The 115,365-nt window shown below is 52.6% G+C and overlaps 6 protein-coding genes across 14 annotated transcripts; 2 read left to right on the plus strand and 4 right to left on the minus strand.

The window, feature by feature from the left end:
- Window positions 1–736: 736 nt before the first annotated feature.
- Window positions 737–16,884, plus strand: MYLK2 (myosin light chain kinase 2). The gene is made up of 15 exons (XM_039497663.1): window positions 737–826; window positions 1,012–1,077; window positions 2,315–2,387; window positions 2,607–2,693; window positions 3,613–3,988; window positions 4,561–5,198; window positions 6,243–6,348; window positions 8,031–8,124; window positions 8,422–8,531; window positions 9,288–9,429; window positions 10,477–10,547; window positions 10,972–11,100; window positions 11,743–11,895; window positions 12,631–12,763; window positions 14,334–16,884. Exons 1-15 carry the CDS (start codon window positions 737–739, stop codon window positions 14,412–14,414), a joined length of 2,349 nt encoding a protein of 782 aa, XP_039353597.1. The 3' UTR covers window positions 14,415–16,884.
- A 15,685-nt stretch (window positions 16,885–32,569) lies between these two features.
- Window positions 32,570–34,736, minus strand: FOXS1 (forkhead box S1). The gene has a single exon (XM_039498705.1). The coding sequence runs from the start codon at window positions 34,489–34,491 to the stop codon at window positions 32,914–32,916; it is 1,578 nt and encodes a 525-aa protein (XP_039354639.1). The 5' UTR covers window positions 34,492–34,736; the 3' UTR covers window positions 32,570–32,913.
- Window positions 34,737–38,226: 3,490 nt separating this feature from the next.
- Window positions 38,227–46,606, minus strand: LOC120379812 (interferon regulatory factor 4-like). Its single transcript, XM_039497340.1, has 8 exons — window positions 46,048–46,606; window positions 45,434–45,620; window positions 44,577–44,680; window positions 44,049–44,160; window positions 41,907–42,026; window positions 40,343–40,738; window positions 39,512–39,630; window positions 38,227–38,730 (listed from the first exon to the last, which is right to left on the minus strand). The coding sequence occupies exons 1-8, from the start codon at window positions 46,219–46,221 to the stop codon at window positions 38,590–38,592; spliced, it is 1,353 nt and encodes a 450-aa protein (XP_039353274.1). The 5' UTR covers window positions 46,222–46,606; the 3' UTR covers window positions 38,227–38,589.
- Window positions 46,607–57,726: 11,120 nt separating this feature from the next.
- DUSP15 (dual specificity phosphatase 15) lies at window positions 57,727–71,373 on the minus strand. Its single transcript, XM_039498257.1, is given in 8 exon segments — window positions 57,727–58,611; window positions 58,614–58,815; window positions 60,969–61,140; window positions 61,728–61,802; window positions 62,873–62,922; window positions 63,478–63,560; window positions 66,751–66,784; window positions 70,713–71,373. Coding segments are annotated over 8 exon segments (678 nt in total). The 5' UTR covers window positions 70,734–71,373; the 3' UTR covers window positions 57,727–58,570.
- Window positions 71,374–72,911: 1,538 nt separating this feature from the next.
- Window positions 72,912–98,188, plus strand: TTLL9 (tubulin tyrosine ligase like 9). 7 transcript variants are annotated; one of them, XM_039498263.1, is made up of 16 exons: window positions 72,968–73,048; window positions 73,969–74,015; window positions 75,822–75,961; window positions 76,094–76,186; window positions 77,200–77,311; window positions 78,170–78,355; window positions 90,556–90,624; window positions 91,417–91,507; window positions 92,166–92,206; window positions 92,298–92,385; window positions 93,911–93,969; window positions 94,883–95,079; window positions 96,488–96,601; window positions 96,937–97,061; window positions 97,651–97,740; window positions 98,044–98,188. In XM_039498263.1, exons 3-15 carry the CDS (start codon window positions 75,873–75,875, stop codon window positions 97,719–97,721), a joined length of 1,335 nt encoding a protein of 444 aa, XP_039354197.1. In that variant the 5' UTR covers window positions 72,968–73,048; window positions 73,969–74,015; window positions 75,822–75,872; the 3' UTR covers window positions 97,722–97,740; window positions 98,044–98,188. The 7 variants fall into 7 exon arrangements, with proteins under 7 accessions (XP_039354199.1, XP_039354194.1, XP_039354195.1 ...); XM_039498264.1 differs by having other exon boundaries at window positions 98,049–98,188; XM_039498262.1 differs by having other exon boundaries at window positions 97,651–98,188.
- On the minus strand, window positions 97,422–107,219 carry PDRG1 (p53 and DNA damage regulated 1). Of its 3 annotated transcripts, XR_005587793.1 has the most exons (7): window positions 107,053–107,219; window positions 105,972–106,047; window positions 104,902–104,976; window positions 101,008–101,088; window positions 100,496–100,619; window positions 98,418–98,500; window positions 97,422–97,879 (listed from the first exon to the last, which is right to left on the minus strand). XR_005587793.1 is itself a non-coding variant. In XM_039498267.1 (6 exons), exons 1-5 carry the CDS (start codon window positions 107,134–107,136, stop codon window positions 100,531–100,533), a joined length of 405 nt encoding a protein of 134 aa, XP_039354201.1. In that variant the 5' UTR covers window positions 107,137–107,218; the 3' UTR covers window positions 97,422–97,879; window positions 100,496–100,530. The 3 variants fall into 3 exon arrangements, 2 of the variants coding, with proteins under 2 accessions (XP_039354201.1, XP_039354200.1); XM_039498267.1 differs by lacking the exon at window positions 98,418–98,500 and having other exon boundaries at window positions 107,053–107,218; XM_039498266.1 differs by lacking the exons at window positions 97,422–97,879; window positions 98,418–98,500 and having other exon boundaries at window positions 100,067–100,619; window positions 107,053–107,217.
- Window positions 107,220–115,365: the final 8,146 nt, after the last annotated feature.

A 115,365-nucleotide genomic window follows, 5' to 3' on the forward strand; every position in this document is an offset into this window, starting at 1 on the left:
TTGTTCTAGGCCAGCCCCTAACTACTGGACCAGCCTCACTCTCTTTCTCCGAGAACAGCCCTAGAGAAGGTTGCAGTGGGGCACAGCAGGCTCCTGAGGGGCATCACTTAAGACCCAAACACGAGGCCGTGCCCTATCCCATGGGGTCTGGCAGTGATTAGGTCTTTGGCGGTCACTAGAAGCCCAGAGCCTGGCGGGAGTGCTGACGGGGCGCTTGCTACACTAGAAAGGCACTGTGCCTTCCATGCTTCCAATCTGCCCATCTCTGGAGCTCCAGCCTAGCCTAGTGCATGCTGCATATTGGGGGCTGGCTCCGGCAAGGGGGTCACCAAAGAGTTGGTGGCAAAGCTGTGTTCTAAGGAGGGGTTGGAATGGAGGGAGGGGAGGCTGTTTGGGATGGGAGAGGTATTTAGATCCTATTACAGCTTAGTGTAGTGCCTACCTGCACTACCTACTGCAGCTTCTACTGAATCCACCTCTTCCTGCCCCCAGTGGTGTGTGCTACTTTACTGCTGGTACATTCCTCCCCAGAAGTAGCTGCTTTCTTAGGGATAGAAGAGGGAAGTTGAGTGCACTAGGTGAGAGGTGCTAGATGACCCTGAGTCATGAGTTGTTATTGACAGTGGCTCAGAAGCAGGCAGTGGGCAGCACAGTTATGTCTTGAGTCTCCCGTGCTTTTTTTGGGGGGAGGGGGAGGGAGAAGCTAGGGAGTGTTAGCAGGGATGACTCAAAGCTTATGAACTCCAAGCAGCAGGAGGTCGGAGACCTGTTGGAGGAAGACTGCCTGCTGCCCAGCTACGAAGGCCAACGGGTGGGGAAGCCAGAGGTAATCCCAGCGCTCTGATGCCCAGCCTCCACTGGGAACCTCGCCAGCCTTGCAACAGCTTGAATTGCACCTTCCTAGTTGGCTAAGTGAGCAACGAGGCTTCCGGCCTGGGGGACTCTGGCCTCTTGCCTTCTGAGGTACCCAAAGAGCTGCCACCCCTCCACGGCCACTTGTCCTAATCGCAGCTGCTGCACCAGCTCATCGACTGTCTCCATGCCCTGGTGGAACCGATCCATGCCCTGGCAAGGCAGGCAAGTGAATGCTGCCCCCTCCATTTTACAGATGGGAAAACCGAGGCCCGATGTGACTTGCATGAGGGCACACAGCAAGTTGGTCAGAGCTGCCAGTCGAGGCTGGGGCTCCTGCCTGCAGGCCAGAGCGGTAGCCACTAGCCCCTGCTCCCCGTCTGGTGCACCCGCCAGTAGCTCTTTGGATATAAAGCAAAGGGTCAGAAGTCGAGGCCTCTGCCCTCCCCCTTGTTTTGAGGAGTGGAAGAAGCAGGCGTGACTCAGCATGGGGCATGTCCTGGCCTCCCTGGGGGGGGGGGGAAAGACCAGCCAGCATGGCTCCAGTTATTAATACTGCGCAGTGAACCCAGGAACCTGCTCGGGGTTAGACGCAAAGACTAGACTCAAACCTCTAATTAAACTGCAGTTGTGTAGCGCCACCCGCCCAGCGGGTGCTCAGTTCTCTCCGCGGGGGTTAGACTCGGGATCTGTGTTGAAGGGACCTGGAGCGTTGTACAAACCCCGAAGGGGATATGGGCAGGAGCAGGCCCCTCGCAAGAGCCCCCCGGGGCCCCGCCAGCCGTGGGGTTTGGTCTCTCCTCGCTCCCTGGTGTTAACCCTTGCTAGGCTGGGACGTTCCCAGTGACCTGCTTTCCCTGCAGGCGGGCGGGGGGCGGGACGCTGCCCTGGGGGGCTCTTGCGAGGGGCCTGCTCCTGCCCCCCGGAACCGTCCCGGGCAGCGCCTTGCCGGGAACGCGATGCCAGGCTGCCCTGGGCTCTCCCGGCCGAGCCGGAGCCCGGACTGACGGCAGCAGAGCGCACAGCGGGTCCCTCCGGGCAGTTCCCCCTCTCCGGGGCTGGTGCGCGGCTCCCCGGGGGTCTCGGAAGCACCTCGCCGGCCGCGCCACGGGGCAGTTCGGGTCCGGGCGTGAGACCGACCCCCCCCCCGGTGTACCCGCACCGCGCTCAAAGGGGCGCGCAGCTGTGCAGGCCCCCGACCCGCGCAGTAAAGGCTCGTTTCCTGGGGGGCTGGTGCCCCCTCAGGCGGGGCGGGGGCGGAGTTCGGGGGGGGGGCTCTGGCATCTGTTCTCTGTTTGTCTGACCCCCCCCCCCGCAGGAGCGGCCGGGCGGAGAATGGAGCGTCCTTTGAACGCGCTCCAGCAGCGACAGGTGGCCTGAAAGGCGACGCGTAAGGGTCTCACGCTGCGGCAAAGGACACGGCTCTCCGCGCCCTAATCCGGCTCCGTCCCCCGGAGTATAGAAGGGGGCGGCTCCGTCCCAGCACGGGCACAGCTCGGATGCTGCTCCGACCGCCGGCTGCGCGGGGGCCCCAGGTAAGCGGGCCCCCAAGGCTCAGCGGGGGCTAGGGCTGCCTGCCGGCTCTGGGCGGCCGGCGGGCTGCAGCGCTGCGCTCCGCTCCGCGGGGGTTGGATTCCGGTGCCGGGGGGCTGCGCTGCCCCTGCCCCTGCCCCGGGGCCAGGCACGTCCAGCGGGGGTTTGCCAGGGGCTCCCCGGTGGCGTTTGGCCGCTGACATCCCTGCTCCTCTCTCTAGGGCACGGCGAGGGGGTGCTAGGACCCGCGCTCCCCAGGGCCGCAGCAGCAGGAAGCACCGAGCACGGGCAGCCGAGCATGGAAGCAGGTAACGGTGCCCCGAGCTGGCCTGGGAGGTGGCTGGTCCCCCCGGGACACCGGGGGATCTGCCGCAGCAGGGGCTGCCTACACCGCTGGGCGGGACGGGGGGTGTCGCTACGCTGCCTGGTGCGGCTCTGGCTGCTGCTTCCTCCACGCGGGGCTCAGTCCTGCGTGTGGCCCCCGCCTTGGGGCTCGCCAGGGCGCGCGGGAAACCGTCCCACTCCAGACCTCAGAGCAGCGTCTGCCCCATACCGGGAGCCTGGATTCCCCCCTCGCCACCCCTCTGCAGTGAGGGCAGCCGCCCCGGGCCCCCCACGTGCGGGTCTGCACGCTGGTGCTGGGACCCCATCCCACACCCAGCCTAGGAATTGCTGAGTCCCCATCTGGTGCCAGCCCGGGAGCAGAGTGTAGCCAAGGCCATGGCGTGAGCCCCCCTGAACTCCCCCCTGGGCCCGGTGTGAGGGAGGCCTCAGCCCATCTGCCCGGCAGCCGAAGGGCTTGGGGCGGCAGGGGGTCCCCACCCCCCTGGAGACACTCAGCTGGCTTCCTACAGAGCGGCTCCTCTTGTGCTGATCTGGCCAGGGGGGAGCCTGGCCCTGAGCCTCGTGGGCTCTGCCCCCAGTGAGCGCCGGGGCCCCGCCCTGGGTGTGGGACAGGGTAGGGACCCCCCTCGCCCCGCCCAGGTGCCCCGAGAAAGCCAGCCGGAAGGGCACGAGGCAGCCCCGTGGGTGCCGTCTGGAGCCGGGGGGTCGGGAGCGAGAAGGGAGAGCCGAAGGCCTGTCTGCCCGTCTAGCACAGGGTCTGAACCCAGGGACCTGCCTGTGTAACGAAGGGAAGCTGAGACCTAGGATCTGGGTTTGTGGGTCTCTTCCCTGGGGGTGGATCAGACCCCTCTGGGGAGCTATTGACTTTCTCCTCTTGTGCAGAAGCCTCGCCAAGGCCCTCAGGGATGCCCCAGGGTTTGGAGGGCTCCGCAGGGCAGCCAGCCGCTGCCACAGCTCCTTTGGAGGGGGCGCCCGTGGGCCAGAACACCGGGCCATGCACCAGCGTGGGGGAGGGCACGGCCCCTGGAGGAGCAGAGAGCCTGCCCCAGCCTGCCCCAGGAACCTCGCAGCCAGTGGCGAGGGGAGAAAAGGCAGAGCCTGGAGAGAAGGGCGCCCCTGTGGCTGGGAAGGGGACGAAGGCCAGTGAGAAGAAAGCAGTGGCCAAAGAGGGGGCAGAAAGCCAGAGCCAGCCTGCGGCCTCCAAGCACGAGCCCCCAGCTCCCCAGCGGAGCCAGAGCTGCCCCGTCAGCAGCCAGAGGTAACATCTCACTTCTCTCCCCTCGGGAGGCTGGCCCTGCTGGTTTGGTGGAGTGGGGAGCCCCTAGCGTGTCTCCTAATGCTGGGGTCCCCTCTCTTCGTCCTCCCTCCCTGCTCTGCACCCCAGTCCTCCACATGGGCCTGGTTTGCAGGGTTTGCACCAGGGTGGGCTCCCTGGAGACCCACATGCCAAAGGGAAGTCACCTGGTGGGGTGGACACTCCTCCTCTCTGGGGAGGTGCAGCCTGTGCTCCTGCATTGGATGCTCTTCTGAGATCCTGGCCTCCTTGGGCCCGTCTTCCCTTGGGCCCCACCCTGCCACTGGAGTCAGGCCGCTCCTGGGCACAGAACATGCCTCCAGGACCCAGCCTCCGGGGTCCCCTTCCACTCAGGCGCTCGACCTTCTGAGGGGCTTCCCTCGCCCCCACGGGCACAGGAACTTTCCGGGGCGGGGGTGTTTCCTTACACGCAATGAGGTGCAGACTAGGGCGAGCAGCTTGGCTCCCTCTTTGGAGGCATTAATGGTGGGTTGAATCAGGCATGCCAGGCTCACACTGCTACATCTCACTTTCAGACCAGGGGAGAAGCCCTGGGGGGCGAAGATGGGAGCCGAAGAGGCCTCAGCAGCATGTGCAGAAAAGAGCCCGCAGGGTCCAGCAACTCCCGCCGAAGGAGCCAGCGCTTTGCCAGCAGAACCAAGTCTTGTGGAGGTGCCTGGCCCTGCTTCGGATGCCCCCAGAGCCCAGACTTGTCCAGAGAAACCCACCCCAAGCGAGGTGCCCAGCCCAGCTAGCAGCAGTGGGGAAGTGACCCCTGCAGAACTCCCCAGCTCGGTGGAGCTACCCCACCCTGCTTCAGACGAGACCCCTGCAGAGCTCCCCAGCTCGGTGGAGCTACCCCACCCTGCTTCAGACGAGACCCCTGCAGAGCTCCCCAGCTCGGTGGAGCTACCCCACCCTGCTTCAGACGAGACCCCTGCAGAGCTCCCCAGCTCGGTGGAGCTACCCCACCCTGCTTCAGACGAGACCCCTGCAGAGACCCCCAGCTCGGTGGAGCAGCCTCCTCCAGCCTTGGACAGCCCCGGAAAAGCAGGGGAAACAGGCCCTGTGGCTGGGGAACAGCCACCTTCATCAGAGGAGGAAGAAGTGGAGCCCCCGCCCAGCCCCTACCTAACGCCGGACTTTGGGAAAGAGGACCCTTTCCAGATACTGGGTAAGACTGTGCCATCTCTTAGGCATGTAGGGTGGGCTCCATCCAGGCAGAGCAAAGGTGCCGGTGTCTCTGACTCACTGCCCACCAATGGCGCTCCAGCTACTGGTTCCCGCTGTCCCCGAGCCAGGATCCTGCTGCTGGGATGGGAAGCCTTGCGCCCGCTCTGCATCTGGCATGTTCGTGCTGCTGTCCTTTGACACAGTGCGAGGCCCAGAGAGAGCCTCTCCCTGTGATATCTAAGAGCAGGGCAGGAGTCCCAAGAGCTCCCTGGGACGTGTCACTCAGATCTTTGCACTATCTGCATTGCCTGCCTAGGACAGCGTGTCCTGGAGCGGTGCAGATTGACAGTGCAGGGGTGTTGAGAGGGAGGCAGGCTGGGGCCCGAGCAGTGTGCAGTGGGGAATGCAGGGTTGGAGCGTGGGGGTCGGAGGGCCGGGAGCGAAGGGCGAGCTCTCCAGAACTGAAGCGTGGGTGGCACGGCATGGAAATACCCTGGGGCGGGGCTGGGGGCCCAGGATCAGCAGCGTGGGAGGCACAGTGCTGGGGGGAAGTGTGGGGTGTGCATAGGGCTGGGGGAATGCAGAGTGTGGCTTGAGGGGAGCTTGGTGCTCAGCGCGGAATCGGGGGTCTGTGACTGCAGATGGGGCTGTGAGGATCTTTCAGGGGCTGTCAAGGAGACTGGTGGGGTCCAAAGGGGTCTAGCAGGGTTATGGAACGGAACTGGAGCTGCTGATGGGCTTGGTAACCTCCTGACTTATTGCCAGGCTCCTGGGTGGTCTGCGGCATCCTTCGCTATTTATAGGGGGCCACGTGCTGTGACTCAGCAGCGAAGTGACAGGAGTGTGAGGCGAGGTCGGAGGTGCTGGCTGCAGGCTGTACCAGGCTTTGCCACTAGGTGCCGGCCTCGCCCCAGGAGTGGATGAAGCTTTGGGTCCACCAGCCAGGAGGGAGGGGGGGCTGCTTCCTGAGGATCTCCCCAGCCCCATAGACTCGGCTGAGAAGGAAGGAAGCAGCGGGGTGGTCCCATGTATCTTGTCTCTGCAGATGATGTTCCTCCGCCACCTGCTCCCTTCGCCCATCGCATTGTCTCCCTGAAATCCAGCACCGTGAACAGCAAGTTCAACATCAACACCAAGGAGATGCTGGGAGGGTAAGAGCAAGCCGCCAAGGGAGGTGCCATGGGCTGGGACTGGCCTGGGGGGCACAGCCAGGCCCCAGCCGTGTTTTCTGTTTTGTGGGAAACTCTGTGATTTTGAAAAAAAAAATTCTATTTAGAAATAGGGAGGGGAAGCCCCTAATCATCAACAGTTCCTGCAAAATGAAGTTTCTCAAACTCTCCCTTGGACCCATTTAAATAGTTTGTTCTGACGTCATTTTTTGAACCTTAAAAAATGCTTGTAAAACAATGTTTGTTTGTTTTTTCATTTCAAAAAGCCATTTAGAAACCAAATCAAACCGTTCTGCTCCGAAAACGTCACCCTGGGACATTTAGATGCTTTCAAAAAGTTTCCTTTTTCTCTTTTGAAAATAACCCAACTTTTGTTTCTGTTGCCGTGTCTCTCCAAACCTTCAGCCCTTGTCTGGCCATTTCAATTAAACGTCTCTGCCCACACTGCTCCTGGTGGTGGCCCTGGTTTGCCACCACTTCCCCTGTCCAGCTCTGCCCGCTTTGAGCCCCCAAAGTGGGCAGAGATGGAGGGAGACTTGTGCTCAGGCTGCCTGGGGCAGATGTTCGTCATTTGGTACTTGGCACCTCACAGGGACAAGGTGCCCCTCGCTTGGCAGACTGGAGAGACCAGGTGTTTGGCTGAAGATTCGTCCCAGCTCAGTACAGTGGGCCCAGCCCCATCTCTCCTGCCCCACTAGTGCCTGTCCATGTGCTGCCAGGACCCTGTATGCCCCTTTCATCCCGACCACAGAGGGAGAACCAGGGGTCACCAAATGAAATTAATAGGCAGCAGGTTTAAAACAAATAAAAGGAAGCATTTCTTCACACAATGCACAGTCAACCTGTGGAACTCCTCGCCAGAGGATGTTGCGAAGGCCAAGACTATAACAGGGTTCAAAAAAGAACTAGATAAATTCATGGAGGATAGGTCCATCAATGGCTATGAGCCAGGATGGACAGGGATGGTGTCCCTAGCCTCTGTTTGCCAGAAGCTGGGAAGGGGCAATAGGGGATGGATCACTTGATGATTCCCTGTTCTGTTCATTCCCTTTGGGACACCAGGCATTGGCCACTGTTGGAAGACAGGATACTGGGCTAGATGGACCTTTGGTCTGACCCAGTCTGGCCATTCTTATGTTCTCATTAGCCCACTGTCTAGTGCCCTGCCCTGCCCTGTGGGAGAGCCGGACTGGATCTGTAGAGTCCTGCCCTGTGTTGACAAGAGCTGGGCATGCTCCAGAGTCCTCCTCCCTGGAACAGAAGTGCTGCTTCTTGGTCATCGGTGCCCCCTTGAATGAAGGAAACCCATTGAACAGCTCTGAGGGGAGCCTTGCGCAGGGCTTCTGGGGCTAAAACCAGGCTTTTCAGCTTAGGAACACGCCTTCTCCAGGCTTGGAAACTCCAAGAATCCAGTGACCCCCGGGACTGAGCTTTAGTTCACGGGACCGGCCAGTTACCCTGAGAACTGGTAACCCACCTCCCTGCCCACTCCTTTCTATGGGATGCCAGCGAACGGGCATTGTAGCCACTGATGTCCCCGCTGAGTTTGGCCCCTTTGCAGCTAGCCTCTGAATTGCCCTCTTGCCTCTGGCTAGACCATGCCTGGTGGGGGGGAGGGCGAGGGGGGAATCGCAGCTACTACTATCTGCTTTTCTTTGCCCTAGGGGGAAGTTTGGCGAAGTTCGCACGTGCACCGAGCGAGAGACGGGGCTCAAACTTGCAGCCAAAATCATTAGGAAACAGGGCTCGAAGGACAAGGTGCGTCCTGAGTGTTCTCCTGAGTCTGCCTGTGCACGTGTCTCTGTGTGGCTGTGGCTGCGTAGCCATGCGTTAGCCTGGACAGAGACACGCACATCTGTGCACCGTGTGCCCTGGGTTGGGTGTGTACGTCTGTCAGTCCGCATGCACATGAACCAACACGTGACTGTGTGCGGGCCAACCACCGGCGGGAGTGCCGTCAGCCCTGGGCTTGAGCGGGTGGCTTGGCGTGTTGACTCTGTGGGCTCCCCCAGCCCTGCCCGCGCTCCACGCGTTGACGCAGTGCGTGTCCCACAGGAGATGGCCTTGGTTGAAATCGAGGTGATGAACCAGCTGAACCACAGGAACCTGATCCAGCTCTATGAAGCAATCGAGACGCCACGGGAAATCATCCTCTTCATGGAGTTGTGAGTATCGCCCAGCGGCATGGGGCTGAGGCTGGGCGGCAGCTTGACACAGGAGCTTCCTGACGGTGCCGCGCTTGTTCACCGGGGGCGGGGAACCTCCTTCCCCCTGGGCAGTCTCGCTCAGCCGCTGTCCCCTGGTGGGAGTTACAGTGCTCCCAGCAAGGGCTCCTCCTCCCCACTTCCCCTGTGCTCTGGCTGGGGGATTCCCTGCCCAGGCCGTGCTCGGCTCTGCTTGCATCCCAGTCCCTGGTACCCGGTCTGGAAGAGACGATCTGTAGCCCATACCCCTGAAATCAAGGCAATCTCACTAACTCCCTCTTGCTCTGCCGGGATCTTGGCTAGGATAGCCTCTCCACTAACCTGCCTGGACCTAGGATGGGGGGGTGCCTGCCCCCGCCTCCAGCTTCCCTCTGACTGTTCCCTGTCTGGGGTCTCCCTGCAGAATTCCCCTTCCCTCACGAATCTGTACCCAGAATGAGTGGCCTCCTGAGCTATCCAGTTCCTCTGCGCCACAGCCTTGGCCAGGGGTCTCCTCAGTAACCCACCCTCTGCATCCCCATGCTTCAGGAGAGGGGCACCCTGCTCTGCCTCTGCCCAGGCCGGGGGGAGGTCCTGCGAACTGTGCCCCTGGAACCGCGTAGGGGAGCGTCCCTATGCAGGGGCAGGGCAGGGTGGCTCGGCTGTCGCTTGCCTGGCCCGCGGTGGCTGGGGTCTGCTCGGCGCAGTCCGGTGACGCTGTCGTTGGTCTGTGCACAGCGTGGAGGGTGGGGAGCTCTTTGAGCGCATCATCGACGAGGATTACCACCTGACGGAAGTGGACTGCATGGTGTTCGTGAGGCAGATCTGCGACGGGATCACCTTCATGCATCAGATGCGCGTCCTGCACTTGGACCTCAAGGTGCCACATGTGGAGGGAGGGGGGGAGGGGGTACAGCGAGGCTGGGGGGCTAGAGAGGGAACCTTCCTAGGTTCTGAAGCTGGGCTGAAGGGCTGCTCTCGGTGAGGAGAGAGCCCCTGGCTGTGGGGCCTGGGTGTGAGGAGGGCGCGAGCTGCCTGGGGGGAGCTCGGTACGTGAGTGCGTAACAAGCCCAGCCTGGATCATGTCTGGGGAGAAGAGGCATCCAGAAGCAGAAACTTCCAACTCCTGAGCACAAGGAGTCCCGCGGGTAAGTGGTGGTGGCAGCACTGGGCCCCAGAGGGAGACCATCACCCTGGGCTCCGTCCCGGGGGCTGGTGAGGCTGGAGTCCTGGCTTTGCAGACCAGCCCCGGCCGAGTCGTTGTGGCTTGTATGCAGGTAGAACCGTGGGCTCCGTTCCGACCCGGGGTCCGTTCCAGGTTCCAAGCTATTCAAAGGGCAGATCTCAGCGTGTGGACTGGGAGCAGGGCTCTAGGGGCCTGGGGACAGCCGAGGGGGATCTGTGGCACATCGCTGCGGCTGGTCGCGGTGGGTCTAAGAGCAGTGTCCATCTCTCATTCAGAGCCTACAAACTGCAATCCCGGCATCCGCCGAGGTACCCTGATGTCAGGGGGCTGCCCAAGGAACAGGCTGGGAGAGGCGAGTCTCTCGGACTTGCTCCAGACACAGCTTGGCCTGGGAGACACTGGCAGTCAGAACTAGGAATGCACTGGGAAAGGCAGGGATTTGAACTCCTCTTGGGCTCCAGGCCTCTCCGTCACTCCAGTGCCTAAGAGGGACTCGGGGCAAGGATGTGAAAGGTGCAGTGGCCTCCACTGAGGTGCAGGGACTGGTGCTGTACGTGGTCTGAGAACCCTGCAGACTACATCCCTGATGCGTCTAAGGGACAGAGGGGAAAACTGGCCTAGCCTCCAGCGGGCCTTTGTCTCCAACTCCCCTGCGGGCGGCCTGTAAGCGCACCCTGGGCTGGGGTAGGCGGGCGCGGAGCCGTGAGCTGGGTTCTAACCTCAGGAACTTCATCCCTGCAGCCTGAGAACATCCTGTGCGTCAGCTCCACGGGGCACATGGTGAAGATCATCGACTTTGGGCTGGCGCGAAGGTAACTCGCCTCCCTCTGGGGCTTGGCTTGCTCCTTCTCTCCTCCTGCTTTTCTCCCTTCCCACGTCCTCTGGGGCTGGGCAAAGGCCACGCTCGGGGACCAGCTGCACTGGCCTTATGCCTGACGCTGCTGTGGGCTCTGGGGAAGGGCAGGAAGGAATCCCAGCGGGGTGGGGTGGAATCTGCAGTCTGGGCTTGGCAGCAGCTCTGCCGAGTCAGCCGTGCCCCGCAGGGGATAGCGGTTTGGGGCCGTTCTAATAACTGGCTTGGTTCTGGCTCAGGCTGGGGCCAAGCCAGGATGTTTCTTCCCTGGGTCGGAGCAGCCTAGCGCCAGGGTGACGTGTGGGCGGAGGTAGACGGGCGGGGGTGCTGGCACTGGGGCCAGCGCCAGCAGCTCTCACTGACCCGGCTCTCCCTGCCCACAGATACAACCCGCGGGAGAAGCTGAAAGTGAACTTTGGGACCCCTGAGTTCCTGTCCCCAGAGGTGGTGAACTATGACCAAGTCTCCTATTCGACAGACATGTGGAGTCTGGGCGTGATCACCTACATGTTGTATGTGTGGGCCCAGGTTGGGTGGGGGAGGGATTTACCCAGCGACGTGGCCGGGTTGGCGGCAGAGCTGTGTGGGAGCGGAGTACGAGGCAGCTGTTAGAGCCATGGGCTGGCAAGAGAACCTGGGTTCCAGTCCAGTCGTCAGGTGACCTCGGGCCAGTCTCCGAGCCTCAGTTTCTCCATCTGTAAAACGAGGCAGGGTACCTCCTCGGGTGCCTGAGGCGATGTGGATAGAGGCCACCAGCCTCCGGGGCTGACCCTGCCAGTTGGCACCTCTCCCCAGCACTGGCTGCCCTCTCTCCAAGCCGATCAGCGGCCGCGGAGCTGGGTGGCTGGAACATCTGGGAGGGGCGGGCTGTGCGCGTGGACAGGAAATGGCTCACCTCTCCCAGCTGAGACAGGATGGGAACGCAGCAAGATGCCAGCTGGGAACACACTGGTTCCTTTCTCAGAGCGCTGACGGCTGGCTTCCCGGCCTCTCTCCTCATGAGCCCAGGCACAGGGAGGGAGCGAGCGAGTGGTTTTGTGCAGAAGGAATTGGGAACCCGCTGAGGAAACAGGGCCTGCGTCTTATCCCTTCCCGAGGCTCCGAGCACAGCTTGAGACCTGTGATGGTTTCCTCCCTCCCTCCTCTCTTCCCAGGCTAAGTGGCCTCTCCCCTTTCCTGGGAGATGACGACACTGAAACCCTGAACAATGTCCTGGAAGCCAAGTGGTACTTCGACGAGGAAGCCTTTGAGGGCATCTCGGAGGAAGCCAAAGACTTCGTCTCTAATCTGATTATCAAGCAGAAGAGGTTTGAGTCTAGCCGAGGGCGGCCCAGAGCATTTGGGTCCAGCCAGCACAGCTGGTAGCATGTGCACAGGCCTGAGGCCAGCCTCTGGCAGCAAGCCCCCATCCATCACCTCCCACCTGGGGGCAGGCGACCCCGCTCCTTCCCCGTGCATGCCCGCGGCCTGGCCTGGTGCAGCGGCTGGATGCTCCTGTCTGAGCCTTGCCAAGCTTGCTGGGGGTGCAGAGACAGGCACCCCAAGAGGACGATGTGGCCAGCCTCCTTTTGCCCATTCCCCCGGCTGCACCCCATGTTAACGGCAGGGTCCATGCAGCATTGACGGCTCAGCCGGATCCTGGCCCTGGGGAAGGCATCTCATAACCAGGGCTCTTGGAAAGAGGGAGGGGACTGGAGTCCTTTCCAAGCAGAGAAGGGAGGAGAGATCAGGCTCTGGTCCCTGGCCCCTGCCTCCACGGGGGATCTCAGGGTCAGAGGAGACTGTGACCCTGCCCAGAGGAGGCAGCCGAGAATGCCAGGCTCATGTGGCCGGCAGCAGCCTCAGGGCCTGTGCAGGAATATGACTGCACCCTCCTTTCCCTCAGTGTGTTCTTGGGGTTAATTAACACAGGCCTGGGGCCAGCCACAAAGGGCAGCTGGCAGCACCCATGGGTCTGGGGTGGGGAGTGGAAAGCAGGAGCAATGGGGGGCGATCGAACCCCACTAGGAGACAGGAGTCACCTGCATTCCTCTCCCCCGCAGTGGCCGGATGAGCGCAGCCAAGTGCCTCCAGCACCCCTGGCTGAACGACCTGGCCGAGAAGGCCAAGCGCTGCAACCGGCGCCTGAAATCCCAGGTCCTGCTCCGGAAGTACGTCATGCGGCGGCGCTGGAAGGTACGAAGGAGGCTCCCCGTGTGCCACGGGGACAGCCCTGTGTTGGGAGGGGAGGCTGGGGCGCTGGCTCCCTGAAGGGAACGGGGGCCGGGAGTGCCCAGAGCGAGCGCTCTGCCCCCACTCGAGTGCACAGAGCCGGGCTAGGACTCCGGGGAGAGGAGGATGGGGCCCTACCCCTGCCAACAGTATGGGGCAGTGAGGAGGGAGAGCTTGAGGGTGTCTGTGTGCCCTAAGGCCTGGGGGAGCCGCTGCCCCAACTCTCACCGCCCCCATCCCTGACTTCATGGGTTTGTCCCTCAGGGTGACCCCCCGTCCCTGACGTTAAAATGATGCTGGGGACCATGTTAAACGTGACATTGAGGCGAGCGGGAATTGCGTGGCGTACTCGAGGGCAGCAGAAATGGGCTCTGGAGTGAGGAATCGCGCTGTGCTAACATTCCCTGAAATGTTTCTTACCCCTCACGTAGTTCTTCCCTTACTTCCATCCCCTGCCGTCACCGTCCCCCGTGTCCTGTGTAAGGGGCACCCTGTGCGTGCACCCACATCAGGGACTGCTCCTTACATACGGGAGCCTCTGGGCTCTCTGCCCCCTGATTCCGTGCCTGCCCCAGGGCTTGGCCACAGAAGGAATCGATGTCAGGGCAGAGCGACTGCAATGGGGGGAGCCACTCCCTTTGCCCCCAGCCTCCCCCCAGCCTGGATCTGTGCTGTTGGTTTCCTCTCGGTGGGGGCTGGGCTTCGCCGCCAGCAGCCCCCGCCACTTTCCTCTGTCCAGGGCGCTCTGCACTCTGATTCAGTCCTGACTGAGCTGGTGCCGGGAAGCCACGCAGAGGGCTAGGGATGTCTGTGGGTGTCCAGCTTATTTTGGCTAAGAAGTTTCTGAAAACCTTCCAGGCTTCTGAGCATGGGTGGCAGGCAGGGCCGGCTTTAGGAAGTGCAGGGCCCAATTCGAACAGTTTCGACGGGGCCCCGGCAGGGATGACTTAAAAAAACAAAACAAAACACACGTAAAAAAACCACATGAGGCTTGTACTGACCAGGCGGTGCTCCGAGTCTTCGGCGGCACTTCGGCGGTGGGTCCTTCACTCGCTCCAGGTCTTCGGTGGCACTGAAGGACCCGCCGCCGAAGACCCAGAGCAAGCGAAGGACCCGCCGCTGAAGTGCCGCCGAAGACCCAAAGCGCCGCCAGGTGAGTAAAAATTAAAAAGACGCCTCTAGCCAGGGAAGGGATTCTCACTGGGCGCGGGGCCCGATTCAGGGGAATTGGTGGAATAGGCCTAAAGCCGTCCCTGGTGGCAGGCAGCTGGAAGAGTCACTGCTCAAAGACTGGCAGATGGTCAAGAGAAGCAGCTCTGTGGCCTGGTGGAAAGAGATCGGTGGATCCCCAGTGATCCTCTGGCTTTGAGAACCATTGCCGTCTACCACTTCCTAGCGCACCTGCAGTGTCCTGCGCTGGGAAAGTTAGGGACTGGAGTATCTGAGTCCTACACCATCCCCTACGAAAGGCCTCTTTAACGAGCGCTGTCCAGCCTCCCAATGGGGAATAACTTCTTTCTTGTTTCCCTAACAGAAAAACTTTATTGGCGTGTGTGCTGCCAACCGATTCAAGAAGATCAGCAGCTCGGGATCCCTGACGGCGCTGGGTGTCTGAGTGCAGGGCTGAGCTGGGTGGGAGTCGAGCAAGGCCAAAGGGCAATCCCCTGAAATCTGAGCTGTGCATTGAAGGCCTGCTCCCCAGGGACTGCACAGGAAAGTGGCATGTAGTACCCTGCTTCTGGAGGCAGTAGGATCTCCACTTGGGTTCGGAATCAATCCGCTTCCCAAACACAAGGAGTTCACCGCTGGGGCAATGAATTGAGATACCCCAGTTCTGTACAGATGTGAAATTCCTGCTCCTACTGCGGTGAGATTACCGCTGGATCCCATCCTGCTTTAGATTCTGGCCCTGCCATGAGATTCCTGCTCTAGATCCTATCCCACACTGCCACTGCTCTAGGGTCCGGGCCCTCGGGATAATGCTGCTCGGGCTCCTGAACTGCTGTGAGATGACTCCTCTCGGTCCTGTGCCCTGTGTGAGGATCCGGATCCGGATCCCAGGCTGCTGCAAAGCTGCCTTTGTGGATCTCCTGCTGGTTCAATACCACCACACTGGAATTCCCGCTGTCTGTGACGTGGTTCCTGGATCCTGTACCACTAGGACATGCTACACCTTTGATCCCAGTTGAGATTACTGGTCTGGAGCTCACACAAGTGTGGTGTTGCCATCTTAGCACCCTGTCTCCCTGCTACAGATTCTGTGCTGCTGTGACAGCTGCCCCGCTGCACCCCATAGGCTCCTGATCCTAACCAACTGTGCAATTACCAGTCCAGGTCTCCTGCATCCCCTCCTGCGGCTGAGTCCCATCCTCCCTGTGCTGCTCTTGGCCTGGATCCTTTGCTGTAGTGAGGCGACTGCGCTGAACTCGCCGAGCTGTGGAATTGCCAGTTGGAATCCCACCGCACGGTGTGACCGGAGGTGCGCAGAGCACCTTGCAAATCCTAGACTGCAGCATCGTTAGACTCCACTTTGCAATTCCCTGCGTTCTGCTGTTTGTGTTCCCCTCCCGTTCTGTGACTTGCAATGGGACACACAGACCAGCCTGCTGAGTGCTGCAAGGTCTGTTCTCTTGCTGGGCTCAGTATGTACCACACACCAGTCACTACCTGAAAACCAAGATTCCTGCTCTCGGCCTCTGAGTGCAATAGGAGACACGCCATGGCCCTGTCACCAGCATTGGTGGTCACAGCCTCAGGATGCAATGAGGTCTGCGTACGGCTGTCTGGATCCGTGCTCCCAGCTCCTGAGTGCAGGAGGAGTAACGTAACTGAGTGCTAGTGTCGAGCCCTCTGAATGCAGTGTGCACTCCCTGGCCCACAGGTAGGATGGCGACTGCCAGCCTCTGGATCTGCTCCCCGCTGGACTAGCATGCGAGGCTGCTGCTTGAGCAGAAAACCGCCTCTCCCCATGATGAGGGCTCCTAGAAGCCAGCCTGCAGGGCCAAGTTCCTGTGAGTGCCGGGAGGCTCCGTGCACAGGAAAGGAGGAAGTGCAGAGCACAGATTCCAGGCGCGTTCCCCAGATGGAGGCCAGGGAAGAAAGAACGAGGCTTTGTGCTAGTTCCTAACCTCCCTGCCCTTCTGAGCTGCCAGCGGGGGGGAGGACACAACCTTCCCTTCACACGCCCCCCAGAAGATAAAGGCAAGAGCGCATCCTAATGCAGACCAGCTGGGCTCGCCTCTCCCCCTGCACATATGAAAGGACTGCTTCAGCACTGACCACCAACGCACAGGAACTGCCCTTCGCTCGCTGGGCCCAGGGACCCCCGATGGGAGGAGAGTGTGGGAGCTCCCTCAGGTTCTGGAGTTTCCTTTGCCTTCCATCCTGAGCCTGAACCATCGCGCTCAACAGCTGGGTCCGAGGGAGACCCGCTGCAGACCTGCCAGTAATGTCTGAGCTGCACGGGGGGATCTAGGCCCCTCTAGGGTGGGCGTTGCCTCCCCTGGTGATGCAGGAGCTCCGGCGTGGCCCAGTGTGCTGATGTAGGGGGTGGGGTGGGGGGATCCTCCATGGAGTCGGAGGGCTTGTGCCTCTCTTGGGAGGGGGTTTGCCCTCCCAGGAGACCACGCCCCCTGCCGCCCAGCTGACCCTGGGCTGGGTGTCGTCCACAGGCGATTCGTTATGCAGAAGCCAGGGTGCTAGCTAACGGGCAGCCGGTATCTGTTGGGCACAGAAACAACCAGACAGCACCTGGCCCAGCCCCAAAGTGCCTCACCCACAGCCCGTGCCCTGAGCCACAGCCGCAGCTGGGGTACATTGGTGGGACTCCATGGACCTCGGAGGATCTGCACCAGTTTACAGCAGCTGAGGGCTGGATCTCTTCGTTAGAACCCTTCTCCCTTTGCCCCATGTTCAGCCGGGCTCCGCTGGATTTCCTCTGCCCAGCAGAGCACAGCCCCCAGCCCCCGTGTATGTGTGTGCCCTCCTTAGCAGCAGCCCCCCCGTCGTGCAGAAAGACGTACGTTCTCTTGAGAGACCCCAGAGCTCTCGGCTTCATGTAAATAAATGTACAGGTCCGATGCCAAGCGCTTGTAGTGGATTGTGTTGTACGAGGTGGGAGGGGCTGGCTCTGAGCCCCAGGCGGCCTCATGCTAAGGTCTTCATGTCCCCGTCAGGAGCAGGCCTTGAGATCAGCGAGTGGGTTAAATCTTCTCCTCGCCCTCAGCATTTCCTCCCTGCCCATGTGAAATGAGCAAATGATGCTGGGCCTTTACGGAACCCTTCTGCCCTAGCTGGGCCGCCCCCAGCTCCTCTGGGGTGATCCGGCCAGCTCCTCCGCTTCCCAGTCGCTGCCTTAGACTGAAAACGGCTTCCTGGCTACCAGCCAGCTGCGGTGCCAGCCGGGGCCTGGACCTCTGGGTTCCTCTTCCCTGCCGATGTAGGAGAGCTGAGGATTGAACCCTGGCTCTCTGTAGCTGCTCAGGATTCAGTGCCTCAGGTCCCCGGCTCCTGTCCACAGGGTGCCTGGGGCATTCGTGCTGGGGGGGCGAGAAGCCAGGGGTTGAAGTGAATCTTGTATTTATCCTCAGGCCCTGGCCCTTAGAGCAGGATCTTCCTTCCACTGCAGCATCGTGTCCCCCTTCTCCAGTCCCCAGCTCCCTCCCTCGCTCCCCACCCTGCTCACAGAATGATGCTCCTTCAGTTCGTCCGGGCTGCTGGCCGTCCTCTCCCCTCTCCGGATACTCAGTGCATGAGGGGCAGGCGCTCAACCGCTCCGGAGCTGAACGCAGGATAAGAATTTAAATCCCATGGAATTGGGTCCCCAAGCTGCCAGGAGGGAGGTGGGGCACTCTGTGTGTGGGGGCCGGGGGACTCTCTGCATAGCCGGGGAGCGGGGAGCTGGAGCCATCTGCCCGTAGGGTCTCAGTCCAGCTACCAGTGGGATGGTGTCCACAGCCCAAGCCCCCCCACCTTCCCTGGCATCCCCAGCTGCGAGGACAGGGCTGCCTGAGCCATGGGGCTCACTCCCCCTCGGCTCCCTGCAGCTTGGAGCAGAGGCTAGTGGCAGGGCAGGGTGGGACGTTCCAGCACCGCTGCCCGTGCTGTGGCTATTCTGTGGCGGAGCAGAGGGCTGAAGGTCCAGGCCTGCCACCCTCACAGACCAACAACCTCGCTGCCCAGGGGGCTTCCTCCCCGAGCGTCCCTTGTCCCCACATGCCATGGCTAGGCTGCGAACTGCAGGGAGCCTGCCAGGGGCTGAGTGGCGCTGTCCCTTTCCAGCCGGGGGGCTGAGTGGCGCTGTCCCTTTCCAGCCGGGGGGCTGAGTGGCGCTGTCCCTTTCCAGCCGGGGGCTGAGGCGGTAACGTGCCAAGGCAGGCTGGCCAGGGCTGGAGCTGCAGGCTGCACCCACAGTTCGGTGGAATGTGCCCCCGAGGCTCTGTCTGACGGGGGAGGTTGGATGCTGCTGTTTGAAGAGGGCTGAGACAAAAGGGGATGGTGCAGGTGGGGGCTGGGGCTCAGGGGTGGGGGGTGGATGTTACAGGCTGTGGGGGAGGGGGCTGGGCTGCTGAGCCTCAGTTACAGCACTCTGCTGGAAGCTGCCCGGGATGAGGCGTTTCGCTTGCCCGCTGGGGTTGGGTCAGGGGGCCCTGCCTGCCCCGGGCTCTGCCCCCACCCCAGCTGGCTCTGCTCCCCGATCTCACCCGCTTGCCCTGCTCGCTGGCTGTCTCTCTTTCTCGGAGACGGGAGCAAGGCCCCTCTCTGGGAGAGACCGCAATGCGCCTCTCCCCTTGCCACCGCGGCACTGGAAGCTGGCCGCTCGGGGCTTGGCAGCGCCGTGTCCCCTGTCACTTTCACCACATCTCTCCCTCTGGCTAATGGAGCGGGAAAGGGGGAGAGGCTGTTTCCCACAGCTGGAATCAGACGGAGGAAGGAGAGTGAGTCAGGCCGGAGGCTCAGGCTTTCCCTGGCAGCGCTCCCCAGCCGGATCGACCCTGCGAGGCCAGACGCGGCTCGGCACCGTCCTGCTGCGCGAGAGCAGCCGAGGTGCCTGGGTTGGAGGTGGAGACGAGTGTCCGTGTGGTTCGGGCACAGGCAATGCTGCCGTTTTAGCCAGTGTGGACTGGGCTCTAGCCTCTACCGCTGGGAGCTTCCCAGCAGCAGTGCCCAGCTGTGCCTCCAGCGGGAGCTTTTCCCCACAGGGGGGCTGGGTCCAGTTCTTCTCTGGCGGGGGCCTCTGTGTTCCCCTTAGCCAGGATTCGTCTCACACCTTTGCCCTGGCCCTCCGGGTGCCCTAACTCAGGGTGTGAGGCCAGTGTGGGCCAGGCAGCGTGGGTGGGCCAGAGCTGTATTTCCACACCCTTCTTCCCAGGCCACGGGTGCCTAGTGAACGAGAGGGCAGAGTTTGTGGCCCCTGTGTGGGCGGTTTGAACTGAGCCGGGGCGAGCGGTGGTGTTAAGTACCAGTGGCACTGAAGTGGTTAAAGCTGCCTGTGAACTAATTCCATCTCCCCTCCGGCCTAGGGAGTTTCCTCCCAGACCATTTCCTGCTGACAGCCTTTGACCAGTTCCTGTTGTGACCACCCTGCGGTCCTGGCAAACATAACGGCCCCATCTGCTTTGAGTTACACTCAGGGCTGGTGACGTCTCTTTCCTGTCTGGTCCCTGGCAGCTGAGCTCGGCCTGGGATTCTATCAGCCACCTTGGGGCCGGGCTGGAGCGAGTGGGGGGGTGACAAAGCTCCTACCCTGGCAGACAGAGACCTGGACAGATGGACAAATAGCCCTCAAAGCCCAGAGGGCAGGGAACCATGCAGACAGACCGGCAGCTGGCCCTGGGTCCTTTAGCTTCCAGCTCTGCAGAGGGGGCGTGGCGTGGGGCTGCTTTCCTCCCCCGGGACCTTCCCGGCCCAGTAAGTGGCTTTGGGTTATTGATTCCCGTCTCTCAGATGCGGAGTAACCCCAACTGCCAACCCTGCTCGGCTCCAGGCTAAAAACAGCCCGGCCCTGAGCCAGGGCCTGCCCAGGCAGAGAGGCAAAGCCACCGTCCCCTAGGGGCAGAGCCAGCGCTCTCCCTTACAGTGACTTGTCTCGGGCCTGGGGAAGAGGGGAAGAGCGGGGAGCTCTTACTGGAGGCGAGCCCTGTGGGGGGGGGGGTCTGCTTCTCCCATGTACAAAGCACATGTGCAGTGACGTCTGTTCCCCCTTCTCCCCGAAGCCCTGGTGGGTGGGGAAAGGGGGGCTGCTGCAGCGCAGTGCAGTCCCCCCGAGGGGCCAGACCATTCCTGGCCCCTTAAGAAAGCCACCTGGACTCTTGCTTCTGAGCCTTCTGCTGGCCGCGTTCATCCTGCTTGCCAGGAGCCCCTGGCCCCGGGACCATCCCCGCCCAAGGAGATGTGACAGCAGAGGGGGGATTTCATGGAGTCGCCACTTTTGGCACCTAGCTGAGCTCCCGCAGCCTCCCACCCCGACCAGTTCCTGGGGCCTGCACGTCTGATTTCCAGTTATCGGAGCACAGTCGGTGGAGCTCAGTGCAGCTCAAGGGCTCGCATAATTGGGATGCTGCCGTGGTTCCAACGCTCCCTGTCTTCTGCTGCCCCATGGCAGCGATTGCACTTCACGCTGCGAGCCCACGGCTAGGGCAGAAAGGGGGTGGGGGGTTAGGTGACACTCTGGGGAGCGGCTCACCGCAGCCTTGGTGCTGCAGCGAGAGCTGGCGCACATGCTCCAAAAGGAGCTTCCTGCTCCCCCAGCTGCAGCTGGCCTGGTGCGCTCAAAGCCGCTGATGCTGTGGTACGTGGTTCCTTGGATGCTTCTCCCACCCCTGGGACAAGGTGGCGGCGGTGGTTTGGACTTTGGCTGACTTTGCCCTGCTGAAAGATGCTGGCAACTCGAGCCTTCTCTAGCCAGAGAACAGCCATTGCCTGCACAGTGCTGGGGCAAGAAGGCTCCGCTCCCTCCTTGGCACCTCTCGTGGGAGACACTCACCAGCCAATTTGTGGCAAGGACCCCTAGGTGCGAGAGTAACAGTCTCTTCTCTTTCCCCCCCAACCCCCCAAATTTACAGCTCACCAAAACCATCAGCTGGGAAAGACATTAAGCAATGGGGGCCTGATGCTGGATTTGACCCAGCAACCTTGGAAGAAAGGTTCCCTGGCGCGTCACCACTGCCCTGAGCCAACCTGGCCCTGCTCGTTTGAGGTTCCCCTTAATCAAACGCACTCTGAACAGCCTGAGGCATGAGCTGCACAACTGGCTGCTGAGGGCCCTACTGTCTCGCCGGGCGGCCAAATCTGCCCTGCCAGCAGCAGGCCCAAAAGAGAAACGCAAACGCGCTGGCCGCTCTTCGCCAATCGGGACTTGTGTGCAGGGGCGGCTAGTGCGCAATAAGCGAGGGTGTGAACTTCAAGCACAATGGCCATTCTGCAGGAGCCCCAGGTGGTGTTGGTAGTCGGCAGGGAGGGCTTTTCTAAACATGGGGCTGTTCCTGGTTAACTCCCTGTGGGGACACGCTTATTCCAGACCGAGAGAGCCTGGTTCCTGATTAGCTGAACCCACTTGGGCCGTGTGTGGACAATCAGGAATAGTTATTGCACACCAAATTCACACCCCACCTTAATCCACATTAACTTGCAAGTGTAGACAAGGCTGACGAGTGCCTGTGTACAGTTTAGCTGAATCCACCAGGGAAGTGGATTGAGCTAAAAGCCCCTCCTAGCTCCCCGGTGGGTGTTCTTATTTTGCACGATCTTTGCACTTGGGCTATTTCCCCGTGTAGCTGAGCCTGCTGCCTGCTCCCCACAGCTGGACTTGTCAGAGGGTGAGGTTAGCCCTGACCCCATCACTACAGCTCCCAGTTCGAATTCAGCCCTGCCCCTGTGCTCTGCACTAGGTACTTTCCAAACCCTTGATGGAGGCCAGTCCATGCTCCCCAGAATCCAGCTACGTCAGAGTCGAAAACTCTCTTAGCGGGGGGAGGGCTGAAAACACCAAGTCCAGCAATGGGGCTGGAGGGCTCCATTCCTCCCCTCTGCCCCACTGGCTCACTGTCCCCCTTTGCCCACGGCTCCCAAGGCTGCGGGGCCTCAGAGCCTGGCTGGGGGGTCTGACAGCCCCAGAGGGAGCAACACAGGAATGGGAGGAATTTGTGCAAAGAATCCTCCAGTGACTAGCCTGGGGGCAGGAAATGGCTGGCTGGGGACTGGCAGCTCCCTGGGAGGAGGAGGCTGGGTGAGGCAAGCAGTAAGGGGAGGGGCTGGTGCATTGGAGGCTGATCCGGTTCCTAAGCAGGGCTGGACAGCACGTGCCCTGCAGTGGTGGCTGCTAGGTCACTCCTGCAGCTGCCCTAGTGTCCCTTTGGGCCACGCAGCTGTGTGAGTGCTTCTCCCCCCCAGGCCGGCGCGTGCGCCTGGGGGTAAAAACGGGCCATTGTCTCCTCATCAGCTCTTCCCTCATCGCTCTCCGGGCCTGGGGGGTGGCAGAGGGACAGTCACGGGGCATCTGCCTCAGCTCTGGGCTGGCGTAGTGTGACGTTATTGATATAATCTGGGACCATATAGAACATGGTTGCAACCAAGGTCCTGTAGTGGCACCAAATCTTATGTAAAGGGGGTCATATAAGGTGTCTAAGACCAGGTTATGGGTTTCTGGTTATGATTATGGTGTCTGTATGTCTGTATCATTTTGTAGTTGAAGTTATACGTATTGGCTCTATACTGTCTGTATTTTGCATTTGTGCTGTGTTTCTGGTGGTGTTAGCTCTGCCTAGCCTGCTTGATGGCCCATTAAGGACCATCAGCTACACAATTAACCCATGGAGAGAAGGCAGACACGCCTTGTGACTCAGCAAAGTATGCAGGGACTTGCCCAGGTGACTCCAGACTCCATTTTACTGTAAAGCCTATAAAAGGCTGATGCCTCATCTCCATCTTGTTTTCAATCCTGCTTCCTACCTCTGGAGGGACTTTGCTACAAATGGAAGCTCTACACAAAGGACTGAATCCCAGCGGGGGATGTTCTCCAGAGACTTGATTTAAACCTGCAGTTTACTCCATCACTGCTACAAGCCTGAACTAAGAACTTTGCCATCACTGTATGTAATTGATTCCATTTAACCAGTTCTAGCTCTCATCTCTACCTTTTTCCCTTTATGAATAAACCTTTAGATTTTAGATTCTAAAGGATTGGCAACAGCGTGATTTGTGGGTAAGATCTGATGTGTATATTGACCTGGGTCTGGAGCTTGATTCTTTGGAATCGAGAGAACCGTTTTCTTTTATTGGGGTGTTGGTTTTCACAACCATTCATCCCCAGGACGAGTGGCACTGGTGGTGATACTGGGAGACTGGAGTGTCTAAGGAAATTGCGTGTGTGACTTGTGGTTAGCCAGTGGGGTGAAACCGAAGTCCTTTTTGTCTGGCTGGTTTGGTTTGCCTTAGAGGTGGAAAAACCCCAGCCTAGGGCTGTAACTGCCCTGTTTGAGCAATTGGTCCTGAATTGGCACTCTCAGTTGGGTCCCACCAGAACCGTATTGTCACACCTAGCCCATCAGGTCACCCCAGCCACGGTCCTGAGGACCCCTGAGTGACAGCGTCAAGCCGACCTGCCCCCCAGTGCTGGCAGCGCTAGGTGGATATGGGGGGCGGGATACATGGCAGGGGCCCATGGGCTGTTGGTTTCATTGTTTCCCCTACCTTGGTTGGTTTTTAACCTTTCCCCCATCACTTTGGTGCAAGCCCGTTACTCCCTGGCTCCTCCTCCACGTCTTCAGAGCCAGCAGGAGACCTCCCCACCCAGCCCCCTCCTCAGCTTGCTCACAACTCTTGTGCGAGCAGGTTTAACTGTGGCTTGGCCTGGTCCACGCCCGTGCTTAGCCTCCGTTCAGCAGCAGCAGCAGCGTGGGAGTCAGGGCGTCATCTCCGTGTAGACCAGCGTGGCACTGCCACTTTCTCCTGGTGATGCCGGGGGGAGCCAAGAACAGGACCAGAGGGCGGTGATGGTGCCAGCACCTGTCCCTCCCATCCTGGCTCTGAGCAAGAACGTGAGGGACGGCCAGCAGGCCATGGCCTAGTGCCTTCCTCTGCCTCATATCAGCCAGCTGGAGAGTTGATCCTCCCCATGAGAAAAGGGGAAGAGGCCTCCTCATCTGCCCCAGCCTTGACCCCAATGGGGCTATGCCACCTTACACCACCCAGAGCTCTGGCCAGAGCTTTGCCCCTCCAGAGAGTCAGGAGGGGCTAGAGTCAGGCTCACATGCCAGGGCCAATCTGGAGAGGGGCTCAGCTGGGGCTCCCAGGACCTGCCCTTCACTCTGTCCAGTGACACCATCACATGCGCACGCATGTAGAAATACCAGCTCCTCTCCAAGCACAGCAAACCCCAGCAGTGCCTAGCATCTCTCCAACCCGCTGCCTGCCTCATGCTCCCACTCCCTCGCTTCTCTCCTTCCTCCTTGCTGCTGCTCTGCGCTCGGTGGGTGGGCTGGACAGATGCCTGCAGCCCCAGTTCCCGTGCAGCCCCAGTTCCCAGGATGATTCTCGCCTCCTCCGGAAGGTAGAACGTCTGGGTGGGAGGATGAATTGCTCTGTGCTGAGCGCTGGCTGGTGCAGGGTGACGAGAGCAGGGTGCAAGCAGCAGGTGTTTGAACCAGGAGCTCCAAGAGCAACAGCCTGGCTCAAAGCATTCAGCTCCCAAGCCTCAGCTCCTGGAAGCGCTGCTCCTCGGAAGGGGACGTGAGAAGCTGTGCAGAGGCCTGTGTGGTCGCTAATGAATGAACATGGCAAAGGAATCCCCCCCTACCCCCAGGAAAGAGCAGCCCCACTCCTGCTCAAAGCTGGGCCTGCTGGTGAAGCGACGTGAGAGAGCCGAGCACCGACCTAAACAGAGAATGACTTCCCACCCCACCCCAGGCAGGCACTTCGGGAGGCTGCATTGGCAGGGTAGCACCAGAAGCCACTTCCCGCTCCCATGTTCTTGTTACAGGACGAGGTCAGGGTTTCCCACGGCGCCTGCGAAACAAACCATCGTTATTCCCCTCGCCTGGCTCAGGAGGAATTAGGGTCTCCCTAGGGAGGTTTAAGAACAACCGTCGGGATGTTCTAGTGAGGACCTTGCCTGGTGCATGCTGCCCCGGGCGACTGGCTGAGGCACCGTAGTGCGGGGAGAGCTCAGTGTGGCGGTTCCTGTATGCCATGCTGCAATGCAGCCCAGACGCTGCTGGCTCAGTGCCCGGGGGTGTGTGTGTGTGTGTTGGTGCTGGGGTGGAATCAGACAGAGATGACATAGGCGTGGTTGCTGGGTCCTGTGCTGCAGGGCGACTGAGGCAGTCACAAGAATGCAGCTCCAGCCATTCCCCGAGTTTTGCTGTAATACCATGAGGATAAGACCTACGCCCAGAACCAGCCCCAAGAGAGGACATTCTGTCTGTGCGAGGTAATGACGAACCGTCTCCCCAGGGTACAGGCTGAATGGAGAGCAGCCCTGGCCCTGCACGCGGAGGCTCCGGGAGCTCTGGCAGGATGTTTTCCTTTCCTCGCGGCCTTGATGGGGCTTTCAAGGGTTTGAATCGTCTGTGGGTTTTACGGTGACTTGAAGAAGTAGCAAGGCTCCGAGGAGCCGAGTGCAGCATTCACCCTCGCTCAGCCTGGACTAGCCAAAGCGCCAGAGACTAACACAGGAGGGAACAAGCTGGGCAGAGGGGTGGGCGGTACCTGTAGCTTCCTAGTACCAATCCTGGCCCTGAAAACTTCTGCTCCCTCCCAGCCTCCCTCCCTTGCCTAGAGATTCCATTTCCTAGCGCTATCCTGCCCACCTTGGAGATGAACATAGTGGCCAGCTCCTACGGTGCCATCTCTGCCTCCTCCGAGCCCAGGGCTGCTCCAACTGCAAAGGACCCCCAAGCCCAGAGCAGCCCTTGGCTTTTCCGGGCACGGACTTACTGGGCAGCTCTTGTGAATTTAGTCACTCAGCAGAGAAAAGGAGCTGGGGGGCAGCTGACTCTTGGGGCTCAGCAGCGAGGGCGGGTGCTAGGGACTCCGGAGTGTGTGGGAAGGGGACTGAGAGGAAACTGATGACCAAAGAAGGAGGAGAATATCTCTGGCTCCAGGGGAGGAGGTGGCCGGCCATCGGAGAGGGGGTGAGGGCTGGTGAAGGCCTTGGCTACAGAGGAATAATAGTTCCTCTGAGGTGTGATCCCTCAGGCCAAGCACCCGTCGGCATCCTCCAGGCTGGGGAAGGCAAAGGGCCTGGTGCTGCTCTCACGCTGGGAAAGGAGGGTCTGGCCGAGGGGCGAACCCGGCCCTCTCAGTCCAGGTTTCTGTTCTCAGTAAAATGCATTCTAACGCCAAGGCAACTAACCCTAGAAGCAAATCTCTGCCCCAGCCCGGCTCGCCCGCCGGTGGGTGGGTGGGCACCATCTCTGCCCCATTGAGTGCGGGAGGCCGAGCACGCCCTGGCCCTGCCCTGTGTCTGCCCCAGCCCTGCTTGCGGCGCTGATTGAGTTTCACAGCCATTTGCCTCTGCTGTGTGATCTCACAGGCGCTGGAGGTCAGACGTTCCCCGGCAGGAATGAGACACGCACAGGGAACAGCTCCAAGCTCCAGCCCGCCCGGCCCAATCAGATAAGCAGCACACGCAGCCCGTACCACACACATGCAGACAAAGCCCTTGGCTCGGCTTTTTCGCCGCAGCTTTTGGGGTCCCGCCGAAAACTGTTCATCCACCCCCACAAGCCTGCGATGCTGGGAGCTCCTGCTTCTCGCTTATCTTGCGCTGCTCGAGATTTCAGCCTCTGGTGGAAAACTGTGGGGGAGGAGGGTGGGAGAGAGAGAGGCAGCTGCAGGGTGGAAAGCACGTTCCCAGCCACGATGCTGGAACCCCTCAGCTCGGGTGAAAGGCCTGGCCTGGATCTGTGGGAACCAGACGGCCCCTGGGCACGGCTCAGCAGGGCTCGCTTCCTCCAGTGCCCCCGGGGAATGTGAGAAGGAGGGAGCTGAGGTCAGACGTTCCCTTCACAGACAGCTTTTCAGACGCCAACGTGATCTATGGCCCAAAATACTGTTTTTCACTGGGAAAAAAATAAAATAAAAGGGAGAATATAAAACCTGGACCCAAGTCCCATCCTGCTCCTTGGATGATGACTCGCGCCCCCTCTGCCCCTGGGCACAACCAGGATCTGGGGGTTGGCTGGGCTTGTTCACGGGGGGTGACGCAGCTGGAAATGTATTTGGACTCTGAGTGACGCCAGCCCCTTCCCTCCCCCACTAAGCCGAGTGCATGTTCTCACTGGCTTCGGCTCTTCTTGGTGAGAAACTGGGGAACAGCTGGGGCCTGTCACCTGGCTGGGCCCCTCACCCAGCCGGGCCCTGCCTCGTGGCTTTCCGGAGGAGCTGGGGCGAAACACAGACACGCCAGGATAGGCCCAGCGGCCCTTGGAGCTTGGCTTGTTTCCTCTGGTTCCGTTCCATTTGCAGACTGGGCGAGGAGCGGCAGGGCAGGTGTGTGTGGACAAATGGAGGGTGAAGTGGGTTTGTAGGGAGCCCCACCCCCAAACTCACACACGCTTCCCCAGTGTTTAACCCATGGGACAAAGTCCCAACCCGCACAGAGTCCCAGCCTGGCAGCGCTGGCCACGGGCATCGCTGGGGGACAGAACCCAGCGCCTCCTGCCCAGACGTGGGACGTTCGGCACCCCGTGAGGGAAAGGTGACGGCTCACCCTATTCAGGCAGCCTGTGGGGCTGTCTGCTGAACGGGTGCGCCAGGGGCACCAGGCCTGCAGGCTCGAGCCCCATACATGGCTGTCTCCCCTTTTCTGCCCAGCTCCCTCTGGGCTGGAGCTGCCACTGGGCTCGTTCAGTGTTGGGTCTCCTCCCCCCGCTCACGCTCCTTCGCTTTGCTCTCCTCAGAGCTCCCCCCTCGTCTGTCCCCCCTCGGTTCACCACGCTGTCTCTCTGCCCTTCTCTTCCGACCCTGCCTCTCTCTGCCCTTCCCTTGTCTCAGGTGCCATAAACCTCTGCCCTGCCCCATGTATGGCCAGGGGGCATTTAGGGAGGCCACAGGCTCTGACATTTCTGGATTTAGGAAAACAGGGGAGCCGACGTTTCTCTCTTCAGTCTGAGGCTTGGAAAATAAGGCTCCTTGGGCTTGCCAGCCCTGTGTGGCTGCCTGTCTCCAAAAGCCCCAAACAGACTGGGGAAGAGGCACTGATGCTGTGTTCTGCATCTAACTGGTGGAGCTCCCTGCTAGAAGATATTGTCAAGGCAAACGCTTGGGGTGGGGGAGACTCCCTAGACTGCAGGCCTATCTTAGGCCAGGGCTATGCAGTTCAGACAGGATTATAAAGCAGCTGGTCAAGGTTCTATTCAGCCACCTTATGGATGAGGCAACACCACTGAATGGTTTAATTATCGTCGGTGATTGTGGGAAAGGTCAGTGAAAACTGGCTTGGCCTCGGCAGGTACATCTGATGGTTTTTCAAAGCTGCTGATACACCCTCCTCGGACGTGCGCCGCCAGCTAGTACGAGGGGCGGGCTTGTGCGGACACACTAACGAGGCTGACAGGCTTCGGGACATCAGGGGGTCACTGCCTGACATTTCGCATCCTGGCATTATTAGGTGAGGTTCTGGGGGTTGGCTGGCCTCTGAGGAAGGCTCTGGATGGGCTGTGGCTGTGGCCTGGGACAAAGAGGCTCATTTCTCAGGTGCTGAGCAGAGTCTGTAGGCTTGTCCACATGGCAAGTTCCTGTGCAGCAAGGCAGGGTGTGAATGTACATCACACCAACATGCCAGGCAGTAACGTCCTGTGTGGCCCATGCTGAAAAACCACACGCTGAGACTTTCGCCGCATTGTAGCTCTGTCCACACCTGGCGGTGCGGCAAGCTAGTTCGCTGCAGTCACGCCCTGGGGTGCCACGCAGTAACCCACCCTGTGGACACGCCTTGTGCCTGGTTAGACACCAATTCAAACACATACATGGTGACTACTGAGGAGGACACAGGACACTCACCAGCGGTGCCAATGCTCATCATTTTATTGACAGTCTTGCAATAATCTGTTTTTTCTTAAAGCCCCAGCTCCTGGAGTCAGGTTATGACAAGAGACTCTCAGCTTTTGTTTTAAAAGAGTAAATTTCTAGCCCTCATGCTTGTGGAGAAAAGCTTTAAAATGTAGCCCCTCAAGGCACAAACCCTCTAAGGCAAAGACCCCACAATGTGCTGTTGTATAAAATCTCCTGATTTGTAAGAGAACCTCTCACGTTGTTGGGCCTGACTCCTGGGTTATGAATGCCTGGGGTTGGGGCAAATGCGAGATACCTGCTCCCAGCAGCTGGGCCCTTGCCCGGGGCTTTGCCTCGCCTCAGACTAGAAAAGCAGGCTCACCCTCACAGGCGGTGCTGCGTTCGCCTGGCATTGCCTGAGGGCTGTGGCCACAGGCTGGGGTGGCCCTGGCATGGTGTTTCTCGCAGCAGCATGCTGGATTTCTGGAGCCTTCCTTTCCACACCGCAGTTGTGAAAGTAGAATGAATTATATTGTAAAAATAAGAATGGATTAAAGAAATGTTGTATGTACCTTTAAGCAGAAATAAGAAATGTTGAAATACAGGTGCCAGGAAAAGAAACATTAGGCATAAACAATGGTGCTAATGGCAAAACATTAACAGAAGATGGGTGATAGTTAGTAAGGAAGTAAGATATGCATGCCTAGCCCAGGTAAACTTATCTGATTCTGCTTCCTTTGTTATCTTGTTAAGTTCTCACCCTTTTATCTGTATAAATAAGATAGTTTGTGTCTTGCATGGTGCTCACATTATCTGGGTGTCATTAGCAGAGCGCTGTGCTAATAAAACAGAGTGGTCTGACAAACTGTGTCTCCTGAGTCTAACTTTGACACAGTGAAGGAGGAAGGAATTGTCCTGCCATCTGCCTTGGAGGCGCAGAAGGGGACTCAGCCAGTGCTTGGCTTTGCCATGTGGCCCTGCCGGGGGAGGCCAGAACAACTAGCCCTGTTTTCATTCAGGCCCAGGAGCGTTAGAGGATGCCCCGAAAGGCCCTCGGGCTGTTCTTTCGCGGCCGATGCCTGTGGGGTGGCAGTGGTGGTGGCTCTGGCAACCCGATCCCCTCTGTCCACTGGGTAATTCCAGCCCCCTCTCCTGGTTCATGGCCAGGAGCTCAGCAGTTTCAGCATTTCCCTGTTTGGCAGGTGAGGAGACGGACCAGCGTCTCAGCCCAGGGCCCCTGGACTCCCGCACTCCACGTGTGGCTGGGAGCTGCTCTGGGCCCATCTGACGTGGGGTGTTGGGACAGTGCTCGAAGAAAGGCCAGGCAGACTCTTGGAAAGGGCCGGTGCGAGGGGCCATGCTGCAGCCCAGGGGGGGTGTTGGCGCTGCTGAGACATCGGCCCAGATACTGGTGACTGGGCAGCGAGCTCGGCTGGGACCTGCTCACACCCCCAGCAGGGACAGCCAGCCGCTCCGGGGAGGCACAGACTGGGGAGGGGTGGGGTGCTGTACACCCTCGGTGGGAGGAGAGGGAGGGGATTAGCCTGGCAAACATTTCTCAAGTGACTGGGGGCTCCCTTGCCCCCCAGAGTTTAGCTACAGATGCGGCCAGAACAACTTCCTTTTTCTCCGACTCAGCTGGCGACTTGTCTATTAGGCCTCGGCCTCCCCACAGAAACCCTCAGACGCTGTATCCCAGCCCAGCTCCTGCCCTGCTACTTGCAACCTTCAGCCCGGCACAAATATTGTCCTGCTGCCCAGGGCCAGGCAAGCGAAGCCCTGCCCCGCACGTACATCCAGCACCTCTCCTGTGGCGTGTCACAGCGAGCACTGAGTCAGACCTGGGTGACCTCACCAGCAACGTCCTGGATGAGTAAAGCTGGAAGAATTCTGCAAACCCACATTCACTTTCCCCTACTCCTGCTGCTGCTTTCCTCTCTGCCCTGAGCCGTGCCAGGGGCTGCTCCGGGGCTGTCCCTCACCGCATCCTGTCGAACGCCTAGCCTCGGGTTAGGTCTGGGCCTTTCCACGCGGGATGCAAAGAGCCTAGCGAGGTAGTCTAGATCTCGGATGTGGTTTCTGCACGCTCTCCCTGCCCGTGGGGGCTACAAACATGACACAACCCCCAGCCCAGCCCCTGCCAAGGGAACTACTCCTCCTGCTACCTGGAGGCTCTGGAGTTCAATTAACCCTGCATGCTGCAGGCCCCATGACCTGGCAGGGTTCCTGCCGCTCACAGCTGGCTGTTGCTCTGGGCTCAGGCTGTGGTACAGAAACGCCCCATTCCCAGCATGTTGACACAGCTTCATCGCACATCGGGCCCGCTGGCATAGAGGGGCCTGAACTGTGCTCAGGCCTGCGGCAGGGACACAATTAACATCCCCGGCTCCCGCGGTGGAAGATGAGGCTCAGATGGGTTCTACCTCAGGCACTCACCTTGCCCCCCTCAGCACACACCCTCTGCGTGGGGCAGGGCACGGCTCTGACCTCCAGCGTATGGCAGGGGAACGGCTGAGCCTGAAGCACAGGCAATGTGCAGCAGAGCAGCCAGCTGCACCAGGGTCTCCCTAGTCCCAGCCTTGCCCCGCAGCCTTCCCTAGCAGGCACAGGGCACCGGCATGCTGGAACTGCAGCTGGGACGTCTCGCTCCCTCCACCCCACCCCTGTGTCCTGACACAGGGAGATCAGGATGCGCGTCCACAGGGGCAGTTTTGGAGACAGGTGAGCGAACTCCACCAGGGAATGGGGTGGGCATGGGCCCTCCCAGCAGCCCTGCCCAGGAGAGGGGCCCAACGTGGCACCTGCCCACTGAAAGTGGAACCAGCTAAAGGAAGTAGGATTCCTGCCCCCGACCCGGAAGCCGCATGCTGCCCCAGGAAGTGCCGTTGCCATAAGGGGCACTGCCAGGTGGGTGGATGCAGCGAGCTCAGCCCCTCATGGCTTAGTTCATTATTTGATTCCAACTCATTGTTAGGCCACCCTTTCTGCCCCCCTGCCAGCGAGTGCCTCACAAACCCCAGCCCACGCTGCCGGTGTCTGGGAGGGGCATGGCCACAGCGCTGGGCCTCGCAGGTCCCCAGGATGCACGTGGCGTCTCCCTGTTTTACAGCAGGGTCTCAGCCACGCCGAGATGGGCAGGCACGTTTCCAAAGGCACCCCTTGATTTTGCAGCCTGTCATCGCTGGGTGCCCAGCTGGAGCCACCTCGCAGGAGCCTGGTTTCCTGGAGCTGCCGAGCACCCGCCACCCTCTGAAAATCGGCCTCTTTTCAACAGTACTAGTCACTGTGGAAAATCTGGCCTTAGCGACAGGCCCAGACTCGTCAGTGGCGAGCTGGGATTTGAATTCAGCAGCTCACAGCCTCAGATTTCACCCAGGAGCCTGCACTGCCTGTTCGACTTCTCCCTCTAAGGAACAACCGCCCGAGGCCCGTGTGCCTGTGACAGGTCTGCCCCGAGCTAATGGCAGAAACCTTCTTACAATACAAACCACGTGGGTCCCTTGAACACTGCTTTAGAGAGGACAGTAAAGCCTGGAGGCTGGGTCCCCGCTGCCCGCCTGGACACGGGCGCAGAGTGGGTGTGCCATGCTCCTGCAGGGCCGAGTGGAGCACACCCGTGGGGCCAAGAGGTGTAAATGACAAGTCAAGGTGCAGGGCATGGGAGAACCAGCTGACCCCAAGCAGCACCTTCTCCCCCCTGCCCCCCACCTCTTCAGTCCCACCTGCCCTTTGCATGATGCTCCCAGGCTCCCGAGGCAGAGACACCGAGGCGAGACACAGCTGGGGGATGCGTTTTATTCCACTAGCCAGGACACAGTTCCATTCAGCCCCTGGCTCCCACGCAGGGTTCTAGTTTGGTGGGATAACAGCCATGGCAAAAGGACGCTGGCAGCGGGTGGTACGGTACCCAAAGTGATTTCCCCTCGGAGCCCGGGTCCCTCTTAGCTCCATCAGGCAGTCACCACTGGGCAGGAAGCAGCAGGAGAGAATAACTTACATGGCGAGTCCCTTCCTTGGAGTCAGCTCTCCGAAGGGCAGGTGGAATGGCCAGGGGTGTCCTGGGCACAGCGGTGGGCAGCAAGAGAGGCTGTGAGGGCACAGTCTGGCCTGGGCAGGGCCTGTCACTCAAAGAAGAACATGCCAGGTGTCCTGTAGAGACAGTGGGGGAGTCCCAGCTGGTAACCATTCCCTCCTGGCAGGGAGAACGGGCTCCCAGCCCACGACTCCTTCTGCTCCCCCTGCAGCTGGACGGCAGGTCTGAAGGGGGGCGGCTGGATGGGGGTCACGGGAGCTGCGCTTGGTGACGCTGTCAGGAGGTGCTCCAGGGCCGAGTTGCATGCCCTCTCGTTCATGCAGAAGCTCAGCGCCTGCACCCGGCACTGGTAGTTCCCGCTCAAGCTGTCAGAGCCCGAGCAGCCGAAGGAGCTGAAGACGGGCAGTGTCGGCTTGATATAGCCGTCGCCTTCGAAGGAGGGGAAGCAGGCTGGCGAGGGCTGCCGGCTGCAGGGCAGCGAGGGCTTGCTGGGCCCCAGCAGGGCTGGGAACACGGGGGCCACCTGGCTGAACGGCTGGGACAGCCCCATGGTGCACGCTGCAGGCTCCTTACCCTCCAGTTCACTGTCGGGAGGCACGGTCGGGGCTGGTGTGGCTTGAGGCGGTTCCTTGATGTCCCTGGTCAGCTGGGGGTGCTGCTGGGTCACTCGCTCCCCCGGGGCAGTATACGGGGGCTGAGCTATCTGGATGGGGGGCTGAAGCCCCCCAAAGACAGTCTCCTTCAGCCGGGGGGGATCTTGCCCCTGGGTCTCCGGCAGGCGCCCCTCGAGGCCTGGGTAGCAGGGCTGCTTCTCAAAGAGCTGGGGTTTGGGCTCCGGCCCCTCCAGAGGGTACAGACACGCCTGTCTGGGTTTCTGCAGGTACTTCCTAGGGGTCAGCAGGCTGGCCTGGCCCGGCTGCTCTGGGCAATGGATGCTGGGTTCCTTGCTGCCCTGGCCACACTCCTTGGTACCCACTTGGCCCTCCAAGGTCAGCGCCTGTCCCGCTCCTGTCCGTCCCCCGCACGAGCTGAGCAGCTGGCTGGCGGGAGCCGGCGAGGGGTAGCTGCTCTCTGTCTTGATCCCCTCGGCCAAGAGGGCCAAGGGCTGGGGGTGCTGCCGGGCCCGGTACTTGGGCTGTTTCTTCCGCGCCCCCTCCGCCTCGCCCTCCGGCGTGTCCCGCAGGCCGCGCTTCCTGGTGAAGCGGCGCCGGCGGCGCAGGAAGCTGCCGTTCTCGAACATGTTGTAGCAGTCGGGGTCCAGGGTCCAGTAGTTGCCCTTGCCAGGTTTCTTGTCGTCCCGGGGCACCTTGACGAAGCACTCGTTGAGCGAGAGGTTGTGGCGGATGCTGTTCTGCCAGCCCTGCTTGTTGTCCCGGTAGAAGGTGAAGCGGCCCATGATGTACCGGTAGATGCCGCTCAGGGTGATCCTCTTCTCCGGGGTGCTCTGGATGGCCATGGTGATGAGGGCGATGTAGCTGTAGGGGGGTTTGGTGGCCTCGCCCATCTGGGAGGGGGCCCCGCTGCCAGCACTCGGCCCACTGCTCTGGGGTGGCTCTGAGTTGGGGCATGGGGCTAGCACCATCCCCAGGTTGCCGCAGCCTCCTTGGTCACAGACGGGAGGCAGGATGCGCAGAGAGGAGGCAGGGATGGGATACTCCAATTGCATCCTTCCCGGGCAGGGATCCCTCCCGTCCCGTCTGGAACAGCTGGCCGCTGCGAACTCCCAGCTCTGACTCCTGTGGAAACCTTGTTCCAACTCGGTTAAAACTCTGCTGCAGCCCAGCCTCCCGCCTCTGAAAAAGGCGAAAGGAGGCGGAAAGTCCCTCCTCTTGCCCGGAGCGTTGTGGGGGCCGCCTAGGGTGGAGCGAGGGGCAGCAGGAGCTGATAATCCGTCTCCTGTTCATTCTCAGAGGTTCCTGAGCCAGGCGGCTGGGGAGGAAACACAACCAGGCTGCTGGTCAATCCAGGGCACGCAGCATTGCTGTTCCCAGACAGAGTGGGTGGGAAGCAAGGGGGGTGGAAGGGACAGGGAGGGAGGGAGGTGGGAGCTCAGTACCAGGCTTTCTGTCCTCGGGGGAGCCCTGGGGCGAGGCAGCCTGGGGTTTGTGCCCGCGTTCTCGCTGGGCATCCCGGTCTCTGATCCTCACTCGCGCGCCCTCTGTTGAGGGATTTTAGGGCTTTTCACACCCCTCACCCCATCTCTTTGGGGGGTCTCAGATCTCCTGGGCATCTGCTCACCATCGCTCTCCCCAGCGCTGTGCACTGGCTTTGTTATCGAATGTTTAATGTTCAGTGCCCCCTGCCTGCCCCCCCCGCCCCGGCAAGGGAGCCTGGGGAAGGGAAGAGAATGGTGTGGGGAGACTTTGGGCTTTTTAGGGGATCCCTAGGGGGAGAAGGGAGGGGTGCAGAGCTGGCAGTCACGGGCTGGCTTTTGACCAGCCTGGCCTGTTTCTCTGTGCCCATGGGCCAGTCGGGGGACGTGGCATGCCAGGCTTTTTGTTACACACAGAGGTAACTTGGCAGCTGACCACGTGCATTGCGGCGGGGGGCACACCCAGGTCCAGTGGCTGGGAACTGGCTCGGGGTAGGGCAGACCCATTGCCCAGGGGTGGGGCTTCCAGTGGGGGCGAGGGGGGCAGACTTGTGGGCAGCGGGGTCAGGCTTCTGGAGAAGCGCTGGGGGGGGGGGGGGGATGGTCAGGTTGGGTGTGAGGGGGCATGGCCAGTGGCCTGGTTTTCTGTGCCTCGGAGGTGGCAGCCGAGCGTCAAGGCAAGGCAGAGGCTGCAGGTGAGGGGAAGGGCAGCATGTCACCGTGCACAGGGCTGCTGGGGTCACTGGCACCCTGGGTAAGCGGGAGCTAGTTTGTCCTGGCAGAATAAACTCCTCTAGGCTCCTGGCTCCCTCTAGCGGAGACTTGGGATGTTAATAACAGTAACACTGAGCCCGTCCCTAGGTAGACTTGACAAGTAGCATTATCCCCATTTTACCGATGGAGTGGGGAAACTGAGGCACTGGGCACTGCAGTGATTTGCCCAAGGGAACCCAGCAGGCCAGTGGCAGAGCCAGGATTCGACCCTAGACTGGGACTCAGTTGTGCTCAAGCCACTAGGCCACGCTGCCTCCCAGCCCCTGCTTCTGGGGCCTGGCTCCCTCCTGCCTCACTAGCCTGAGTGGCTGCTCTCTGCAGCCAGTCCCCGCCTCGCTGTGTGCCAGGTACTGTTCCCGGGGCAGGCTGGTTCTCGTGTCCGGTAGCCCATGCCCTGGCTTTGGCGCCCTTCAGGGGAGCTTGCCCACTGCCCAGAGACCCCCTTTGCAGGGAGCGCTGGAGATTTAACAGCAGGGTGTCTGCACCGGGGATGCTCCCGGCTGGCACTGGGCACCCTGGTGCAGTGGGGTTCTCTCTCTCTGTTGCTCACCCAGCTGTTTCCTGAGGTGTATGCGTCTCGTTTTCCCTGATTTACTCTCCACGGGGTCTCCTCGCTGTCCTGTGCTCACCATGAGGTTCTACCTATGGGGTAGCATCTGGGGCCTCCCACCCTCTGACAGGCTCAGCCCTGCAAGCCCAGCTGCGCCCACCTCTGGGAGTCCCGTGGAGGGCGTCATTGACAGCCTCTCCCCGCAGTGAATCTCGGGCTAGCTCTTGCGGACACGGACTCCTGACTTTTCCAGCATTTCCCTGCTGTTGGGCCAGATCTCATCCGGTGCCCACTGTGTGGCTGGTGCCCGGGCAGCCAAAGGAGAAGGAACCGGGGAACGAGTGCAGTGCCTTGTGGGCAGGCTGGAGAACAAGCAGTAGCAGGACGGAGAGGTTGGAGGGAAGGCATGCGGAGGCCCCGTGCGTGGGACAGCAGGTGACGCGTGGCCGGGTGAGCGGAAGGGAAGGTGAGTGGGAGCCAGGATGGAGAGGGAGGCCAGCGTGCAGGACAGGGAGGAGGGCTGCCCCACAGGCAGCGTGTTGAGACTTGGCCTGGAATGCAACGAGCTCAGCAAGCCGCTGCTCTGCCTCCAAGTTGTACAGCAGGGCCTGGGCCAAGGCGCCTTCGCTCCCCTGGGAAAGGACAGGGCAGAGCCAGGCGCCTGCAGGCTTCCCCAGGGTTGAAGCTGATGAAAACAGGAGGGGGCGCTCTCACCGCAGAGGGGGTGAGTGCTGCTTACCCAAGGCAGCAGGTGGAAGGGGTGCTCCCCTGCGAGCTGCTCCTCACCCCACACCACCCGCCCCAGAAAGTCTCCCCAAGGCCATGCAGGGGAGGGGTGTGGACCCTTCTTTGCGAACCTCTGCTCTAAAATTCACATGCTGGCTGCTGCAAGCCAACGGGCATCTGCTGAGGCGAAGCCAAGCGTGCTGCCTATGCTGTACTGGGGCTGGAGCCGGCACGCCCAGCCTGGCCCAGCAAAGAGCCCCCTCCCAGCTAGTCCCCGCTCTGTGCCCCCTTGGCCAAGCCAAGAGCAAAGCTGAAATACACTGGCGGGGGTGGGGGGGGGGCTGGCTCCTCTGGCGCTGCCCTTGGCCTTGCAGCAGGGGCTCTGACATGCCTGTGTCCTTTCCTGGGGGGAGGAGTCCCTGCAGCAGGCTCAGCCAGTAATGATCCTGCACCTGTTTCCAAAGCACTCAGCAAAGGGCGTCCAATCAGCCCAGTGATCAGGGAGGCAGTAATAGCCCCTTGTTACATAGGGGGAAACTGAGGCAGGGAGCCGGGACGTGACACACAGTCACTGCCAGGGCTGGGGTTAGACATCAGGAATTCACGGCTCCCAGGCCCAATCCATGAGCCCACGCCAGCCTCTCACCACAGAGGCTGGGGCCATCCCAGGAGCTGGGCACTGGGCACCTCAGAAAGTTTCTTCAGGCCATGTCCCCAGGTGGAGGAGAGCAGCCCTAGGCCACGCCAGCATCGATCGCGGGAGCCTGGCAGAGGCAGGCCAAGGTAGCGCACTCATCTCCCAGCTGGGAGAGCCAGGCCCGTGATCGCCTGGGGAATGAGGCCTCGCTTTAACCTCTCCTCAGATCCTGAGCTAACGCCGCTCCTGCCTGCTCTCCGCTAGATGGCCCCTGCGGGCCGCAAAGCCGCTGCGGGGAAGTCGCTCTCCCGAGCAGCCGGCACCCTCAGCAGGGAATTCCAGGGCAGCTGAATGCACCTGCCCCGTGGGGCTGCTGGGCACTAGATTCAGATGGCAAAGTTTGGAGCTACTGCTCCAGGGTGGGGGAATGGACGTAACTTTTACTGTCTCCGTTTTACTTTATTTTCATCAGCTGCCCTGAACCCACTGCCCTGCCCTGAGCTCTGTGCTCCTGAACCAGGGTTTTCATTCACAGCCATTACGGAAGGGCAGGTTCCCAGGGTCACAGAACTAACCATCACCCTCCTGCAGCCAGAGAAATAAAATCACAGCAGCCAGGGTACAAAAATCAACACTTCTTCTGTATCAACGTAACCCGCCATGTCCCAGCTCCCGTGTCGTACTCCGGTAGAGCCACGTCCCAGCTATCCTGCCACGGGTTAGTCTGGGATGAAGTCCCCATGCCTGAGCTGCGGATAAAGCGCATGCTCCCCCCAGAGAGGGGCTAATGCAAATAGATCTACAGGGCCGATTCCAGGGCTCTAGTCGTTATGTGCAGCGGCATGCTGCTCCCGGGTTACAGGGCCTCCAGAGACAGGGCTAGTGGGGTGTGTGCGAGGAGGGCACCATCTTTTCCATGATACACAAGCTCGAGGGTGAGTGGGGTCGAGGCACCTTGCTGGCTCCATCTTCCTCTACCAGGAGCTCAGGGCTGGCACAGCTGCTTCAGGATCTGGGTGATGTGGCTGGAAGCATCAGTGGCGTATGGCTGGGAGGAGTCGCGCTGTGCCAGTGGCCCCATGCGCTGGGCATGAAGGAAGAGTTCTCGTGCAAACACTGGCTCAACCTGCAATGCAAGAGAGCGGCCAGGTCATTGCAGGCAGACAGAGTGTGTGTGGGCAGGGCCATGCTCTGCCTTACAGCTCACCCCGGTCACCTCCCTCGCTCCCCGGCACTCACTGGCTGCCTCTTTACGGCACGCGCCGACCTGGCAAGCTGACTCCGTGCGCTCCTGCGTGCCCAGCACAGGGTGGGCTGGGACCTACGAAGCCTCCGGCTTCCTCTCCTGCAGCAGCATGTGTCAGAGCTGCCAGGTGCCTGCTGCTGTGCCCTGCTTTGTGCCAGGGCTCAGGAGCACGATTTACAACCCACAGCTCAGGGCGATGGGAGACAGTCGCGGAGACTTGGGTAGTAAAGACTTGGCGAGAGGGAAAGGGAGAGGGAGCCCGAAGGAGAGGAGAACTGGCAGCCCACGTTCCTCCCCCACAGAGGCGCCAACCCCGTGGGTGCTCCGGGGCTCAAGTACCATGGAAAAAAATAGAGGGTGCTCAGCAGCCACCAGCCACAGTGGCTCCGTGGCCCCAGGGCTGGTCGCTGATCAGTGAGCGGCGGGCAGGCGGTGCCTGGGGGAGGGGTGGAGAGGAGCTAGTGGGGGGGGGGAGAGACCTGGGAGGGGCGGAGCAAGGGCAGGAAGGGGCGGCGCAAGGGCGGGGCCTCAGGGCGGAGCAGGATAAAACAAAAGTCAGCGCTTGTGCCCCACCCCAAAGTTCACAGGGGCCGCGTGACAGACCCCGGACAAACAGCCGGCCACGCCCAGCAGAACCCCTCTGCCTGCCCCCGATACTCACGTGGGCCATGATGAGCTTCTGAAAGTTCTGGCTTGGGGTGGGGGGATACTCCTCTCCGAAGCACAGGCGGATCTGATACTGGGGCGCTGGCTCCCCACGACTCAGGTAGCTCCGTAGTTCTGAAACCCACAAGCATTTCCAGCCGTGACTTGGAGCGCTCCCGAGAGTCTGACACACACGCCCGGGGGCTGGACAGACCCTGCCCCAGGGGCTGATGGAGACATGACAGTCCAAAGGGTCTGCACCGGGGGAGGACCCTGCAGGGTCACTGGGTCTTGGGCACGGAGATTTCACTGGGCCATGCACAGGCCTCACGGGGAAGGCCTGGATCTCTTAGAGGGAGGGAGGTAGCAGCAGGGGTGGGACTCATGCTAGTCCTCTCCCTGGGCAGTAGAGCCAGCGGGCTCCTTCCAGCTCCCAAATGGGGGTCTCAGCGGGAAGAAACCCGTGGGTCGTACTGGTTCATCCCATCCCAAAGCTAACTCCTACTCCTAAAACACAGGCTCTTAGCACTGGAGCCCAAGGAGAATCGCTGCTGGCAGTACAGGGCATATAACACACAGCTGAGCGGCTCTGATTCAACCCAGCACAGGCTAGCAGGGCACAGACATTCCAGCCAGTTCAGTCCCATATTCTGCCCTATTCTGTAGCGTACTAGAGCACAAGCGCCTCCCAGGCCCTGGTCACTGAGGCAAAGAGCAAGTGCCCAGTGGGTAGGGCAGGACGAGATGGGCTGTGTGCTCCTCTCCTCCCCATGTCCTTTGCCCAGGTCTCCCAGCCTCCCCAAGCATGTCACTGCCATGCCCCTGGGCACGCTGAATTGGCACATACGCTGCAGGAACTGCTGGGTGTCCAGGAGCTTGTAGGTTTTCTCTCTCTCCAGCTTGTTGGGTCGGTCGTTGTGCGGCGCCATGGGCCCGTTCCAGTACACCCTGCCCTGGCACTGCCGCTTCATGAAGACGCCTTCGGGGGCCACCCACAGGAGGACGCCCCGGTCCAGGTGGGGAAGAAGCCGTTCCAAGACGCCCGTCACGCCTGCCATCCTGCTGTCGCTGGTCAGCAGGCGGGGGGAGGGGAACTGGATCTGCTCCATGGAGGACGGGCCGTAGAGCCGCTCGTTGTCAGCCGGCACCAGGCGGTAGGTGATGCGGCAGCCCTCGGCGGTGCGGGTGGTGAACTCCTTCACCAGCACGTCGCGGTAGTAGAGGCGGACGTGCAGCCAGCAGTCTGGGGGACAGGGGAGGGAAGAGGGGTCAGGAAGTGGGGAAGCTCCCAGAGACAATGGATGAAAGTGGGGGCCAGTGGGGGTATCTGGGTCACTGACGCTCAGTCCCAGCCAGGGCACTGAACGGGTCCCTCAGCCATTGATGGCCCTGGGCTCAGCTCCCCAGCTCAGACAGAGCGGAGCCGCCTCCCAGGGAGCCACCTGGAGGAACGGAGGTGGCTGGAAGGCAGCCCAGTGCTGCAGGGCGCTAGAGCGCCAGGTAACACCCCCTGCTCCGTGCTGCCTCAGCAGCGAGCCTCCCCAGCCGCCGGAGGGGAGCAGTCACTGTGTGCTGTGCTACCAGGAGCCAGGCCATGCTCTCGGTGCTGCCCTGAACCACAGTGCAGGCTGGGGCCCGGCCCCCACCCGAGCTGGGTGTTGCTCCGGTGGGGAGCTTGCAGCAGTGGAGGGTGCAGCGGGGCACCTGCCGGCCGGCTGCCTAGAGTTAGGCCAGGAGGCGTTGTGGAGGGGAGGAGGGATGTCAGTGCTGGGGCCAGGCGCTCCTGTCGTGGGCCAGGCCCCGGAGCTTAGGCACCGTTAGCTGGAACGGCGAGCACCTGGGGCTGTGAGGGGAAACCCAGCCGGGCCCAGCTTGCCCTGGATCAGAACCCCCGCCCCCACACAAAGGTAAAGCCAGGCAGGGCGGGATTTACACCCCTTCCCGATTCTGGGCTGCTGCAGGGACCATCTGGTAAGTTAGAGCAGCCCCAGGTTGCGAGCTGCTGCTCACTTGCAGCTCGGTGTGTGTGTTGGGGGAAGGGCAAACCCCTAATTCCCCTACGTGCACATGCTTAACTGAAAACACTGAATGAGCCTCAGAAGGGACAGAAAGCCAGGGGTCACCCCTTGATCCCATGGCCATGCAGGGGCCCTGCTCGGTGTGTGTGCGTCTCTCCAGCCAGGACTGGGATCCCACTGGCAGAGCCCAGCAGAAGCTCAGCACCCAAACTGCAGGAGGGCACTTCAGTTCCCGATGGTCTGGAGACCCCGAGCCCCGGAATCCCAGTGGTGGGTGAAATTCTGGCCTCACTGAAGTCAGTGATTTCAATAGGGCCAGGGTCTCCCCCTCTGCCTCCATCCCCTGTGCAGCAGAGGGGGAGATCCCAGGCTGGCCCCCTTCCATTCCTCTACCTGAGTTGTTGATGTCTGCAGTGGGGACGTGATTGGAGCTGGGATCACCCAGCTGTGGGCTCTGCAGAAAGCGAGCGTGTGTTGGGCTCCAGCCACAGAAAACCCCTTTCACCTGATACCCTAGGAAGAAAGCAGAAACCGAGCCAAGTTATCCACTTTCAGTCAGTCTAATGCCCTCTTTGCCTCGGGAGAGAGGGGGAGTTTCTCCTGAGCACAGCACTTGTTATTGGGTGCCCAGGCTTTTCCCAAGGGCGGGGGCAGAGAGCCCGTGAGCTGGCGAGCTCCTCTCTGGCAGTCTGTTTGCCCTGCAGGAAAAGCCATCTGGGAAGCAGCAGAGCAGGGCTCAGAATGGCCCATGTTCCCACAGATTCGTGGCAAATCTCTTCTCTCTCCCACCCATGCAGCCCCACAGAACAAAGTGTGTCTGGCTGGGAGAGGGCGAGCAGGATTTGTGCCTGGAGTTTAGATGTTCTGTCTATTAGACACCTGGGCAACAAATGCCCTCGCTTGTAACTCTCTCCCTGTCCTTCCTCTCCCACCCCTGCTATCCTTTCCTCAGCCACGTATGTTCCCAAGATCTACAGCGCATGGGGCTGCTCTGTCTGCATGCACCTGACATTTCTGGCAGCAGCCAACAGGTTCATTATATGGCTCCCACAGGCAGCTGACAGAGACTAACAACAGAAAATATTGTGCCCTTCATCCGTGCAGCTCAAAGCATTTGTCAAACAGGGCTGGATCGGGGCCCTGAGCACCCCGGCGCGAAGTCCTGTTGCACTCGTTATACGGAGGAGTGGAATGAGACACCTAGGGGTGACTAAGTAACTTGGCCAACGTCAAAGCGTGAGTTAGTGGCAGGGCTGGGAACAGAACCCAGGAGTCCTGCCTGTGTTCTCGAGCTCTACTCATTAGACACACTCCCACAGCTGCTCTGAATCGGGAGCCGGAAACCCAGCCAGGCTGACAGCCCTTTGCTTGCTGCTCAGGAAACTCTTAAAAGCCCCTGGAAGTAAAATGATCAAAGCAGGTTTCCAGGTTCTGACCAACACGCTACCTAATTTATGGTAACTCCGATGCTCTTCACTGCAGAGCAGCCATGTCCTAGGCAGCGTATGTCAATGAGCTGTGCCCTGCATACACGGCCGAAATTGTGCACCACAGCCCTGGGCCGGGGCTTTGGCACAGCGCTACCAGCATGTGCTGTAACCCAGTGGTTCTCACCCAGGGGTCAGAAGTGCAGGGCCAGCACGAGGAGGTAGCAAGCAGAGCAATTGCCTGGGGCCTCACAGCGCGGGGGGGAGCCAGTGAAGCTAAGTGACATGCTTCAGCCCCCCGTGGTGGGGCTTGGGCTTCAGACAAGGCTCACAAGTGAAAAACAGGCTCAAGAATGACTGAAATGGAAGTACAGTATTTATATTCCAATTGATTTATTTTATAATTCTATGGTCACAGGGAGAAAGTCAGCACTTTTTCAGTATTAGTGCACTGTGTCCTTTTGTAGTTTATGTCTGATCTTGTAAGGAAGTAGTTTTAAGCGAGGTGAAACTTGGGGGTGCGCAAGACAAATCAGCCCCCTGAACGGGCTACAGGAGTCTAGAAAGGTTGAGAACCACTGGGTAACTAAAACCCGAGTCAGTGCAGGGACCGACTGAGGGTATGTTTCTTTCGCAGGCTGCTGACAAGAAGCACTGAGTAAAGTGAACTAATTTAGCTCTGAGTTGGGGCATTATCTGTTAGTGTAGCGAGCTTCCTGGCTGGAATATAGTTACCAGAGATGGGCAGAGCGACTATGGTTTCAGATCCGGATCCAAAGTGCAGGGGTATTTGGATCACTGGTTCTGGTCTGCGCCCATGTCGCATAGTGACAGAACTCACTCAATTAAAGGGAACTCTGAAAAAGAGTAGGGGATTCCTGTAACCATCAGGGAACTAGAGGGTATCAGAAGCCAGCTCAATCCCTGGGGGAGTTTGGACCCAGACTTTAAGGCTCAGGACCATCCCTGGTCAGAAGCAGTGAGGGGAGTGAATAAGAAATGAGTGAAACTAATCTTAAAAAAATCAAAACTAACATCTTTAGCAACCGCTGTCGTGGGTACTGGCAAGGAGATGAGAGGCTGGGAATGGACAAGCCCCCTTCCTTACCCCAGTCTGCCGGATGACTTGGTAAGTGGGAGACCAGAGGGACTGGAGAAGTCTGGGAGGTCTCCATCAGATCCTTCTTCCCATCCTCTTCCAAACCCGAGGACACGCTAGCCTGGGAAGAAGAGAACAGAACCGATGAGAACAGGACGAAGGGAGGAGTCAAGCAAAGACCTGGGAACCAGGTGACCTGAGTTCTATTCCAGGCTCTCTGGACAAATCACTTTCCTGCTGTCCGTGCCTCAGTTTCCCATGTGTAAAATGAGGACAGTCCTTGCCTACCTCGAAGCAGGGCTGCAAGGTCTCAGCTAGATGTTTGTAAAGCTCTTTGAGATCCTTGGATAAAGGGCACTAGACAGGTACAAAGTATCATGAAATGAAAGGAGCCAGAGATCTGCGTGGGACACTCGTAAAATACCAAGACTTGTTATCAAACCTGGAACCCATGTTCTCTGTGGGGAAGACAAAAGGAGGAAAGAGAACTGGACAAGAGAAAAGTCAGTGCAGATGATAACCTCAACCCACTCGCACCTTGTCTGGCCCGCAGTTAACTCCTCTCTCCGGGTCCCCGGGGGCTGGGGGTTGGCTCGCCTGCTGTTCTTCTGGGGGAGGGGACTCCAGGCTGCCTTCCTTCTCTGCAGAGATAACATCAGATCTGTTACTCACCTGACAGCAATAGAGCTGTTGTGAGAATACTCGCCCTCCCCGGGATCTCTGCGCAGAAGAACGACTTCATGCCCTTCCTTTCACTGAAAAGTGTGGCTCCACAGTTGCATAAGGAAATCAAACCCAGCACTTCCCCAGCTCCCAGCAACCTCGAAAAGCTGAGGGATGAAGTTTCCTGCAATGTGAACATATTCTGCCTGCTAAGTGCTTGGCATCGCTGAGCTATGGACGTGCTCCTCATAACCTGGCCATGCTCCATCTTCCCAAAGCCGGCTCCAGGGGATGCTGAGTGGCTGGAAGAGCCCTGCTGTAGAATCAGGACACATTTCCTCTGCCAATGCCCCACCCCGGTGGTAGGGAGGGTTTGTAGCTGGGGGTTATTTCCTTCTGAACATGGCAATGCCCCAGCACGGGCACTGCCCTGCCTAGCTCCTGGATGGAGCTGGGAAGAAGAATGTCCCATTTGGCATTTAACTGCTCTCCTCCTTCAGGCCCAGACCTGGATGCTCTCTGCAAACGAACAAATTTACCCAGCGCAGACTGGATCCCGGCAGAGGAGGGTGATTGGGAAGGAACCAGCCTAGGGAAAAGTGACTCTGGGTTGGGCCCTGTTTGTGAAATAGGAGGGGTAGGAAATGCTTCCCGTAAAGGAACAAGAAACTGTGGCTCCATCTCAAGTTGGAAGAGGCAACCTCCCTCCTGAGGTCCCAAGGACGCCATACCGGGGTCTCTGGCTCCATCCGACAGGATCTGGTACACTTTGTACGGCTCGGAGATGTCCAGCTGGCTTCTTTCGGGGACCTCCTGAAAATCGGTGCTTTTGTTCAAGGCGCACCGGAGGCGGGTTTTCCAGGTGGAGGGGTCTGCCTTTGTTCCTTCCTGGTATTTCCCTTTGTAGACAGCCCAGGCCTGCAATGGCAAGGAAATGGGCAAAGGCTGCCCAGCACTTCGCCCTGCAGCCACATGAGGTGCCACCCCACCGAGCCTCTTGAAGAACCAGGCAGGTGGCAGCTTAGCAGGCGCCTGCTGCCAGGAACAGCCCTGGAGAGAAGGGCGCCAGCGCCAGTCTGGGGGCTGCGGGTGGCGCAGACCAGGGGGTGGGTGGCAGGAGGCTGGTGTGAGAGCGGGGGAGGTGGCAGAGAACCGGGGCCGGGGGGAGGGCGATGGGAGAGGCAGAGAAGGGAGGTGCTGGACTGGAGCTGAGGGTGGGAGCAGGCGCTGGGCGCTGCGATTATCCCGCGCCCCAGAGGCTGGCGGCAGGCTCCGATCTCTTTTCCCGGGGACCTGCTCCGCTCCGCTCGGCTCCTGCCCGCCGCCCCACGTGCCCGCCCGGTACCTTGAAGAGCGCCGCGTCCTGCTGCTGCCGATAGTCCTGCTTGGCGGCGTGTTTCCAGGGGATGCGGAAGATGGTTTTCTCGCGGTTCTCCCAGCGCAGCCCCGGGTACCTGCCGCTGTCGATCTGGGCGATGAGCCATTCCTTGAGCCGCATGTGGTTCCCGGTCTCCGCCATGTGCGCTGCCCTGGCCAGCCGGACCCTGCCTAGCCCCGGCGCCCCGCGCCCCTCCCCGCCAGTGCGCTGCGCACGGGGCTCTCCGCGGGACCCCAACGCGCCCGGCCTGGAACCTTCAGCGCCGAGCCCGGCTCCCCCCGCGATCACCCGGCGTCTGCCGGCGGCCCGAGGGCTGCGCTGCGCCGCTGGCTCCCCAGGCCCTGCCCTGCGCGCTGGCCGATCCCCGCGGGAGCGGGCCCAGGAGCGCAGCCAGGCGGGCGCGGGGTGAAGCGCCCACGGGGGGCAGGCACAGTCTGTGTCCCCGGAGAAGGTGCTGGAGCAGGCAGGACGAAAGCGAAAGAGCAGCGCAAGGACGATTTCACTTTCTCTTTCCTGCGGCCGCTGCTTTCAGTGTTGTGTAAGAACTAAGGGGCTGGAGCCTCAGGAGCAGGGGATAAGGGGCTGGGCCCCCCTATCCCCAAGTAACATGGGTCAAGGAGCACCCCACTTTCCCGGGACCATGGAACAGGGACGCCAGGGGGCTGGGATGGGGATTGTTCTCCCCCAGGTGGCCTGGGGCTGGGACTAGCCAGACGGTGACCGCTGGGTCAGGGCCTAGGTTCTGGTGCCCCACGATGTTATCTCGGTGCTACCTGTGTGGATGGGACCAGGGCAGGGCTCAGTGACTGCTTCCTGCCGCGCTGTAGAGCTCAGGGGGTTGGGAGGTGGGTAGAACAGCACTGGCTGTGCAGGGGAGGGCACAGCTTGTGACAGCTCTTGAGGAAGAGCCTGTTCTAACCCCCCCAAAACAGGAGTCCTTGTGGCACCTTAGAGACTAACACGTTTATTTCAGCATAAGCTTTCATGGGCTGCAGCCCACTTCATGGGATGCATGCAGTGGAAAATACAGTAGGAAGAGATATATACACACAGAGAACATGAAACAATGGGTGTTACCATACACACTCTAACCAGAGTGATCAGTTAAGGTGACCTATTACCAGCAGCAGAGAAAAAAAACTTTTGTAGTGGTAATGAAAATGGCCCATTTGCAGCAGTTGACAAGAAGTTGTGAGGAACAGTGTGTGTGTGTTGGGGGGCGGGGAATAAACATGGGGAAATAGTTTTACTTTGTTCTAACCCCATCCACCAGCCCGAGTAGAGCCTGGCAGTGTAGCAGTCTCTCCAGGGGCTACCAAACATTGGTTGCCTGCTAGCTGTGGGTCTTTAAGAACACGTGGGAGGACATTGCATGGCAACCATATGGAAACCTGGACCCAGACCTGGTTGTTGCCTGGATCCAGGCTTCCCTGTTTTTCCCACAACTCCTTGCTGTGGCTGGAAGCCAGAGCTGCTGGGTTATTACTGGGCTTCTCCAGCGAACAATCAACATTTTCATTGTTTCATGTTCTATGCAATAAGGAAAATGCAGCTGGATTTGGCCCTGTGTCAGTCACCAGCCGCTTACTGACCACAGTGCAGTGCTGGAAAGGAACCGTTCAGACCCCGGGATCTTCCAGGTTGTCTTGCTCCCCCCCCTCCCCCCCCGGCCTGAGGCTGTAACTGGGGTTTTATAATGGGAAACAATGGAGCAAAATCGATAAATAAAAAGGTGACCTTGTCACTGTCAAGCAAGTTACCGAGAGATGGGTGCGTTTGGGGCTATAGCTGGTCATTCGCTGAAATGAATCATAGCGCCATTTCCAGCTAGTAACTGGATACTAATGGAAGGAGCCTCCTGCTGAGCCATGGGCATGGACAACTTCCAAAGGTCAGGCCTGTTTGCCCATTACTAATGTGTTGGTAATGGAAATACATCCAGGAGCTGGAAGATGACCAGTGCTGGGCCAGGCCAGCGTATGGCATTGGCTGTGTCTTCACTGCCGGAAGCAGAGCATTGCACAGCGAGAAAGCCCTGTAGTTTTTAGCTCGCTGTAGCTAGTGTGACCCAGCCATGCCCAGGTGGGTTTATTGCCCCATGTCCACCCTTCTTCTAAATATTTCACCCCAAGGCAGTCATGTGGGGTCTCTGCTGAAAGCTAAGTCCTGGGCATTGCAAGAGGTTTGCACGGGAAACAGTTTGAGAGCCACAGAACACAGAGTATTATGTTCCAAATCCGCTGGGAATGCAACCTAACACCTGAGGAGTGGGAGGCTGAGAGCTGACCCAATCAACATGGGAACAGGGAGCACCCGTGGAGACAGCCTGTATTTACTGGTTTCAGAGTAGTAGCCATGTTAGTCTGTATCTGCACAAAGAATAGGAGTCCTTGTGGCACAGTGCCACAAATACTCCTATTCTTTTTCCTGTATTTACTGTCTCAGCAAGATGCAGGCTGGCGGATTTACAAAGACAAATGAACCCCAGGAGAGTTCTCACAGGAGGGGGCTACCTGGGCTAAGAGACAATAGCTTGTGATTGTGTAAGAGCACAGGAAATGCCCCAGGTGGTTTCAGTTATAGAGGAGTGACTCTGCCAGCTGGGGCTGTCTCATGAAAATTGGTTCCTAGCTTTTGGAACCAGAACAGAGCTGCGAGGTGAGAAATACCTTGTCAGACAGGAAGGTAACTTGTTATGAAGTAATGGCTACAGATTGCAGTTTATGTTGTTCTTGCCCCGTAACCTCATGTTTCCAAGTCGTTATGTTTGCTTTCAGTTGAATCTCTATTTCAAGCTCTGTTAAATAAACTTCAGTTTGGTTTTACTGTAAACCTGTCTAAGAGTTTGCCCTAAGGAGAGTGTTAACGCGGGTGAAACCGGTGACCTGGGGAGCACTGCTAAGGCTAAGGGGGGACATGATAGAGGTATATAAAATCATGAGTGATGTTGAGAAAGTGGATAAGGAAAAGTTATTTACTTATTCCCATAATACAAGAACTAGAGGTCACCAAATGAAATTAATAGGCAGCAGGTTTAAAACAAATAAAGGGAAGTTCTTCTTCACGCAGCGCACAGTCAACTTGTGGAACTCCTTACCTGAGGAGGTTGTGAAGGCTAGGACTATAACAATGTTTAAAAGGGGACTGGATAAATTCATGGTGGCTAAGTCCATAAATGGCTATTAGCCAGGACGGGTAAGAATGGTGTCCCTAGCCTCTGTTCGTCAGAGGATGGAGATGGATGGCAGGAGAGAGATCACTTGATCATTGCCTGTTAGGTTCACTCCCTCTGGGGCACCTGGCATTGGCCACTGTCGGTAGACAGATACTGGGCTAGATGGACCTTTGGTCTGACCCGGTACGGCCTTTCTTATGTTCTTATGCTTCCACGGACGGGTGTGCCCAGCGGGGGACCACAGTAAGGGACTGAACAAGTGCAATGAACTAATCCGGAGCCCTGAGCAGAGCGCCTGTGTCTCCAGTAGCCAGTGGCTGGGGGGAGTTTGCCCTGGTGGGCACGGACAGGGCTTTGTCCCACGTAAGCAGGTGGTAGTAAGTTGCCATGGACACCTGGGGCAACCTCCAGAAATGTCACAACTATCAATGTCAGGCCTATCCCCCCACCTGGGATTAATCTCAGCTAGCTGCACTGAGGCTGAAACTACTTGGAGTACGTCTTCACTGCAAGGAAAGGCGTGTTCTGAACATGGGTTAGCTAGCGAGTTAGCTAACCTGGGTTAAAATAGCACTGAAGACACGGCAACTCACCTCTTAACTCAGGTTAGCAGCTCAGGGTGAAGCCTGCAAATGGCTAACCCCACTTTAAAGCTGAGTTGCTGCCATGTCTTACTCACTGCTGCTTTAAGCTGAGTTCACTGACCCAAGTTAAAAACACACCTTTTTTGCAGTGAAACAAACCTTCAGTCTTGTCTCCTCTAGGGTTTTACCCTGAGAGAACTATCCCAAGTTAGCTCTCTGGATATACAAACACACCTCTCTTAGCAGTGAAAACAAAGCTGCTGGGAATCAATGCAGGGACCTGCTGGTAAGGATATGTTCATGCCTTGACTAAACCTAGCCCAAAAAAGGGAAAACAATGTTGTGAAACATTTCTAAGTTGTATCTGGTGCCTCTCTGTTCTGTGTTTTGTCAACTTGCGTGCCACATTTTTGGCCAAAAATTTAACCAATATTTTTATCCATATTTTTATTAAAATCATTTAAAGAAAATATGGTGACCAAAGCCTGGTTTTTAATAAGAAACGGAGGCTTCCTGTAAATGAAGAACGTTAATAACAATTTTGAAAGTGATTTTGGTAAAAAATGTTTGGAAAAAAGGGATTTTTCAACCAAAAACTTTTAATGAAAATATTTTGGCCAGGCCTGGTCTTAATTTCATATTCTTCTCCTTGCCCTGCTTTTGCCAGCAACCCCCCCCCCCTCATGCTGGGGGCACAGGTGACTTCAATGAGAGCAATAAACATGGGGTCCAGCTCTCTGCAATGGTATTGGTTGCAAATCATTTTCCTGGGCAGCCACCACTATGCACCCCCCTCTGCATTCTAACCACGAGGTGGTCTGCTGTTTGGTGATCTGCTCAGAGGGGGCTTTGTGTCTATGGAGCACACGCTGCCCGACAGCTTTCATGCAAATCTCTGCTCTTCTCCGTCTCACATCCAGGTCTTGCCTCCCACCAGGGCTGGTCTGTTCTGTAGTGAGGTGACTGATGGCGAAAAATACCAGATTAGCAGCCAGGGTAAAAATCTTGTATCCATAGAACAGAGAGAGCGTGGGCCAGAGCAGGACAAGCTCCCCCATGCTGCCCTGCCAGTGTCTCTCAACCCTGGGCCAAGGATGTCTGTCTGCCCCACACCATTCTCAGTCAGACTCGCTGGCCCATTGTGTCCTTGAGCAGCAGCATCGCCACTTAGGGCTGCTTTGTGTGAGGTGGACACTTTGGCCCATAGAATCTGTCAGAGCCCCACCAGCCTCATTTGGCACAGCCCAGGGACAGGGTGCACCGACCCCATGCTGGAGCAGGTAAACAAGGGGTAAATTCCCAGCAGGGCCTGGCCTGGAACCGGTTACTTGCCATTTGGTGTGAGAAAGCTTTCAGCTGGTGGCATTCAGCCAGGAACAGGATGGAAGCGGGGGAAGAGCTTGCTCAGAGGTGAAGGGGACTGGACAGGAACAAAGGCAGGAGACCTGGCGCGCCCCAGGACTGGACTCTCCCTGGAGAGGCTGCAGGTGAGAGGCTCAATCGCAGGTTCTGTTTGTTGGAAAGGCTGGAAGGAGCCTGCCAGGGCGGCCGCTGCCCTGACTCAGGGCCCAGAGAGCCTTGGCCTTTGGGGGCTGGGGCTGTAGTTTTCCTTGGGGTGTTTGTTCTGTCCTTACCGGGGAGCCGATGCTGCTGCTCCAGGGAGCCCTGCTCCAGCCCTCAGGGTGGCACATTTTAGTCATCACCAGCAACCGAGAGGCCAAAGGTTTGTATCCCGTTGGTGCCCAGCAGGGAGGTAGCCTGAGGTCTGAGGGGGCAGGTGTGGGGCTCCTGAACCCAACGGCCTCACTTCAATGGAAATCATTGACATGAATAAGCCATGGCATGTCCAGGCTGACTGACCCCCTTGTGTTCCCCCATCTGTCCCCATGTGCCATAGACTCCAGGGCTCTGTTTGTCTGGCTTTGGGGGTGCTATAGAGACCTGCCCAGCCTGCTCTCCGGGGCCCCTGTGCTGAGCTACAGGTGCTAATTGTGCTTGGGTTAGCAATGGGCCTCCCCACGCTGTTTAACTGGGGAGCAGTACTGGGCCTGACCCTGTGCAGGGTGGACAAGGGGCAAGGAGCCTCTCTGCAATGGACCGTGCAGACAGACCAGAGACACCCCCTCACCCCCAGACTTCAGTGGGCTTCAGTGCCTCTTTGAAACGTCTTTAAGTGACAGGGGACTTGTTCAGCCAGCCCTGCCTGTGCCATCATTAGCTGCGTCCCCTAAGGGAGTGAGACTCCTCCTGGGGCAGGTGGCAGCAGGATGAACTAACTCCTGGGCCTCACCGAAGGGCAGAGAACTCATGGAGGGGCAGGAAGCCCAGGGAGCAAGTTTAGCCTGGGAGTCAGCGCTCCGTCCCAGAACAGAGAGACTTCACGGGAGCCCAGGAGCAGGGGCGGCTCTAGAAAGTAGGCTGCCCCAAGCAGCGCGGAGCGCTGCGCCGCCCTTCCCCGGTCCCGCGGCGGGTCCCCTCTTCCCGCGGCTCCGGTTGAGCTCCTGCCGGCATGCCTGCGGCAGGTCCACCGGAGCCCGGGACGAGCGGACCTGCCGCAGGCATGCCGGCGGGAGCTCAACCGGAGCCAAATGCCGCCCCCCGGGAAACGGCCGCCCCAAGCGCCTGCTTGGCGTGCTGGGGTCTAGAGCCGCCCCTGCCCAGGAGGCTGGGTAGCAGGGGGAAGAATTTCCTGGGCTCTTGTTACGTGGAAGGAGTTAAGTTTTAGTGACTCGGCTGAAGGAAGGGCTGAGTCCTGGCATGAAATCCAGCCTGCGTGGGGAAGGCTGAAGGGCCCCGCCTGGGGCGGGAAAGCGGAGGCAGGGGATGCCTGCAGTGGCCCTACAAGGCAGGTGTGCCCTAGGACAGATGCCCAGGCACACGGGATATGTTTCTGGAGCCCTTGCAACCTGTCTGGCAAGCTGGAGTGTTTCTGCTCTGTTCCAGCCGAGTGGGTATTGTACACGGGACACTGCAGAGCCAGAGAGATCACTCTCCTTATGCAATGGGCCTGATCTGGCACATCCACCCAATCTCACTGAGATCCAGGTGTACCCGCCCCCCCAGGCCTGCTCCAGCTCCTCTATTCAGCAAAGGCCAGGGGAGCTTTCCATTGATTTCAGTGCGATTGGGCTCTACATCGCCAGTGGGCTTGGATGCGTGTACCTTTGGGCAGAGCTGAGACCAAAGGATTTCTTGACGGATTTGCCTGGCAACGAGGCAACTGCCCTGCAAGTGTCACAGGCTGGGATGGGTCAAACCCCTAAGATTCACAAAAATGGGCCACTAGGAAAAGCAAATAGTAACAATGTGGAATCCCTCCCTCCTCGGTCTGACATCTCTGTGCACTGTGTATCTCGATTGCAAGCTGCCTGGGGCAGGGGCCTTGGCTTTATGCTGGGATGTACCTAGCACCCAGGCACTGAACCATGGGCAGTGACAGAATAAAGGCACCACTTTGGAGCCTGAATGTTTTGCCCTGCAGAACCTGCTGCTGCCACGCTGCTGCCCCCGAGGGAGTTGGCAGATGTGCATTTCAGGGGGCTGGAGGGTGAAACTCCTGGTTAGGATCAATCCACTGTCACAGAGGAGAAACATTGGCAGGCAAAGCTTGTGCGAGTGATGGAAGGCAGGGGCCTCCGTGCCGTTAATTTCTGCCTGCGTTCTCACTCTGTGTCACCCGGCGCACCGGGAAGCTTTCGCTTGCATGAACTGGTTTCGAGGTGGTTGGGTGGGGGAACTCGAGAAGCACAGGAAATCACTCTTCTTACCGCACTCACTACGGAGGGGAATTCCATCAGGCTGGTCTCTGTGACGCAGAGAAATCTCAGTTTGACTCAGGCCAGGAGCCAGTGTCCCGGCCAATTTCCAAGAAAGGAAGAATAGGCAGGACAGCTAAGAGGGAGGTGACAGCGATGTGTATGGGCGGTGGGCAAGGATGGCTTTTGACTCTAGCATGGTAACACTTTATCCAGGTAGCTGGCATGAACACTGTTCTCTCCTCGACAAGGGCAATTCAGACCACTGCATTCCATGGAAAGGGAGTCAGTGAATTCATCGCGTCTATTTCACTGAAGAAGCACTTATGTCCCTCCTCCTCTCCTGGGAAATGTACTGTGAAGACCTCAAGGCATTAAACACCCCATTCCAGTAGCCTCCATAGATCAAATCCAGAGCCCAGGGGATAATCTGAGCCCATTAACTTGTCATCCAGCCACATATAAATTGGGGAGAGTTTCATACTGTACATGTTCTTATCAGCCAGGGATTTCATGTGTTCTCCTAATAGCTGAGGCAGTGACATACTGAACAGGAGAGATCTAATTATCCCTGGTCTGGATTCCTAGGCAGCATTTGCAGGAGGAAAGTGAGGCTGCTTAATAATCCTTATACTTTGTATGCTAATGAACTAGCATTGCAAAAATGGAGTTAAATATTAACCCACAATTAACCCTGCCCTCAGCTGCACTTCAGATACACAAAACCACATCCACAAATATAAATACATTTCTGCTTTGCCAGCAAGGGCTGGATTTTAATAGTTTAGGTGAATACTGCCTGCACAAAATGTGTGCCTAATTGGTAACTGTGTCTGACACTTTTGCATGCAAACTAGGAAACTGCATACGCAAATACATCTGCTTAGTTATATGTGTGCAGCTACCTGATCCAGGTGTGCAGTTGCATTATGCACAAGTTAGGTGTGCAGCTGCATATGTACTTCTGTGTCTTCACTGGCTGAAAATCGGGGCCTGAAACTCTATAACTGGCCAAGTGAAGCAAGTCCTACACTCATCTCAGCGGCATTTCTGCATCTGTAACATGAGAACTTCTGACAACTGCATCTGATCAATTCCAAAATTCCAGGGAAAGTTCTAGGCATCCCTGGGCAGAACCCTACAATTGGAACACCAGGGGAAATGGTGGACATGCTGCACCCTTTGCATCAGGTTAGCACACCCATCAGCTTCAAATAGGTCTGTTAATTGACTGTAGAGCAAAGTACTAGGTGATGGTAGCCATTCGCACCTTTTAGCAGGATGGCCCCCATCTCTAGTTATACTCTAGTTCAAATCAAAATTAATTCAGGGAAGTCCAGTGTTGCCAACTCTCATGATTCTGTCATGAGTCTCATGATAATTATTGTTTTCCTTAAAGCCCCAGCTCCTGGAGTCAAGTGGATTTGGGATGACATCAGACTTCATTCTTAAAGAAAAAGTATGTTTCTAGCCCTCGTGGCTGTGGAGAAAGCTCCAAAATGTGACCCCAGTGCACCCTACAGGCTAAAAAACAGAAGGCAAATAAAAAGATCACCACATCTGTTATTTTTACATAATCTCATGATTTTTGGTGAGCCTGAATCCTGATTTTTGAACATGTGGGGCTGGCAGTCCTATGGCCTATGTTGTACAGAAGGTCGGACTAGCTGATCAGAGTGATCCCTTTGGGCCTTATCATTTATGCATTTCAGCTCCGCCCATCATCCCAATGGGGTTTAACATGTTGACACCCTGAGTGACTCCTCTCCCAGCCAGAAAGAAAATAAATAATAATGGGGAACATGCAGTGGCTCACCTGGGAGGACAGAATGTGGGACCCTGGCATGAGGAACATACCACCGCAGGCATGGGGGAATCTCTCTATGTACAACTTATGAATTCTGGTTGATGCTATGAAACTGCTGTAACATCGGGTGCTTCCTTGCAAGTGGAATCCTCCATGTGCTGTCAGGGTTGTGCCACAATATCTCCCAGTCCAGGGGCAATGGAGGCACGTTATCATTACACCTGGACTGCTCCCATTCCAGTGGGAGCACCTCCGAACAATAGGAAGCCGGCCACGTCTGTCTGTGGGGCTGGAGTTTGAAGCCATGGAATTTTCCCAAAAAGGGAAACCAAGAAACCAGGGAACCCAGAAACCACAACCATTAAAAAACCCAAAGGCTGAGGAATCAAAAAGGGGAACTCAGAGGAACCCGCAGAGACACAGGAAGCTTGGGTGAGTGGGTAGGGTGGAGGCACAGAGGGGCATGTTGAAGCAGAGGGGTCTCACTTAGGGAAGAAGGAAACTCTCGGCACACAGAGGAGGAGGAGTTGCGGTGTGCAGGAGGGGCAAGGGGCTGTTTTGGGAACCCTCTCAAAGCCCATGTGGCTGTCTGCTTTCACTAGATCATGTCCCGGAAGAGGTGAACTGTAAACCCTGAGTGCCTACATGGCTAGAGCCTTGGGAGAGGCTGGGCAGTCAGCACAGGGCCTGGGGCAGCTGGGCTGCGGGTCCCATTTCTGCGAAGGGAGGACAGATGGAGGCTGCAGCCTACTCAGACCAAGGGACACGTAAGAGCAGACGCCGGGCCCAGTGCGGTGGGACCTGAACACAGTAGGCTGGGGACTGTCCAGCAAAGGGAGGGCTGGGTGACAGGGGCATGTCTGGTTTTCAGAATGTCACCGCCTCCGGCAGGCTCTGAGCTGTTAGCCAGCCTCTGCCTAGCATAAGAACAGGGCTCCTGAACAAGGGTGCAGTGTGGGCAACACAGAGCCGAACTATGGCTGTGTCTGCAATACGAGCATGGGGCGTGATTTCCCCTGCTCCTATACACGGACTCACACTAACGCTCCTGGACCCAGTGTGAGTACAAACAGCAGTGTAGACACAGGAGCACAGGGGCAGCGGCAAGTACATATCCACTGGCCTCAGGTGGGTTTGCGCTTGGCACTTCTCAGCCGTGCCTCCACTCTCGCTCCCTGGGCTATCCTGGCTGCAATGCCCAGCACTGGCATGTGAACACAAGCAGGGGAATCACGCTCATAGCTCACAGTGTGGACATAGCCAATGGCATCGCCCATAGGAAAATGCTTAGCACTGAGTCATAGAAACCCAGCATACTTATCGAGCACTTCAAGATGACTGGTATTCAATTCGTCTGCTGTAACGCCCAGGGAGGATTAAGGCACCAGTGTGCCCGGTGCTGCACAGACGTCTAGGAAGATAGAGCCCATGTCCTGAAGCGCCTGCAGGCTAGGAATCCAATCAGCTCCTTGCCCAGGAATCTCCAGGGTGTCAGGCAGCAGCAGCCGTTATGATGATGTTCTGTCCTCTGATTTTCCTGGGTAATGTAGAGGCAGGAATATGGTGCCCAAAGGTGCAGGTTTGTTGGGTATTTAACTGTGGTGTGGTAGGGATAAAGTCAACGTCCTTTTGCTATCCGGGCTCCCGGGGGGTTGCCAGGTGTGCCCAGTTGCTTTGGCAGGCTGCACTCGGGGACACAGCTGTATGAATTCTTTAGTCCATTCTTTTTTTAGAATTGCACTTTCACACATGGGCCTCCAAGCTCTCGTCACCCAGGACTGAGATGGTGGGACATTGCTGCCATGGGAGGGGCAGTGCTAGAGGTCAGGACAGAGGGTGAAGGGGGACACTCCTAAATAGAGTTGTTTTTACGCTAATTTATTAACTTTAATGTCCAAAACAGCTGGAATGATGTCAGGCTCTGATCCCGAGCTCTGTGCAGACAGAGCCCCATGCCTGCATTGCCTCCTGTGATGTCCATGGAGCTCTCTGCAGATGCAGAGGTTTTCGTGGGTGAAGCTCCCTGTGGGACTGGGGCCGTGGGCTGTGTAAGCTCTTCAAGGCAGAGATTTTGTCTCTTTATTTGCTCTGCAAAGCACCTGGTGCACATTAGGCACTGTGTAACTAAACTAGCAGTACACAGTAATAATTAATGCCCTAGTCCACTCTGCAGCCGCGCGGGAGCGCCGGTGGCAGGGATGTTACATACTCCCAAAGGCTCTGTCTGGCTCCAGAGGGCCTTGCTCATCCCAGCCATCCCCAATCAGCATACCCCCTTTTTCAGATCGAACTCTGCCCTGTGCTGAAATGTACATAAAACTCTGCATTGACGAGAAGTTTATTAAGAAATAAGTATGTAAAAAATCTTCAAACAAAATGGCTTCATATTCAGCTCTAGCAATACCTGGCCCTGTGTTAAATATTATTGGCCCCCTGTGGGAGACCATACTAGGATCAGGGGAAATGTAGTGCAACCCTGTTAACACACCATTCACTGTTGCCTACAGCTGGACCTCTGCCTGCATGAGAGCTGTCTCCTGGCTGCTGTACTGGTCTAATGGAAAACATACACACGCTTCTTATACAATCCCCCGGGACAGTGGAAACCACTTGCTGATGAAAAACCCTCATCTACAAAGAGACATCCCCCCACGCTTTATTTTATTTCTGTGGGCTCAGTGCAGCATTTATTGAAGTGTTACAGTTTGCTGCCAAAGTCCATCCCTGGCTGCTGCTTTCCAACACCGGCTCTTGGCAGCAGGAAAATCCCCTCCTGCACAGCTGATTTGTAGCACTCAGTAAGCCGGGGCTCAATGCTGTGTGCTCAAGGCCCTTCTGTTCACTAATGATGACAGTCAGCACATCTAACCCTCCCAGTGCCCTTTGTATATTTACTAACCAACCCTCACAGCAGCCTGGGAAATAGAAATGTAAGAATTAACCCCCCAGACTTTAGATAGGGAAACTGAGGCAGATGTTAGGTGACTTGCCCAAGGCCACAGAAAGACTACAGAGCTTGGATGGGAACCCAGGAGTTCCTGGCTCCCAGGCCTGTGCTTGCTCCACTGGGCCATACCTCTCCCCTGACATAGAATAGCAGGGATGTCCCTTTCTAGGCCTTGGTGTTTGCCAGTCTGATACATTAGGCTATGCACTTTGCCAGAATGCCTCACTTCCCTCCGCTCTGTGCCTCAGCTGGACTCACTTCAAACAGGTGGGGATGCAGGAGAACGTCTGCTTCACCCGCAGCAGAAAGGGGACTGTGTTCTTGATGTCTCTGCTCCTTGGCACCAGTCCCTGCAGGGGTCCATCTGTCCTGGATGTGCCTTCTCTGTCTGCTGGAAGCAGGAGCCTTATCTCCTCCTCATCATTGAACGTGTCAGTTCCATATCTCTGCTCCAGGTGTCTGTGAATCTGCAGGGTGCAAGGAGAACATAAGAACGGCCATGCTGGGTCAGACCAATGGTCCATCTAGCCCAATATCCTGTCTCCTGACAGTGACCAATGCCAGGTACTTCAGAGATTTGTGATGGCCCTGTTCAGCTGTGTCACAAAGTGCAGAATTCCTGAGGCTGAGCATGTGCTGTAACATACTGTGACCTATTCTCCTCTCACGGGGCTCCTAGGCCCCCCTCCTGTCTCTCTCTTGTACTAGCTACATGCTATGGGCCAGATCCTCATCTGGTATAAATCTGGGTGGCTCAATGGAAGCCAATAGTGATACTCATTCGCACCACCTGAGGAACTGGCCCCTGTAAAGGGAAATGTATTGGCTCAGTATTTAGATGGGCAACCTCCAGGATATATTGAGGTGTAATAGGTGTTGATGGCCCTGTAGGTGGTGCTTTTCCTTTGCCGTCAGGAGCAAACCAATACCCCAGCTTGGGCTGCGGCAGGTGCCATATTTCAAATGGACAGAAATCCAAGGTCCTGGGAATTGGTGACCCTGCAACATTTGATGCAAGGGAGGCCGAGAGGCGACATGCACAGTACTGGAGGACGGGGAGAGTGTATTATTTCCAGTCTGAATGTGTCTGGCTTCCACTTCCAGCCAGTGCATCATGTTAGACCTTTTTCTGCTAGACTGGCGAGAGCATTATTAAATATTTGTTACCCATGTAGGTACTTGTAGACTGTAGTCAAGCCACCCCATAAGCTTTCTTAAGCTAAATAGACTGAGCTCCTTCAATCTATCTCTCTAAACTGTGTTTTCTAATCCTTGAAAGATTTTCATGGCTCTTCTCTGAACTGCCTCTAATTTATCAACAGCCTTCTTGGATTGTGGGCACCAGAACTGGACACAGGAGTCCAGCAGCAGTTACATCTGTGCCAAACACAGAGGTAAAATAACCCCTCTGCTCCTGCTCAAGATTCCCCTGTTTATGCATCCCAGATTCACTCTTTTGGCCACAGTGGCACTCTGGGAGCTCATGTTCAGTTGATTATCCACCATCAGAGTCACTACTTCCCAGGATAGAGTCCTCCATCCTGGCAGCGTGGCCAATGTTCTTTGTTCCTAGATGAATACATATCCATTTAGCCATATTAAAATGCATATTGTTTGATTGCATCCAGTTTACCAAGTGATCCAGATTGCTCTGAATCAGTGACCTGTTCTTCTCCGTTATTTATCACTCCCCCAATTTTTGTGTCATCTGCAAACTTTATCAGTGATGATTTTATGTTTTCTTCCAGGTCACTGATAAAAATGTTAAATAGCATAGGGCCAAGAACCAATCCCTGTGGGACCCCACTGTAAACATACTGACTGGATGACTATTCCCCATTTACAGTTACATTTTGAGACCTATCAGTAGCCAGTTTTTAATCCATTTAATGTGTGCCGTGTTAATTTTATATTGTTGTAGTTTTTTAATCAAAACGTCATTTGACACCAAGTCAAATGCCTTACAGAAGTGTGTATATTAGTTTGACAGCATCTATTTTCCATACACCCATGTTGCTTGCATTAATTACAATGCCCTCCTTTATTCTTTATTAATCGAGGCCTGTGTCAGCCGCTCCACTACCTGCCTGGGATCGATGGCAGGCGAACAGGCCTGTAATTACCTAGGTTGTCCTGTTAAATGGGGCCAGGAAGATGCCCCTGGTTTGTGCTTGTGGCCCTGTGAGTCACCAATAGGAATGAAGTGGCAGGGCAGTGCAGGATGCTCAAGCAGGCAATGATCTGGTGGGGACCTGGTCCAAGCTACGGGCAGGAGTCTGGGTCCTATAGGCCTGGCAAGGTGCTAGCCCTGGTGGCCTGGCCATATGCTGTGTTTGGAAGGAGGGTGGATTGTGTGCCTCTCTCATTGGGAATCTCTCTCAGGACAGCCCATCTCTTCTAGGGGGATTATAGATCTCTCTGATGCCTTCCCCCACCACTGGATCCCACGTCTTGATCCGTCTCTTTCTAACGACCTTCTTTTCTCTCTCTTGGTTCCAAGCTCTCCCTTGCTCTTTGGGGATTCTGAGTCCTCCTCTCCCTGGGCTTGCGCAGTGCCTGGGAAGCGTTATATAAGGACTGGCCACAGTTACCATGGCAAGACCCAGCCTTCTGCTCTCACCTTTCGTGCGGGGCCACGGCCGAACTCCTCCAGCTGCTGCTTGAAGCCGGGGTTGGGATTGGCAATCGGCCGCACTGCTCTTACCGCCTGCAATACCTCTTGCCAGCTTAGCTCCGTCACCGCCATGACATAGGCAACAACAATGGTGGTGCTCCGGGAGATCCCCGCAAGGCTGGAGTCAGAAGGGGGGGAAATCAGGACCTTGATTTTGCTGTTTCTTCCTCGTCCCCACCCCCACTCTCAGCCATCCTCCTTCAAGCCCAGGGGCACCCCCCCCACCATGTGCTCCTTCTTTCTTCGTGACTATTTTAGTTCCTCCTTAGAGAATTTCTTCTCCTGGAGACAGGGCACTTCCACCATGACCTCGGTTATCTCTATACAAACATTACAGCCCCTAGAAGAAGTGAAAACACGAGCCACTTCCTGGAATCCTGCCCCCAAATCGGTTCCTCTTCCTCCCCATTACAACTGAAGCTAATGCTGCCCTTTCTGCTTGGTAAACAGTCCCCTAACCCCATGGCATCCTTAAATCAAGCTGAGCTGGGGAGACACTCGCATGATCTCTGACTCCAGGCACCACCCCAGTCCCCAGCCGGAGCCCACCAGCACACTTGCTTTGGTTCATACGCTGCAGCCCAGCATGTGCAGTCTGGTTTCTACAAAGCCTGGGCCTTCTGGAGGCTCTGCTGCCCAGCCCAGTTCCCCACTACACTGTACTTGGGAGAATGCTGCACGAGGGTCATTGGACGGGAGCATTACCAGTGAACAAGGCAGTTCCCTCCATGCAGGCGACAGTAGTGGATAAAACTGATACATTCTTTAAAGTGCTTCTTGCTAGCAGGAAAAATAAAATAGAATGAAGACTCCAGGCTGTGAAATAGGATTTTACCAGGAGCCGCAGGTGTCCCCATGGCGCGCAGGGCAAGGTGAGCAAAGTAAAATAGTGATCACTGCTTCTTTCCTAGGCATCATTCACAGCTGCTGATTTAACAGCACGGTGCATCGGTGCTTCCAGCCGTGCTGGGGGGCTGATGCTCCTGGCCATTCAACGCACCCTGCAGCAGAGGACTCCAAAGCAGCAGCTGCCAGGCTTCCGGAGGGCACCAGTGCTCTACTCACCAGTCCAGTAGGCACAGCCGAGGACTGAGGAGCACTTCCCAGGAGTTAATGAAAATGAGCCAATCTCTGGCCTCCGGCAGCTTGTCTGCTTGAGCCCTCGGTTGGTGCTCGCATACCTCAGTGCTGGGTGCATTGCACAGGCCCGCACAGCCCTGCCTCCACAGTGTGACCCTTTCCCCCCTTCCTCCCCCAGCCCCCCTTTTATTCAGCTAAGCATGCTACCCCTCCCCCGCGGTGGTCTGTGGCCACTGGATTCTCTAGTGGTGCCGTAACCGGGCTGCCACCCATCCTGATTTTAGGGAGTCGGTAACTAGCTTAGGTGGTCTTAGAGTTGGTAGGGGAACTTCCACCTTTTCATGTTCTCTGTATGTGTATATATCTCCTCACTCTATGTTCCATTCTATGCATCCGATGAAGTGGGCTGTAGCCCACGAAAGCTTATGCTCAAATAAATGTGTTAGTCTCTAAGGTGCCACTAGTCCTCCTGTTCTTTTTGCGGATACAGACTAACACGGCAGCTACTCGGAAACCTGTAACTAGCTTGTGACCCCTCTCAAACTAAGCTCAGGCAGGGTGTTGCACTGTGACTGTGAGGCCGTCCCAGCAGCATGGTCTGATTGTTTCATCCTACAGGACTCCCCTGTGAGGTGCCATCCTGAGTGTCCACCTGAGACAGCTGGTTTGAGGTCTCAGCAGTGCAGTTAGTGCCTATCCCCCAGTGTTTCCTGCAAGCTGCAAGGTTCCCTGGGACTCTGATTCTGGAGCAGCCTTGCCTTGGCACTTACATGTTGGCCTCAGGTGTATCCAGCAGAGGAATGCGAAGATAAGTCATTTCCTGAAATGCATAAAATGCACAGGTCAAGCTTAGGACCCCCGAGAGATCAGAAGGTCTTATTTTCCCAAAGGGCTGCCCCAGAGCTGCTCACTCTACAAAGGCACCTCTCCTTTAGCACTTGAGTTACTACTTCCCTACCCCAAGCCCAGCTCTCTCACCGCAGTAAAGCAAGTACCACCTCCCTCTGCTCCTGGAAATGCTCCCAGAGTCCAAGGAGCAATGTCCACTATCCACCTGGGAATGCAGACCAAGGAATGAGTGATCAGGGAAGGAAATCGGTGACTTCGGACAGCGACGAGATAAACAGAGATGAGGACACAGTGATCTCTAACTCAGGCCAAAGAGCAGACAGTCCCTGATCCTTTTGCTTTCTGGGCATATCTTTGGGATTCTTTATATCCACAGGAAGGCCAAAGGAGCAGCCCAGTTCCTTTGGGACTGTTGAAGGGAGGGTAGCTATCACTGTGGCTTTTCTTCTTGAGGGAGAAGGAGGATGTTAGGGGCGAGTGGATAAGCAGAAGGCAGAGGGGTGATGTTAGGGGCTTAGGTACCTACCTGCAATAGTGGCTGGGGAGATTCATGGATTGAAATAATGTGAGTGATCTTATTCCTGCTCAGTTGCTCCAAATCTTTGGCATCTGAAAGAAGGAAAAACACAATAAGATTCCAGTATGTACTTAGTTCTTACACGTCCCACAAGCATGCCTGCCACACCCCTGCAGACAAATAAGCATGCACACATCTTGCTGCATAGAAACACATAGCTGCATTATACACACACACACATATACAGGTGCCCATACACACTGCAGGTGCGCAAATGCTGCCACAGATGAAAACAACCTATAAATCCCTATGCATGCGCACACGTTACACCAAAAGACACCTCCCTAAATGAACACATACCCTGCCTGTTCACACCTGAATGAATTCAAACACACACCAACATGCCAAAGCATAATGAACACATGCTTGGAAAAATGTGTGCAAACACACCTGCAAATACATTCACATACCTGTTTGCAGCATACACACATCCAAATGCTCCCACATGAAGGAACACTCTCTTCCCCCACATGCAAACATACCATAAATACTAGCAGCCTGTATTGCTGCATGCGCAATTTACCCCACCCATTAACTGCAGCAACGGAGCTGCACTCACTTACAGCATGTCTGAGAGTGGCCCAGTCTGCCTGAACTCTTCAATGTTTGAACTTATCTCATCTGATGATTGATCCCCAGTTCTCCTGACATACGCTCAAGTAGCTTTGTTGCATTTGACATCTTCTGAATTGTACCTATCTGAATGAGGATTCCTAGATGTCCTCCCCTTTCCCACAGAACAGGGGCCTAGCTTCTCTAACAGGTCTCAGTATTTTGTGGTTCTGGCCACTAGTTCAGGACTAGGGTTAATCTTCTGGAAGGTGGGCATACTGGTCTGGCCAACTAAGCATCTTTGCAGCAGGTTTTTCTCTTATGATTTTAGCAACTGTTCCTTTGCAAGCTGCTAGTTAGGCACTGCCTTTCCCATCTCAAAGCTTTGGGATTCTAAATGTTCAAGTGGTATAAAGCATTGGCTTGTAGTTCTAAAGCATCGTGTGCTAATGGCACTATATAAATATTTAATACAATAGAGAATCTAAGAGAGCCGCTCCATGTCAGAATTCAAGGGGGGTGGAGGGGAGAGCAAGAGCTCCCCATCCCTTTATCTGTTTGTATTACCTTAGTATGGGGGGCTGGCAGTCAGAATGCCGGTACTTAGACTGATAGGATTTTGATGTCCAGTGTTTTGTGACCTACCAGGGACAGAGGATGCTTTCAATTGGAAAACATGTTTCTAGCTCTGGCCGTTCACAAGCTATTGAACTTTAAATCTATCCCATGACCCCCAATGTCTTGGTTGAGCAGTGCTTGTGTGGCACCAGCCCAAGACTGAATGTAGCAGGCCTTGGACTTGTTTAACCTTTCTGGTTAACCTGGGGTCTGAGTATTCTGGATGCCGCCTGCTGTAGATATGGGGCTCAGTACAGGGTAACTGGGTGAAATTCTCTAGCCTGTGATATACAGGGGGTCAGACTAGATAATCATAATGGTCCCTTTCTCACCTTAAAATCTATGAATCTGTGCTTCCCCTGTTGTAATCCCTCATCTTGGTCAGGAATCTGTGTTCTTACTGTCTTTCGGAGTCTTGGTCCAAACTACTCTCGAATCCCCTGTGCATTGGACAAAGGCTTCTGAGAAGGCTTTTCAGTCAATGAACTGCCTGCCTTAATGCACAGAAACAAAGTCAATGGCCTTCTTGAGACAACCGAGTGTCCTATCAGATGCATCCTCTATTGAGGGGATTGTATCATAGAATCATAGAAGATTAGGGTTGGAAGAGACCTCAGGAGGCATCTAGTCCAACCCCCTGCTCAAAGCAGGACCAACACCCACTAAATCATCCCAGCCAGGGCTTTGTCAAACCAGGCTTTAAAAACCTCGAAGGATGGAGATTCCACTGTATCCTCTCCTGGCAGGAGCATGGCCTCACTCATTGACTAGGCCTTTTCCACCTGTAAATCCTGAGATCCTATGAGTTACTGAGGCCCGTAAGGGGGAACAAGAGGAAGAATTGTCTTGTTTTCCCTTCCCGGATCTCCCGCCCCGAGCCTGTGGAAATAAATGGTTACACTCTGCTGCTCATGTGCCATCGTCATCGTAGAGAAACACAACGCCTGCAAACACCACACAGTGAGATTTTGCAGCAGGCGGCCAGCTGGGTTTCTGACACCATTTGCCAGAGGGGAAGCAGGTGACCATTGGTATAATGCATGAGCTAACAGGTTTCTCTATCTACTGCTAGTTGTCTGTAGGGCAGAATTGCCACCCCCAATGCTGTGATATTTATAGCTGGTATCAAGATGTTGTGTCAGAGTGGGAGAGGCAGAGTCACGGTGTTGGAACACAAGACACTCGGAGTCACACATGTGTGGTAATACTTCATGATGCCCAGAGTCAGTTTGGTGCTCTTTAACCCTTTGTGTGACTGTCACCTTGCTCCCCAACATCATCAGCTCCGTCTTCCTCACAGCTGTGGTTCACATCCCCCGAATTGAACGAGAGCCCCTCCTACCTGTCTAGCTTTTTACTCCTCTCTCTGGGCACCACAATTTCCTATCCCACCCCTGCCCGGGGCTGAGAACACTGATCACACTGGGAAATAAAGCAGGTGAGGCTCGAGAGCCTTGAGTGGACAAGGGGGAGAGCGCCTCTCCCAAGCACCAGGAAAGAGTGACAGATGGAGAAAAGGGAATAGGGGAGAGGAGAGCAGAGGTAGGTAGGAGAGCAGGCAGGGCTTTGCAGGTGGCACTTGAGTTAAATGCAAGAATCAGGAAGTCAAAGGAAGAGATTCTTGCAGGGGTGCTGACGCCTCTCTGCCTGCCACGATGGTGACGATGCCTAAGACAGAGTGACCCAGGAGCACAGGGAGCTTAATGAGATATGACAGCACTTTTTAATCCTGACTAAATCAGGGTGAAATCTCTCTCCCACGTCCATGCAGCACAGAACAATCCCTGAACGTCCCTGTCTTCTGTAGGACAAGTTGTGTAGTTGAGCATCTCCAGCGCCTATGGATGTCACCTCTCAGGATATTAATCACTTCGATACCAGTGCTTCTGGTTTAAATAAGCACGCACAATATTGTCAGGGCCTGGCAAGAACAAGGCTCCCTCGTAATGGGGGACAGTGGGGCAGAGGACTACATGCACATCACGCAACACAGACTATCGGTAACTTCCCAGCTCAGACAGTTCTCTGGGTGCTCTCAGCAGTGCTGCTCACCTATGAAGTTTCCAAGGTAAAGTCCAGGGAGAACCTGCAGGACACAAAAGAGAAGATTCAGCCTGAAAGAGGACGACTCCTGGTGTGTTAGCAAAAAGAACAGGAGGACTTGTGGCAGCTTAGAGACTAACACATTTATTTGAGCATAAGCTTTCGTGGGCTAAACCTCACTTCATCGGATGCATGGAGTGGAAAAGACAGTAGGAAGATATATATATATTACACAGAGAACATGAAACAATGGGTGTTACCATACCCACTATAAGGAAAGTGATCAGTTAAGGTGAGCTATTATCAGCAGGAGAGAAAAAAAACATCTTTTGTAGTGATAGTCAGGATGCATCCCTTCCCCCTCCCACCTGGCCCATCCAGCATTCAGACAGAGAGGAAGCATGTAGCATGCTTGCCTCTCAGAACAAGCCAAGAAGAACCAAAACAAAAAAAAGAAACCACCACTCTGTGCCACCAACCCTCCCCCTTCCTGGATCCCTGCCCACCCCACTGCCGGTGAAGTCACTAAAGCGATTCCTGTGATGAGAGAGATTGCGCATGGTGGCTCAAATAGCGTGAGGGCTCTGCTTTGACTCTGGCTGCGTCCATCGACCCGTGAGATGGGTCTCCTGTGTAAGGAGGGCTAGCAGCCCATCCCATCCCTGGGGGTCAGAGCACATCTCACAACTTGCTAATTCCATAGCGTGGCACTCAGAGAACGGGCTCCTCAGTGCCTGGCAGGATCAGGTCCAGTAAGAACAATGGCATGAATCACACCATCAAGCCCATAAATGGGAAGGAGGAAAACACCTGTTCCCTATGGTCTGTCTTAGATCTCTAATTGGTCACTTAAAGAACACAAACTCCCTCCTGCTTATTGGCCCAAAGATACTATTGGATACATTTTGCCCTCAGTTAAATCTGTGCAACCTTACTGACTCATGTGGAATGGCATCACATTTAGAACCACAGAATGGACGTAACCGCAGAATTCGGCCCTTGGAGCCGTTCAGGCTTAGAAATAAGTTGGTGGCTCCTTTGAGGCTGTCATAGCTTGGAAGGATGTGACTCTGGGAAACTGCTGTTGCTTTTTTAAATAATCATTAATAATTAACAACAATTTGCACTTTGCTAGTGCTTTTCATCTGAGAACCTCAAAAGTCACTTATCTATTAAGCCTCAGGTCCCGGGGAATTAGAGCATAGTTTCCCCATCTCTAAAACGGGGATATAATAAGGCACAGAAGTTACAGGACTTGCCCAAGGCCAGCTATGAAGTCAGTGGCACCATCAGGGACAGAATCCAGCAGTCCTCTGCTCAGATCACTAGATCACACTCCCTCCTCCATTTAGCCAAATAGTGCCCATCCTATAAGAAGTCCTTCCTTTTCTTTCTTTTTCTTCTGAAGAAAACTTGTTCCCAACACAAGAATAGCAGGCCAGTTTGTCACAGAATTTAGGAACACAACTGCATGTCTGATCTGTGCATGCAATCATGGTAATTGTGCATTCAAATGAGGTGCACATTTTGCACATGCAATTGTGCACCTAAATTGTCTGAAAATCTGGTCCTAAAGTTTTAAATACTTTAATTCCCACAATTATTCAATTCCAGTAATCTACCTGCTGCTATTTCCCATAGTGAGAAGACATCTGTTGCAGACTTAACTTTGTTAGGGACAGAATGAACTTCCAAACCATAGGTTGGAAACAAACATTTCTTTACCTCCCTTACTAATAGCACCTTAGACTATTAGAAATGAGATGTTTAAAAATTCAATGTACTCATAACTTCTTTGTTTACATTTTTACATTTCTCTCAGTCTGGTCAATGAAAACTAATGGAGTCATTTTCACTTTTCATAGAAAAGTAGGGTTGGATGAGACCTCGAAGTCATTGAGTCCAGCCCCCTGTGCTGTGGCAGGACCAAATAAAGCTAGACCATCCCTGACAGGTGTTTGTCCAACTTGTTTTTAAAAGCTTCCAATGATCTTCCATGACCTCCCTTGGAAGCCTGTTCCAGAGCTTAACTACTCCTACGGTTAGAAAGTTTTTCCTAACGTCTAACCTAAAATGCCCCTTTCTCCAGATTAAGCCCATTACTTCTTGTCCTACCTTCAGTAGACACGGAGAACAACTGATCACAGTCCTCTTTAAAATGGCCCTTAACATATGGAAGCCTGTGATCAGATTGTCCTTCAGTCTTCTTTTCTCAACACTAAACATGCACAGTTTTTTTTAACCTTTTCTCATAGGTCAGGTTGTCTAAACCTTTGATCCTTTTTGATGCTCTCCTCTGGACTCTTTCCAATTTGCCCACATCCTTCCTAAATTGTTGTGCCCCAGAACTGGACACAATACTCCAGCTGGGGCCTCATCAGTGCCGAGTACAGTGAGACAATTACCTCCTGTGTCTTACATACAATGCTCCTGTTAATACACAACAGAATCAGATTAGCCATTTTTTGCAGCTGCATCACATTGACAACTCATATTCAGCTTGTGGTCCAGTATAACCTCCAGATACTTTTCAGCAGTATGACCACCTAGCCAGTTATTCCCCATTTCGTAGTCGAGCATTTGACTTGTTTATAGTCAGTTTCAAGTTCTTGATGTTTCAGTGGTTGGTTTGCAAACACTGCAGGGGAAAGCTTAAAACTACAGTTTCACTTTTTTTTTTTTAAAGTAAATTTGGAAATGTTTCTATTGACCTCATTGTTCATAAGAGTGTTTTTAAAACATTTACAATTTGGATATAATTTATATAGGCAATGTGCCTTTACCAAACTAACTTTCAACTATACCTCTACCCCGATAAAACACGAATTCGGATATAACATGGTAAAGCAGCGCTCCGGGGCGGGGGGAGGGGGTTGTGCACTCTGGTGGACCAAAGCAAGTTCAATATAACACGGTTTCACCTATAACGCGATAAGATTTTTTGGCTCCCAAAAACAGCGTTATATCAGGGTAGAGGTGTATCATAGAAATTAGATGCTAAGAGATTGCTGTAATGCAAGGACACAGCTAAAGGGGAAACTGCAATGGCTATGTATCCAGGAATGTCCTCATTACACAGTAACGTGCCTCATTCAGTCCTACTCCTCTGTGAAATGCAATAGCTTTGATATATTGCATCCTTCATCCAAAATATCACAAAACTCTTTGCTGTGCAGTGATAGCGTAGAGAGAGAGAGAGAATGCTTCAAGGATTAAGAGTGGAGGTTCTTACACAGGCAAATAAAGTCACTTCCTTGCAACTTGGGAAAACTTCACTGAAGGGGAAGCAGTGGCTGCCCTCTCCGATAAGCTATGCCCTGGATATTGTATACAGCAAAGCCCGTGGTGTTAGAGCAGCTGCTACTGGGAATGCTGAGTAGCCGAGTGGGGCAGTACCAAGCTCACGCCTCACAGATCTCTTGTCATGTGCTTATCTCATCTAGTTCTCTAAGGTGATGTAAAACTTTTCTTTCACCTTCACAGGGTAATATCCTGGGCCGTGCACTGACCTCCTGGCCTCACTGGTGGCACTGCTGTAATCTCCTGGGGAGGAATCCCAGGATCACCACTGATCAGCTCTGATGCCTGTCTACTCGCTGTCTTCCTAGGGTAGTAGCAGAGCTGCTTAGAACCCTTACCGACACTCCAGACCTGTACGAAGGACCTCGTCTACTGACTTGCATGACCTCTAAAGAATCCTCAAGTGGTTTCTTGTCCAGCTGTGCTCACCCTGTAGTTAAAGATCCACTTCTACTAGAGGAGCTGGTTTTTGCTGGTCCCTTATATATATTTCATTGTAAAATTAAGCATACACGAGGGTGCCCTGAAATCTAACATGAAGTGGAGCCTGGCTCTTGCTTTCCAAGAAACAGAGTCCAATAAAGAGACCTCACACCCTAAAAGCTCTGAAAAGCCTGTCTCAGAGAGAACAGAGACCCACGAAACTAGTGTGTCAGAGTGTTTATCTTTACCTTGTTCATGCCATTTCCCATGGTGCAAAGCAATTACTGTGGAAGGCCAGGGGGACGCAGGTGTTGTCTCTTGATGCTGTGGCACGGCGTTTCCCCAGTTGAAATCTTAGCTGCCTCTCCAAAATGTTCAATGACAGGATGTCAGTGTTGGTCATGAAGAGATTTACACCTCCACAGTCGCTGGTTTTTGTGGGAGTTTGTTTGTTTGTTGTAATAGTGGTAGGTTGCTTGTTTTTTCTCTTCACAGGCAGCAAAACTGATCTCCTTGCAGCAGCTGCACATCTCAGGACAGAATAAACCTTCACTGAATCCTTCAGCTGGCCCCTTCAGAAGCCCTTCTCCTCTGGGGACCTGCTTCCCTCCCAGATGGTGAAGCTACTCTTAAAGTGCCTTGTACCAGTTGTTCTCTTGACCAGGGCAGAGACAATAGAGGAGAAACCCCACCTCTCAGCACTCATGTGGGAGTGCTAAGGCCATGCTGTCTGCTGACTTAGTGCTCCTGCTTTCCAAGCAAATCTGAACAAAGCCTCAGTGTTGGAGAAATAACAAAATCCTTTGTCCCCCTTGCTCTCTTAGAAGGAAGGTCTGTTAAGCCATGCAGCTGAATGCTCAAAGGGATGCCCACTCCTGCCTGTACCCCCCGGGGCAGTGTGTACTATGAGACCAGAACTCCTACCTTTCAAGAGAAACTTGCAGCTTGGTAGCAATTCCAGCTCTTGCTACTCACTCACACACAGGCAAAACTTCCCTTCCTCTTGGGTAACTTCTTGCTTTGTACTGCCAGGCGTGATAATGCAGCCTTCGCAGAGTGGAATGCAAGGTCAAGGGATCACAGAAAGTGGTGATCAGGAACTGTCCATCAATGTCAGGATGCCTGAGCACATACCACATATTCACCTTAACTGATCACTCTAGTTAGAGTGTGTATGGTAACACCCATTGTTTCATATTCTCTGTGTATATATATATCTTCCTACTGTATTTTCCACTGCATGCATCCAATGAAGTGGGCTGTAGCCCACGAAAGCTTATGCTCAAATAAATGTGTTAGTCTCTAAGGTGCCACAAGTACTCCTGTTCTTTTTGCAGATACAGATGAACATGGCTGCTACTCGGAAACCTACCACATACTATGTTCATGAGTACACTCCTTATCTACAGACATACATCCTTCAGCCCGCTCCCCAAGGGATGCCAGCCGCCAGCAGTAAGTAAACACCTGCCCTGTTTGTTACATGGAGAGGCATTCAGGCAAAACTCCTGATCCAAACACTTTTGAACTTTAGAGGACTTTGGATCTGGTTGGGCGCTAGCCTGGGACAGACAATTGCAGTTTGATTCTCTGCTCCCCCACAGGTAATCCCTGTATGACCTTGGGCAAATCTCTTAGTCTCTCTGTGCCTCAGTTCCCCATGTTTGCAGCAGGGATAATAGCCCTGTGTCATGCTGTGAAGCTGAATCCCTTAAAGATTGTGAGGCGCTTGGTACTATAGTAATGGGGGACCTGCTTAGATCCTTGTGACTCACTTTATACCCGTACTGTATCCACTGTGCCTTTAGGACTTTAAGCTGTTTGGGGCAGGGATCCTGTTCACATTCTGCCTTCTGTAAAGTTTCATGCACACTGAAAGCTGTGCAAACAACCAGGCAGCAGGCCCCAGACAAAGGTGGAATGGTGTAAAAAGAATTGGGCATGCATTTGAAAATAGGCTGCAGGTAGATTCCCTTTAAGTCCTTTTAGTAAAGAAATAATGTTTTGTCTCTCTGGCACCCATCAGCTGTGGATTTCAAAGCACTTCATGACACCACTGTGCTGCAGGGAAGCCACATTAGCTGCCTTTTTAAGGTGGGGAAACTGAGGCAGGAAGAGCAAGTGACTTGACAAAGGTCTGAACATCCATGGCAGAGCCTGGAACAGAACCCGTGATCCTGCAGTTCTCCCTCAGGCAAGACTCCCAGTGGAGTCAGTGGGGATTTGTGTCCGGGCAGAGAGAGGTGGGGCGCTCCTGACTGTCACGCTTGCTCTGACCATTGGGCATCGCTCTCCCCTGTGTTAGCCAGGAGCCCCCCCGGGCCCCGCCCCCCGTTACTGCCTCAGCAGGGCCTAACGTTCCTCCACTGGGGGCCTGGCGGCGGGTCGCTCAGGAGGCAGCCCCCCCTGGCGCACGGCGCGGGCTCGCCCCCGACCGCCCGGGCACGAGCAGCGGCACCTGGCCCCGCCCCCAGCGCGGCGGCCGGGCGAAGAGGTTGGTTGCTATGGGGACGAGACGCGCAAGATGGCGGCGGCTCTGGGGTGACCCCAGCCGCGGGGTGGCGGCGCCATGGCGAAGAATAAGGTGAGGGCCGCTCCTCCCCTCCCCTCGGGGTCCCGCGGACAGAGCAGCTCGGGGTCCCCCCTTCCCCTCGGGGTCCCGCGGGCAGAGCGGCCCGGGGGTCCCGGCCCCCCTTCCCCTCGGGGTCCTGCTGACCGAGCAGCTCGGGGTCCCGGCCCCCCTTCCCCTCGGGGTCCCGCGGACGGAGCAGCTCGGGGTCCCGGCCCCCCTTCCCCTCGGGGTCCCGCGGACGGAGCAGCTCGGGGTCCTGGCCCCCCTTCCTCTCGGGGTCCCGCGGACAGAGCGGCCTGGGGGTCCCGGTCCCCCCTCCCCTCGGGGTCCCGCGGACAGAGCGGCCCGGGGGTCTCGGCCCCCCTTCCCCTCGGGGTCCTGCGGACGGAGCAGCTCGGGGTCCCGGCCCCCCTTCCCCCTGGGATCCTGCTGACAGAGCGGCCCGGGGGTCTCGGCCCCCCTTCCCCTCGGGGTCCTGCGGACGGAGCAGCTCGGGGTCCCGGCCCCCCTTCCCCTTGGGGTCCTGCTGACCGAGCAGCTCGGGGTCCCCCCCTTCCCCTCGGGGTCCCGCGGGCAGAGCGGCCCGGGGGTCCCGGCCCCCCTTCCCCTTGGGGTCCTGCTGACCGAGCAGCTCGGGGTTCCCCCCTTCCCCTCGGGGTCCCGCGGACGGAGCAGTCGGTGATTTTGTGATCAATGTTATTTAAATGCTAACAGAGAGCTTGAAAACAGGCCCTGCTCTAAAAAATGTGGGTCAGGTTCAGCCCTGATTGGCGAGTGCTGTATCTGCCCGCATCCTAGTGAAAACTAAAGATACTGGTGAAATTGCCCAGGACAAAGGGCCCTCTAATGAGCTGTCCACAACTTATTCTGCACCTGCCTTATTCTCCCCCATTTAATTGTTAGAAATTATTTTTCTCCTTGTCTTGTTGCAGAATGCAGGCCATAAAGGGTCCTATGGCTACCAGAAGCTGAAAGAAAGGTGAGTGATTCTTTTTCTGAAGGGTAGATTGAATTACATGTTTGCATGTGGACATGAAGAGGGTGCGTATGTTCTGCGTATTACTTCACAGTTGTTTCTCATGACGAGAACTGGTCAGTGGCCTTTGTGCAATCACTGTTCCCGCCGCAACTATTCAGGTAAACAGGGTTTTGCCTGCCTTTGATAGTCATGCTTTTTTTCAAATAGGAATTGGTATTGTCACTTTGGTCCTAGATCCTTGGGCTTGTATATTCCTTACTAATATATCTTTGTGGTAATGATTTGAGTTGGTTGGAAAAATTCTGATGAAACAATTTTGTCAGAATTTAAATATTTTGTGGAGTCAGTGCAATTTTGACAAAGTTCCTCTGGCAACTAGACAGGTCTCAAAATGTTTCCATCAGAAACTTGCCTGTTTTTTTTTTTTTTTTTGCCAGCTTGCCTGCCCAGCTCCTTGGCAGGCTGCTGGAGATGATGGGTTTTCAGAGTCTATGGCTCTGGGGTAGCCCTCTAAGAGGATTATCTCTGAGTCTAGGACTTCAGGGCTCTAGGGTCTGCAGTTCCAAGCAGACTGCCCCAAAGCCAGGGCTCCAGAATTTCAAAATTTTGGGGTTTTGTTCCAAATTGGGATGAAACTAAATTTAAAAATCCCCCTGAAATGAGATATGTTTCTCTGCCCAGAACTAATCATGATCTTGCATCATCCCAAAGAATCCCAAATGTAATAAACTGATGTTCAGACTCTGTGTAGGGAATCATTTCATGCACCACTAAAATGCAGCAACATCTGGGGTGAAGTACAACAAATAGTTAACAGTGCTTGGTAACAGTGCATAACAATTTAGTACAAAAAATAGTATCAGTAGAATCAGCAGGGGGAATTCTAGATAGGCAAAATAATTACTTGAGATGGAACTTGACCAGGAGACTGAAGTTAACCCAAACAGTTTAATGGTGTTTTAAATGACCACAGGTGGTCAGTACCTTGTTTTTATATCTTATCTGAAAAATAGTACCTCCAGCACCATAGCACTCCATAACACAATTAGGGGCATTGATTATTTACAGACTTAGAGGAAAGAGTCAGTAGGACCATTCCTTGCAGCACACAGGTGTTCCTTGGTAGCTCACATCCAGTAGGGCATGCACTGACCAACCTTTTACTTAATCTGCAGGGCTGGATGGGATCATAATACAAGGTTGTATGGCTGAAATGTAATTTTATCTAATATATAGGCTATCTTGTTGATTAGAGGAGCAGTTCTCAACCAGGGGTCTGTGGCCTCCTGGGGGTCCATGAGTCATCTCGGGGTCCCCAAGCCCTGGCGGGCAGAAGTTCCCAGCCTCAGCGCCCTGTGGGGATAAAGCCGGGAGCCCCAAGTCCTGGAGCCCCATGGGGATAAAGCCCCGAGTCCCCCTTTCCACTCTGCAGGGTAAAGCTGGGAACCCCGCAGGGCAGAAGCCCTGAGCCCCCCAGACCCATAGGGCTAAAGCCCAGCATCCCATGGGGCAGCAGCCCTGAGCCCCCCACCTTCTCCTTCCTCCCCACCCCGGTCATCCCAGCAGCTGAAGCCCTGCCCGGAGTCTGCTGGGCCCTGGAAATTTTATAGCATGTTGGGGGAGCCTCAGAAAGAAAAAGATTGAGAACCCCTGGATTAGAGGATAACTAGAAAGTCTGAACTATCAGAGTAAAAAGGGGAGTGAGATGCTCTGCACTTCAGGAGATTACACTATATTACATATACTAGTTAAGGCGTACATGGGTTGTCTCAACGTAGTTCATTTTAAAATTTATTTTCTTTATAGGCTTCTCTATGATGCTCATCACTATAGTATATAAACACCTTGTCTATATTAATGAATGTATCTTCACAACACTTCTGTGAGATAGGGAAGTATTATCATCATTATTGTACAGATGGGGAGCCTGAGGCACAAGAGACTAAGTGAGTTTCGTAAAGTCATACAAGGAGTCTGTGGCAGAACAAGGCACAGAATCCAGATCTGCATTTGTGGCAGGCTTGCTCTTGGACTTCACAGAGTGTATGGTGTCTTTTTTTTTTCTTCCACCCCCACAGAGAACCAAGAGCTTGCATCCGATTCAAATGTGCGCTCACAAACACCATCTTAGATATCCTGCGTCGGAGACCAGGATGGGTTGAAGTAAAAGAGTAAGCTCCAGATTCTTTCCCTTTGCAACTGGTTAGCCTTCCCTATTCTATTGTCATATTCAACTGTGTTGCCACTAGACTTATCAGCCGTGTTTAACATGTGTCTCTAACATAACTCCTTGTCAGTTCATACTGAACTTTGTTGTATTGCTGCTGTGGACCAGGTCATACGAGTTCAACATCCTTTCAACAAAGTGTGGTCAACCCTTTTTATAATGAAGGTTTGTTGACTGGCTTGTTGAAGCTGAGTGACACTGTCCACATCAGCAGAACAATTGATCTCAGTTCTGCTTCAATGAGGGAAGAAGAAGCTGTGTTTGACCGCTATGGTTAAATGTGGCTGAAAATTAGTGTTCAGACCCAGTCTCTTTCTTCAGCCAGTCTCTTTCGTTCCTGCTCCGGTTCAGTATTGGGGTCATTTATCCCGTCTCTAGCTTTTTTTTTTCTTTCCCTGATTTGTTGTGTTTGAAGACTAGGAACTGCTGACTATAGTTTTCCAGTTTTAGTTCTGTTGCTGTTGATCTGTCATCCCTTAAATAGGATCTTATAAATACAATTAAATAATGTCGTACTGACTCAGGGGGAAGACGGCCACACATTGAATTTGAGGGGACTGACTTCAGTGGAATTGCCTGGTTGTAGATGACTCCATTCTAAGTCCTGCTTCTGCTTTTCTAACTAATTGGATGATTTCAGTTGAACTCCTGGTAGACAAGAATCAGTATGATAACTGTTTTGTTTATACCTAATACATTGGTATATTCAGACCAAAACAGGCTTGGTTGTAATGGGAACCATTAAAATTCAGAGCCTAAACTTTTAAAGAACAAAATAAACAAAAAAAAATGGATTAATCATGTGTACCAAGCCTTTTTATTAGCCTGTAAAAACTACAAGGAGAGAAGGAAGCAGTGGTGGTGATGACAGCTGGTCGCTGTCAAGAAGGGTGGGTGTGGTGATGACCTAGAACTTAGTGCTTGCCTTTCCGGCTGTCTCTCTGCCTCTTTCTATAGGGAAGGTGAGTGGGATTTTTACTGGTGTGATGTCAGCTGGCTTCGGGAGAATTTTGACCATACCTACATGGATGAACATGTTCGCATATGCCACTTCCGGAACCACTACGAGGTAAGAAACCACTATGAGTGAAACATACGGGTCAGGATGGCTTGGGGAAATAGTCAGTAAACTTCCATGTGAAAAGCTTGTTGATGGAAAATACCTTGTAATATTCCCTGCTGTGAAACCTAATCCCCTCCTGACTGCTGTGCTAACCCCTCCTCAGAATTTATCAACCTCTGTCACTCCAGGAAACAGAAGAGTGGCTTTGCCCAGGGACATGACACTAGATTTATTGTATTCCACATGTGATAAATCTCATGAAGGCTGAGCTGGACTGTCACAGGAATCCAGGATCAACTGTACACTACAAGGACAACTGTGTTGTAGCACAGTTCTTCCTTGGGACAGTTCTAGCATAGTTCCAAAATGTATCATGTTCAAGGCTTTAGCAGAAGCAGAAAGCATGTAAAGTCCCATGTGCACGACAAAATGGAACTGTTTTAAATATATCTGAGGACAATTGCATTGCAACCAGGTCATCTGAGATGGTTGTATTTTCAGTATAGACAGGCCCTAAAACTTGGTGTTTGCCTTGGAAATCAGCATAGCAGCTACACCTAAAGGCTTTAGACCAGAAATAATGCACTGTGGATTGCTACAGATTCCCCTTGCTCCTCCTGAGAGCTAAAAAACAAAAACCCACGCACACACCAACCATGCAGATTCCTCCACAAAGAAGGAAAGAATCCCTAACTTTACCCATTGTTTTTCTCAGTTAGTTTAACTTCCTGTGGCATCACTGCTGAGATTACCAAATATCACCAGAAACATCTCATCTCCTGGGCAATTCAAGTGAAAGAAGAGTGATGATTAATTTGTGTTAACATTTGCAGAGTCTGCTTTTGTATTTCTCTTTCCACTCAGCTGACTCGTAAGAATTACATAGTGAAGAACCTGAAGAGGTTTCGGAAGCAGATAGAGAGAGAGGCAGGAAAGCTGGAGGCAACAAAATGTGACTTTTTCCCCAAGACCTTTGAGATGCCATCAGAGTACCACTTGTTTGTGGAAGAATTTCGCAAGAATCCTGGCATCACCTGGATTATGAAACCAGTAAGTATGGTCCAGTCCAAGGGGACAATTCAGAGGAGACATTGCTCACTTGGGTGTTCTGTGGGAAGAGAAGAGTATGCACTCAAATCCATAGCAGGCATTGCTCTTGGCCAGGTGGTCTCATAGAATCAAGGCCAGAAGGGACCATTATGGTCATCTAGTCTGACCACCTGCACAATGCAGGCCACAGAATCTCACCCACCCGCTCCTGTAACAAACCCCTAACCTATGTCTGAGTTACTGAAGTCTTCAAATCGTGGTTTAAAGACCTCAAGGTGCAGCGAATCCTCCAGCAAGTGACCTGTTCCCCACGCTGCAGAGGAAGGCGAAAAACCTCCAGGGCCTCTGCCAGCCTTCCCAGGTCATAGGCATAGGTGCTGACTTTTATTTTTCCTGGTGGGTGTTCCACCCCCACTCTGCCCCAAGCAGTGGTGAGCTGGAGCCAGTTCCCACAGGTTCCCAAGAACCGGTTGCTAAAATTAGACCTCCGTGGAGAACCGGTTGTTAAAGGGCCAGGAGGTGGGCAAAGAACTCTGGTCTGCCGGCCGGACCATCCTGTTGCTCCCAGGATTCCAAGCTGGGGAGGCTGATGCTACCCTGGCTCTTCGCCTGCGTCCCCCCAGCTGCAGCGTGGCCAGCCGCCGGCACCAGCTGGGCAGCTCAGCTGAGCTCCAGAGTCGTCCTGCTGCTTTGAGCTGCTGGCAAGGTATGGGGGGAGGGAGCTGCAAGCTCAAGGGCTGCTGCGGGGGGGCAAGTGGGGCAATTTGCCCCAGGCCCTGCAGGGGCCCCCGGCCCCACGAGTATGTCTCCCCCTGCCCCGGCCCCTCCCCTGCTCCCCCCCCCCTTAAATCAGAACTTTATATAGGGAACCGGTTGTTAAGATTTTGGCAGCTCATCACTGGCCCCAAGGCCCCGTCCCACTCCACTCCCTCCCTTGAAGCCCCACCCTCACTCAGCCTCTTCCTGTCCCCGCTCCGCCCTCTTCCCCAGGCCCCATGCCAGCTGTAGAACAGCTGAAGAGCTGTGGCTGGTGGGTGTTGACCACCCCAACTATTTTTTTCCATGGGTGCTTGAGCCCTGGAGCACCCTTGGAGTCCGTGCCTATGCCTGATTCTCTCCTCACTTGTACAGTGTAAATCAGGAGCAATTCCAGTGGAATTACACTGGTATAAAAGTAATGAGCTACAGGTGGTTCACCAGCCCAGGAAGTAGTCTAATGAGTGGCGCTGTGATTCACCAGCAGATATAAACCCAATCTGACAAGCCAGAGCAGGCACGTCAGACTGGCAGTGCCAGCAGGAATCTGAAACACACTTCTTGAATTGAAGAGGGTACTAAGCAGGGGTAAGTCTAGCTGGCAGAGCTATCCTGCCAAAGGCGCTGTAGTGTAAACCAGACCTACATTAACCATGTTTTGGGGCAGTTAATTTCCCTTGTTTCTTGAGGAAGAGGTGTTAGTGAAGGGGTATGATTGGAAGCCACCTGTGGGAGGGGAATGATCTACCACTTTAGCTACCAGCTCTGCCCTCCTCCTGGCCCCACCATGCCCCTGGCAGGGCCGGCTCCAGGCACCAGTTTAGCAAGCAGGTGCTTGGGGCGGCCACTCCGGAGAGGGGCGGCAGGTCCAGATATTCGGCAGCAATTTGGTGGAGGGTCCCTCACTCCCGGTCGGAGCGACGGACCTCCTGATGAATTGCCGCAGATCGCGATCGCGGCTTTTTTTTTTTTTGGCCGCTTGAGGCGGCAAAACCCCTGAAGCCGGCCCTGGTAGGGCGGGAAGGGCCATGGGAAAGAAAGGAGGATGGTAACTGATGGGCTGTGAGGAGCACATCCACCAGCTGGAGACAGCAAGAGGAATAGCGGGAAGCCCCAGATTTTGTATCTCCTTCAGGGAGCTAGTGCAAAGGAAGGGGCTCTGCTCAGCCCTCTGCAGTACAGGAATCCTGTTGATATGTGGAATGGCCCATTCATCTCAGTAGGGTGTGCTCAGATGAATTAGGATGCTCCAAAGAGATGAATAATCTGATACAATAACAACGAGGAGTCCGGTGGCACCTTAAAGACTAACAAATTTATTTGGGCATAAACATTCGTGGGTAAAAAAACCACTTCTTCAGATGCATGGAGTGAAAATTACAGATGCAGGCATATTATACTGACACCTGAAGAGAAGGGAGTTACCTTATAAGTGGAGAAGCAGTGTTGACAGGGCCAATTCAATTAGGTTGGATGTGGTCCACTCCCAATAATTGATGAGGAGGTGTCAATACCAAGAGAGGGAAAGTTGCTTTTTTAGTGAGCCAGCCAATCCCAGTCCCTACTCAAGCCCAAATTAATGGTGTTAAATTTGCAAATAATTTTAGCCCCACAAAGTCAGCAGCTACCCTGATTTGGGGGAATTAGGAATGTAAAGGATAATTTCATTTTTAAAGGTGATCTGTAAAGGGGCAACAACTGAGACTGTGCCTTTGTTTGATTTTCTTCTGATGTGTACAGATTTGGGGGCTTAAGTGCTGTTTGTTTGTATGTTTGTTTGTTTTGGGAAGGGAAGATACATTTATGTTGCCTCTTTTTATATTAAAAATCCAGGTCCTGTCTCATGCTTTGGCTTTGTCTAGACTAGAGTTGGTGGTCCAGTTATAATTCAGTCTCATTGATTGTAAATGCTAATTGTGTTGATAACTGAGTCTCCCCACAACAGTTTGTTCTGGGGCACAAATGTTGTGGTTTGCCAGAGGTTGAGCCACCATGTCCTGATACTTTGCAAATGGTTGCATCTGGATTAGCATTTACAGCCACTTAACAAGCAATTGGCAAACAATTACAACAAGTGGACAAATGCTAGTCCAAAACCTAGAAGGCTGTATCTACACTGCCACTTTCAGCGCTAACTTTAGTTGTTCGGGGGTGTGAAAAAACACACACACACACACACCCCAGAGCGACAAAACTTTTAGTGCTGAAAAGCGCCAGTATAGACAGCGCTTTATTGACAGGAGCCCGTGCTCCCAGCGATAAGGCTACCACCCCTCATCTGGGTTGGTTATTTTTTATCGCTGGGAGAGCTCTCCCCCGGTGATAAAGCGTGACTCTGCTGCCCACATCACAGCATGGCCGCGGCCACGCTAAAACGTGGGCAGTGTAGACGTTCCCACAGATAACAGGAGAACTAGTGAAATGATAACATCACAAGACCCAAGAGACAGAAAACTGAGCAATGAAGAGGAGAAGGGATTTTAAATCACACTTTGGAAAACTCTGTTTTGTCTGATTTTGCTAACACCTATTTAACATCCGTGCCAAATGAGTATTTTGGATAAAGGATGCATGGGTGCAAAAGAGGGATGAGAGAGACAAATTTGCCCCCATATTTTTACTATCCGGGGGGCCAGGACAGCCCCCCCCTTCCTCCCCTAAATGGCACCCCTGAGGACAGACACTTTCCCACCTAGGCAGAGAGAGCAGAGTGGCACTGGCAGAAATGGGGGAAGGCAGTGGCAGTGACTCTGTATGCCCCCGCATCCCCAAACTGCACCGATGGTGGACTCCCCTCGCCCTCTCCTGACACTGCAGCAGGCCCTCCAAGGCTCCCTCTGCCTGAAATAGGACTCACTTAGTGCTGCCTGCAGTTGGAGCCTGCTGGGAGCTGGAGCCTGCCCAGGAGATCTAGGTAGGGGACAGGGCCACCCGATCCAGGTGAGCAAGGTCACATCGCTACTGATCAGGCTGGGCTCCCCCTCGCCTGCCCCTAACTCTGGCTGGAGCAGTGGAGCAGCTTCCTGAGGCTGTTGGAGGACGGGCCCCACGCCAAGGGCTGGGTCAGCCTCTGTTTTCACAAGCCCAGGGGCAATGAAAGCTGAACAGATCATAAGCGATTAACACAGCCATCTACCAGGTGATCAGTGGGGGCGGGGCTACAAAGGAACTACTGATCCCTGGCTGGGGCTGCGGCTCTATTGCCGGTGGGTGCTAAGCACCCGTTAATTTTTTCCATGGGTGCTCCCTGGAGCACCCCCAGAATCCCCACCTATGGTCAGTGGTCAAAAGTGCTGTTTCTCCTATCTCTTGGTTGATGTTTCTTCACTTGTAATAACTTATTTCAAAAACTGAAAAATAACCCCATTTATTTGCAGAGCCAAAGTAACCTAACTGTGAAAACATAATGTGTGGCTATTGGTGGGGAGAGCCTGTGAATGTAAGAAGTTGCTATGTTGAGATACAGATTGTGCTGATTTGCAGAAGCAACAGGGAACTCCACAGGGGCTCTCGCTGTATGGCCCAATTCATCCCTAGCAGAACTCCTCTGAAGTCAGTCAGTTAAACCCCATGTGTGCACAGATGTGAGTGTGCACAAAATATAACTCTAACTGGACCTTTGCGTTACAAAGTCTATTGTGACCCCTGAAGTAATACGGGAGAAGAAAGCCAGTAGCTTTAAAGGAGACACACTGTATCTAATAAAAAGAACAGGAGTACCTGTGGCACCTTAGAGCAGGGGTCAGCAACCTTTCAGAAGTGGTGTGCCGAGTCTTCATTTATTCCCTTTAATTTAAGGTTTTGTGTGCCAATAATACATTTTAACCTTTTTAGAAGGTCTCTTTCTATAAGTCTTTAATATATAAATAAACTGTTGTTGTATGTAACATAAATAAGGTTTCAGAATGTTTAAGAAGCTTCATTTAAAATTAAATTAAAATGCAGAGCTCCCTGGACTGGTGGCCAGGACCTGGGCAGTATGAGTGCCACTGAAAATCAGCTCGCGTGCCGCCTTCGGCACCTGTGCCATAGGTTGCCTACCCCTGCCTTAGAGACTAACAAATTTATTTGAGCATAAGATAATATAACACTTTTAAATCCAGCCAGTTTAAAAAGCTGATTGGCATTCTCTTCACTGCATTCTGGGATGAGGGACCCAGAGAGAAGCCTGTTCACCCCTTGAGTGTAACCTTAGCAAGGCCAGCTAGTCTGTAACTGGCTGGCATTTCTTCCTCATTGTGCTTTAGGGTTGAGGAGCAAGAGCCTTTTGTGAATCCAGGGGCTGGCTCCTCCTGTCTTCTGAAACCCCATTTGTCCCCTGAGACCCAGAGATAAATGGAGTTGTGCTGTATGCAGTAAGTTCCACTTGGATGCATATCCTTGGGACCAAGAAAAAATGTGCTTCCTTTAGAAATTGCCAATATAGTGAATGGAGCCTAGAAATGCCATCCTGCTGCCAGATGATTCAAAACGTTTAACATCATGAATATTGTACCATAGTGCATAATTAAATGTACACCCATCTGTGAGACTCACAACATGGGTACTGATATAATAGGCATCACAGAAACTTGGTGGAACAATGATAATCAATGGGACATAGTAATACCAGGGTGCAAAATATATAGGAATGACAAAATAGGTCATGCTGGTGAGGGAGTGGCATTATATGCAAAATAAAGCATAAAGGCAAATATAGTAAAAATCTTAAATGATTCAAGTAGTGTAATAGAATCTCTACAGTAGAAATTCCATGCTTGACTAGTAAGAGTATAGGAGAAGAATATACTACTGAACACCTAACTTGATGACGACAGTGACTGTAACATGCTCAGGGAGAACAGAACGGCTACAAAAATAGAAAACCCAATAATAATGGGAGATTTCAACCATCCCCATGTTGACTGGGAACATGTCACCTCAGGATGGGATGCAAAAATAAAATTGCTAGACACCATTGATGATGGCTTCTCGGAGCAGCTAGGCTTGGAACCCACAAGGGGGGAGACAATTCTTGATTTAGAACTAATTGGAGCACAGGATCTAGTCTAAGAGGTGCATATAGCCAGATCGCTTGGTAATAGCAACCATAATGTAATAAAATGTAACATATTTGTAGGGAGGAAAATACCAAAGAAACCGACCACAGCAGCATATAACTTAAAAAAAGGGGAACTACCCAAAAACGAGGCTGGTTAAACGGAAATTAAATGGAACAGTCACAAGAGTGAAATGCCTGCAAGCTGCATGGAAACTTTTTTATGACATTATAATAGAGGCTCAAACTACATGTATACCCCCAAATTTAAAAAAAACAGTAAAAGGACCAAAAATGCCACTGGGGCTAAACAACAGTAAAAGAGGTGGTTAGAGACAAAAAGACATCTTTTAAAAACTGGAAGTCAAATCCTACTGTGGAAAATAAAGGAACATAAACTTGGGCAAGTCAGGTATAAAAGTATAATTAGGCAGTCCAAAAAAGAATTTGAAGAGCAACTTGCAAAAGACACGCAAACTAACAGCAAAATTTTGTTTAAGCACCTCAAAAGCAGGAAGCCTCCCAAAATATCAGTGGAGCCGAGCCACTGGACAATCGAGGTGCTAAAGGAGCACTCAAGGAAGCCAAGGCCTTTGCAGAGAAGCTAAATGAATCCTTTGCATCGGTCTTCACTGCAGCAGATGTGAGGGAGATTCCCACACCCGAGTCATTCTTTTTAGGTGACAAATCTGAGGAATCTGACAAATCTAGGTGGAGGTGTCAGTAGAGGAGGTTTTGGAACAAACTGATGAATTAAACAGTAATAAGTCACCAGGACCAGATGGTATTCACCCAAGCGTTCCTATTGCTTAAATCATCCTCTACACCAGATGATTGGTGGATAGCTAATGTAATGCCAATTTTTAAAATAGGCTCCAGGGTAACAAGCTTATGAATAGAAGAAAAGAAGTAGATGTGATATATTTTGACTTTAGTAAGGCTTTTGATACTGTCTCATATACAAACTAGAGAAATGTAGCCTAGATGAACCTAAAGGTGGGTGCACAACTGGTTGGAAAACCATACTCAGAGAATAGTTATCAATAGTTCTTAGTCAAGCTTGAAGGGCATGTCATGTGGGGTCCTGCAGGGATCTGTCCTGAGTCTGGTTCTATTCAATGTCTTCATAAATTATTTGGATAATGGCATAGAGCAGTGGTTCTCAAACTTTTGTACTGGTGACCCCTTTCACATAGCGAGCTTCTGAGTGTGACCCCCCTTATCAATTAAAAACACATTTTTATATATTTAACACCATTATAAATGCTGGAGGCAAAGCGGGGTTTGGGGTGGAGCCTGACAGCTTGCGACCCCCCCATGTAATAACCTCGTGACCCCCAGTTTGAGAACCCCTGGCATAGCGAGTACACTTATAAAGTTTGCATATGATACCAAGCTGGGAGGGGTTGCAAGTGCTTTGGAGGATAGGATTAGAATTCAAAATGATCTTGACAAACTGGAGAAATTATCTGAATTAAACAGGATGAAATTAAAGAAGGTACATTTAGGAAGGAATAATCAGTTGCACAAATTCAAACTGGGAAATGACTGCCTGGAAAGGGGCACTGCAGAAAAGAATGCACTAGTTATAGTGGATCACAAACTAAATGTGTCAACAATGTCATACTGTTGCCAAAAAAAGTGAACGTCATTCTGGGATGTATTAGCACAGGGGCGGGCAAACTTTTTGGCCTGAGTGCCACATTGGGTTTCCGAAATTGTATGGAGGGCCGGTTAGGGGAGGCTGTACCTCCCCAAACAGTCAGGCATAGCCCGGCCCCTGCCCCCTATCTGACACCCCCGCCCCCGCTTCTCGCCCCCTGATGGCCCACCTGGGACTCCTGCCCCATCCAACCCCCACCCCACCGTTCCATCTCCCCTAATGGCCCCCCCGGGACCCCTGTCCCATCCACCCCTCCCTGCCCTTGGACCCCCCACCCCTGACTGCCCCCCCTCCCGCTGCCCTATCCAACTGGTTTTTGAATGCTGTAATTCTTGATGTCTGATTTGTGTCCATTTATTCTTTTGCATAGAGACTGTCTGGTTTGGCCAATGTACATGGCAGAGGGACATTGCTGGCACATTATGGCATATATTGCATTGGTAGATTTGCAGGTGAACGAGCCTCTGATAGCGTGGCTGATGTGATTAGGTCCTATGATGGTGTCCCCTGAATAGATATGTGGACAGAATTGGCAATGGGCTTTGTTGCAAGGATAGGTTCCTGGGTTAGTGTTTTTGTTGTGTGGTTGCTGGTGAGTATGTGCTTCAGGTCGGGGGGCTGTCTGTAAGCAAGGACTGGCCTGTCTCCCAAGATCTGTGAGACTGAGGGATCGTCCTTCAGGATAGGTTGTAGATCCTTGATGATGTGCTGGAGAGGTTTTAGTTGGGGGCTGAAGGTGACGGCTAGTGGCATTCTGTTACTTTCTTTGTTGGGCCTGTCCTGTAGTAAGAGACTTCTGGGTACTCCCACCTTAACTGATTACTTTCATTACAGTTAGTATGGCAACACCCATTTTTTTCAAGAATATATATATATTCTTCCTACTGTATTTTCCACTCCATGCATCCGATGAAGTGGGTTTTAGCCCACAAAAGCTTATGCTCAAGTAAATTTGTTAGTCTCTAAGGTGCCACAACTACTCCTCGTTCTTTTTGCAAGACATAAGTAGTAATTCTTCTTTTCTGCTCAGCACAGGTAAGGCCTCAACTGGAGTATTTTGTCCAGTTCTGGGCATCACACTTCGGGAAAGATGTGGAAAAACTGGAGAAAGTCCAGAGGAGAGCAACAAAAACGGTTAATGGTGTAGAAAACACGACCGATGAGGAAAGATTGAAAAAAATGGCTTTGTTTAGTCTGGAGAGAAAAGACTGAAGGAGCACATGATGACAGCTTTCAAGTACATAAAAGCTTGTTACAAGGAGGAGGGTGATAAATTGTTCTCCTTAACCACTGAGGACAGGAAAAGAAATAATGGGCTTGAATTACAGCAAGAGAGATTTAGGTTAGCATTAGACGTTAGGAAAAACTTCCTAACTGTAAGGATAGTTAAGCACTGGAACAAATGACCTAGGGAGGTTGTGGAATCTCCATCACTGGAGTTTTAAGAGCAGGTTAGACAAACACCTGTTAGGGATGGTCTAGATAATACTTAGTCCTGCCTCAGTGCAGAGGACTGAAGTAGATGACCTATCAAGGTCCCTTCCAATCCTACATTTCTGATTGAGCAACAAAATGGCAGATGAAATTCAATGTTGATAAATGCAAAGTACTGCACATTGGAAAACATAATCCCAACTATACATACAGAATGATGGCATCTAAATTAGCTGTTACCACTCAAAAAAGAGATCTTGGAGTCATTGTGGATAGTTCTCTGAAAACATCTGCTCAATGTGCAGTGGCCATCAAAAGAGCTAATAGAATGTTAGGAACCATGAGGAAAGGGATAGATAAGAAGACAGAAAATGTCATAATGCCACAATATACATCTATGGTACACCTATGCCTTGAATACTGCATGCAGACCTGGTCACCCCATCCCAAAAACGGAAATTGGAAAACATACTGAGAAGGACAACAAAAAATATTAGGGGTATGGAACAGAAATTAAAAAGACTGGGACTGTTCAGCTTAGAAAAGAGACAGCTAAGGGGGGATATGATAGAGGTCTATAAAATTATGAATGATACGAAGAGAGTGAATATGGAAGTGTTTGTTACCCCTTCACATAACACAAGAACCAGGGGTCACCCAGTGAAATTAATAGGCAGCAGGTTTAAAACAAACATAAAGTAGGACTTCTTCACATAACACAGTCAACCTGTGCAACTTGTTGCCAGGGGACGTTGTGAAGACCAAAAGAATAACTGGGTTAAAAAGAATTGGGTACATTCATGGAGGATAAGGAAGCTGGGACTGGACGACAAGGGATGGGGGTCACTCAATAAATTGCCTTGTTCTGATCATTCTCTGAAGCATCTGGCACTGGCCACTGTTGGAAGACAGGATACTGGGCTAGGTCTGATGCAGTATGGCCAGTCTTAGGTTCTTAACAGGACAGTCACTTTGCTCTGCACAGCAGGTCTGGTAGGAGGGGACAAGACAGTTTGTCTCACTCTGCAGATCAGGCCTATCAATAAGAGTGGGTTTATGAGTAGTGAATGGGAGGCAATTATGCAAACTAACAATTTACTTACAGCCATGAGGATAACAGCTAGTGATTATCCAAGTCTACAAATGTTAATTTGGGTTAATCAGCAACACAGAAACCTTATATTAAGCTTACATTTTGTGCCCACAACCTCAATTATCATTGGAAATAACCTGAATACAATAAATTAGAATATATTTAAAGATTGTGGCCACAAAAAATATACCAACAACTGAAATGAAGTCGTTTGTGGCTGACCTCAAAACTCACAAGTAAAAATAAACTTTGTGTTATTCTTCATGTCACTCTGTGCTCTTGAAAGGACCTGGATCTTGCAGTCTCAGATAGCCCCTGGGTGTGTTGCAGTTATGTGGGGGGGGGGAGGGGGAGTGCGTAATTCTGGTCCCAGGGCTGAGCTCTTGTGGGGCTGGTATAGAACTCTCTTAGTGGGTGATCCATGGAATTTCCTTCCTCAGGTCGTCCATCAGAGCCAGCTTCTGGCTGCTTTTAATGTGCAATGCAAACTTGTGATTTTTCAAGCTCATTCTACATTCCTGCTGCTTGTTGTAGCTTGCTCGCTTCTCTCATGATGGATTGTTGCTGTATCCCCTTTTCATTAAATGCTACTGTGACACACCCAGACTCCAAATATAGCTTAAATAAAAAACGTGTGTTGTGTTACTGTATTTCTGCAATCATGTGATTAACTTCTTTTATTTGGTCCCATGGGACAGCCTCACCTGCATTCTGCCCACTAAGCCATCTCCCCTTAGACAACGTCTAACATCTGAGCTACTTTCAGAGCCACCATGGAAAGAAAAGAGGGGGAAAAGTCTCTGCCACTTTACTTTTTTCCCCACAAATGTGCAGCAGGAAAAATGGAAACTTAAACTTAGAGAGAGGATATATTGTCTTGGCTCAGTGGCAGTTTGAAGCTAGAAACACTTGTTTTATCACACTGGAGAACTGGGATTCCAGGATTTCCAATGGTGTTTCTATCCTTGGCCTATCTTCCTACGGTCATGAAGGATTGGATCTTAAAATCATGTCACCCTGGATTTATAGAAAATAGCTTCATTTTTAGAGGTTTTTAAAATTTAACTTTACTGTCACTCCATGGCCTGTAGCTAGTAACTAAGGCAACCTGGCTTTACACACAGACAGATGTGAAAAATACTCCCAATAAAAACATATTAAACTACTTACAAAGTCTAAGGTAACTGTTGTCTAAAATGTGGAATAACAAAACCCATGATGGCATGTGGTGATGTAAACGTTTTATTGCCTCTCCTTTGGAATGGCTGTAAAACTCATGGCATTCCCACTCATGAATACTGTCACCATCCCATTAAAACCCTTATATCACCACACACCATCAAGTATTTGCTTTTTATAGCTTTACATAAAATAGCATCTTCAGCCTTTTTAAGCACACTATGGAAAAGCACTGACTTATTCATTTGAACTGGAATTGTGTGGGTTTTTGGCTGATTTTTTATATTATTAATATTATAGCTCCTTTCATCCAAGGAGCTCAAAGTGCTTTACAAAACAATAAGCCTCCCAATATGCCTGCATAAATATATGGACCAGTTTACCCACCACTCAAATAGCAGCATTTAAGGTCCTGATTCTGAGATCCTTGACCTCTCAGGATTAGGTCCAAGCAGCACAACACAACAGTTCAGGACAGGAAGTGAAATAGGATCAACTACCTATGTGAAACTGCAGGGAGAACTTCGTTACCTGAGTAGGAATTTGTCCAAGAATGGGGTTGACACTCTTATTCTTACAGAAGTTAAATGATGTTAAGTGGCCAGAACCCTGGTTTTGTCTTTTACCCAAAAGACAGCCCTTCAAATAGACCCATGGCTAGGGCTCCTAGGTGTTAAGGTCACACAAATTAATAATAATAAATGACCAATGCCTTCTGTTGAGTCTCCTGTTTTTAACTTTGTACAGCACCCAGAATGCCAACTGGGTGCTTAATAAATAAAGGATGAATAAGGGTGCGCAACAGATGCTTCCATAATCACCTTTTAGAGAACAGCATCTGTTCCTGAAGGGAATGCTAACTGCTGGTGTGAGAGTTGCCAACAACTGTAAAAGGGGGCAGCAACGTGAATCTTCTGTTAGCTACCATGGTGCTAAGAAATAAGATTTCTTTCAGTAACCACTTGTTCCCAGCTGGAGGCGAGTGAGAAAACTTAAGAACAAAGCGACTAACACTTCCCTTCTCCTTTATGCTGCAGGTTGCTAGGTCACAAGGGAGAGGCATTTTTCTGTTCCGAAAACTCAAGGATGTCATTGACTGGAGGAAGGTGAAACGTGTACTTTCTCTTCTCACACCACCAAATTTTTTTTTGGGAGGGTTCACCTAGAGCAGAGGTCACCAAAGTGTGGGGCATGTCCCCCTACAGGGAGGTGGAGGACCATCCAGGGGAGCATGGCAGGGCCTGGACTAGTTCCCCCGGGGGCAGGGATGGAATCCAACCATTTCCTCCCCACCCTCAGCTCTGCTCCAGTCTGGCCCCCAGCGGCATCCCTGGTTGCCGGCCCCACGTGCCCGTTCCCCCAGTCCCAGCCTTCGCCGGCGGCTGTTCCTGGCCCAGGGCCAAGGCTGGGAGCAGAGCACCTGGCAGTGGGCCTAGCTGCTGGCCCCCACTGCAGCCCGTTTGTGGCTCCACTCCTGCCCCCAACCCACCCCTAGCTGCAGCCCCAGCCTCGGCCCCTTTCCCCGTGTCCCCCAGCCATGGTCCCGCTTCTGGCCCCGGCTCAGGACACAGACAAGGGTAAGGGGGGTGCAACCCTCAAAAGTTTGGGGACCACTGACCGAGAGCTTTGGTCTTCCAACTGTAATTTTATCTATGTACCTTTACTAGTCACTTACTGTCCCCATCTACAGCTTTCACATGTAACACTTATCACCATCCACCAGGATTACAACAGATTTTCTCACTGTCCAACAAAACAAAAGGTGGGATGTTTTGTCGTTGATTTGAAATATAAAACTGGGATGGATTGACTGGAGAATCCTGTGAGCGCTTGTGATTTGATTTTTCTCCTCATTCAGTCTTGTCCACGGAGAAGAAATAACTTGTTTTATTTTGCAGGATGGGGTCCGTACAGATGATCAGAAAGATGAAACTCAAGTAGAGAATTATGTAGCTCAGTGCTATATTGAAAACCCATATTTAATAGGCGGTAAGATGCTTGTTTCAGTCTGTATCTGCCTGACATGTGGAGAGAGACACTCCACCTATGATGTTCCTGTCACATAGGGAGGGAGATCCCCAGATCACCTGTCTGATGAAGGTTAAGACTTTATATGGTCAGTTCTTGCCTGAAATTAGCTATTTATGGATTTCAATGTGAATCGTAGAATGCTGCACATAGTCAGTGCTGCTGGTGTGGTAGTCTAGTGGTTCTGCCCCAAAAGATTTTGAGAATACAGAGGTGATCCAATGAACAAAAATTAGACTTAATTCAAGCCACACACATTAAAGCTAAGTCCAGCCCCACTGTCATATGGTAGCAGGTTCCTCTCTAAAAGCTTGTCTTCATACAACCAGGCACCAAAAGGTTTTAGCGTAAACCTTTTGTTGTTTTGGTGCAAGTCTGTATGTGGCCACTTATTTTGGATCAAGAGCATCTTACTGATTTAAATTGTCTTAATCTGAAATTCATGTCCACACACAGACTTGTACCAAAACAACAAAAGGTGTGACTTAAGACCCATCTAGTTTATTTTGGTGTGTGGCTGTGTGTAGATAAGTTCTAATTTGGGTTTTTGTAACACTAGGTATGACTTAGCAATATAACATAGTGAAATTTGTGCTACATATTTCTCTTTGATTCACAGGTCGAAAGTTTGACTTGAGAGTTTATGTTCTAGTGATGTCTGTAAGTGCAGAAGTCCATTTTATTTTTATTACAGTGACTGGGTTGGATTTTCTTGTATTCACCCTCAGTTTCTCTATCCCCTTTCTCTCAGTACATCCCGCTGAAGGCCTGGTTATACCGGGACGGCTTTGCTCGCTTCTCCAACACACGATTCACTCTAAGTAGCATAGATGATCATTGTATCCTGACCTCTGCTTGTGTGTTACAGGGCAGTTACTAAGGAATGGAATCATTTTAGTATTTTGGGAGGTTGGGGGTGAAGAAGGGATCCAGAAGAACAAGTACCCTTATCTCTAAGCTCCTGACTTCTGGAGACTTACAGAATTCTCACCCTCTGCTTTTGTTTCACACTGGCTGTTCTGCTGTCATCTTGTTTCACTCTCACCTTCTGTCACTGGAATACTGGTGTCAGTGGATCTCCAGAAACGTCAGTCAGCTAGGGCCAAACGTGGGAGATCAGTCCCACTTTCGTAGTACAGGTGCACTTATTGCAGCCTGCTTTTTCCATGGATTCATGGAGTTTAAGGCCAGAAGGGTCATCTAGTCTGGCCTCCTGTTTATCACAGCTAGGGCTTCGTGTCTGTCACGGAGGTCATGGGAAGTCATGGATGCCATGACTTTCAGCAACCTCTGTGACATCTGCGGCGGCCAGTGTGGCTGACTCCAGGGACCCCCAAGCAGCTGGCTCCAGGGCCAGCTGCTCTGGTGGCCCCAGGGAAAGTCACACCGGCCGCTGCTGGAGTGGCTCTGAAGCCAGTCATTTGGGAAGCCACGCAGCCAGCCGCACCAGCCGCTGCTGTAGTGGCCAAGGGGCCAGCCACGCCAGCTGCTGCTCGGGCAGCCCCAGGCAGCTGGCCCTGGGAACCACCTGAGCAGCAGTCCCAGGGGCAGCCAGAACAGCCACTGCTCAGAGACCCCTGCTGCTGGTGCTGCTGCCCCCCCCCCAATAGCTGCTCCCCGGGCGCCTGCCACCAGTAGTGACCTCCACCCCCAAGGTTTAGTCAGGGGTAGTTATAGTATAAGCCATGGACAGGTCACGGGCCGTGAATTTTTGTTTACTGCCCATGACCTGTCCATGACTTTTATTAAAAATACTCATGACTAAATCGTAGCCTTAATCACAGCCCATTACATTTCACCTAGTTACCCCAGTATTAAGCCCAATAACTTGTGTTTAACTGAAACGTAATTTGTATTTGGCTAAAATTAAGCGTATTCTTCCACAAAGGCATCCAATCTTGACTTGAAGACATCAAGAGAGAGAATCCACCACTTTCCTTAGTAAAATATTTAGTAACTTGCTCATTCTGGCTCAGTGTGATCAAAAGGTGGGTTGCTTTAATGAGGCAATCCAGAGTGGGTCTCCAAGATTCTTGGGCACCAGTGCTCTGCACAGAGGTTAGGTTGCATTCCCAGGAGAAGAGCTTCCATGTAAGTCCATCACAAGAGCCAGTGGGGGCTAAAACTTGCTCTGACTTTGTTACTAGTTGTTCCAGATTTCCATTTTTATCCGTATTTATTTTCTCTTAATTTTCACCAAGATGTCTCCCTGCAGTGGTGGGTATAAGCTCCACAATTAGGGAAGGGAGGAGAGATTCATTGGCATAAGGAGCACAGGAGACTGGTTTAGTACCCAAATTCAATTTCTAATTATTTAGGGTGTCATTTTCTGTCTCCATGATCCTTATCTCCTCCTCGTGCCAGATGTGCATCTCACCAATGTAGCAGTGCAGAAGACTGCACCTGACTATGATCCAGAGAAGGTGAGTAAAAACTTACTGGCTATTTCAGTTGACCAGCCTGTGTCCAAGCGCACACACTATGCTGCATAGTTCAGGGAATGCAAGCAAGTAGCTGTTCTGGCCTTGTTGTTCCAGCTACTGTGCAGTGTGTATGGCAGGTTGGTAGTCCCTGTATGGATGCTCTGCCTTGGCTGTCCTCTGATACCCGATGTATGTGTTCATTGATGGATGTTTCAGGAGATCCAGTGAGTGAGAGCTGTGCTCTAACTGTTCCATTACAACTGTGCACTGCTTTGTGGTGTTGAGCATTTTGACCCCACAAGTAATTAATTTTTGGATAATGCCTGTCAGAGACCCGGACTTGTAGTGCTTAGCATTCACTGCTATTACCACAGCTATAAGATGAGCTTAGCATGTTCAGAGGTCATCTGTGATTGCTACCGCTTTTTCTGCAGTTGGAACAAAGAAAAAATCTTAAACAAATGAGATCGGCTTTAAATATTCTTTGAATCTGAGATAGTTACAAGTTCATAGAAACAAAGGTTTGCATTGAACTTTCCATTTTATATGCTTCTCCTCTAAATCTCTAGCCTAATATTTCTTGGTCCTTTGGAAAGGGAAGTCCTAGATGTGTGTCTTGTGAAACTCTCATGAAAAGAGAAGGTGGGATGGTGATTGCTGTTAGGATACCACTCCCAGTCTTGAGATTAAGTATTCGTTCAAGCAGAGACTGCAGTTTCTCTCTAGACTAAGGTTAAATTATTCCTTTCCAAGATGCACTGAGAGGAGTAACATCTGATTCTGGGTGTTTGGCTTCTTATCCAGAATTGTCCTTTGACTGTAGAGAATATTGAGTGATTATTTCAGGTAGTCAAGGAAATGCATGGTCACATATGTAGAAACAGCTTGTTACAGTTGTCTTTGCATGTGTTAGGGCTGCAAGTGGATGATTCAGCGGTTCCGACAGTACCTGACTGCCAAGCATGGGGCAGAAGTGGTGGAGACTCTTTTTGCAGAAATGGACAACATTTTCATCAAGAGTCTACAGAGTGTTCAGAAAGTGATCATCAGCGACAAACACTGTTTTGAACTGTATGGATACGACATCCTGATAGACCAGGATCTCAAGCCGTAAGGATGTTAGTGAGCATACAGGTGGCATACAGTGAATGGAAGGCTGCCTAAACAGCTTAGCAATGGCCAGTGAAGGGAGACTCACTGGAAACCCGCTGCTACTAATTCCTCCAGTAACTATGTATTACAGCAGCACACTCATGAACACTGGGATTCAGACAAGCACAAGTATTAGACTGATAGGACTAGATATTAAGTACACTTGCCATAACCTCAAAAGTAATTACATGAAGTGTTGGCTACGAGGCAGCCTTCATTACAGAGTTTTAGACTGTGGTGGGGTACTTCTCCTGTTGAAGACTTTGGGGAACAGACTTCCCAGGAATCTGAGAGATTGTACCAAGAAATCATACATTCAAAGTTGGTTCAACTTCGATTTTTATAAAAAGAAACATTCTCACAATGTGACTGCTAGAAACAATTCAATTGTTTTTTTAAATATACATCAATTAAAATGTGCTTTTAAACATATAAACCTCCTTCTGCAGTGTTTGCAACACTGGGAACCTGAAAGTAGTACAGGCTTTCATTGCAGAAGCAAAGAGCAGCAAAAGCAACAAGATTAGATTTTTAAGATTTTCAGTTTTAATCACATAAAGAGCTATTAGTAACATTGATAGGGAAATTTGTATAACGTATGATTTAAGTTGAAAGTGCCACTTTAAGCGTCCTCTCGTTTCTTCCTCTTTCTCCCTCTAACGAAGTGTGGTAGCCGCGTTCCAGTTACAACCCTCAATGGCTTGTCAGCATCAGTCTGATGTCTCTGCAGTGCCACTGGGGACAGCTTTATTTAAAGTGAGCTAATAAACACTGCTCAACTGTGGTCTCGGGTAACAACCCAAATTTGTACAAGCTAGTCTGCTGTAGTCGTAGCTTCAAACCAAACTACTGCTTCTGCAGTGACAATCTGCACAGAACGAGCTTGTGTAACTTTCACTGATTAAGAAACAGATCAAGTTGAGGTGAACTGGACTGAATCACTGTGATGTAACTATAATACTACAGTTTGCCACTGTACTTATTGGGTACTTCCAGATCCACGTAGCCATATTGCGCAGTTTGTTAGGAAACTACTTCCAAGATACATTCACATCCCTGCACTGAGGAAAGGGTTCAAACTGACCCTGTGATTTAATGGGGCGAGGGGGCGGTTGTTTCATCTAGCCTTTAGTTTTACTTGTATACTTTTTAGGGTGTTGAAGGGGCTCTCTCTTTATTACAGTTGAACTCAATGTTCTTTGACTGTGTATAGGAATGATATTTGGAGTTAGATTTCCTATCACTTCACTCCCTCCTTCCTGCTCTCCAGCAGTGCCATGAGGTTTCCATAGATAGGCATTTCTGTTAGGTGGACAGATTGCTTAGCTGTCTGCTTCCCTCTAATTCACTGCTGTTCTCTTTACAGCTGGCTTCTTGAGGTTAATGCTTCTCCCTCCCTCACTGCCAGTAGTCAGGAGGACTATGAGCTCAAGTGTCGCCTTCTCAAGGACACTTTGCATATTGTGGACATGGAGGGCAGGTGGGTGAAAAAACAAGTTTACTGCTCTCCATGAGTCTTACCAAAGTGTGTGAAATGTATCTAAGCTAGTCCCCTGGCTTCTGTAGGCAAACTATCCTACTCAAGGCTACAGGTTTGTCATGCTGTCCCAGGAAGCTTGCCTTGCATCATTTTATGATGGACTGTGCAATTGTGCTAACCCGTGGTATTCATAGTAAATAGCTGCCCATTGCAGCTCTCAGCTGTTTGGTTTTCTCCCTGATCTGCACAGGTTTCCAGCCAACGTGCAGACAGTGAATCAGATAGCTACACAGCCATGACTCATGTACTTTAACACCTTGTATTTGATATTGCAGGCTGACAGGGAAGGAGAAGCGTATTGGGGGCTTTGACCTGATGTGGAATGATGGTCCGGTCAGTAGAGCGGAAGGGAATGTGGATACACCAGTAAACGGAAGCTTCATGGCAAACACACATTTAGGTACTTCACTCATACGCAGGTGGCAGGGCATCCCACTCAAGGTCTTTAACTGTTTAAGACATCATCAAAAGTGCAAAACATACTTTTCCCTCAAAAGTAAAAGGACCGGGTGTGAATTATCACATAGTGCTAGCAGAGTGTTGTACTCATGTGAGGCTAAGTGTGAGGGTGTGAATATTTTCCAATTGTGGTGTGTTAAAAGCTGATGTGGAGGCAGTAGTTAGATTTCTGGAACTCCTTACCACGTGAGCCAGCACAGGTATTCTTCACCTGCCAGTTCCTTTTAAAAACTATTCCCAAAGGTCCCCAATACAATTGTAACAACTGTTTATTGTGCACATTTCTAATGTTGGTTGCATATTCTTGTTTAATAGCCCATAGTAATGCCCAGTTCAATCAGGCAGAAAGAACCTATTACAGGTTTTCACATATCACTAAGTAGTTAAATATGCCTTCAGTATTTTCTCTGGCTGTAGCTTCATGCTAACTGATTGGAGCACGGCTTTGTCTGAAAGCAGGCAATTATCTCTACTCTTCACCCTTTCGGGGGACTAAGTCATATGTCACTTTGTTAATGCTTTCATTTCAGGCTACAACAATGACAGGAAAAAACAGCTGAAGCAGCTCTTCAAACCTCTTCATACCCAGCAGAAAGTTTAATGCTGATCCAGAGCATGAGGCAAGAGAAGTCACTGAGGATTGAGCTCTTTCACTCCCTCTTCCTCATATTGTAGAGCTGCCATTCTCATTGGTCTCTGGACAGTTTCGCTGCCTCAGCATACGGCTGCTGGCCATTTCTTGGTTCCTTAGGATTTTCCCTGCATGGGAATATTAGTTAACAAATGAATCCCGTTCATAAGCCAGAGCAACAATAGAAGTGGGTTGGCTTTTAACTTGGACATGATGCAATCAGGTATTTTGGTTATGTTCTGTTGTGGCTGACCAGTTCTTCAGTAAAGAATTAATCTGTTTTGTTCCACAGCGCAGGCTGTAGCAAGGCTGTCAACTGGCTACTACATACGACTATAGATCAGCTGTACACGCCACATTGCAAACAAAAAGCACTCCTATCCATCACTGACTCTATATACGTTGCAATGGATATGAATAAAATATTTAATGCCTCAGTGCTGTTAGGAATCCAGAAGAAGTGCTGCTTTGCTGGTCCTCAATTTGAGGTTATTGACATGAGCAGTTTTCCTTTAAAGTGTAAGCTATAAAAGGGGCTATACAGACTCTGCTCAGTAAAATGGAAGCTTTTAAGAAAGGTGGGCATGTGAGCCTCATGCTGCTACTACTATAGAAACATGTCAGATCGTAAGACCTGTTGCCATGATACAGTAACAATAACCTTACCATTGTATTTTATGAAGGCACTGAGAGTGGCTCCCCGATGCTGGTTACATTAAGAGGACTGTTATAATGAAGGGATTTAGTTCCTTTGAGATAGGAAAAGTAACGTTACCACCCTCTTACAGAAGAGATGTAATTTTCTGGAAAGCTACAGGTGATGCTAATTCACTAATTGGAATCATTTTTAACTTCTAAGTCTAAGTTAAACTGAACAGGGCAGTGAATACTGGTGTGTTTGTGCCTGCCTTGCTGGCTGGGAAACTGTCTGAGGAGCTAACCATTACAGTTGTTCTGTTTAAAGTTTAAACACCGGGTGCTCAAAGCTGTTCGTTCAATCCAGTAGGAGGCTGAGTGCTAGACAAAGATGAAGGGTCAGCTACAGTTCTCTGTGCTGAGCGTACAAAATTTGCCAAAACAGATGCAGTTGTTTCACTGGCTTGCCAGCTATGCCTACTCCCCAGCCCTCAACTTTAAACCAGTGTTTTAAACTAAAATTCCCCACCCAAAACCATTTTCACTAATTTAGGGCACACTTTTAAGCAATGCAAACACTAAAAATGAAAAAAGAATAAAAGTGATTCTGCTAGGCCCCAAACTCCCTTTGCTGTATTTAGAGGAAATCAAGTTACAACCTTATCTCTGACTTTTTCAAAATTAAATAGCAATAACAAGACATAACACACCTACCACTGTCTGCACTATTGAAGCGATGGAATATGAAGGAGAGCTGCTCAGGGTGGAATCACCTTAATTCTTTTCCTTTAGTTTTTGCATTAACTGAAAAGTTGTGTGTTTTGTAGAGGATATTAATATATGATTAATATGTACTAAACTTTACCTGAGCTAGTGTGGGGAAGAAAACCTTCATTTCTAGAGAGAGGACAGCAGGCTTTTCTTGTCACTGTATGTTCCTCTTCCCCAGGCCCGTGCACAAACATAAGCAGTCATATTTACCATTTCATTAGCGCAATTAGGAACAATGGAATTACTAGACATGGGATTTATCTAGTCCGTTATCCTGTTGCCAGCAGCAGCTGCTTCCAGCTGCTTCACAGAAAGGTTCAAGAAAACCTGCTGTAAGCAGTTACGGGATAATCTACCCCCGGGGAAGTTTCCTCCTAATTCCCCATCGTACACACACTCCTCCGTCTCCACTCCAAATAGTTGGAATTTGTCTGAAACACAAGGGTGTAATTTTTTAACACTACTATAGCTCTGGCAAGTCTTGTTATCCACCAGTGTTTAATCCTTTTTTGAATCCTGCTGTTAGCCTCAATGGTATATTGTAGCAATGGGTTCCATGGGCTAATTGTGTGAAAAGTATTTCCTCCTTTTTATCAGTTTTGAATTAATCATTCATCAATTTCATTGACTAGCCCCTTGTTCCTGTATTGATACAGGCTGAGTAGAGACACCTAATCTCTCTTCTCTAGACCATTCATTGGTTTGCATACTTCTGTCCCCTTCCCTAATGCAAACAATCCCACTTCTTCCAAATCTCTTCTTACAAATTTAGACACAGGATCCTAGCTCAGAAGTACGCCCCTCAGATTAACAGGCACTCAAGTATCTATTGTACACTTAGGAAAATTCCTGGGGTTTTTTTTAAGTGTACAGTTTAATTGATTCACAGTTCTCCCACCAACACAAGCTTACACAACTCAAAGTTTCTTTATTTATTTTTTGAAGACACTATAGATTCACAGTTCTTTTCCTCCTACTCCCTTCCCTGCCAATAGAATGCACTAGCTGTGGAGCCAAGTTACAGAAGTTCATATATAAAAGAGATGCAGTTAGGAATGTCCTGCTCCTCTGATTCTAAGAATCCCACTCCCACCCCAGGGATGGCAGGCTGTCAAATAACTAAAAGGGCCAGTGTTCTAGCACTTATCTCTGCAAATTGCAGTGTCTAATCCACGACCAACACTGGAGCCGAATGATTCCTACCATGAAAAGATTTCAGAAGCCAAATGCTTCTTAGGAAATGTACCACTCGAGAGATACCAGGAGTAAATATGTCTTCACAAGAAATCTGGGGATTGTCCACAGATTTTGCACTGTGAGTGACAGTCTGAATGCACCTTATCAGCAACACTGAAGTCTCTACGATGAAGGTCTAGTTTCGTCCTTCCAGTATCTGATTGATTACTCTCATTTCCTCATGGGTCATGGAGTTCAAGTTAAATCCTTTCAGCTCAGGTTTACCTGAGGAAGAACAAGCAGCAAATAAAAATATTGTTAAAAAGCATGCTCACTGGTGCCTGGTGAAAGAGTTCTCTAAACAACTGTCAGTACAAGTAGTCTGGAGAAGACACTGCTGTATCTGGCTGCAGATTTGTTCCCATAGTCATCACTGACTGAACTACCAGCCATTGGAAACAACTGATAACACGTTAGTGGTGCCCAGTGGGGTCTGCAACAGAACAATCCCAGGCATATGCCCACAAAACTGGGCAAATATGGGGCTTTTGCTGTAAAGAGAATGGAGGGGAGTTATTCTCGGAATATAGTTAATGGATTTTTGGACCTCTTCCCTCCACCCCTCACCTGATTTGTGCTCCCAATTAAATGTTTCCTGACCCTTTTCAAATACCTTGAGCTTCAAAGAGACGGTTGACCTTCACTCTCAGCTCTTTCCGAAGTTGGTTTATTTCCTCATCCAAGTGCTCCTGATCTGAGAAGATAGTGATGATGATGATAATGAAGCATCCTGGAGTACGACTTAAGGCAACATCAACTCTGAGTGAAGGGGAACTCTTCCCTGCTGCCTATTCCTTGGATTCTCACTCTCACTAAACTTGCTGCATTTGTTGTGTCATATAGAGAAAACTAGGTATACAGTTCTCTTTCTATAGAATATGCTCCTGCCAGATATTCCCTTCCAGCTCAGTATAATTAATTGAATGGTAAGAGGAACAAGGTTCTGGAGCCCAAACAAGCTCATTTGTAACTGCATTACAACCTGTCAGAAAAGATACGCCATGTCAGTATTGGGAGCCAAACCGGAGGTTTCTTAAAAGTAACCATAAGCTATCTGGGGCAGGTACTGTCTTTTGTTTGGGTGGGGAGGTGTAGGAACATACAGTAACTAATGATCAGGCCTCTGGGCACAACCACAATACAAACAGTTAATACTTCTAAACCCACCCACTTTCACAGATTTTAAGGACAGAAGGGCCCATTATGATTTTCCAGGCTGACCTCCTGCATACTATACTCCTGGGGGGACTCTGCACCAAAAAATACAAAATTCTGCATATTTTGTCAAAATAATGCAATATAATCACACTAGTTTAGGCAATGATCAAGTGATCTCTCTCCTGCCATGGACACCATTCTTACCCATCTGGCTAAATAGCCATTTATGGACTAGCCACCCATGAAAGAAGAACTTCCTTTTATTTGTTTTAAACCTGCTGCCTTAATTTTTCATTTGGTGACCCCTAGTTCTTGTATTATGGAAAAAGTAAAATAACTTTCCTTATCCACTTTCTCAACATCACTCATGATTTTATATACTCTATCATGTCCCCCTAGTCTCTCCTCTTTTCCAAAACTGTCCTAGTCTAGCCTTCTTTCCTCATCCTCTACCCTCTCTCTCTAAAAAATTTTATTTTTTTTTTTTTTTCTTTTCCTTTCTAGTTAGTGCTAGAATATTTTTGATAGTTGGGGTTATTTTTCCAATGTGCATTACTTTACATTATCCACATTAAATTTCATTTGCCATTTTGTTGCCAAATCACTTAGTTTTGTGAGATCTTTTTGAAGTTCTTCACAATCTGCTTTTTCTCTTAATCTCTTGAGTGTTTACATTCTGAGAATTTACCATTAATTCCCTTTTGTCCCTGTGTCCTTAACCAGTTCTCAATCCATGAAAAGACCTTCCTTTTTTATCCATGACACAGCTTTATATTAGAGCCTTTTGGTGAGGACCTTGTCAAAGCTTTTCTGGAAATCTAAGTACACTATGTCCACGGATCCCCCCCCTGTCTGTGTTACATGTTCAAAGAACTCTAAAGATAGAGATTAGTAAGACCACGATTTCCCTTTACAGAAACCATGTTGACTATTGCTCATTTTTTCTTTTTTTTTTATGTTTTGTTTTTTTTTTTTCTATTTTTCGCCCTTTTTAAATATTGGCGTTACATTAACTGGTCCCGGACTTTGTTAATGTTGAGTTTATCAATTAATTCCAAAACCTCCTCTAGTGACACTTCAATCTGTGACAGTTCCTCAGATTTTCACACCAAAAGCCAGCTCAGGTTTGGGAATCTCCTAACATCCTCAGCCGTGAAGACTGAAAGCAAAGCAGTTTCAATGGTTTTGATCATTTATTCAAACTACAATACAGAAAAAAGTCACAATAACTATTCAGCATTTCCTAAACACTTGAAAATTAAGTTACAAACACTTGGTAACCAATACTCTGCATTCCAGTTATAATCCTGGATTTTCATTTAAATTACATTACAGAACACCAAACAGGGGAAAAAAAAGTAGAATGCCACTTTAAATTGCTCAGACTTTCACACATGAAAGTCATACAGTTTTGCTGCTAACCATTGTCCTGGACCTGGCTGGGTACTTTGGGAAGTGCTTGGTCCTGACATTTTATTGACTGCTTGGTAAATGTTTTATTTGCCCTCAAGGTCTTTTTTCTTTAATAGGTAAGTAAAATAAATTCTGAGCTGTAACCAAACCCCACTGTGCCACTTTGGCACAGGAAAAAAAGTGAGAAAGCACATAGATCTTCCTAGCTGAGGTTTCCCTTACTGTCATGTATAAGAAGACTCCTTTACATCACTCTGGCAATGTAGGGGCCTTTAAACTTGCACAGATTTTAATACTCCTGGAGGAACTGAATGAACTCAGGCAGGCTGTTTCATTTGTGCCTCTAGCCTGCCTCCTGCATAATAAAAAGCCCGACCCTAACACACCAGGGAGCTGCAGTCACAAACGAGAGGGACAGAGTCTCTCTCTCATTGGCACGCAGGTACACCCAGCCCCGCACCCCACCTCCCCGCAATGGTGATCACGCAGGCACGCCTGCCCCAATCTCAGATGTGCTGCCTGGGCTGCTGGGGAAGAGGCACGTGTCCCCTGGCAGATTTTTTTGCGTTTTTCTGCAGGGGGTGGGGGTGGGGGGGGAGAACAGAAAAATGCAGGCCATATGAATTCTGCGCCCCCGCATGGGCACAGAATGCCTCCAGGAGTACAGGCCAGAACATTTCACCCAGTTACCCCTGTATTGAGTCCAGTTTTAAAATGGGCCATCTTTCAATTTCATTGAATGCCCCTTTGTTCCTCATATTATAGAGGCAAGTTGAATGCAAGTTCCCAATCTACCTTTCTCGCCCTTCCTTTTTAGGTATACTTTATCACATCCCCTCTCTACCAAGGTGGGGAACAAACTCGTCTTCCTTTCATAGCAGAGATTTTCTTGTCACTCATCTCGGAAGCCCCTCTAATTCTGCTGCATTCCCTTTGATATGGGGTGGCCCATACCGCACACAGTATCAAAGGGAAGGTGCCCCAATGATTTATAGAATGGTATTCAGAGATTTTCCATATTATTCTCCAGCCTGTTCCTTACGCATCCTAACACCGTTTGCCTTCCTCACAGTTGCTGCACAGGACTTGTAGAACAACACCCAGTGATGCTCAGGTTTTCTTCCTGAGCAGTGACAGTTAATGTACATCCCAGTGAAATGTATGAGGGGTTCAAATGATTCCCTCTAACATGTATTTGTCACTGAATTCCATCTGCCATTTTGCTGCCCAGTTACCTAGCTTGGCTGGGTCCCTCTGAAGTTCCTCATCAGCACTACTCCCTCACTGCTTTCACCTAATTTGTTCCTGTACGATTTATACCCACCTCTTAAAATATTAATTTACCTTTTTGCATTTAATCTCCTAATTCCGTAGTAAAGAGTGTAAAGGTTGCACTGTTAAACACTCAGCACAACATGGACAGAGGCCACCTCACTTCACAGCCAAGTTAAGTGCCTCTTCCTCTGAACTGCACTCAAGGAAAGTTGTGCTGCACTTTGGAAAGTATATGCAGGGCACATGGCTCACAAAGCAGGTTGATATGAGGTAAAGCGCTGAACTGGGTGTCAGGAAACGTCAGTTCTACTCCTTGCTCTGCCACTGATAAGCTACTTCCCTGCTCAGTGCCTCAGTTTCCCCATCTGTAAAACACAGGTACTGGTACTTAACCTTCTCTCTAAAGCACTCTGAGGCCCAGGGATGAGAGGTGCTATCTAAGAGCTAAGCTTCCAGGCAGTGGTGAGAATAAAAGCTCTGTATGTAAAAGCTGCAAGTCAGTAAAGACAGACTGGCTCAGCAACCAAATTAGCACAAGTACCATACTTCTGACACAAGCCACCTGTGTATGTGTCCAAGCGTGTGCAAAAGAAACTTGTTCAATACTGGCTGACGCTTGAGAGTTTACAAGCAGGTTTTAGAAATCTGGCACCTGTCTTACCTTTCTGAATCATTTCCTTAGTCTTTGATTTTGGAAGCTGAATAAACATGTTTCCAAAGCAAACCATTGCTTTATCTGAAAGCAGAAAGACAGCCTGTTTAGATATTTTCATAATGAAACATGCTCCTCCGCATCCTGCTGGGTACAAAATAAATGCAAAATCTAACCAGCAGGCTAGCTTTTGTAGACCCCTCTGTGCGCCACAACAGTCTGCAGAATCATTTAGGTGTGTGTCTAAGAGCAATTAAGCAAGATTCAGTCTCATGGAACCTGTGCAAGAGCGAGTCAGTCACCATAAACATTCCACCCATTCAGTCCAGAGTAGAAAGATACACATTTGGTTTCCAAAAACCCTTCCTTTGCTTCAACACTCTGAAACGATACAATATTTACTAGAGAGATCAGGTAAAGATAGCCATTTTAACATGCAGTTCTACTCTGAGACGTGACTAAAGATGGCATCATTCCACGTTTATTGTCTGCAACTTCCTAATCCAATCTGTTCAGTTTATAAATTATAAATTTTCTTCTAACTACCAGCTCTTTAAAACTAAATTGGGATGTTTATGTCAAAGCTGGGTTCTTTCACCATTCCAGTGAAGATTCTGCCATCAGGTCTTAGTTAATAATTCTGTTGCTGAAGTGCAGAGCAGAACAGTTTCCAGCTCATGTTCTCACAGCTGTGTTAGCCCACAGTGATACCAAGAGTAAATATTTATGTTAGTCCACAAAGTAGGCAAACGTGACTGAGTACCCAGTAGGTGCAGATCAGCTGAGAAATGAAGGTACTTTTCATAGTACAAAGGAGCTTTAATTTTCTACTAGGTCAAGCACTGTAATTGACCTTTCACCAAATCTACCTCCACTCTGAGGCACAAACTTGCACAATTACATCCGCAGCTGCAACTGTGTGTTTAACCCGCATGAGCTGTTTTGGAAATGTGGCCCTCCATCACTTTGCAGGCAGGGTGTGTCTATTAGAAAGATAACACAGCAACTTTGTGTCAGGTGTGTCAGAGAGCTGAAAGTTTCACAGATGTGAATAGCAGCGCTAACACTGGATTCCTCACCAGAAGGGTCTGAGTCCTTATGCAAAGCCCTGAGGGCTTCTCGGTTCTGATTCCGCTTTAGATCCAAGTCCACAATCTGGAAAAGAAACACAAACATTCAGATTTCTCCAACCTAAAATGGAATCATAACTGTTATGAACTGGGTGAAGCCTTGTTTTGGGTTGAGTTAAAATCCCACTGAGAGCCATAGGTCTGGACTCACCCTGCAATTAACGTAACTGTAAGTGTATGCCCCGCCTAAGACAGAGTGTGAGTCCACTGGGACTTTCTGGCTGAGCTTGTTTTGGGGAGGAGTGTGGGATGAGCAGATTAGACAAACACCCGTCAGGGATGGTCACTCTAGATCAGGGGTCGGCAACCTTTCAGAAGTGCTGTGCCGAGCCTTCATTTACTCACCCTAACTGAAGGTTTCACATGCCAGTCATACATTTCAATGTTTTTAGAAGGTCTCTTTCTATAAGTCTATCATATATAACTAAACTATTGTTGTATGTAAAGTAAATATGATTTTAAAAATGTTTAAGAAGCTTCATTTTAAATTAAATTAAAATGCAGAGCCCCCCGGACCGGTGGCCAGGGCCCGGGCAGTGGGAGTGCCACTGAAAATCAGCTCACGTGCCGCCTTCGGCACGCGTGCCATAGGTTGCCGGTCCCTGGTCTAGCTAACACTTAGTCCTGCCATGAGTGCAGGGGCCTGGCCGAGATGACCTCTCGAGGTCCCTTCCAGCCCTAGGGGAAACACAGGAGAATGGGGAACAGCCCCGGGCAGAGAATGAGGCAGGAGCAAGCAAGGAAGCCAAGCCGCGGCCTGGGCGCAGAGCAGGACCCTGGGAGAGCCGGTACCGAGCGAGCTTTGGGGTCTGGTGGCTAAAGAGGCCGGGGGCTGCAGGCCAGGAAGCTGCGGCTCGGATCCTCCTGCGCTGGGGGGCTTCCTACCGGCCTCACAAATAACCCCCCCACCCCATCAATTCCCCCTGCAGCCCGACACGGGCCAGCTCAGCTCCGAAAGGGGCAGCCCCGGGGCCGCTCGGCGGGGCTGGCAGGGAAGCCCCCTGGCCCGGCCCGAGGAGCCCCGCGGTACCTGCCGCCGTCCCGCCAGCACCTCCTCCGCCAGCTCCTCCACCTCGGCCAGGTAGCGCAGCACGAAGGCGGGTTCCCCCGCCATGGCGCCCGGCCCGTCCGCCTGCAAACCCGCCCGGCCGGGAACCGCGGCCCGCCGCCGCGCAGGCGCTAGGGGCCGGGCGGACCAGCGCCGCCCCTCGGCCCGGGGCCTCGGCTGGGCCCGCCCGCTCCTGCGGCGCCAGAGCCCCATTGGGCCGCAGAGCCTCCGCCCGCCGCGGTGCGCGGGACTGCCGGGCCCTCCCCTGCTGCTCCCCGGGGCTCCCCCGCAGGGGCTCTGCTGCCGGCCGCCCCCTGCTCCTCCGCGGGCTCCCCCCGGTCCTGCGCGGGCTCCCCCACTCTGCGGGGCCCCGCGGCCCAGAGCCCCCCCGGTCCGGCGCGGGCTCCCCCACGCTGCGGGGCCCCGCGGCCCAGAGCCCCGGTCCTGCGCGGGCTCCTCACTCTGCGGGCCCTGCGGCCCAGGGCCCCCCGGTGCTGCGCGGGCTCCCCCACTCTGCGGGGCCCTGCGGCCCTGGGCCCCCCGGTCCTGCGCGGGCTCCCCCACTCTGCGGGGCCCTGCGGCCCAGGGCCCCCCGGTGCTGCGCGGGCTCCCCCACTCTGCGGGGCCCGGCGGCCCAGAGCCCCAGTGCTGCGCAGGCTCCCCACTCTGCGGGGCCCTGCGGCCCAGAGCCCCGGTCCTGCGCGGGCTCCCCACTCTGCGGGCCCGGCGGCCCAGTGCCCCCCCCCGGTCCTGCGCGGGCTCCCCCACTCTGCGGGGCCGTGCGGCCCAGGGCCCCCCCCGGTCCTGCGCGGGCTCCCCCACTCTGCGGGGCCCTGCGGCCCAGCGCCCCCCCGGGCCTGCGCGGGCTCCCCCACTCTGCGGGGCCCTGCGGCCCAGGGCCCCCCGGTCCTGCGCGGGCTCCCCCACTCTGCGGGGCCCTGCGGCCCAGAGCCCCCCCGGTCCTGCGCGGGCTCCCCCACTCTGCGGGGCCCTGCGGCCCAGAGCCCCCCCGGTCCTGCGCGGGCTCCCCCACTCTGCGGGGCCCTGCGGCCCAGAGGCCCCCCCCGGTCCTGCGCGGGCTCCCCCACTCTGCGGGGCCCTGCGGCCCAGGGCTCCCCTCCCGCTGGCCTGGCCCCTCGTGTGGAAGGTGCCCCTGGGCTCTGCCCAAGGAGGTGTCACTGCCAGGCACGCCCCGCTCCAGAGGGCTCAGTTCACCCCTCGCTGCAGTGCAGCTGCCTCTGGGGTGGGATGCAGCAATTGTTTAAGGGCAGCCAGTGGCCCTGCGTAACAGCTTGGGGCAGGAACTGGCAAAGAATTTTGCCACACATTGGAACGTCCAGGGGGGTAGAATACAGTCACCCAAATTACTATGGACCCTGGGCATTGGCGTTACCAACACAAAACTTACAGGTGCTATGGAATTGCTAATGACCACCAAGTCCACTCTGGTTACTGATTTCCTGCTCCCTAAGTCCCACTCTGAGACCACCGTGGTGTACTTGGTTAGAACAGATCACATACGTCTGTAGATTATTGATACTCCTAGATCAGAGGTTCTCAAACTGGGGGTCAGGACCCCTTAGGGGGTCGTGAGGTTATTACATGCGGGGTCGCGAGCTGTCAGCCTCCTCCCCAAACCCTGCTTTGCTTCCAGCACTTATAATCGTATTAAATACATTAAAAATGTTTTTAATTTATAAGAGGGGGTCACACTCAGAGGCTTGCTATGTGAAAGGGGTCACCAGTACAAAAGTTTGAGAACCACTGTCCTAGATGCTATGCAGTTGGATAATTCTTCCTTCTAATTCTGAACACAGCAGTATCACAGATAACTTCAGCTTTCAGCTGCGATATGTGAACTGACTTCTTTACATGTTGTCCTTGTTTCAAGAACTGAATAATGTTTCTCTATGGAGAATGGAGACACACTGAATGGAATGGAGACATTCTGAGTACATTTGTAGGGGGCATTGGTGCATGTGTGTGTGAGAGAGAGAAGGAAAAAATCTTAGGTTAAGCTGAAGTCATGTTTATATGGCACAAATCACTTGAACTTAAAACAAATGTTTTAGAGAATTTCCAGCCAAAAAGAGGATGCCTTAGGTAAATAGCCTCTGAGTTTGAAATAATTGTGAGAAAGGGCAAAGGTATTGTTTGCAGGATTAGAGCAAAAAATGATGTCACTTACTTGGTGAGGGGTAGGTACTTGGCAGCATCCACCTCCATGCCTCTCCTGCTCGGTCATTGCCTGGACACCACTTTGTTGCCAAAATACTCTATAAGGGACTTCACTGCAGAAATGAGAGCTGAATATTTAGCAACTCAGGACAGGGAGCAGTTTCTGTGGAAGGGCGTCAGCACCACTCTTGATGAAGCAGCAACTCTGCTGCGTGAAAGAGTAAATTACATTAATGTAATTAAACAGGGGCACTCAATTCATGAGAAGCATCTGTTTAATGCACAAAAGCAAAAAAAGTGAGGGATCAGGGCTTCTCCAAGACTGGTCCCTGCCAAGTCACTGGGCAGTTGTCATTAAGATATTGAAGGCTCTTCTTGGCGTTAAGAACCACTTCAGTCCTCGGAATAATGCAACTTCGTGTAACTGCGGAGTCCAGTTCTGGATTGTGTAAGTGAAAAGATTTTTCCAAAGAAATATATAAGGAAACCTCACCGAATTTGGATGTAAACTACCATTAATGATTGATTTGCATTAAAGGTTTTTCTTTTTGCTGTGCTTGGAAATCGCTTACAGTATTAAGATCCACTCTTGTCGTGACAAGTGTCTACAAAGGTGGGAAATATGTCTGGGTGGGAGGGCGCAAAACGTGTCTGCAAGCTGCTTGGAAACTTTTTAAAGACACCATAAGAGAGGCTCAACTTAAATGTGTACCCCAAATTAAAAAACAGAGAACCAAAAAGGAGCCACCGTGGCTAACCAACAAAGTAAAAGCAGCAGTGAGAGGCAAAAAGTCATCCTTTAAAAAGTGGAAGTTAACTCCTAGTGAGGAAAATAGAAAGGAGCATAAACTCTGGCAAATGAAGTGTAAAAATACAATTAGGAAGTCCAAAAAAGAATTTGAGGAACAGTTAGCCAAAAACTCAAAAAGTAACAGCAATTTTTTTTTAAGTACATCAGAAGCAGGAAGCCTGCTAAACAACCAGAGGAGCCACTGGACGATTGAGGTGCTAAAGGTCAGTTTTCAGAATGGAGAGAGGTAAATAGTGGTGTCCCCCAGGGGTCTGCTCAGGGACCAAGCCTATTCAATATATTCATAAATGATCTGGAAAAAGGGGTAAACAGTGAGGTGGCAAAATTTGCAGATGATACAAAATTGCTCAAGATAGTTAAGACTCAGGCAGAAGAACTACAAAAGGATCTCTCAAAACTGGGTGACTGGGCAACAAAATGGCAGATGAAATTTAATGTTGATAAATGCAAAATAATGCACATTGGAAAACATAATCCCAACTATACATATAAAACGATGGGGTCTAAATTAGCTGTTACCACTCAAGAAAGAGATCTTGGCATCATTGTGGATAGTTCTCTGAAAACATCCACTCAATGTGCAGCGGCAGTCAAAAAAGCGAACAGAATGCTGGGAATAATTAAGCCAGGGAAAGATAATAGGACAGAAAATATCATATTGTCTCTATATAAATCCATGGTACACCCACATCTTGAATACTATGTGCAGATGTAGTCTCCTCATCTCAAAAAAGATATATTGGAATTGGAAAAGGTTCAGAAAAGGACAACAAAAATTATTAGGGGTATGGAATGGCTTCCGTATGAGGAGAGATTAATAAGACAGGGACTTTTCAGCTTGGAAAAGAGATGACTAAGGGGAGATATGATTGAGGTCTATAAAATCATGACTGGTGTGGAGAAAGTAAATAAGGAAGTGTTGTTTACTACTTCTCATAACACAAGAACTAGGGGTCACCAAATGAAATTAATAGGCAGCAGATTTAAAACAAATAAAAGGAGGTATTTCTTCACACAACGCACCGTCAACCTGTGGAACTCCTTGCCAGAGGATGTTGTGAAGGCCAAGACCATAACAGGGTTCAAAAAAGAACTAGATAAATTCATGGAGGATAGGTCCATCAATGTGTATTAGCCAAGATGGGCAGGAATGGTGTCCCTAGCCTCTGTTTGCCAGAAGCTGAGAATGAGCAACAGGAGATGGATCACTTGAAGATTACCTGTTCTGTTCATTCCCTCAGGGGCACCTGGCACTGGTCACTATCGGAAGACAGGATACTGGGCTAGATGGACCCTTGGTCTGACCCAGTAGTGCCATTCTTATGTTCTTATGAAATAAATGTATCAACCAGGCAAGTTACTAACAACTTCAACAGGACTTTATTTTTACAGTGGAAACCTCTGTACCAAGCTGCTGCTGCACTCTCTGTAACTCTCACCCAACCTCCTCCACCCTCCTTCCTGTTTCCTGTCCTTTCAAACTCCCAACAGCCAGTGCTCCCAGTTCTAATAATTACAAGCACATCTAAACACCACAATAAATTGTGGTGAAAGGGCACAAAGCAGACAAACAGTGGTACCCCTGTGCCCACAAGCCCTCTAGAACACCAAGGAGTTAGTAGGGTAATTAAAGGAGATGAAGCAGTTGGCGAGAGGGTAAATGAATTCCTTGCAGCAGCCTTCCTAAAGCAGATGATGAGGAAATTCCTATCTCAAGGGCATTCTTTACAGGAAATCATAGTATGGCATGAACAGAGCAAGATGTCTCTGAGGAAGAGATTATGGAACAGCTCAAGTAACTTGAGTGCAGGGAGTCCCTAGAACCAGATGGCATTCACACAAGAGTTCTTAAGGAACTAAAACATGAGGCTGCCCTAAGGATCTGTGACCGATCCCTAACCAGGCTACGGAACCTGAAGAATGGAAATTCACCACTCTGATTATCTTCTTCCAAAGAGGAGCCAGGGTGCCAATGAGAATCACAGATTAACAAGCCTCATGTCAGCTCTGGGAAAACTGAGTGTAATTTCCAAATAATGCATCATGTAGAAAAATGTAAAATTAATACAGTCAAACCAGCACAGGTACTGCAAGGGTAAATATTGCTGCTCTGACCTGCTAGAAATCTTTGGCAGAACTATTAAAATAATGGAGGAAGGGGGAATCGGGCAGATACAGTTTACTTGGATTTTCCAAAGCATTTGCCAAAGTCTTTCCAAGATGCTGTTAAAATAAATAGCCATGGAGTAAAAAGGCAAAATCCTGTAGGGATTTAAAAAGTAGCTAAGTGATAGGAAATAGTGTAATAATTAACAGCTGCTTTATCATAGAGATAAAATGCTTAATAGTTGGAAAACCCATGGTGATCAGTGTTGGAATCAGTCTTAAATGTGTATGAAAGATTTGGTGGAAGGTGGGAAATGTGGAGTGATATTTTCTGATGACTGAAGCCTGTGTAGATTATTAACAATTATCAAGGATTGTGAGACTCTTCGGAAGGCGTAACATGGGGGTTTGGGCATCGCAGTGGCGATGACATTTACTCATCTCCCCCTCTCTTTAATTCAGATAAAGGGATGACGTTTTAATTGTGGTGTATGAAATACCAAAGGGTCTATTGAAATCCTCCTGGTTTCAGACTCTCATTTCTACACTGAACACTGGATGTGAGAACACAATGGCACTCAAAGCTGAAAGGCAGTAAATCTAAAATAATGGGATTTTTCTTCTTAACTCATTGTGCAATCAACCTACAGAACTCCTTGCAGCAAGAAGTGACAGTTGGTTACACCTAGTGACAGTTGCAGAAAGAATAGACTAATTTCCTTGGAGGATTTCACAAATCCATCACAAACTGAGTCTGACTAAAGAGAATGAATGAATGGAGTCTCACATCTGAGGGCATCTTGCAAGAGAATGGCTTCCATGCACATTTTGGAGAGGAGGGAACTCTGTAGGAAGCAGTTCTTGACTGGGCTTTCAATAACAGAGCTGAAATGAGTGGACGTGTACAGGTGTAGTAGCAATCACGGGCCAGATTCTGCTGTTGGTCACGCTGGAGTAAATGCAGAGTAATTCCACAGAAATCGATGGATTTAGGCCACATCAACACCATTGTAACGGAGCGTCATCTGCCCCAGGAAGACAAGAATCTAGACAGACTGGTAGTGAGGTCTGACATGAGTGCCAAAGAAAGGAGAATAACTGTTTAATTTCAGTAGGATACATTCTGAGAGACTCCATTAAGATTTGGTCAAAAATGAGAAGAAAAAGCAATGGAAGAAAAGGAAAGAATTGAAGGTAAATTACTGTATCCCCAAGTGTTCTTCATGCACCATACAGCTCAATAAAAAACCCAGGAGCAGAAAAAGGCAATGGGAATAAACAAGGAAGTACAGAGAGTAGAGAGAGAAGTGCCCTCAAGGTCTAAAACATCGGGTTTTGGAGGAGGATGGGAGAGGTGTCAGAGCAAAGGTAAGAGTAACTCCCGGGTAGGAAGAGAGAGGATGACGAATGCAGCATTCAGACAGAGTGTTTTAGTGTAAAAGGCAAAGGTGACTAAAACGAGGAAATGAATCCTTGGTCGTAGATTTCACAAAGCAGGGTGAAGAGGGAGCATTTCTGGCGTGTTCATGTTCCCATCCAGAATGCAGGGTGCAGCTGGCTTGACACTGAAATTAAAAGGGAATCAGAGACATTGGGGGTGCGGGGGAATGAGCAGCAGGTATAAGAGAAGAGCCCAGTCCTGCAAGCATCTACTCAGGTAAGTAATCCTGTTGAAGGCAGTGCCACTGCTCACGTGGGTAAGGCCTGCTCCTGTGAAAGTGGATTTGCAGATTGAGATGTTTCTCTTGGAGCACAGCTATGTGAATTTAACACAACCAGAGTCAATAGGCTTGTGCTTGTTCACGTCAAAGCTGAATTTTGCTCTTTATTTTTGGGAATAAGATTCCCCCCCACACACCACCAATGGAGGCTATAGATCTGAAATAATTAGACAGGACGGACAAACTGTGGGAGTAAGAGGGAGGAAGCTGGGGGCAGGGGAATGCAATCTAGGAAGGGGTACATCAGTGAAGTTAAACGGAACTTCTGTGACTAGTCAATGCATGGAAATATTTACCAGGAAGAACCACTTGTGTATTTAGAACAAAAAGATATTGTGTGGTACAGCTTGCTTCCGCGAGACAAGAGCACACGCTAAGATGGACTTTCTAGCATCCTATGGAAACAGCTTTGTGTGACCAGAACAATCATCTCACCAAAATCCTCTGCAGTATAGGCAGAAACCTGCCCCCATGTATAACCGTGCACCTCCACTTAGGTCCTGGGTGCGTGTAAATTTGATCCATGATTCTGAACACCGTGAAGACCCCACTAGAACCTTAGAAGGAAGACCCTGCTCCCACGGCATTCAGATTCACTGTGCAAACATGCACAGACAAGACTAGGCGCTTACCTTTAAAGGACCCTCTTTCAGTTGAGCAGAAGGACAAGACTATGTCCAGAGCTGGACCGATCTGTTGCGCCATCACCTCTGCCACAGAGCTATTCTCAGTGGCTGTACACATCACTCACGGGTCATTTACAGCTGATCCATGAGGACATGAAGAGGAGGGACTGATCCGTGATCATGATTTGCCCCTGCGTCCCCCCACATCAGGCCTCAGTTTGTGCTTGTGCTCACACACACAGAGTAACTTTTTAGATGAAAGCCGATTGCTTCTCCACATGTCGCTGCAGCTGTAAATAATTTATGCTTTGTCATAAATAATCCCCCTTTCTCCCCACCCCCGAGCAGTGCTCACTGGGCTTTGCTTATTCTTGCTGCTTTCTAACAATACACCCATGTCAGGCAGATGGGCTCATTAATAACAGAGGGTTGGCTGTTGTGTGTGGGTTTTTTTTTTTAACAATACGTAATAAAGAGAGCATTAGAAGACACAGTTGATGAGATCAAATTTCATTCACTGCAGCTAGGCTGCTCTGTCAGAGCTCAGTCGGTTATCTGCTCCTGACAGTTCCCTAGGGGAAGGGGATCTATCTGTGAAACGGGGCAGCGCCTACCAATAATACAGAACCTGCATTAATGAAAGATGCAATGATCTGCACTAGGAACTGGGCTTCATTCATTGTAAAACCTGCCTGATTACAGACATTCAGTGAGTCAGTGGCAATAAATCTAGCATTGAACAGAGAAGTCGGAGGGGGGTGCCCAACCATTGCACCTATGGACCACACTGGTAACTTGCCAGGACCGTGAGGACATCATATAGGACATGTATTTAGATCTTCAGACATTTTAA

This window comes from Mauremys reevesii, linkage group 13 (assembly GCF_016161935.1).
Source record: "Mauremys reevesii isolate NIE-2019 linkage group 13, ASM1616193v1, whole genome shotgun sequence".
Classification (NCBI taxonomy): Eukaryota; Metazoa; Chordata; order Testudines; family Geoemydidae; genus Mauremys; species Mauremys reevesii.

Coding starts and splice junctions, on each gene's coding strand:
- MYLK2 (XM_039497663.1), top strand. CDS start 737: ATGAACTCCAAGCAGCAGGAGGTCGGAGACCTGTTGGAGGAAGACTGC. Junction 2,694..3,612: donor GCAGCCGAGCATGGAAGCAG/GTAACGGTGCCC, acceptor CCTCTTGTGCAG/AAGCCTCGCCAAGGCCCTCA. Junction 12,764..14,333: donor TCATGCGGCGGCGCTGGAAG/GTACGAAGGAGG, acceptor TTTCCCTAACAG/AAAAACTTTATTGGCGTGTG.
- FOXS1 (XM_039498705.1), bottom strand. CDS start 34,491: ATGCAATTGGAGTATCCCATCCCTGCCTCCTCTCTGCGCATCCTGCCT.
- LOC120379812 (XM_039497340.1), bottom strand. CDS start 46,221: ATGGCGGAGACCGGGAACCACATGCGGCTCAAGGAATGGCTCATCGCC. Junction 45,621..46,047: donor AGGACGCGGCGCTCTTCAAG/GTACCGGGCGGG, acceptor TTGCCATTGCAG/GCCTGGGCTGTCTACAAAGG. Junction 42,027..44,048: donor AAGTCATCCGGCAGACTGGG/GTAAGGAAGGGG, acceptor CTTTCTTCCTAG/GGTATCAGGTGAAAGGGGTT.
- TTLL9 (XM_039498259.1), top strand. CDS start 75,873: ATGAATGTATCTTCACAACACTTCTGTGAGATAGGGAAGTATTATCAT. Junction 95,080..96,487: donor ATAGACCAGGATCTCAAGCC/GTAAGGATGTTA, acceptor TTCTCTTTACAG/CTGGCTTCTTGAGGTTAATG. Junction 96,602..96,936: donor ATTGTGGACATGGAGGGCAG/GTGGGTGAAAAA, acceptor TTGATATTGCAG/GCTGACAGGGAAGGAGAAGC.
- PDRG1 (XM_039498267.1), bottom strand. CDS start 107,136: ATGGCGGGGGAACCCGCCTTCGTGCTGCGCTACCTGGCCGAGGTGGAG. Junction 104,977..105,971: donor TAAGGACTCAGACCCTTCTG/GTGAGGAATCCA, acceptor TTCTGCTTTCAG/ATAAAGCAATGGTTTGCTTT. Junction 101,089..104,901: donor TAAGGAAATGATTCAGAAAG/GTAAGACAGGTG, acceptor CTATCTTCTCAG/ATCAGGAGCACTTGGATGAG.